A 121896-nucleotide genomic window follows, 5' to 3' on the forward strand; every position below is an offset into this window, starting at 1 on the left:
TACATTAAGTAAATATTTATTAGTACCGCTTGGATTTTTTTCATCTTTTTAGAAGAACAGAGCCTTGTCACTGAGACAGTCCTTTGGTATTGAGGAGGTGACATAAAAAGGAGTGAAGGAGAGTTGTCTTGTGCTGGGAAATGCCATTTTCGGAAAACAATACTATAGGAAATGGAAATGAAAAATACATTTTATGCTGGTGGGAACTTGTAATGAGGCTAAGAGAGGATTTGGTGTCTCAGAAAAGCAATGATTACAAGGGGAAAAGTGGGACTTTACCACCCATTTGTAAAAGTTCTCAGGCTGAATATCCTTTTGGGGGACCTGAAATTTGGCTCAAGTCTGTTTATGAACATCTGTTGAATGGAATTTTAAAAAGGCACAGATTATAATCTCAGTTTCTGCTGTCTGTTTAAGATGATAAAATAAAACAAAATCAATGTATCTGCAAGTACATTTTGGGGTTTGTTTTGTTAAGGATGAGCTGCATGAATGTTCAGGAGTCTCTACTGCTGACTATTGGGCTCTATATGTGTTCCCATACATTTTTCTATTTAACATATAAAATGTTGCCTCTCCCCCTTTCTGTAGCTGTCTAGTTCAATTTGAGCAGTCCTAGAAAGCGCTCAGGTTTCTGTAGGGTTTTTGTGTGACAGCAGCAGGCTCTTGGAGTTTGTGTGTGTGGCATTTCTTCCCCGAGCAGTGTTTGAAGGGGATGCTGAGAGCTGTTGGGTATTCCCAGAACTGCGGCCGTTTGCTTCCATTCACATCCTGCCCACCTGTCCCCTGCCTGGGCTGTAAATGCAACCACTTTGTGTCCCCTGGCTCAGGATAGCACCACTTCAGCTTCTATTTCTGCAGCCTTTGTGACCTCCTCTTATTCAGGGAGGACTTCACTGTAATTTTCCCTCCTATTATTTTGCCTCTTTTCACAGCCTGATGTTTTTTTGCTGTTGTTTTCTATTCCAAGCGAGGATGCTGTGAGTGCTTCAGCTCAAAATTTAGGTCATCTCCAATAGAGGAAGGGAGACCTAAAAAGTAAAAATAAGATTTCAATGTGCCTTTAAAAGTGACAACTCTTCAGGAAAAAAATGTACGAGCTCACCTGTATTTTGTGGCAGGACAGAAATGGAAGGGGCCTTTCCTGATTCCAGAATGAAAGCTGAGTGAGTCTCTCTTTGTGAGTGTGGTTTCTTTTCCACGTGCATTCCCAGTCTTTCATTTTCACACCTGATTTGAGCTTTAATCACTCAAATTATTCATAGACTTGCCCTGGAAAAAGAAGAGAGTGACCTCTTCCCATCTGGAGTAGATGGATTCGCCACCAACAATTGCAAATGGATGACTTAATGTTGGGGTTTGCACTTAAAATTTTTAATTCTGTGGTTTCATTGCCTCTCAGGAATTTTGTGTGTGTCTTTTCTGAACTGGTAGGTTGGAGTGGTACCACAGATATTTATTTCTTGCAGTTTGTCTCTTAGCATTGAGCTCCTGTCTACAAAGAGCTGATGATCCCCTGAGCTGCTGAGTTGCCAAAGCACCTTGCCCAGGACCAGGCCTGTAGTTATTTTTTTTTTTTGTCTGTAATTATATCCAATGTCTTCCATGACAAGGAACCTCAAGACAATTTATGGAATCAACAGCCACGAAAGCACTGCCCGTTGGAGGTTATGTGATTACAATTTGGCTGTTCCTCAGCCTGAGGGTGCCTGAGGGGACACAGAGCCAACTGCTCCTCCGTTCCTGTGGGTGGCTGCAATCAGCCACTGGAATTGATAGATATCTGTTGCTCTTTCTTTCCTGTTACTTTAGTGGCTTAATTTAAATAATTAAGGAACTTGTGAATCTGTTTTGTTTGGTTTCTGCTCTTCCTAGCAGCTCTCTGCAGTTTTATATGTATTAAAAGTGCTAAGCTTCCTCTGGCCTAGATGTACAATAAATACCTTAGTCAATGCAGTTAAGTCCAGTTTCCTCTATTCACTCAGAAGAGATTTGTTCCTTATCTGAATTGTTCCTCCATTCAGAAGGAGAGAAGCCTTGTGCAGCCAGAGCTCACCTCATAAATCACCCAGACAAATGGAGCTTGGGGCAGAAGATACAAAATGGGAATAGTTGTGATTTAGGCTCCATGAGGTTTGGAGTTCTGCTGTGGGAATGTGCTTACCAACTATTTGAAATACAAATGTTTAGAATGGTCACCATTTTCCAGCTATTCCTTCAGCTGAATTTGCAGTTACCAGCTGGGCCCTGCTCCTCAAGGGTGCCTCCCTTCACCCTTAAACATCCCCTGATATTCGGTAGCTTCTCTTTAACAGTATTAGCCTCTCTTTGCTTGGGCTCCTGCCTAACTTAAACAATTCATCTCATTTGTCTTCAATATGAGGTTATTTTCTACTGTTAGCTCCTTTATCATGTCTTCATTGCTTACAGCTCTGAAGAGTTGGTATCTTTCCTATTCCAAGAGTGTTTGATAAATACATTTGTTGGCACCTGTCCTTGTTTCCTCCCTTCCTCCCATACTCACTCTAAGGACCCTTCACAGCAATCTCACCTCAGTTACGAGGGGTCCCTCTACCAGACTGGAGCTTCCCGTTGGTGTTGTGTCATTTCTGAGCAAGGAAAGGCTGATACCTCTCAGCTCAGTGGTTTCTTCTTCTCCTCAGCTCTCCCAGGGGTCTTGCAGTTCTGCCTCACGTCTTTGATGTGGTGAGGTTCCCTGCTATTTACATTTCTTCACATATATCCTCTTCCTACCATCTGCTACTTTATGTTTTGCTCATCTCTGAAATGTACTGACCATATTTCGTTCAATGTTGTTTTACATTATTTTCTTAAAATTTAATTAAAAGGTTCTGAAAGAACAAAGCAAATTAGAATTCACCCATTTTGTGCAGACACTTTAAGTGAATGGGAAGCAACTCAATAAAGACCTTCAAATGCCTTGAATGAATTTGTAACCAAAATCCTGAGCAGTGTTTATCCAAAGAGTCTATTATTGGATTCATGAGGAGAGTTTCATTGCTGACAAAAGTTAAGGTTGTTGTTGAGGAGCAGCACCTTCTCTAGAAACTCTCTTTCTTTGGAATTCAGCAGTTCTCCTGAGCAGTATTTACTTTGGACTGAGTGTGTGGCTGTGCCTGGTTAGATAAAAGCTGCAGCACTAAAACTGTTTTACTGAACTTAGCTCCTGACCTGCCTTCTGAGGCCACAGCTACAAAGGGAAGATACATCAATCTAGTTTGTTTGATCTAATTACAGCTGTTTAACCATCCTGAGCACAAGTGCACTCACCCCACTTTGTTATGCTGATTTCAGGTATTTTCACTGTTAATCGGGTGCACAGTGCTTGGTTCTTTCTTGTATTAATTTACCTCTCAAGATATTCTGGGCAGTTATCCCACAGAGAGGTGTTCTGCTACTCAGCTGTATGTTATTTTTCACAATGTGTTGACAGGGAATTCTCAGGAATTTGGGGATTCTGTGGGTCAACCTGACAAATGACTACTCCTTTTCTCCTGACATCCATTGTTTTTTTCCCTGTGCAACTTCTTTTCTGAAAGGCTGCAAGGTTCATGAAGAAGAAAGTGGTAAATCCATTTAAACATCCCTTAACGTGCAGAAGCCCATTGCCACCTGTGGAAGAGCAGATTTCTGATTATTTCTAACTGAAGTCTCTGGTGTTTTTGTCAAGAATGTTGTCATGGGATCTTATTTTAATGTATATATATGATCTTTTGTGCTTGTGAGGTATCCTCTGGTGAGAACACTGAGAAAAACAAAAAGGTAAAGGAAAAAGGAGGAAACCCCCCAGCACAAGATGCCTTTTTGCTCCCTGATTGTGTGTGTTGGTGTTTATGGGAAGGGGAAGAGATGGCAGAGCCAAGGAGGCTCGGAAGAGTGGCATGGAGAGCATCTCCAGTGGGCAGGTGCCTGGGACAGGAGATCCCAGAGGGGCAGCCCTGTTTGTTGCTGTTTTGCTAAAGCAGGTACATTTTGTGTGGAGAGGGGAAGAGATGTGAGATGAGAGAAACGGGTGCTACATGCTCCTGGTGGTTCCTTGTGATGGAAACAGAAAGACTTCAGGAAAGCAGGCCTGTGGTGGGAGCCGTTCTGGTGTCTGGGAGGTGCTCTGGGATTCTGGAAGCTGTTCCTGTGGAAATGTCTCTCCTTGAAGAGCTCCCTGCAGAGCAGAGGAGCCCTCCCTGCGGTGACAGTGACGGTGTGTGCAGCCTGGCCACACAAGGATCAGTGCTGGCTCCTCCAAGCGCTGGCTGCACGGGGAATGCGCTGAGCTGGGGTGTGCTCCAGGCCCACATTCATTCACCCTCTGCTCCGTGCTTCTTCACGCTCTGTGACCCGCGTGAATTTACCGCGGAGCCGAGCAGGGTGCTCAGTTCCCCTGTCTGTGCTTCTTACACTTTTGCCCACCCTAATCCGGTTCTTTGCGCCATGATGCAAACTCTAATTATAAATCAAATCATACAACCTGCCTTCTCAAACTCTTGTCTCATTCAGAGTTTTCTTTTATCCTTGTTATTTGATGTTTGCTTCCATATTTTATTTATTGCATATAATTCAGGTGCTGCAGTAAGTACAGAATTACTAATTGTAATGGATTTTTGTTACACTTATCACTACAGTGTCTGAATACTTTTTAACCACCATTAATGAATCTTCACAATATTGCAGAGATTTTCTTCTCATTTCACTGATTAAAAGTGGGGAAAATAATGACAAAACTGTCAAAGTTCTCCACTGGGTCTATATCCCCCCAGAGGAAAGAAAGATTCTTTAAAATCTAGTTTTCCTAATAATTAGACACCCTATTCTAGCAATCATTTTAATTGTACTCAGGCCTTTAGATATGTATTTATTGCCAACATAACCTGGAGTTCAAATACTGTCTTCAAGCCATAGTCTGTGTATACAAACTCACCCTATCACCCCTCTCTTTGTTGGAGTTTGCTGAAAGGAAGCTTCACTCTTCTCTCCTGACAGATTCCTTGCTCTTGTAACCAGCTCAGGGAGCTTTTTCTGTGATTATTCCAGTTATCATGTGTCATTCTTGAATAGAAACTGTACCCAAAATTCTGTAAGAGAGCTGTTGCCATAACATCTGGATGTGCCTTACCTGGTCTTTAGATCCCATTTGTCATCTTCGTTTCTGTGGCTAAATAACACTCCCGAGTCTCCATCCTTCCCCAGCCGTGCTGAATTCCCAGGTTAGAGGAGTTTGGCTGTCAGACCCCCTGTGAACAGCCTTGTGATTTGCATTAATCTCATTACTGCATTCCACCAGCCCATTCCTCAGGATTCCTGTGCTGTTCCAGAACCTCATCCAGGTCTTCCTTCAGGATATTCCAGTCTCCTGACTGGTGCCTTTGGATGTTGTCAGTCCCCACCTGCATTCGCACTCTTTCAGTTCCTTGTGCTCGTGTCCCTTAAAGCCCATCAACAGCATCTCTAGCCCAAAACTTCCCATTTCAGCACAATCCAGCTCTGGATTTTTAGTCATTTTCCACCCACAAAACTTCTCTTGCACTGACCTTCATATTTTCCAATGTAACTGGTATTTTTACATGATGCACCACACCAAACACTTTACTGGTTTGGGGATGGATGAGATCTGCTCTGTCTTCCTTTACCCAGAAAAATTTGCTGCCCTATCAAAGAAAGACATCAGCTTTGGCATTATTGCAACCTTTGTTGTATTTTAGCTCTTTACTTTCCTCTACATCTTTTCCCCCTCCTGAGGAACAATAATTTCAGTTTTGCATCTCACTGAGGTCAGGTTAATTAGCCTCTCGTTGTTTGGACATTAGTTTCACCATCTTTGCCTTGATTTTGGGCTGGGTTTTCTCCTTTCTCCCCATAATAGGATGTCAAATTTAGATTATTTTTGTACCTCTAGAAGTGGTGGAAATGAATTCACTCATTTGCATCACAACTCAGCTGTAGTGCTTCGTGTTTGGGTTGGGTTTTGTTTATTGGTGGCTGTTTTGGTTTGTTCTTTTTTTTTATTTTTAAAGAAAGTTGCTGTGCTGTGGCTATTAAACAGGTAAAAAAAAAATTTTTGGAGTATTTTAAGAGTTCTTTAAAGCACAATGATAATGAGCAGTTTCTTGAGCAATGATAGCTGAATCCAGGGCTCCGTTATCCTGTGGGATGCTGATAAGTGCCAGGGGCTCCTTGCAGCCCGTGGCTCATCACTGCCCTGCAGAAGTTCTGCTCCTGCTGCTGCCTCAGCATTATTTACTGCTCTCAGCCCTGTGTTTAAACAGAACACGAAGCGCGCTGGGCACTCTGCACACATGTATGAGGCAGTCCTGCACAAAATACTCCCTAAAAATAGACAAGGTAGGTGAAGCAATGTTTAGGCAGTGATTGCAGAGGGTCGGGCTGGGCAGGGAGGGCTGCAGTGCCCCCAGGGACTGCGGGAACCCAGGCTCAGGAAAGCCCCAGGTCAGTAACTATGTTTCCTGAAGCTGGGAAAGTCCTATTTTAAAATACTTTGTTTCATAATACTGTTAATTGCACCTTTTTCTGACAGCTGTAATGACTCTGACTCCTTCTGATCACGTTTCACTCAGGATCTAAATCTAAAGATTGGGATGCAAGCAACAACCGTTACATGTTTGAACTTGGACTGGGTTTTTGGTTTTTTGCCAGATATACTCAATACTTTCATGAATATTTGAAAATTATGTCATTTTTACAATTCTTCAGTATGTCTGGAGCTCAGTTTTACAGAGGAAGCTCAGGCCAATGCTTTTGTTTTAGTGAAAAATGTGTGTGATATCCCAGGCTCTACCAGCAGTGCTGTTGCTGAGGTGTGATCACGGGCCTCTCTCAAGGCAGAGATAACTGAGAGATAAAAATGACCTCATTTCACAGTCCCAGAGCTGAACTCTGAAAGTTCCAGCAAAGCTGGTCAGAAGGTGTTTGAATTTTTGTTTGTGAGTAAATGTCACCAAGGTCCCTACTTGTGACGTTCAGAAGGTGACTTCGGGCCATGTGAGCTCGAGGGGTGGAGGCCTGGAGCAGAAAATCCATCCCCACACAGGGACCCTGAGTGTGTGGGAAGTCCCAACACTCCCGGGGCGGGGGGGCTGATTACAGAATTACAGAATTCAGATTGGAATTACCGTTTATGTGAGGCTGCTGAAAGGTAGATAAGGACAATTACTGCTTGACCCTTTCTTGGCCAGTGTTTGCAAGCTGCTCAACGCCGCCGTGTTGATGTGGAATGTTGCGATTGTTTTGGGTTGTTCATTTTTTCAGCAGTTATTTGTGCCTGCCTTTGTACAGCTGGAATGAAGGGACGTTACTAAGTGTTCTCCCCATAGCATGAATATTTAATAGTTTGTGTGCTCCTTCTCTGTGTCGTGTGTGTCGATATAATACCAACAAAATCTCCTAAAGTCGTTTTCTGCAGGAGATTTTCAAAGCACATCATGTAACTGAGTCACGGTGCTGAGTAAACCACTATTGTAGAATTTCACCTAAGATCTGAATTTGCCAAATGGTGATATTTTGCAAATAAGCACAGATTCTGCTAATTTCCCCTTGAGATTTTATTCCAGTCTGATCCAATTTCCCACTATGGATGAACTGGTGTCTCTTAGAAATATAGCAGAAATGTTTAACCTACTGAAAAGAGGATTTTCTTTGTTTCTCAGATGTGCAGATACTCATGTCCTGGAGCTCAGAGCTGCTCTGAGTGTGCTGGGCGGATCCTGTAAAGTGCTGAGTGCATGGCTAACTTTAAGGGAGTAGATCCTTAAAATCACCGGGGCTGCTGATGTTTAAAATTACGTAGAGACTGAAGTACTCTGATGGCCCCCGGCCAGTGGCTTTCACATCTCCCAGGACTGAGCCCTGAGGAGACGCAGTGATCAGCTGCAGCTCAATTTCCTTCTCCCCTTTTAAATATAAGGTTTAAAGCCCAAATTCTGACAGCTGTTTAATTAAAGATACTCATTTTAACTGTGAGGAATGTGATATGCAGCGGCGCTACGCCTGCTTTCTTTCTTTCTGCCTCTCCTGGCATCCCAGCTCACTCCTCTCAGCGTTAGTGCAGGGCTTGCAGTTTTCACTGCTGCTCCGTTCCTGCTTTATCCTCTTCCATCTTTTCCATCTGCTTTATTCTGTTTGGAAAATGGCAATGTAGAATGTGTTTGGTGTAACCTTAATCCTGACCAGCATCTGGGCTCCGTTTGAAAAAAAAAAGCATCTACTGCAAGGAAGGTTTCTGTATATGTTTCCCCACTTTACTAAAACAAAGTTGGGGGGCGGGGAGGGGCAGAACCCAAAATAACCATGGCAAAATTATATTTCTTTTAATTGACTTGTTAATTAATATGCGGGTTTTAATGTGTTTTCCTGCCTACATGGACAAACCGTGGGGTTTGTGCTCTCACCTCTGTCCGGGTGGGGGTCGAGTCAGAGGTAAACCGGATTTGGACCATTTTGGGAAAGGAGAGAAAGGGGGAGGGGGGTGGTTATTTAAATCTGCTTTTAACAGCCTCGCTGCTAATTACTCCCAATATGTAAAAGTTAACGCCACCATAAACCACGGGATGCACTGAAATTCCTGCCTGATGCTTCCTGACGTTCCCCTGTTAAACTTTCCCAGGCCCGCAGAGGTCCCGGTGCGGGGCGGCTCCGTGGGACACGCCGGGACCGGGCAGGACAGGGAGCGGGCAGGACAGGGACAGGGCAGGACGGGGAGCGGGCAGGACAGGGAGCGGGCAGGACAGGGAGCGGGCAGGACAGGGACAGGGACAGGGACAGGGCAGGACAGGGACAGGGCAGGACAGGGAGCGGGCAGGACAGGGACAGGGACAGGGACAGGGCAGGACAGGGACAGGGCAGGACAGGGAGCGGGCAGGACAGGGACAGGGCAGGACAGGGAGCGGGCAGGACAGGGAGCGGGCAGGACAGGGACAGGGACAGGGCAGGACAGGGAGCGGGCAGGACAGGGAGCGGGCAGGACAGGGACAGAGCAGGACAGGGACAGGGACAGGGCAGGACAGGGACAGGGCAGGACAGGGACAGGGACAGGGCAGGACAGGGACAGGGCAGGACAGGGACAGGGCAGGACAGGGAGCGGGCAGGACAGGGACAGGGCAGGACGGGGAGCGGGCAGGACAGGGAGCGGGCAGGACGGGGACAGGGCAGGACAGGGACAGGGACAGGGACAGGGACAGGGACAGGGCAGGACAGGGAACGGGCAGGACAGGGACAGGGCAGGACGGGACAGAGCAGGACGGGGACAGGGCAGGACAGGGAGCGGGCAGGACAGGGACAGGGCAGGACAGGGACAGGGCAGGACAGGGACAGGGCAGGACAGGGAGCGGGCAGGACAGGGACAGGGCAGGACAGGGACAGGGACAGGGCAGGACAGGGACAGGGACAGGGACAGGGCAGGACAGGGAGCGGGCAGGACAGGGAGCGGGCAGGACAGGGACAGGGCAGGACAGGGAGCGGGCAGGACAGGGACCGGGCAGGACGGGGACAGGGCAGGACGGGGACAGGGCAGGACAGGGACAGGGCAGGACAGGGACAGAGCAGGACTGGGACAGGGCAGGACTGGGACCGGGCAGGACAGGGACAGGGACCGGGCAGGACAGGGACAGGGCAGGACAGGGAGCGGGCAGGACAGGGAGCGGGCAGGACAGGGACAGGGACAGGGCAGGACTGGGACAGGGCAGGACAGGGACAGGGACCGGGCAGGACAGGGACAGGGCAGGACGGGGAGCGGGCAGGACAGGGACAGGGACAGGGCAGGACTGGGACAGGGCAGGACAGGGACAGGGACCGGGCAGGACAGGGACAGGGCAGGACGGGGAGCGGGCAGGACAGGGAGCGGGCAGGACAGGGACAGGGCAGGACAGGGACAGGGCAGGACAGGGACAGGGCAGGACGGGGAGCGGGCAGGACAGGGACAGAGCAGGACAGGGACAGGGCAGGACAGGGAGCGGGCAGGACAGGGACAGGGCAGGACTGGGACCGGGCAGGACGGGGACAGGGCAGGACAGGGACAGGGCAGGACTGGGACCGGGCAGGACGGGGACAGGGCAGGACAGGGACAGAGCAGGACAGGGACGGCCGGTGCCCCCGCCCGGGCAGGGCAGGGCAGGGCAGTTCGGCGGGGCCGGGGCCGCTCCCGGGGGCTGCTCGGGGCCGGCCCCGGGACGGGGCAGCGGCGGCCGCGGTTTGCGGCGGGGCCGGGGGCACCGGGAGCGGGCAGGGCTCGGGCACCGCGTCCCCGCGGAGCTCAGGGTGCTCCCACAACACGGAGCCAGCTCCGATGCGGGGGTGCGACCGCTCCCACCCGGCCCCGCTGCGCTTCCCGGGGGGGGCAGCCCCCGAGCCCCCTTTTCCATTCCTGCTGCTGTTGGATTTCCCCGAGCCGCATCTGCTCCGCGCTCCCAGCTCGGGGCTCTTGAACTTCAGTCCCCGGCCGCCACAGAGGTCGCTTCTGAGCTCCACGCGAAGCCTTTTTTTCATTCATTATTTATTTATTTCCCCCCAGCTCAGGCTCTCCCTCCCTCATGGCCGGAGTGGAAAGCACGTTTAAATCCCGAGCTCGGCTTTCCCACGTGGTGTCTCGCTGAGCTGCTGTCACAGCCACGCCGCGCTCTCACAGGGCACCGGAGCTTCTCCCCTGCCCTGCCGGGAAGGCACAAGGTGATGAACGTTTTTAATCAAGCCGTATTTTCGGGACACCTCACTAAACCCAAAACTTGTGCTGAAAAATTCGCTCGCCTCGTGATCAGGCTCTTGCTTTTTAATTCCACCTGGACGGAGTGTACAAATAGCGAGAGGATTGGTTCTGCTCCCCCTTCCTGGGTGCCTGCTAAAGGGATGGGTGTTTGTCAGCGATTTCGGGGTTAATTCAGACAAGTTTATTTCACATTCTGGGTCTGCATACACGCAAAGAGCACGAGGGTTTGGGGTGAAAGATTAGCAGCGTGTGCAGGGGGACAAAACCAACTGTGGATGTGAATATGGGATGTACTGGATGTGTGTCTAAGCATTAAATCGAGGGGGGGGGCTGGGTTTTAGGTGACTTTTCACCCCATTCCGAGAGCATGGTCACAATGCACTGTGTTTCAACACTCACTGGGCAGAAAGGGACGCGGAGGGGAGGCAGGGCAGTACCCCAAATTGCGTCTGGGCTTCAGACCGCGCTGCAATCTCTCAGGGAGGGTATGCCCAGCCTTTAATTATTCAGTTTAAACAGGCCTAGAGCACGCCACATTTTTAAGGCCTTTTCCCTGGTGTCTCTAGGAGGCAGCCTTCATCGAGCGAGGAGAGCGAATCTTGGCAAAAAGAGCACCGAAGGATGTGAACCCCTTGGAAAATTCCACTTCCTGCCCAGCACTGCGTGTCCTTGGGTCTCTCACTCATTCCCATGCACTTAACGAGGGATTTCTGCCTCAGGCTACCACACCAACTTTCTAAATAAATGCCGCGCACACCCGAGCGCGGTGCTCTGCAGTTAATCTCAGCCCAGCACCAGCTCTCTCTCCTCTCTTCCTACTTCCCTCCATTTTATTTCTCCGCTGGTTTTTCTCTCCAGCAGGCTCCAACTCTCTCTCCTGCTGAACTTGCCGGGAACAAAAGGCTCCGTTCCCGATCCAGCCCGCAGTTGCCGTGAGAAACTTCCTCGCCAGCGCTGTCTGTCGCTCCGCTCTCCCTCCCTCGCTCCCTCCCTGCCTCGGGAAAATGGCAGTGCGAGAGCTTGATGAAAAGGGGGAAAAAAAACCCCTTCTTTCTCAGCGCCTGCCTCTCCCGCAGCACCCCCCTCCCCAGTCGTGACGCCTGAACTCAAACTTCTCTAAAAATACACTTTAGGAGGGTAGATTTTCACGGGAGGGGATGTGTTTTTTACACCCCACTGAAAAGAGGCACCGAGGTGGGGAAAGGCCGAGGGACAGCTTTTTCCAGACAGGAGAACCTGCTGCAGACCCCTCCCGCACGGCATCGCCAGGTCCCAAGGATTTGGAACACAATAAGTTTTCCTTCAGTGGGAAAATCCAGGCCCAGAGTTCAGATCTTTCTCTTTTTTCAGATTTAAAAGCCTTTTTTTCCCCCCTTTTTTTAACTCTTCACAGTGGGGTTCGCAACAGAAAGTGGTCTCTCTGCCAACCCACCCGAGAGCTCCCAAATCTGGTGGGATTCAGGGAAAACAGAAGGTTGGCTCCGGATCCAGTGCAGGGGTTTTTGCAAACTCCGGTCCGCGTTTTGATTTTCTTTTTTACCCTTTTTTTCTTTTTCTTTTTTTTTTTTTTTTTTTCAGTAGATTTACTCTTCCTTCCCCGAGCGCACCGGAGCGCTGCTGTCCGAGGGCAGCCGGGGTGCACCCCCGGGTACACAGAATAAACGGGGTTCGTCTTTCCCTGCACTTCACTATTGTTTTCCTGCCCTTCCCGATATCCCCCAGTTTTCCCTGGAATCACTAATTTCCACCCCCACCCTTACTTTCACTGCGGGGTGAGCGCTGCTGTCCTCGCTCACCCCCAATCCGCACACATGTGCCCCCAAAATTTGCCGTGTCCCGCTTTCCCCCTCTGGGGTGCCTCGGTGCGGGCCGGGGGTGTGGGACACGCGTGGCCCCAGCCCCGGCTGCCCCCGGCCCGCGGGGGTCGCGCAGGATGCGCGGGGGCTGCGCTCCCGCGTCCCTTCCCCTCCGCAAACTCCGCTTCGCTTTTTCCTCCTCCTCGCCAGTGCTGCTAAAATAATGCATTTCCTCGAGTCAGGCCGAGTCCACTTTCCTGCCTTAAAATGCATCCAAAGTTTCGCAGATCGCTGTCAGATGGCACCAGCGGGCTCTCGCCGGGGCTCGCTCCCTGCCCGGGGGAACCTGGCGTGGGAAGCAGCAAAACCCCTGGAAAACCCACGCCTGCCTTTGAGCTGCTGCATTCGGCAAAGGGACGGAGTTACCTTCACCTGGCAGAGCCATTGTGTCTCCCCAGAAAGCGACATTATACAATATTTTAGCATTTTGTTGAAGTGGATAAGTGAGCGTTGTCTCGCACGATGCCCGGCAAACAAATAATTCTAATAATATCAGTCTTAGTGGTAAGGAGAGTGCTTAACCCAGATACAACAAACGCTGCAAGGAATAGGCTGGGCAAATATAAACACATTGAAAGGAAATGTGATTTTCTTTAGCAAAAATCCTATAAGGGAAGCTGAGGTACAGCCAATAACCCTCCCAGCTCCGTTCCATCTTTTGCAGGGCGCCCCATGGACTATAATAGATGGGTCTCTTGTTCTCGGGTCCAGCGTGCACACCCCGCACGGCCCGGTGCGGGGGAAGAGCATCCTTCCCCATCCCCACACAGCTCCATCCGCTCCTGCCCAGCTCCCCTCGCTCTGCCCCGCTCGCTCCTTCAGACTTTATCTCGGGAGCCGCAGCCGGCTCCGGCAGCCGGATCCAGTCCGTGTTTGTAGCCAGGGAAAGGCTGGATAATGATAACTTGTGTGTGCGAGCTGAGCCGAGGCAGCGCTGACTTTAGTCCGGTTTCCATGTCAACGATTCAGTCCATATTTGCCATCACACAGTTGGCAGAGCCCGTTTTTTTTTCTTTTCGTGGAGGGGGGAGACACTACTCCTGTTTCTAGTACTCTAATCTAGACCAGGTTTCCTAAACTGCCTTAGTGCTGGGTTAAATGGCACGGCCACCTTCATGAAGGAGACTTCCAGTCAGGAGGAGGCAGCGCGGTGGCGGTGGCCTGCAGTGCCATGTGAGCGCTGCTTCCCAGCCTATCTGAGAGCCGGGAGCCGGGCCGGGCTGAGCGAGGCGTGCTCGGCTCTCGGGGACACGGGCAAGGGAGCACTGCCGAGCAGGGACGGCTCCGGCTGCCAAAAGTGAGCGTGTGCCGCGGGGAAAAGTCGCTGCCGGTGCCGCGGATGGCCGCGACATCCCGGGACAGCGGGAGGATTTTCAGCTCTTAGGTGGCAATGTTGTTAAGAACTGTGCTGTCATCTGCTTCCCAGTGCTCATGGCTGGGAATTCACTGAATGCCTCAGTATTGAGTAAAGTGCCAGGGCCTCATTGATGAGGCGTATTCCAAAATCTGCTGCAGCTTTCACAAACATTTGGTAAAGTGAGTGTCTCCTCATTGTGTGGGTGGCTGGGGAATCCAGGCTGCTTTTCACATTACTATCAACACCGGGTTTCATAGTCTGACATAGTGCTCCTTGGAGGGGGTTCCAAAAGACGGACTCAGGTAGAGAGGTGTGAGCTCGGGATCTTTGCCTGGATGCACCCGAGCTGCTTCCCAGGCTCCGGGAGTGAAGTGGTTAAACTTTTGGTGATGCTCAGTGAGACGGTGGGGCTTTGCTCCCTGAAGAGGACCTATCCTTGGGGCTGGGGAGGTGGGGGCTTGAGATGGTTCTGGGATAAAATGGCAGAATTCTCTCCAGTTCGTGCTTTTTAAAGTTTAGTGCCAATGAAACACCCAAGGAATGGTGTTTTGGTGCTGTGGGCACCATGGACATTAACAGAACACTGGGATTCACTTCTGAGAGTCCAGCCTGATACTGGAGGAGTGTTCCCCCTCTTCTCCTTTGTCTTTCCAGAACCCAGGATTTCATCAAATAACTCCTCTGATAAGAGGATGTAGATCAGTTTTCACTCTAGTACATTCTGCAGTTTCCAAACTCTTCTGAGGAAGAATATCTTGGTGTTTTTCCTTCTCTGTGGTCCACACATATCTCACTAAAGCCACAGGGCCTCCCATGTGAGATTCAGCATGGTACTGGGGCTCCAAACCTTAAGAAGGCCTTGACTACTATCACAATACCAATATCATAATTTATTACCTATTTTTTTCCCAATAGTTTATTTACAGCTGAGGAGAAAGGCTGACCAGCCAATTTGCTGGATGGAATCTGCTCCATATTGCACAGTCAACTGTGCAGGCTGAGAAATGGCAAAGGTGCTTTGTTTGGAGCCTGAGGGGCAGTTCCTTGCTCTAGAAAACACTTAGAGTTTTGCTATTTATCACCATATCCCACTTCCCCTCCCACTTCCCAGCTTTGGAATAACCCCTTTGTTCCTCCACCTGCACTCTAGATGATAAATATTTCATATTACAAGTTTGATAACGGGTGTGAGGGCTGAGTTGCTGTCAGTAGACACTGACACATTCACCTGATCCCCGGCAGGGACACGGTGCTGGCAGGGCCCCAGTCCTGCTGCCCAAGGCTTCTCCTCCTGCGCTGGACTGGCGTTTGCTCCCTCCCAGAGGGATTCCCTGTGGTGTGTCCTGCTGGGTGCTGGGCTGGGGCCAAGCCCTGTTTGTTGTCCCTGCGCAGGGGTCACTTCTGCCACATTATCTGTTCTGTGGTGATGTTCTAAAATGGCAGCCTCAGACCTCAGAGTCTCTTTTGGCTCCCCACCTACTGTTTTCTGATGTTTTCTCTTATCTTAAAGTTGCATTTACTTCAACTTCACTTTTCTAAGTATTTCCATATTCCAGAGGAACACCAGTACATGGGACCCAGGCCTAAACCACACCATGCCTGCCATTTTTACCAGATATCCATGTCCTGATTTCTAAGAACTCAGTGTTTATAACCCAAATAACTCATTTTTGTGTCCCTCCTGTGCCCTGCTGCAGCCCTGCACCACCTGAAGTTAAGCAGGCAGGTTCAGACCCCGCTGGCACAGGCCAGGCTATGTCCAGGACAGAGCTCCAGGTACATTGCTCTCCTCCCTCTCCCCGCTCTGCCAAGGGCTCGGGATGGAGGAGGAGGTGGGAATCTGGGTCTGAAAGGGTTGCAGAAGAGCATGGCCCAGTTCCCAGTTCACCTCTTGACAGCCGGGGAGCTCCAGCCCGGCGCTGGGCTCTGACTGCCAGCGCATCCTGTCCCGCTGCCCAACGTGTTGTGTCTAGATGCGCTCAGGTGGTTTTGGATCTGGGAATTCCTGGTTCCGTGCCCACCGCCCTCGCCTTGGCAGGAGCGGGGAGCCGGACTTTCTTGGATTGTCCGCGCGTGCAGTCACAGCCCTGGCGCGCCGCCAACGCCTTTTCCAGAGGGACACGGCCAAGCGGAGAGGAAATGACAACCGCTAACAGTTCGCAGAGGGCTTAATTCTAAATGGAATTTCTAGGGACAAAGAAGAGGCGCTTGGGTAACCCACGGGCAGAAACCCCGGGGCCGGCGGCCGCCCAGCGGCCAGCACGCCCCCGGAGCGCCCGGGCCGCGGGACATCGCCCGCTGCCCCCGGGGATCGCCCCGGGCGGCTCCGGCCCGGCGGGGGAGCGCTGCCCCCCGGCCCCCGGCTCCGCCGATCCGCCGCGGGTTTTGCGGGCGGCAGCTCCGCGCCGGCGGCGGCCGGGGCCGGCCCGCTCCTCCTTTGTGACGGGGGGGAGGCTCCGCTCCGGGCCGGGCTGCGCTCCGCTCCGGGTTTGGCAGGCGGCCGCGGCGCTGGGTAAAATGGCAGCGCTGAGCCTCGTGTCGGACTGAGCCCGCTCGGCCGAGCAGAGTCGGAGCTCGCCCAGCCCGGCCCCGCCGCCGCTCGGCCCCGCTCCGGGGACGGCGCCCGCCCGCCCGCCGTGTCCCCCCTCCCTCCCTCCCGCCTCTCCCGCACCGGGAGCCCCGTCCCGGGTCCCCCCCCACCCCCCCTTTCCTCCTCCTTCCCCCCCACTCCCTCCTCCTCCCCTTTCTCCGCCGGCTGCAACCGAGGAGGTACAGCGGGGCCAGGCCCCGGGAAGCCCAGCCCAGCGGAGCCCTCCCCGCCTCGCCGAGCAGGCCGGGGGGGAATGAGCCCCCGCTGCCCTGAAGAGCCGCCCGCCGCCGCCTGAGCGGGGAGAGCAGAGCAGCGAGGCCTCACGCCGGCCGGCCAGGCAGGGAGCAGCTCGGGGGGACCGGTCCGGGGGGGTGGCCGGGCGGGGAGGGGGGGGATCATGGCTGCTCAGGTCGCCCCCGCCGCCGCCAGCAGCCTGGGCGCCCCGGCTCCATCCGAGCTGAAGAAAGCGGAGGCGCAGCAGCGGGATTGTCCCCCGGAGGAGGCGGGGGGTGAGGCGGCGGCGGCGGAGCGCGGCGAGAAGCAGGCGGAGAGCGAGGGCCCGTCGGGGAAGGAGCTGCAGGACGGGGCCGAGAGCAACGGAGGGGGCGCAGGGGCCGAGTCCGACCTGAAGAGCTCGAACGGGAACCCGGGCCCCAGGCCCGCCGCCGCCGCCACCCTGAACAATAACCTCCCGGAGCCGCCCGGTGGCGGCGGCGGCGGCGGCAGCGACGGGGTGGGGGCGCCGCAGCCGCCGCCGCAGCAGCAGCCGCCCCCTTCCCACCCGGCCGCCTTGCCCCCGCCAGCCTACGGCTTCGGGCAGCCCTACGGCCGGGGCGCCGCCGCTGCCTTCCACCAACATGGCGGACAACAAAGCCCTGGCATGGCAGCGCTGCAGAGCGGGGGCCTGGAGCAGAACTACCCGGGGCCGGCGGGAGCCCCCGCGGGGCCGCCCCCTCCGCAGAACTCGCACGGCGCCGGGGCCGAGCACGGCTTCCCCAACCACCAGTACAACTCCTACTACGCGGCCGGGCGCAGCGCCGGCTCCTACCCGCCTCCCCCCCAGGCCTACGCCCTGAGCTCCCCCCGGGGCTCCGCGCCGCCGGCCGCCAAGTCCCCCGCGGCCGCCGCCGCCGCCGCCGCCTTCCAGCAGCAGCAGCAGCGCTTCGGGGTCATGGGTCCCTCGGCCGCCGGCGGCGCGGGAGGAGGGGGCACCACCCCGCAGCCCACGGCCACCCCCACCCTCAACCAGCTCCTCACCTCCCCCAGCTCCGCCCGCGCCTACCAGGGGTACCCCGGGGGCGACTATAGCGCCGGGCCGCAGGACGGGGCGGCCGCCGCCAAGGGCGCCGCCGACATGGTCTCGCAGTACGGCGGGGGCAGCGGCCAGGGCTGGGCAGCGGCCGGCGGGGCCCCGCCGAGGAGCCACCACGCGCCCATGAGCCCCGGGAGCAGCGGCGGCGGGGGACAGAGCCTCGGCAGGAGCCAGCAGGTACCGGCCGGGCCGCGCGGGACGGGCCGGGGGAGGGGGGGCGGGCCGGGCACGGGGCCGGGCGGGGGGCGCGGGGCTCGGGGGGCTCGGGGTGGCGGCGGCGGCTCTCCCGCGGGTTCCCCCCGCCGGGCCGGCGCTGCCGGGCGCTGCCATTGTCTGTGCTGCTCGCTCGCTCTAAAATGGCTGCCTCTCCGCCTTCCCTTCCTCCTCCTCCCCGGCCTTTGTGCGGGGCTCCCGGGCCGCCGCCGCCGGGCTCCCCGCCGCCCCGGGGGGCTCTGCCGGGGACCCGCGGGTCGGGGCGGGCGGCGAGGGCCCGGCGGGGCCGGGCGCGGGGGGCCGGGGCGGCGAAGGGCGCGCCCGGGACAACGCGTGGCCCCGGCAGCGCCGCCGCCTTCCCGCGGCCCCGCGACCCCCGGCGCCGCCCCGGGGGGGTCCCGCGGCCCGCAGCGGGGTCCGGCGGGGCGGGCAGGGCCGCGAGGGGCCCGCGGGGCCGCGGGGGCCGCGGGGCGGGCGGAGGGGCCGCGGGCCGGGGCGGGAGCGCTGGCGGGGAGCTGGGCGATGGGAGCAGCGACTGCGGATCGCTTGGGTTTGGGATTTGAATTATGGAGGTAAAATCCTTCTGTCAAAGCCAGGAGACAGTTGGTCTTAGGTTGACATCCCATCTGTGATCTGATTGGCTCCCCATCCCCTGCTCTTGGCCATTTATAATTGCCTCTGATGTAATGGTACAACCATCCTGATGAGCTCATAAACTTCCACACTCGCCTCCTCCGCCAGCCCCGGGACGGGGCAGCCCCGCGCCCCTCTCCGCATCCCCCGGCGTGACCTTGAGCCCCGCATCCCTCTGCCCCGTGCCCCGGACGGAGCGGGAGGCCAGGGCACGTTGTTTGTACCTTGGGTTTATTTTCCTTGTGATGTTGGATTCAGCCTGGAATAGAGTCTGTGTTGTCGGAACGGTGGCAGGGCTGCTCCACACAATGGGCTTGCTGTTTATTTTGGTTATGTGACTTTCCCCTTGGTATAAATGATTTCTTTGATGGATCTGAGGATGCGTTTGTTCCTGCCTGGTTTTGGCCCTTTTCAGAACTGGGGCTGTTTGGGTTCTTTATTAGATGGGAGCATGTGGGGGGTTCTGGGGTGTGTTACAGCCTAAAGAAGGAAAAAAAAATCCTCAAAAAACCAAACAATCAGAACCAAACTTGTGGCCAAAATGCTGAAATTGGTCGGTTACCAAGAATTACCACTTTACATTCAACAGAACTGTGATACAGGACAGGAGTCTCTAGCTCTGTGTCTTGGGGCACATTTTGACTTATTTTGAATGAGAACTGATCTGTCTCCTTCCCCCCCATAAATACAGGCGCTTCCTAGAGGCTTCAGGTGCTGGTTGTGGTCAGGCTCAGCAGTGTCACAACTCTTCTGAGGAGTGGAACTAGCAAAAGCAAGCCTGAGGATTCTCTTTATTGCTGGATGTGTAGAATTCCCTCTTTGCTGGAATAGGAACGGCCAGGAAACATGCAGAGGAGAAGGCAGTACAGCATCAGACATTTTAGATACGGGGAAAAGAGGTGCTGGTATCTTTATGTGACAGCCTTGATTAGAAGCAGGTTCCTTTCTGTGCTCAGACTCGCATCTCCAAGGCCTGTGGTGGCCTCGTGCAGGACTAAACTTCCCTTTTCATTCTGTGTGCTTTGCTCCAACTTTAGGCCGAGGTTGGAGATACATGGTGCCACGGAGGGTGACCTGCAGCCTCCAGAGCTTCCCTTCTTGCTCAGAACTTCTGCGCTGACCTGAAAACTGCTCAGTTGTTTGTCCCTTGATTACCAAGGGCACCCTCTGCTGCAGCACCTTGCGTGATTGGAGTGGCTTTTCTTTCAGGTGCTGCTGTCCCAGAGAGCAGATCTGCTCTGCTGGGGCCATCAAACGTCCAGAGGTGGCTGGCCCTGAGTGGTGGAGCATCCTCAGGGAAGGTTTCAGCTACTCGGGAATGTGGCCATGTGTTCCATGGATGCACAAAGTGCTTACTTTGTAAATCCTGGAAAATCTCAATTTAGATAAAACGTGTACTGAAATACAGACTCAGGTTGAACTTCTCAGGTGTTTTCCTGCAGTTCACTTCTGTCAGTGTTCTGGTACAAATTTGTAAAAGAACGTTTTTTTTTTTTTGTCTCGGCAAATGAATTTCACTTAATTCCATGAGCTGCTGACACAGTGAATTAGGAATACCTGAGTAAGTAGTCCCATAAACTGGCATTATTAATGAAGAGTTGTTTTTAGAATTAGTTGGGCTTGAGGAAGGACAAATAGTAGATGTGGAAGGTAAACCCCTCACCTCAAAAACCAAATGACTTTCCCCCCCAGTCCTTTTTGTGCCCAGGATTGTTGGACTTAAACTGACAATTCCTCTTTTTCTGCTGGAAAAAGAAAAGAGCAGAGCTATCTAAAGAAAAGAGCTTCCACATGTCATCTGTGCTGCCACAAAAGGTTGATTAACAATAATAATAATACTCCAGCCCTGAATTACAGCCTCCTGGTGCTGTGTACTCCTAAATTCCCTGGATTAGGAGAATTTAGAGCTTTGTGTCTTTCTTTGTCTTGCACAGCAATGAGCGGAGCGGGTGCTTCCCCCCAGCTCTGAGAGCCTCTGGGAACGCAGAGCAGAGCAGAGGGCAGCTCACCTGCCAGAAACCTGCCAGGGACATCTCGGGGCAGGCTGGGGAGGAGGATGTGGGAAGAGCACGCCTGGCAATGCTGGGGCCCAGAGCAGTTTGGGGTGAGGAGCAGGGTGGTGCCTTTAATCCCTCTTCGGGGACTCTTCAGGAATTCTGAGCGATGCTATCGAGAGGAGTTTGTCACTTTGCTCGTCAGGAAAGGCCCGGTGATTTTCTGTGGAAGTTGTTTGGGTGGAATGTTTCCTGCAGTGAGAGGAGTGTGTGGTCACACCAGGGTTACACAGGGGTGGATCCTGTGTGTAACCTTGATGGATGCTTCACCCACAGCCCGGGAACACAAGGATGCTCCGTGGTTTTGGGGGCTTGGTGTTTTCTCCAGAGGATCTTTCCAGCTGGGGAGCGCAGAGCAGGATCAGCAGATCAGGATGGCTGATCTGTGGCGTGTGGGATGCGAAATCCGGGGTTTGCTGTGGGAATGACTCGTAAGAAGCCAGGCCATGGGTCCTGGTTTTCAATTTTTCCAGCTCTCCCATGGATTTGTTTCCACTGCTTCCCCTCAGAGCAGCTCTTAGTAATGCACCAGTTTTCCCAGGGTCTTGGGATTTAAAGGAAACTGCTTGAGAAAAAGGACTTCCCTGCCTTTAATAGATGGGCATTTCTCAGGCTTTGGCTCCAGCGAAGTGTCTCCTGTAATGGGAGAACTCTTTGGATCACATTAAACATTGACATCTTGGATAACCTCCCCATAGGTGCCCCGGCATCTCGAGGCCTCTGTTATAAGTTCAGTGAAAGCAGTTTAAAAATCTTATGTTAATTAAAAAAAAAGCTTTTGGGCCTGTTGCCATACAATAGCTATTTTTTGTTGACTTTGATTCCGACTTTAGTAGCGAGTGAGGCATGAAAAACGTTGTTGGAAATATGGTTTTTAAACTAAATTGGCACCAAAAGGCACTGTGCTGCCAGTGAGCTGCGATGTCTTGGAATGGGAAATTGGGACCTGGCTCCTCTTGGCTCGTGGTTTTTCCTTGCTTTGCATTGTAATGTCAGGAGCCCTGGAGTTGTGTGTTGTGCACTGGAGCTTTCCAACAAAAAGGAGAGTGCTGCATCTCCTTTCTCTGAATGAGCGATTTTAGGGCTTGGCTGTTTTAGAAAAAGCAGGAAGATTGTGCTGCTTTGATTTTTTTTTTCTTTTTTTTTGATAAAATCTTGTTAATCCTGGTGTGGACACTGGAGGTATTGCTGCTTTATCTTTTTTAAACAGCCTGAAGTCAACCAGGAGTTGTCAGATTCTCTTAAAATCTCTCATTTTCTGCAGTACCACCTCCCTGATGCCCAGCTTGGAGGTGTCCAGTGTTTCCAGGCAGGATGTGTGTGGGATACAGGACAGTAAAACTCAATCCTCACTCTCTCTGGAGCTTTTATTTTTCCTGCCCTTATCACCACCAGTTTACTGGGAAACCCAGGACAAACCACTTGAGTGTTGTGGTGAAATGGGGTTAGCAAGGCTTGCCTGCTGCTTTTTATGAAGTTTAATTGAGCTGCCCTGTGAATCCTTATTTACTTTCTTGGCTAGGGGAGGGTTTCCCCTATGGTGTCTCTCTTGTAAGGATGTTGTTGGTTGCAAGACAGAAATTTGTTTTCTGGAAGGTTTTATGTTTGACTTTCAGGCCTTTTTTGGGGGGGTTAGAATATTTGGTGGTTTCCTGGAACTGCCCAGTTTTATTCCTTTTACCTGCTGCAACTTCTGTTTCCTGTTTCTGGAATCAGGAAAACCTCCTGTTTTCCCTCAATAAGCAGGTAGTGTCTTCCCTGGTCTTAAATAATATTGGAAACTGGGCTGGGGGGAGGCAGGACAGTCAAATGTTCTGTTACAAAGCTGTGCCTGACCTCATCAGCTTGGTGTATTCATAATGCTTTGGGATTTTTCTGTTGTCTCATTTGAGAACTCTGGTCAGTGGTTCCTGTGTTGCAGGCGTATCACACGTTCCATGAGGGCTGTGCTAAAAATCCCAGCAGCTTTCCTTCAGAGAGAAAATAATGTCTAAAATTAGGCTTAATAGTGCAGCTGTTGGTTTTATCTGTTACCTCATACACGACTTTTCCACCACTTTTCTCCCTCACTCTTTTCAAAGGAACGCCACCAATTGGAAATCCAGCTTTTACCCTCTGCATCTGTGCTCTAGGTAATTAAAATATTAGAGGAGAAAATGCCCTTTCCAGTTCCTACTTCTGTGTGTTTAAAATTCTCTGGCTAGTGAGCCTGATCTCTTCTTTGAATTGCAACCCCTGTGTGATGGATTGCTCTGGGGAGGAGCTCATCAGCAATGCCATTGCCCAATTCCTGCTAGGAATGCTGGAAACTCTCAAGGAGCAGCAGCAGCAAAGCAGAAACTGAAGGTAGCAAACCTGGTTGGGGAGATGGAAAAGATAAGCTTGTCAATATTTAGCCATTTGCTTTTTCCCCTCTGGAATGGTCCTTAAACCATCAGCAAGGGTGGAAAACAACATTTCCCCTTTTGTTCTGGTGGGAGAGAAAGGAAGGATACCTTCCTGCCGGGGAAAAAGTGTTTTTAAGAAGTCCTACAAAAGTTTTTTCTGTTGTGTGCTGGCTGCAAAAAGTTCAGTCTTTATTTTATGCACGGGCAGTGGGAAAACTGGACTGGATGTCTGTTAGCCAGAGCCATAAATCTCCAGCTGGAAGTGAATGACAAGTGGGAGGGGAAGAAAAAAGCTGTTTTTTGGCACATTGGAGCAGAGCTGCTGGGGCTGTGTCCGGTCCCTCCTGCCCGGCAGCTCCCGGGTGGCACCAGAGGAGCTCTGCTGCCTTTTGGCTTCCTGGGAAAGCAGGGGAGTTCCTCACCTGGAGATAAGGCACTGTCCTTTGCGGGCTCACCCCGCTGTGCCCGCACGTCAGGCGTGCCAGGAAAACTCCCATCCCAAATCCAGCATCCTCTCTGCTTCTGCAGATGCTGCTTTTGGTTCTTTGGGTCTGAAGTCTGCAGGAGCTGGGTTTCTTTAGGGTTCTTTCGGGTTCTGAAGTCCTGCAGGAGCTGGGTTTCTTTAGGGTTCTGGAGTCCTGCAGGAGCTGGGTTTCTTTAGGGTTCTGGAGTCCTGCAGGAGCTGTGTTTCTTTAGGGTTCTGGAGTCCTGCAGGAGCTGGGTTTCTTTAGGGTTCTGGAGTCCTGCAGGAGCTGGGTTTCTTTAGGGTTCTGGAGTCCTGCAGGAGCTGCGTTTCTTTAGGGTTCTGGAGTCCTGCAGGAGCTGTGTTTCTTTAGGGTTCTGGAGTCCTGCAGGAGCTGGGTTTCTTTAGGGTTCTGGAGTCCTGCAGGAGCTGGGTTTCTTTAGGGTTCTTCAGGGTTCTGGAGTCCTGCAGGAGCTGGGTTTCTTTGGGGTTCTTTAGGGTTCTGAAGTCCTGCAGGAGCTGGGTTTCTTTGGGGTTCTTTAGGGTTCTGAAGTCCTGCAGGAGCTGGGTTTCTTTAGGGTTCTTTAGGGTTCTGAAGTCCTGCAGGAGCTGGGTTTCTTTGGGGTTCTTTGGTTCTGGAGTCCTGCAGGAGCTGGGTTTCTTTGGGGTTCTTTGGTTCTGGAGTTCTGCAGGGTTTCAGGCAGCCTTTTGTTTCTCCCTGTGAAGCAGGGCTGGAACGTGGGCTCTGGATTCCCTCAGTGACTGTTCCTCAGCAGCTGAGCTGCTGCTGTGGGAGCTTTGGGAAGGGCTGAGGCTGCAGGGCTGGGAAGGGTGGGGAGGGGAATGTGAATCCTCTGTCTCACCCTGTGCTGTGAGCGTGACCCCAGCCTCCCTCCCTGTGCTAGCTGAACACACTGAGACCCCTCTGATGGAGCTCTGTGCTTAAAGCAGAGCCCAGGGCTGCACAGGAGGAGCTGCTGCTGCCAGGACTCAGCTCCTGGACGTGTTTGACCATTCCTGTCCCAGTCAGACATGGATTAATCGTGTGTTAGCGCATTGTGAGGGAGGGGTTCCCACCCCTGCTCCTTCCCTGCACCCTGAACCCCAGTGCTGTAAGCCAGCAGTTCAGTCCTGCAGCTGGAGCATTCCTGAGGGCTCTTGCACCACATCAAGGAGAGCATTTCCAGGTTTGCCACCGTGTCTTTCTGGAGTGTTTCTGAGTGTTAAGTGACAGCTCAGTGAGTATTTACACAACGTGGGCATGAGTCCTCTGTAGTGAAACATAAAGGATGCTGCATGATGACAGGTAAACTTAATAAAAGCTGCCTCAGAATTCCTCAGCAAGTATTTCTTTTTGCTTTAAGTGTTGAGAGTAAAATGTAGCTGGAGTCTAATTTCTAATAATGTTCTTTAAATCTTTTTCTGGGAGAAAAAAGGGACAAAAGTGTATAGGCTCAAATAGGGAGACTGGTTAATTCTGTTAATAGGGTAAAGAAATATCTTTATGAGAGAGTGGAGATAGTGTTTATGTCTTAATTCCTATGAAACTCCCGTGAAAAATCAGTTTGTGTAAATAACTCCAAAAAACCTGCTGCTCCGTTACAGTTATTGGCATTTCATGTGATAACCAGCATGTCATTATTTCCTTAAGCCAGCTCTGGTAATTGAAACTCTTTCAAGGACAAATTTAATTGCTATTAACTTTCTTTATATTTCTCTCTTTTTTTTTTTTTTTTTAACTTGAGTAACTTTCTCTCTCTCCTGGATAATTAACATTAAGCCTAAATTGGTCCAAGGAGCTCTGGGTTAGATGTAGGGCAGTGGTTTTTGGGACCCCTGATGCAGCTGGTGGGGCAGAGCCTGCTCCTTGTCCTGGTTTTGTGGGTGCTTGGCCGTGTGGGGAGCCAGAGGGGACCAGAGGTGGCTTAGTTTTGGTGGGGTGTGATGGGCACACCTTGGACATGGCTGGGAGGAGCTGAGGCCAAAGGTGGCCCTGCCTTTCTGACACTTACAACTTTCCACCCTTAGAGATTCTGTGAAACTTCTCAAAGAGAAATTCTTGAAGCTGGGAGGGCTCTGGACTTTCCCACCCGGGGAGGATGAATGGGTTAAAGAAGTACTTTCCTCCCCTCCACTTGTGAAATTTCATTCAGGTTTGACTAAGAGAAACCCTGAAAATTACCATTTCCCTTCTGATGTCAGCAGGTGCTGGCGCCCTGCCTGTGAGCAGGGAGTGCTTGAAACCCTGGGCCCAGCCCCAGCTGCACCTCCAGGCTCTGCTGGGGCAGGAGCTCAGCGGGGCCAGGACAGGGGACACGGGGCAGGGAGGGAGCTGCTCTGGAAACGGCCATGCTGCTTGGGTTCCAGCCCTGAACTGGATCATTCTGGCGAGGGGAACGTGCAGCGTGGGCTTGGCTGCCTGGCAGATCTCACTGTGGGATCCTTGCCTGCGTTGTCTGTTTGGTGATGGTGTTCTAGAGGCCTGGAGGTAAATTGCTGAATTGATTCTCCTCCTCCAGAGCAGGACCGGCCACCCCTGAGCACTGACAGCAGAGCTGACCCCGTGTCCCAGTGCTGTGCTGCTCATTGGGCATTAGGGAAAATACTCCAGCTCAAATCATGTTAATTGAGTGTCTCGTGTCCTGTCTCTCCAGGTGTGGAGAGCAGAGGCAGAAGTGCACACACAGTAACCTGCCCTTAAACCTGTGGCTTTGTGCCTGTTTCCTTGAGAGAAACTCTCTGGCTGTGTTGCAGAATGCCTCCCTTTGCTTCCAGGTTACTGTGGGAATTCTCCTGGAGGGGTTGGACTGTCCTGCTTTGCCACCTGAACTCTGCCAGGGTCCCGGGCTCGCTGTGGGATCCTTCCTGGAGGCCTGTTTGCAGTTTTGTACTTCATATCCAAGGGTGGATTTAAAGTCCAAATGACTGTAGGACTATGCACCCTGTGTGGGTTTAGGAGGAGGTCTGGTACTCATTAACTCTGTAAATAATTAAACCAGTGCCAGGCTAGAGGTGATCTCCCCTCAGCCCTGCTCCTTGTGAAAGGCTTTCAACAAGAGTTCTTCCCTCTGTGCAGGAGATCCAGTGAAACAGTGGAAGTGCTGGAATTAGTTAAACTTGATTTTCTTTTCTCTTTAAATTATCTTTGACTTTGGGGTTTGCATGGCTGATCAAGGAAAAGACTTCCCATTCAAGGCCAGTTTACTGAGTGTGATCACGTGTTCCAGAAACTGCCTTTATGTGCTGTGGCTGCACGTGTTGTCTCTGCTCTGGGGAGCCCTGCCCCTCGGACTTCGTGGGTCGGGGGCTATTTTTTATTATAAAAAACCCCTAACTCATTTACTTACTATTCTGTGGGGCACTTGTGGTGATTGCAGTGCTTTGGATCCCCTGGGAAGGTGCTGGGGCAGCTGCTGTATACAGACAAGTTGAACATTATTTATTTTTTAAAATATATGTGTTTTTAAAAATAATTTTTTAAATACATATTTTTTTTTAAATATAGTTGGACAGTGTTTTGAGAGGAGACGTTTAAGTATCAAAGTGTGTCAGGGTCTTTCAGGTTATTGTGGCAGACCAGTTAGGCTTGAAGGAGGAGTTTTCCATGTTTTGGAAGCCTTTCCCTGGCTCTGCACCCTGCAGGTGGCAGAGGGGTGCTCTAAACCACAGCTCAGAATCCATGGATTCTGAATTTCTGGATCAGAATTTCTGTCTGGGCATGGGGCTACACCTGGAACAGTTTTCACAAGACCGCAGCTGGGGAGGGACCTCTGGAGCTGTCCCGGCCCAAGCCCTGCCCAGGCAGGGTCACCTGGAGCAGGTGGCACAGGGACACGTCAGGTGGGTTTGGGATGTCCCCACCAGGGAGACTCCAGCCCTCCCTGGGCAGCTGGTCCAGGGCTCTCCCACCCTTTCCACTCCATGGAGAGAAGTTCTTCCTCACCTTGAGGTGGAATGTGTGTTTTATGTGTGTTTTATTTTATGGCCATGGCTCTTTGTCCTGTTACTGTCACCACCGAGCACAGTCTGGCACCATCCTCTTGAGAATTTTCTCTGGTTTAAGGAAAAATCACCTTGATGGAAATGTGATATCTAGCAGCCTGTGGGCAGAACGTGGCTCCCTGGAACAGGGCACACTGCTGGGGAAGGGTCTTGCAGGAGGGAGTGAGAGTGTTGGCATCAAACCCACCCTGACTCAGGTCGTGCGCTGCGGAAGCAAAAAGCCTGACTGGCTGCTGTGCAGGAGACACAGACCAACCCTACCCCAAATGATCCTGTCTGCCTGGATGGATGTTTCTGAGCCCCTTCCGTGTCCTTCCTGCTTGGTTCACGGGCCATGGTGGCGTTGCAAAAGCTGCTTTCCACGTTAATTGTGATTGATTACCTTGCAATCTGGGACAAGATTTCCTTTGAAAAGCTATATGCTGATTTGGTGTCAGGAATTAAAATCAGATGAAGTGATTAGTGTTGTATGAAACATCCCAGAGCAATCGAGTGCTCCTTGGTTTTCAGCTGTGTTCTGGCCCTTAACCCTTCCCTGCCCTCTCCTTGGAGCGAGGTGCTAAACCTGCAGCCCCTGCTCAGGTGAATAACTCAGCCAGGGTGCTGGGAACCCTGGATTAGTGCTGGGGAGCCAGGAGTAGTGTTGGCAACCCTGGAGTAGAGTTGCTGAGCCCCAGAGCAGGGATTTCCTGGCTCTAGTGAGGACTCTGAGGGGCAGGAACTGAGGAGAGCTTTGTGTCTGATCACTCTGTAAATGGCAATAAACTGTTCAGAGGTGTCACTGCTGTCAAGGTACAGTCATGGCTCATCTTCCTTTCCTCTCCTCATACGAGTTGCCTTACAGTTTCTTGTTATACCTGTTCTTGGAACCAGTGGAGACTTTGCAGCGTTGGCTGTTCCTCCTGCCCCCATGGCATTGGCACAGTTGGGAATTCTTGTATCCTCTCCCCAGCTGCCAGCACACGCTCCTCTTAACTCGCTAAGCAGCTCCCCACCTTGTTCATTCTGCCTGGAAAGAGATCTGGATTTTTCTGGATGGAAATGAAATAAAAGCCCAAGGACAGAAGTGAGCGTGGGGCAACAGAACCAGGCTTCAAAAATTACTGCGAGCAAGGCCTGGTGGGCTTTAAAAAAATAATTAAAAAAAAATAGTATTTTTAAGTAACAAGGACCTTGTGTCACTCAGGATGTGTGTGTAGTGAACCTGAATCACAGCAGCCTTGGCTTGGTGAAGGCTCCAGGAGTGCCTTCCCTGCTGTCTGGAGCTGCCTTGGCTGCAGCTCCAAGTTTCTTGCCCACATAGACTTTCCATCTCCCCCAGCCTCCTCTTCCCCAGCAGCCCTGCTTAGCTGGATGCAAATAGCTCCTTTGGGTGTAAATACTGGAGATTGGTTGTGGCTTTGCTGTAAAGTTACAGAGCCCATCCTCAGTAAATGCAGATGGTAACTTGTCATTACTGCAATTTTAAATATTTTTGGTTCCGTGGAACCGAAGTGAAGGCTTGAAGGTTGAATTTTAAGGCTAAAATAAGAGAAGGCTCAATAAAATCCACAAAAATAGCACCCGGATTTGCCAGTTGCTGCAATGACAAGGGAAATAACGTAACTTTTCTGTTTCCTATTAGCAAAACAAAGCCTCGCTACCTTGTTTCGGGTTGGATACAGAACAGGGCAGGCTCAGGAGTGATGGGAGGGGGTTTGGGATTTACTGGGTTACTTCCCAAGGAGGGAGCAGCGGGGCTGGTGGCGCAGTGTGTGGTGACAGCTCCTGTAGCCCAGGGGTGTCTGAGGCGCTCTTGGGGTAATCAGTGATGCTTATCTGGCCGGGCTAGGGCTGTGAGAGCAGCCTGGCCCCCGTCACCCCATCCCAGGGCCGGGGTGGTCTCCACTGTGGAGCGGCGAGAGCGTGTGGAGCACAGGGGGTTGTGTTGGCACAAACTGGGATTGCCTGTCTTCCACAGATTCATCCCCAGCCTCAGACTTCTTGGATGACTTTGATCTTCCATAATGCACTTTTGAATGAGTTCAGCCACTCTGCAGGAGCAGGGGAGAGGCTGAGCCTCGGCTTGGAGCAGCTGCAGGCCTCGACACGCAGCTCCTGTGGAAGCTGTGGATAAGATGGAGCTCTGGGATGAGGCACCTCCAGGAGCTGCAGCTCTCCAAGGATCAGGGTGGCTGTGTCCTCGTCCCTCGAGGTGCTGTGTGTGGTAGGAGAGGTGGGGCTGTGGGGACCTGGGGTTGTTCGGAGCCCTGAGCTGGTCCCAGAGGCTCCCCAGGAATGCCCATCCCGGCGTGGGAAGGGGTCATGGGAGTCTGCCTGTCCAGTTCAGTCTGTTCAGCCGCTGTTTATTCTGGTGTAAAATGAGATGAATTTGCAAAGCGATGAGATATTCAAATACAGATGGAGCTTTCAGGCACACAAGTGGGTAGAAACCTGTGCTGCTGCATTTTACAGATGAAGATTTATCAGGAAAGTGTTCTTAGAAAGGGACCCAGGAGGCTGTGCTGGAGGTGTCTTATCAGCTCCAAAGCATGCACCAGCACCCTCAGATTTCTGTGCAGAAAAGGCTTTTAATGAATTGATAAAACTACCTTTATTCTAGAAAGCAAACTGCAGTGAGCCCTTGCGTTGGCTCTTCCTTCAGACCTCCAGTTTTGGGAAACATCCCTCGTGTTCAGTAGCAAAAGACATCTGCCCATGAGATCAGCAGGGCTTGTTTTCAAGGAAGCAGGGGTTACAGGGAATTAGCTGGATGACTGAAGTCTGCCACAGGTTGCAGTGTCTGAATGTATTTATGGGGCATCTGGAGCCCTTTCAGGTTTTCAGCGCTGTTTGGAGCGAATATTTTGGGACTCCCTCGCTGGTGATGGGGAACAGCTGCTCTCGCGCTCCTTGCAGTGAGATCACTGAAGCAGTGGTGACACTGAGTGTAATTCTGCTCTTCCAGCCTAGCCCTTCCTCCTCCTGCCTTTTTTCTGGCTGGCTCTTGGCCCGGTCCCACTGCTGTGGTACAACAGGAGCTCCTTCCAGCCGGGCTGGAGCGGCAGCGCTGCAAGGAGACGTTCGAGAGTCTTTTTGTTGACTTGCCTCCAGTTCATTAGAGCAGAAGTAGGAGGTTGGCTAAACTTAAAGCCTGATTTAATATTCAGGAAGGAAGTTTCTTTCCATCTTAAAAGCAGCAGCACCTCATTACAAGGATCACATGTTCCTTGGGATCATCTCCCATGGAGCTCAGGCGCAGTTTTCTTTACATCTTGGTGTTGCTTGGAGTTTTGGGTGGAGTCAGCAGTGGCATTGGGGGATCCTGGAGCGAGTTGCTTGAATAATGTGCTTGTAAAGTGAATTGAAGCCTGACAGTGAGGGATAGATAGCTTGCTACTTAGTTCTCTGGATAGAAGGAAATTGTATTTTAAATGCAAGGTGAAACTTTAAATTGTGTGGGGATCACACAGTCTGAATAACAAACTGCATCATCTGACCCCAGCTGCCTGGGAAATGCCTGAAGTTTTCACTGGTCATCAGCTATTGCACAGTAATCATAATCTTTTGTTAATTTTGACTGCCTTTAAATCAGTAAATGGTGTTTGTCAGAATGACCTGCCATGGTGTAAGTAGTTGAGGTGGAGGGACAGGGAGTGAGTCCTTGGTTGTTGTTAATTTTCAGGTGATGGGGGATCCCTTGTGCTGCTCCCATGGGGATGTGCTCTGAGCCTGCAGACAGGAGAGGTGTCCATGAGGAACCATCGTGGTGCTTGTGGCAGACTTGACACCTTTCCAACCTTTTTGACAAAATAAAATAAAAAATAAAACAAAATAAAATGAAAAATAAAATAAAATGAAAAATAACACAACTCTGCTGGTACTTGGGCATGGACACTGTGCTGCTGTTGGGTTGTTCCCAGTGAGGCTTTGAGGGGTGACTCTCATTTCACTTCCCACCACATCACCTTCTGCTGATTGACTTCTTTCAGGAATGAGATGTTCCATAATGATACATCCTGTAATCAAAACTCTGGTCAGTTTTAATCAATTAGAAGAATCTTAGTAAGAGCTGTGCTTTGGAAAGTCCTCTGAGATGTGTGGACTGGGCTCTTGCTGAGAAACGTTAATGGGTAATTACTGGATTGTGTTTAGCAGGGAGATACAGGTCACAGGATGGCTGCTGGGAGAAACTCACTCATCTTCCTTCCACTGGTGCAACTCAGGATCTGGATTTACAGCAGATCTCCCCAAAGAAAGTGGTGTAATAAATGATCAAGGAGGGGTTAAACATTGAGCAGGGCAGATTTGAGGTTTGCAAGGGCTCCAGATAGAAGCAGGTGGCTGAAGTAATGCAGCAAGAGTCCTGTTCTCCTCCTGTGTTGATGTCGTGAGCTTCTTCTGAGGTCGGGGTGTTAGCAGAGGTTTAGAGGAATAGAAAGTGTCTGGGGTCAAACTCTGACCTACTGGGAAAAGTCAGAAGAAAAACCAGGCTCTTTCTGGTTGCAGAACTGAAACTGTGGAGCACAGGTCATTTGTTTTGACAGCCAAACTTTAATCTGCATTGGCCATTGACACTGAGATGATGATACATCACCTCCTGGTTGTGTGTCCAAGTCCAAGTTAGATTCTGGGATTTGTGGGGGCGAGGGAGGAGTTTTATTTTTCTGTAGCTTATGTGAAAATGTATTTGTCCTGCACGTTTCCAAGGGATGAGCGTTTGTAACCCTGTACTGGATTCCAGAAGTCGGGTTTTGGCACTCCAGGCTTATGGGTGTGAGTCTGAGCATCCCAACTGCTTCCTGAAGGGAGTGGGGTTCCCAAAGGGACGGGGCTGTGCTGGGGGAAGGCAAGGAGAGTCCCTCTGGGAGCTGAGCAGGGCCAGCACAGGCTTGGTGTCTGCCCTGTGTGTGCTGAGGGACTGAAGGAAGTTGGTGGATTTCTCAAGTTTAAAAAGGGAGGGGAAAAGCAAAAAAGGAACCGTGCATTTCTGTGATGATGTTCTCGGAGAAACAGGCTCCTTGTTGAAACTGTCCCAGTGAGGTGGTGGCTACACCTCATGGAGTGTTTATTACCATGGGTTTTCTAGGTGTTTTCTTTTGGGGGCATCTTCACGTCCTGCTGGAGGATCTCTATTTTAACTTCAGCTTCCCCTGAGCCTCTTCTGTCCCCCCTTAAAAGCACACCTCCATGGGAAGAGAGGCATTGGAGCATGACCTGGGCTATAAAAGGCAGCGAGTTCAGGCCGGGGTGTTGACCTCAGCACAGCCAGTTGCACCTTAAATAGAGCAGATGAAAGAGTTCCCCACTGCAAGGTGAGCCGTGTTTGCTCCTGAATGAGGGCGGTTGTTGGTTTGTGATCGTTCCTCCGGTTGTGGAGGAGTTGGAGTCGCCTTTGGGGGGGATTTTGGAAGGCACAGATGGGTGTGAGACTGTCTGATGTGCAAACACGAGTGGGCAGCTCAAGCTGGGGTTTGCTGGAGCCTCCTGTGTTGCCCCTTGGGTGCTGTTGTGTCCCTGTCCCCATGGGTCCTTGTTTTGGTGATGCTGTGGATCAGCCGGGGTTGTGCTGTCGCAGGAGAGGAGCTGCTGCTCTCAGCTGTGGAATCACCACAGCCTGCCTGGTTTTGGTGGATGCCCAGGGCTTGGTGCCAGCTCTGGGCAATGCCTCCCTGTTGTTCATGAGCCCTGTGCTTTGTGAGCTGGCACCGTCACACGGGAAATGGGGTTTGTGTTGCTCAGGCCTTGGTGCTGCAGCAGTGGAACTCTGACAGTGCCCTTGGAACGTGGAAAAGGGCAGGGGTTGGAGGGTTTAGGACAAGAGTTTAAAGGTGGGAGGCCGAATCCCTCATCCCTGTTCTCCAAGACCCACTTGCTTCCGTGCAGTGAGATGCCCTGGGGAGGTGAGCGGTTTGTCGCTGAGCCTGGGGACGTGTTACCCATCACTGGTGCTGCTCAGCATCATCTCGGCCTGGCCGCTTCCACCTCGCTCCCGTGACCCCTCTCTGGCCAAGCTGGCAGCAGCTGGCACCTCCCTGTGGGCTCTGCAGGCTCCTCTTTGTACCAGTGCTGAGCAGCCAGACAATGGCTGGTGCTGCCGGGGTCCTCCCCATCTGTTCCTGGCCCTTTCTGGGATTCCCGGCGCGGGTCCAAGGCCTCGCAGGCAGCGCTTGGTGGCCGGGGATTCCGAGCTCAACCTTCCTGGCAGCAGTGGCGTGGCTTTGCTTTTATGCAGATTAGCCATGTGCTTCTCACTTGAAGGCGTTGCACAGGAAAAGACGTTTCCTGTGTTTGGTTCTGGGTGGGCGGCTCCGGCTTGGGGCTGAGCTGGGCTTGGGAGAGGGATTACGGAGAGCGGCCCCCCCGTCCCCTCCACCTCCAGCTACGTCACCACAACACAACCACACGCGCTCATACTGTTGGTGTCATTCATTCAGTGCCAAGATTGCTTTAAAAAATTCCCTTGGCCCCAGTTCAAACAGGAGTACAGCTGGGATGTGTTAGATTTTAGGCAGTCTGCCCTCAATTTGAGATGAGTTATAAATAGCAGTGCCGACTTCCTTAACTACCACTCTCCGAGGTAAAATGCAGGTTAATGACTGTGGGAATCAATTAGGGCTTCTCTCGGTTAAACAGCCAGGAATGCTTTTTATTATTTTTTTATCACAAATAACGGACAACAAAGCTGGTCAGGAAAAGATTTCAAAGCCAAGGTGGGAGCTGAGGGCTTTTCTCTTTTTTTTTCCAGCCTTCTTATTTTTTTGAGGGGGTCGGGGGGGGGGGCAGCTGAAGAAACCAGTTGTGGCCAACACCCATGTTTGCCAACAATTGAACGACGCTGATTTGAAACTGGAGAGTTCAGTAAATCACTCTCCTTCTTTTTCTTCCTCTGGCCCAATAAAATACAAATATGTAATAAGGTAATGGGGAAAGTCAGAATTCCATTTTTCTGTACAGCTGTGGAGAGTTTGGCTCTTGCTTCTGAAGTGGGATTTACCTCTTCCCTTTACTCACTTTCCTGACAGGACCAATAGCATGTCCTCTCCAATTTACCCAAGCTATTCATTCAAGAGGCCAAATTTCTCTTCCACCAGACAAAATCTGAAAGGAATTGTTCATGGAATCCTCTTGTCTGCCTCAAGTTTTTTTTGTTTCTTAGGGAAAACGCCGGTGTTGTTTGGAAGAAGAGCTGGTTTCACTGCACTGCCTCATTATAGGGGCCTGACACCCTTCACATCACACAGAGTGATTTGAAGAGCTTTTGAACTCGACAATTTCAAGCTCACTCTGGGCTTGCTGTTACAAACTCTTAGTCTAGAAATATCTTAAATTACCCCAAAAGCTCTGCAGTTTCTCTGCAGCACTGGCTTCTGGTCACTCTCTTTACTCACCAAACCACACAGCTTTGTTTTTGGGAGTTTGACTGGTGGCAGGACAATGTTTTGTGAGTTTTGGTACTTAGTGGTGTTGCACAACAGCAGAGATAGTGGGACTGAGGGAGAATAGAAGCAATTTCTATGAATGCAGGGAGGTGTAAGCAGGGGGTCTGGACTTCAGTGATCAAGGAGCAACACTTTCTCTCAATTATGTCTCTCCGTGGCAGGGCCTTTGCTTTTGAAGTGTAATCACAGTAATCTACTCCTGTGGTTTCCTATTGAAAGGATTCCCCATGTATCAGCCCAGAGAAGAATTTCCAGCCTTTTGCAGTCAGGGTTTGGCATTTCCCTATTTACCCTGCCCATCTCTGTGACAGGGCTGTGCAGAGGGGCTGTGCAGCCTCTGCTGCTCCCAGCACCCACACAGACCTTGGATCAATCCCTGCATTCCAGCTTGGTCCTTTTCCTGAGGCACACAGAGTTAAACTCCCCAAAAGGGTTTTGGGGCAGCAGCTTCCTGATTGCTGACTCTTGGAGCCAGAGCAGCAATTCCAGGTCCAGTTAAAGCCCCATGTGTGGGATATTCTGAATTAATGGCATATTTTGAAGGAAGAAATAACACATGGCAGCATCTGAGATGTACAGGGCAACCCTGGGGAGCACGAATTAGCCTTGCTATGAGTCAGGAGCGTGTGTATGAAATAGTTCCTTCATTAGGGATTAATTGGCATTTACGTTCCTCCTGGTGATAGAATTTTACCCACAAGGCTGCAATCTAGATGCTCTTGGTGTTGTGTTTGTTTTTAGCCCCCTCTCTGTGCTAGGGCCTGGTGGAAGGGTGGCAGCTTGAGGCACGTCGTGTCCTCCTACGCTGAGCAGCCAAGGTGACGACTTGGTCACATCCTGGAAAGATGTTTGGGGTTTGTGTTTTGGGTTTTTTCTTCTCTCTCTCTCTCTCTTTTTTTTTTTTTTTAATAGCTGCATAAACAGTTGCAAATGTTTCTTGGAAGTTTTTTAGTAGTTGTCATGCTTCCTGTAGGAGTCATGGAAAAGTGAATCTTCACCTTGTTGTCTCCTCCCTGAAGAGATGGTTGGTCTTGTGGGTGACCACAGACAAGACAATCAGTGCAGGGGTGGCAGCATGTGGTGTGAGTGTATTTAGGAAAAACAAAAGTTAAAGAAAACCCAAAAAAGAATGTATTTGAGAAGCTGCCCTTGGTAGAGGGCTGCAAAGGTGAGTTACAACCAGGAGGAAGCACGTAGCAAGTGGAAGAGATGTTGAAATATTTAGTCAGTAGCCCCGGAGTTGCACTTTGTCAGGTGGAAGGAAGGATGTGAGTGCTTGGGGGTGGTGAGAGCAGGCTGAAGTCAAAAGCCAGGGGCTAGGAAAGCTCCTGGTGGCCCCGTTTTTACATACCAAAGGAGATAATGTGGGCAGGGAGAAGATGTCAGTAATGCGAGGGGATACCCACAAGGCAAGACTTGGGAAGCACCAGGGACAATTGCTGAGAAGATGTAAACACAATTTGCATCTTTTAAGGTGTATGGGAGCTCCACATGGGTGCTCCATTCAGGACTGAGGCCCTGCAGCTCTGAGGGCTCCACCAGAACCTTCAAAGATCTCTTGTTTTCTGCCCCCATGAATGGAAGCTCCTTTTCCCAGCTGGCACAGACCCTGTGTGGGTGCCTGGCATTCCCAGGGCAGGGACCTGGGGCTGCCTTGGGGGCTGCAGCCTCTGCCCTTGTCACTCCCCGGCAGCAGCATCTGTGAGAGCTTGGACATGAAACACAGAAAAAAATTGTTCAGCACTGGTTTGGTGTCAGTATGGATGAGAATGGGAACAGCCAGCACAGCTGAGCGTGGGAGGGCATCCAAAATCTGCCTCTGCAGGGAGAGTCGCTGCAGGGCCCCGCACTGGCTGGGGGCAGCTGCCACAGGGTGGCCAAGGCTGTGCTCACGGGGGCTTGGCTTTCCCGGGCCTGCCAGAGCTCCAGGAGCAGCGGGGACACGCTCTCAGGCCCAGCATGTCACTCTGGGTGCCCTGTGCAGGGCTGGCTTGGGTCCTTTGGGTCCCTTGCAGCTTGGCAGAGTCCGTGGGTGCCCTGAGCTGGGGCAGCACAGAGCCCTGGCCTTGCTCTCCCTCCCTTTGTGCCATATCGACACCAGTTGCTCTGAGGGCCCGGTTCCTGGGGAGCCAGCAGCCTGTGCCTTTGCCAGCAGTGGGGCTTTTCCTGCCAGCCCCTGGTGCCCCAGCAGAGCCCCACGAGCTGCCCGTGGTGTCCCTGTCCCCGCTGCTGGCTTGGGGCTGAGCCTCCCTGGCAGCCACCCTGCACTGACAGCTGGGCACACAAATGTGTGCTGGGGCTGCAAGCTGTGCTGGCTGCTGGGGAAGGCTTCTCTCCAGTGCAGCAGGCTGCAAGGGGGGATTCTGCAAACACCAGCGCAGTCCTGCTCTGGTCTCCAGCGCTCTGTGGTGTTTCCAGCCTGAGCTGTGTGTGATGCTGGCTTGTGCAGACCTGTAGGGCCACTCCTCAAGCACCTGAGCTCAGCCAGAGAGGGTGGATCTGTACAAACACCAGCCCGGGGCTGGTGGCAGGAAGGGATGGTGTAATAGAGTCCATTGTCATGGTGATCTGTGGAAAACATCTAATTGGGATTAGTTAGGTCACCAGGAGCTCAGGGAAGGATTCCCATTCAGTCCAAGGAATGGGGGTTAAGGACTGTGCTGGGATTCATTTAGAGGTCACCATGCCAGAACAGCTTTTGCTTTAGTGGGGGAATAACTGCCAAGGTGAAAAAGCCCTGTTTTGAGGTCTATAGTGTTGAGGTTTATAGTGTTTTCAGGAAATCCAATTGACTATTCCTAAATCTTGGCTCCAGGCAGGGGTAGGACAGATGAAGTCCAAGGAAAGTTGCATTTCTTCACTCATTGTCTCTGCTGTAAAGCTCAGGGACCTGACTTTCGAGGCTGACAAAGTTTTTTATATGGATCTGTACAAATTTGATTTAGAAACTCTTTATTCTCCAAAAGGCAGCAGACACAAAGCACATGTAAAAAAAATATTCAAAAATGAAACTGCAGTCTTGAGGACTGTGGATGTCAGCAGCACTGCCCAGTGTTACTACATCAATGTGCATTAATTGAAATGCATAAGTGTAAATTAACAGCCTGTAGTGTTTTGGGAGACCTTGTTATACGTGAAAGAAGCAGTGTTTCTTGTGAATATTAAAATTTTCAGCCTAAATTTAACTTGTTGTGGAATATCTGGACATTAAACTACTACCTACAATGGGGAAAAGCCACTTCCACTGATAATTGATTTTTCTTGATGATCCTTCCCCCCTTGTTCCCTGTCTTGCCACGGGAGAGATGTCAGCATTAAATGACTTCTCACTGGGTTTGTTCTTGGTGGAGTGGTGGGTTTGGGAGGGCAGCAGGAATCGTGCTGTAATTCCAGGTGTAACTTTGGGCTTTCACTCCTGGGAAGATGCAGAGCTTCTCCTTGGCGCCGAATTGCTGAATTTCTGTGGGGTTTCTGGGGAGTTGTGATGTTTGAGTGAAGGGTTCCTGTGTCTGGATGTGTCTGACGTGTCCTGCGTTGCCTTGCAGCCGGCGAGCCCGATGGATCAGATGGGGAAGATGAGGCCTCAGCCCTACGGAGGGAACAACCCCTACACGCAGCAGGCGGGGCCGCAGGCGGGGCCGCAGCAGGGCCACGGCTACCCCGGGCAGCCCTACGGGCCCCAGGGCCCCCAGAGATACCCCATGGCCATGCAGAGCAGGACGCAGAGCGCCATGGGCAGCATCTCCTATGCACAGCAGGTACGGCTCCCGCAGCTGGCGCACAGAGCTGGGCAGCCAGGGACACACAGCCAGCCTGGGCTGCTTGGGGAAAATGGCATTTCTCCAGGCTGGGTTCTGTGCCACACCTGCATCCAGGTGGGACCCATAGCCTGGGGAATCCTTGTCTGAGAGAGGCGGTGGCAGAGCAGTGAATCCAGCAAGGGAAAAATAAATAGCAGGGGAGGGAGATCTTCTTTCTGCTGTGCTGTGTTAGAGACACAGCTGTTCTTTGCACAAGAAATGACTCCAGGTCAGTTTTGGCTCATTACATGATCCAAGTGGCGCCTGCTGGACTGTTTGCAGGATTCAAAAGGCAATTTTTTAATTTTTTTTTATATGTTTGGAGCAAGCAGTCTTTCCTTTCAATGTTACTTTTGTTGAAGGGTGGTCAGATAGGGATCCCTAAAAACTTAGCTATGATGAGTGTTAGAACTTGGTTACTGCCAAGAATAATGTCACCCGCGAGTGTGTGACACGAGTGTGTGACACGACTTCTGCTGTTTTCTGGGAAGTGTCTAGGTAGTGGCAATTCCAGTGCATTTACTGCTCTGAATTTCTGCTTCTGGAGCAGAATCTGTGTGTGTGTGTGTGTGAAACACCCTTGTGACTGGTTCACCTCCCTCTCTCCCCGTGCAGATGCCTCCGTACGGGCAGCAGGGCCCCAGCGCATACGGGCAGCAGAGCCAGAGCCCCTACTACAACCAGCAGAGCCCTCACCCGCAGCAGCAGCAGCAGGCTCCCTACTCGCAGCAGCAGCAGCAGCCCGCTCACTCGCAGCCCTCGTACCAGCAGCAGCAGCAGCAGCAGCAGGCGCAGCCCCCGGCCCCGGCCCAGCCCGCGTACTCGCAGCCGCCGGCGCAGCCGCCCCATCAGCAGCCCCCCAGCCCGTACCCGCAGCAGGCGGCCCCGCAGCACCCCCAGGGCCAGCCCCCCTACTCCCAGCAGCAGTCCCAGTCGCCGTACCAGCAGCAGCAGGCGCAGCAGCCCGCGGCCCCCGCGGGGCTGGCCCAGCCCTCCTCGTCGTACCCGCCGGCGCAGCCGCCGCAGCAGCCCTCGGCCTACGGCCAGCAACGCTTCCCCCCGCCTCAGGTAGGCTCTGCTCCTGCCCCAGGGCACTCTGTGTGGGGCAAAGCTCCTGCTCTGTGCGTTAGAGCTGGTTAGGTACACACAGAGAACTGGGTGGCACCACATGGGCAAACCTCCTGTTCTGTGTTAGAACTGGTTAGTTACACACAGAGAACTGGGTGGCACCACATGGGCAAAGCTCCTGTTCTGTGTTAGAACTGGTTAGTTACATACAGAGAGCTGGGTGGTACAACACGGGCAAAGCTCTTGTTCTGTGTGTTAGAGCTGGTTAGTTACAGAGAACTGGGTGGTACAACACAACACGGGCAAAGCTCTTGTTCTGTGTGTTAGAGCTGGTTAGTTACAGAGAACTGGCTGGTACAACATGGGCAAAGCTCCTGTTCTGTGTTAAAATTGGTTAGTTACACACAGAGAACTGGTTAGTTACACACAGAGAATTGGGTGGCACCACATGGGCAAACCTGGTGGCTTCTCCTGTGGCTCACAGAGGTGGTAACCAGCAAAAGCAAAACTTGGCTTTGGGAAGGAGAAACAAAGCTTGGGACCTTTCAGCAAACACTGCAATGCATCCAGAGCAGCCTTTGGGAAGTGGAAGGGTTTGATTGACTTGCCTTGTTTGTGTAAAGAGGTACCTGGAGCGAGGGTGAAGGTGAGGAAGCAGAGGGGGAGATCCAGGACAGCCTGTGGCAGAGTCTGTGATGAGGGAAAGCTGGGAATGGCTATTCTGTCATTGCCTGTACCTGTGCTCCCAGCTCTGAGCACTATCTGTGTGTGCTGGCTTTCAGTTCTGGCTCTCACCTCCTGTTCTGGGCAAACGTCACCAAGGGGACATAAATCTGCCACAATGTGAGAATATCCCAGAGTGACTCCAGCAGAGGCTTTATTGTATTCCCATTTGTGACTTTTTTGTGTGTGTGTTGCTTGATGTTTCAGGAGTTATCTCAAGACTCGTTTGGGTCCCAGGCATCCTCTGCTCCCTCAATGGCTTCCAGTAAAGGGCAAGAAGAGATGAACTTGAATCTTCAGTCCAGACCTTCCAGCCTGCCGGTGAGTGGGGCCTGGCCCGAGGGCAATCAGCAGCACAGCAGGAAAATGAGCACTGGTCCTGCTCCACGTGGAAATGGGAACCATGGAGGCTGCCTGTGCTCTTTACTAAGTCATTAGCTTCTGGCTTCCCACTGGAGGTTGAATGTAATTTACAAAAGTAATGGATTTGAGAGGGAAGTTTAACCCTGAGTGCTCTGGTCTGCAGGTGCTGCCTAAAGCAGTTCATTCTGTGAGTTCTCTGTGTGCAGTGTCTGAGGTACCTGACTGCTGCCAGACTAGGCCCTGACCTCCAGGAGAATCCTCATTTCTACCTGATTTTCCTGTTCCTTGCCCACTGTAGCACTGGTGACTGGCACTGGAGCATCAGTGGATTCTCTGGTCCAGTCTGACTGAGCAGTTGGTGAAAAAGACAAATTCATTGGTATCTGGAGTGAGAAAGATCAGTCCCATGTAGCTCCTTCCTTGGCAGATGGTGAATTGTATTTTCTTTGGCATCCTAAATCTGACTGTGCAGTGACCAGTTGGGGATGATGTTAGTGCCCAGTGTTCCAGCAGGTTTTGGGCCAGAGTAGATTAATTTAGTGTTAAAACATCAAGAAAACAGAGAAGGGTTGAAAGTTTAGGTTCGCTTGCACAAATTGGTCTGTGCCTCTGGCTTGGAAGAAAAGTTTAGAGCTGCTGAGTTCCAATTTTGCTGGTAACTTTTGTTCCAACCAGTAGGAAGTGAGTGAGGTTTTATTTTTTTCTTTAGCCACTGGCTAAGTCAGTACTGGGAGCTTCAGCTGGATTGGCCAGAGGAGTGAGATGTGTGTAGAACTGAGTTATTCTTGCTCCCAGCAATGAGAACAGCTTTATTACCAGCCCCTTGAAATAATGCCTTCAGATTGTGGGTACAAATTGTCACCCAAAATATAAAGTGATTCTAGTTCTGACCACCTAATGGGAGTAGTTGTGGGTTGTTGCTTTTTCTTCCCTTTTTTTTTTTTTTCTTTTTTTCCTTTTGGACCCTGATTACAAAGATTTAATTTGTTCTGAGGCCTGGGGGGAAAAAAAGAATCTTTTTAAATAGCATGTTTCTTTCCACTCTGCCTCTCCACAAGTTCTTCCATGTGACCCATCTTCTGGCGAGGAGCTCAGGAGAAGTGAAGCCACTGAAGTAATTGAAGAAATTGCTGTAGCTCAGAACGGTGGGAAGTCCTTTCAGAGGCGCTGCTGATGGAGCCTTCCTGGATCCTACTGATCCCTCTGGCTTGGATTATAGGAATCAGGAGCCAGGCTTTGCAGAAGTGGCTCCTTCTCAGCACCGAGTGGGAGTTTGTGTTATACCTTGTGGTTAAATGTATTTGGCCCTTTTCAAGTTGTCCCTTCTCCTGAGTAGTCCAAGAAGAGAAATCCATCCCAGCTGCAAGAGTGGAGGAGCCTAGAAACAAGGGAATATCAGGTTTTCCTGGCTTTACCACCAAATAATTTGCATTTAAGAAATCAAGCAGTTTTTAGCTTACCCAACCCTGGTGTATTTTTGGCCTTTCTCTTCCTTAGTAGGCAAAAAATTTAAAAAGGAGACTCACTTGTACATCTTTCATAATTCCTTGTTGTCTCTTTGGGATCCTGTAGGACAAGAACCAGCTGAGAAGGGCTTCAGACAGGGCTGCTGTGGGGTGTTGAAAGGCATCTCTGGGATGCTGGCACCCAAATCCTTCCTTCAGTTTGCAGAGATCCATCTCCTGCACAGAGTTTGGCCTGGGGATGCTCAGGAGCACAAGATCTCCATGGAAGGGCACTATCAATTTCTTTTTATCTTCCTGGTATTGCTCAGTCTGTCTAGTTGAGAAAGTTTTATCCTGCTCAGGAGGATTCCCAGATCCCTGTTTTGCCATTATGGATGACTTAGAGGAGCAGAGTTTGTTTGTGGGCTTTTAATTTTATTACAGAGTCCTGAGCCCTTTCCCAGGCCTGGTGGGTGCTGTGGAAAAGCTCACTGGGTATCCTGGAACTGGGGCAAATCATGCCATGCATCATCTTTAATTAAACAGGGATCAGCCCCAGCAGGAAAAGGAGGTTCTGCTTTTTGGGTTCTTGGGAAGTGTTGAATTTATGTGCCCAGTGTCTTCACAAGTCCTTGGCCTTTGCACGTGGATGTTGTGCACCAGTGTTCGTGTTGGAATTCTGAGTGATAAAGGGAATGTTCCTTTGGCTGGGGCATCACCCTTCAGGAGGTGCTGTTCTCCTGGCAGGGACATTGTCAGGTTGTTCAGCTCCTGTGGCTGCTCTGGGATCTGCCTGAGGAATGTCCTGTGGATCCTTCTGGGTGGGGCCTTCAGGCTGCCTTCCCAGTCTGATTGTTGTGTCATTAACTAAACTTTCTCCCTGGAGCCTTGTGAAGAGCCCTACCTCTGTGTGAGTGTCCTGGCTGCTCTCCCTTCCTGTGGCAGGCAAGCTGAGGAGTTTCTCTGTAAAATTCACTCCTTCCCCAGGGAGTCTCCATCAGGATTGCAGCCAAACTAAACTTAGATTGCAATTGCACAGGAGAAGTGGAGTATTTTGTGTCTGGGTGTAATAGAGGAATAGTGATACTTGGGATAGATCTGTTTCTCCCAGGAGATCCCCTAGTTTCTTCTCCTTAGCAAAAAAATTCTTCCTGGAGAGTTGTATCCAGTTTATTCAGTGCTGGCTTCAACTTTTGAGTCTTGGATTTTGAGGCTGAAGGAGTCACACATTTCCAGGTAAAAACTTCCTTTGTGTAGCCATGGAAGCAGCTCTGGGGGAAGCAGATTGGGTGCTGGGACATCCATTTGGGTTTGGATTGCAGATCAGCTCTGCTGCAGAGCTCTTTGGAGTTTTGGGCTTTGTTGGGAGGGATTTTCTCTCTCATTATGGAACAAGGGACAGGTTTTACCTTGCCCCACTCTGTCTCATGGGCTGCCTTGGAGGAGTTCCTGATGTCTTTGGGAAGGATGTGGGGCATGAGGCAGGGGTTCCACCAGCCTGTTCATCCCTTCCCAGACACAGAAGTTGGCATCTCTGGTGTTTGAGCTCCCAGGTTGGTCCCAAAAGCCATTAATAAACCAGGAGGACAGAGTCTGGCAGGGTTTTGGAGGTCCTGACACAGCAAGGTTATGTTGAATTTTTGTGGCAGCAAACTGGGCAGTTGGGGCAAAAATTTTGGAATTCCTACCCCAGCATGTTCTTAGTTTGGTCAGTGTAGTGGTGAGCCTGAGGGAGAAGTCTCCTCCCTGTCCTGGACAGTTTATTTTCATCTTATTGTAGAGTGGGAATAGTTTTAACCTCAGTATTTTGCTATTTTGCACTATTGGGAAACCATTTTGTTTATTTAGTGATGTTTCACTCTGGTTCATCTGTGAATTTTGATCTGAAAAGTCTCCTATCAATGGCAGAAAGGATTTTAACCAACTGAAAATATTCCTGATCCACGGTTAATTTCTGGGTGTGGGTTCTGGCCTTGGGTCTTTGCAGTGTGGATTGAAGGAAATGAGGTTTTGTTGGGTGGGGAGAGGCATGAGGCTGCAGAGCTCTGGCAGAAGAATCTTGTCAGTGAATGTCCCCAGCAGTTGTGGGGTGGTTTTGGTTTGGTTATCGCTCCCTCGGTCGAGCGGTTGCTGAGCTGGGGCACTGGAGGCTCTCAGGAAGCACTGCTTGGGTGCTCCATTCTTTCCAGCTGGGCATTTCAGCTGCTCTGGGAGTGCTTGAAGTGGAATAAAGTTGAGCTCTGTCAGCTGCGTCCCCTGACCTGGAAATAATCCATGCAACAGGCTGAAATGCAGCAAAAACCTGTCAGAGCTGCCATGGAGGGAGGCAGGCTTCCTTAAAAGTTCAGTTTAAAATGAATCATTTTGTCAACTTTTTCGGGGGGCAGGGAGACAAAACCTTTTATAGTTGAATCTGCTGGTCACTTCAAACCCTTTTTTTTTTCCCCTCTCCTTTTTTTCCCTTTCCATATGGGACTTCCTGCTTCTGTTTGGTTTGTGTTTGGCCTTTTGAGCTCCTCTTATTGCTTGCCTTAGGAGAGGGATTAGCAGTGTGTGCATTTCAAAGCAGGGCAGCACAGTGGATATGCAGATAAAGGCACCAGCACCCCAGGCTTCCCCAGGAGCACCTGAAGCTCTGGCAGTGCAGATCCCTCCCTGCCTTCAGTTTGTGCCATCTGCAGGGTTTTATCCCAAGCTGTGCTGATAGTGGAAGGTAAAAATGTATTTTTTCTTGTTCAGTGCTCCTCTGCCCAAGGTTTTCTTGTTGTGTGACTGTGCCCAGCATTTCTGTATGGTTCCTTGAGAAGGCTGTGCCTTTTCCCCCCAAGTTTTTATGTTTTGTTAAGTGTGCAGAGCATCTCCAGAGCCACCCCGACCTTCAGCTGCTCGGTGACACCTTTCACACTCAGCCCTGCCCCAGGGCAGCTCTGCTGTGTGTCCGTGGGGCAGTTCTCTGTCCTGCCACCCCTTCCTGGGGGTCTGAGGGGAGCTGGTCCCCCCGTGCCAGGGGATCTGCCCACCCTGGGGCTGCTCCCCATCCCAGGGGAGCGCTGCAGGAGCTGTGCTGCGCGCTGTGCTCGGTGCCGGGCTCGTTTCCTGTTTCTATTCTGGTCAGAGCAGCTCAGCTCAGCTTCCTGCCTGCGCCTCGCTGCATTCCCCACAGCCCAGCCCTTCCCTCAGCTCGCCCTGCTCCGGCCTCACCATGGGCAGCAGGGCTGGGAGCCCCCAGGGCAGCCCTGGGTGAGAGCTCACTGCTGGACAGGAGGGTCTGCAGGGTGGGCAGCCCTGGCCGGGGTCCTGCTGTGCTCTGTGCTCTGCTGCTCACATCCCTGTGTGCCAGGGGGCTCAGGGCCCCCTCCCATGGCAGGGTCAGTCCCTTCTCTCCCAGCAGCTCGGGCTGCAGGCCAGGCAAGTCAGGCTTTCACTTCCTCTCTGCTGCTGCCTGGGCTCGCTGCACACCCTTTGAAAGGTGCAGAAGCCTCTTGTGAGTCTGATGTTGGACGTTTGATGCTCACCCTCTTCCCTTTCCATGCAAAGAGCCCTGCCAGGGGGGAGCCCACCGTGCTGGGAGGGAGGGGCTGTGCTGGTGGGACCTTCCTCTGGAGGATGTTCAACCCTGGGGTGCTTCAAACACCACCACACCTGAGCTCTCGCTGCAGTTTCCCTCTTGCTGTGCTTCTGACACGCTGGATTGACTTGGAGACACGTGGGATCATAAACACCATGGGGAAAACACTTCCCACATGGTGCCCACGTGTGGGGACATGGCAGGGGCCCAAGGCTTGGGATGCTCCCATGGGCTGGGATGGGTCACACCAGGATTCCAGTCAGCCCTGGTAACTGGAGGGGTTGTGTGATTGGTTTTTATTGCAGTTTTGAATCTGGAAAGAAGAAGCTTCTATTAAAGGAAAGGAAAAAACCAAGGTTTAATTTCCTGAAACGACAAGAAGTGACATCTCCAGGCATGGACTGTTCTGGCACCTGACCCCAAGGGCAGCCTGGCCTGGGCCAGGTTTCCATGGATATGGTGCCTCTCCCTGTGCCTGCTCGCTGCTCGGAGCCGGGAGCAGTTCCCTGATTGTCTCCAAACGTGTCTCAGCCTCCCCATCCCATGCAGAGCAGCACCCAGCCTGGGGGGGCACTGCAGACAGCTCTGGATGGAATGGTTGCTCTGGGGATGCCCCAGTGCCAAGGGGCCAAGCCCTTCCCACAGGTACCAGGGAGTTTGGGAAGGAGCTGCAGCCTCCAGCTGTCTCTGAGAATCAGTCCAGGATCACAGACTGGGTTGGGTTGGGTTGGGTTGGGAAGGACCCTAAAGATCATCCTGTTCCAACCCCCTGCCACAGGCAGGGACAACTTCCAGGGAAGAACCACTGGATTCACCACACTTGCAGATGCCTGAGACCTTAGAAATCTTGTTCTGTCCTAAAATCTTCCTCCTGCTTTTTTAGAAATAGATTCTGTCACTGTTAATTGTTTCAGAGGCTGATGAGAATACTAAAAGCTGATTTATCTTAAAGTCCAAAGTATTGCTTGAACAGGGGCCTTTTAAATTTTGTAATAATTTCAGCCTCTTGCCTTTGCTGCTCCCTTTGCCCGCCGTGGCTGGGGAGGTTGGCATGGTGGCACAGTCACATGCTGGCATGACTAAATGCTTTGGAGTCCCAGTGTGTGGAACATGAGCCTGGAAAGCTCCTTCCAGAGAAGCTGGGCAGTGGGAACATCCTCGTGTCTGGCAGTGCAAGGGGAGCTTCCTGCCTCCTCCTGATCCTGGGTTTTCTGGGAACTGGGCAATGGGAACATCCTCGTGTCTGGCAGTGCAAGGGGAGCTTCCTGCCTCCTCCTGATCCTGGGTTTTCTAGGAGCTGGGGCTCACCTTCAGACTTGGATGAGGAAAATCCTGTGGAAGGAAAACAGAGGCTCTGTGAATAAGCAGGTCTGTCAGCTGAGGCCTGCACTCATCTCCCTCCTGCACCTCCTTTCCCACTGATGGCTTGGAGAGTCCTGCATCCCCGCACCTGCCAGAAATCAGGGACAGCATCCCCTGGTGCTGCTGCCATGTTGCTTCTCCCTGTGCCCAGATCCTCCTGCCTCTTTCCTGCAGCTTGTTTTGGGTCAGGGTTGCTGTGGGAGCTGGAGGTGTCACCCTTTTGTGCTGGATGGACAGGACAGCTTCTGGGACAGCTGAAGTGACACCACCCCGGCCGGGAAAATTCAGCATTTTCGTGCTGCTTTGGATGTTTGATGTTGTACCAACCTTTGTGTAAAGCTGGGAGTCCTTTTTATCAGCTGAGCGGCCTCCAAAGGGTTACAAAGGGTTAAATGGGAGCTCCTGTGTGGGGTTTTGCTGTTGCATCTCCCAGGGTCCTGTGGAAGAGCCCAGCACTTCCTGGGTGGGAATGCTGCCCTTCCACACGGCAGCTTCTCCCTCCAGCGACATCTTGTTCTGTGGATGAATCATGGTGCTCCTTCTCCACTTTGTGCTGCAACCACAGCTCTGAATCTCTGCTCTCCAAAGACGGAGAAGATGAGATTTGCTCGTCTGCTCCATGCTCGGAGGGGGAGGAAAACCCCCTTGCCCTCCCTTTTTTTTTTTTTTTTAATTTATTTTATTTTATTTTATTTTATTTGGAGGGGAAAGAGAAGGAGGGGTGGCACGGGGAAGGAGCAGGAGATGTGATTAAAGCTCCTGCCGAGGAGATCTGTGGGAGTGGAGTATCGACCTCTGAAAAATCAATGGCTGCTGCGGTAGCTGTTCCGCAAGGCTCCGGCGCAGGAATGTGGCACGGCCAGCAGCCCTTCCCCTGTCCTCCTGCCTGCTCCATGCCCAGCCCGCTCCCTGCCAGCCCACCACCCTCACCTACATCTACGGAGCTGGATTAGAGCAGCAGCTTCTTTTTGCAATCAGAGTAAAATTTCTCGTGTGGCACCGAGCCCCTCCTCCTGCCAGCCTCCCTTCCCTGCAGTGCAGCTCGAGCCAGCAGCTTCTCCCAGTTTGTCTGAAGCCAGCCTGGAAGAATGAGCTTTTCAGCTTCTTTTTTGAGCAAGGAAACTGCACGAATCTCTCTGGCATGTTCCAGTCCCCATCTTAGGTTTGTAATTGCCAGCGCTGCTGCCTGAGAGGAGCTGGAACTCCTTGGAAGGGAAGGGAATATGGACTCTGTAGCAGAGCCTTGCTGAAGCCTTGCTGCTGTTTGTTTTAGTGGGCAGGTGTTTTCCCCTTGAAGTAGTAAAGTCTAGCACTTCCTTCCTCTCTCTGAGGACTGTGGGGAGGAGTGAGTGGCACGTGAGGACTCCCAGGTCCTTGTGGCACACTCAGTTTGGTACCAAACTCGATGTTTTTTCTTTTGCTGAACTCAATTCTTGTTGCTCTCATGTCATCCCTGCTCAGATCAGAGGTGGAGCTTCCAGGGACATATCCAAGGGGCCAATCCCAGTGATTTCATTGCAAATTAATCCCTTTGTTCCTTCTGACTGCTGGTCTTGTCCCATGTTGAAGGAGGACGTCCCCTTTGTGTCTTGTCCAGCCCATGCCCACACCAGGAAGGGTCCTGAAGGGTGCTTTTGGTGCTGGGAAGATGGACTTGTGTTCCTCTCCACAGTGACTGGTGGTAGAAGAGCAGAGTGAGGGGAATGGTGGCCATCCCTGGCACAAGCTGTGTGTTTTTGGGATAGGACAAGACTTGGAAAATCTCTGTTCTGACTTTTGATTTGTCAGCTCTGGATACCCTAGATGAGAAATCTCTCTGGATAAAAAGCATCGGCTGGGTCTCCAGTGGAGCTGAACTTGTTCCCAAGCTCCAGCTCCTGGTTTCTGCTGGGGGACCCACCTGGAAGAGGCACAGCAGGAAAGCACTGGGGCTGCAGGGCCTCTCCAGAGCCTCCTGTCAATGTGGGAAAACCTCAGGTTCCTTTGTGGGGGTGCTGTGAGTGGAGCATGGGGAAGTCTCCAGGAGAAAGTGTTCTGTGGAGCATGAGAGGCAGGATTTGTCTGTGCTGCCAAAGGAGGAACGAGCCTATCCATGTCCCCAAAATAGCAGGGAGATCCTGCCAGTCAGCTGTGTGATTGTTGTGATAGAGAGGATTGAGGTATTTTGGGTGTGGAAATAAAGGGGAAGGAAAGGACAGGCTTGTGATTTTTAAATGTTGGTAGTTCTTGAGTAAGTGGAAAAGCAACTGCACAGAAAAAGAGCTTGTAATAGAAAGTGAGTATTTCAATCAGAAGGAAGGAAGAGGCTTTTTCCCTTTCAGAAAGAACTGGGGAATAAATTTAGCCATTGTTCTCTGGTCTTGCTTGTGAGCATCTTATGGAAACAACTGGCCTTACAGAATTTATGAACTGCAGCACATGCCCATCTCAGACGATAATTTCCTTGGGTGCTGTCTGGTGATCTGATCGTGTGAGATCATTCCCTGTTCCCCCACACTTCCCACGTGGAAGGGCCGAGGCTGGGATGGGCAGGGGAGGCTGCAGTCCCTGCTCAGGAATTCCTTTTGCTTTCTGGTCAGTCTTCCTGCTCTTCCAGATCAGTGGGATGGGCCGGAGCAGAGCCTCGAGTCTCTCTGCTCCTCTGGGACTTTGTTACCTTGATCTTAAGCATTTCTGGCTGTTTCATCTCTCTGTTTGTTTAACAAATGAGCTGTATCAGATAGAGGGGTGCTGGTTCCTGCTGCCAGATAAAAGAATCCCGGCTGTTTCCAGCACAAACCCTCGGCCCCTTGTGCTGCCACGCCGGGACTCGCAGGGGTTTCTGTGCAGGGCTGAGCTGTCCTGGTCCCTGCCGTGGGCTGCAGGCCGGGTTTGCTGTCCTGGTCCCTGCCGTGGGCTGCAGGCAGGGTTTGCTGTGCTGGTCCCTGCCGTGTGGGGCTGCAGGCTGTGTGGGGCTGCAGGCAGGGTTTGCTGTGCTGGTCCCTGCCGTGTGGGGCTGCAGGCAGGGTTTGCTGTGCTGGTCCCTGCCGTGCAGGGCTGCAGGCAGGGTTTGCTGTCCTGGTCCCTGCCGTGGGCTGCAGGCAGGGTTTGCTGTGCTGGTCCCTGCCATGGGCTGCAGGCAGGGTTTGCTGTGCTGGTCCCTGCCATGGGCTGCAGGCAGGGTTTGCTGTGCTGGTCCCTGCCATGGGCTGCAGGCAGGGTTTGCTGTGCTGGTCCCTGCCATGGGCTGCAGGCAGGGTTTGCTGTGCTGGTCCCTGCCATGGGCTGCAGGCAGGGTTTGCTGTGCTGGTTCCTGCCGTGTGGGGCTGCAGGCAGGGTTTGCTGTGCTGGTCCCTGCCATGTGGGGCTGCAGGCAGGGTTTGCTGTGCTGGTCCCTGCCATGGGCTGCAGGCAGGGTTTGCTGTGCTGGTCCCTGCCATGGGCTGCAGGCAGGGTTTGCTGTGCTGGTCCCTGCCGTGCGGGGCTGCAGGCCGGGTTTGCTGTGCTGGTCCCTGCCATGGGCTGCAGGCAGGGTTTGCTGTGCTGGTCCCTGCCGTGTGGGGCTGCAGGCAGGGTTTGCTGTGCTGGTCCCTGCCATGGGCTGCAGGCAGGGTTTGCTGTGCTGGTCCCTGCCGTGGGCTGCAGGCAGGGTTTGCTGTGCTGGTCCCTGCCATGTGGGGCTGCAGGCAGGGTTTGCTGTGCTGGTCCCTGCTCGCCAGCAGCACTGACAGCCCCGCGCTGGCACCGGCCCGGCTCGGGCATCCTCTCTCTCACAGCTGGAACCGCTCCCTCCCCGGGTCCCCGTGGGCTTCCGCTATCAGGTCACATCCCAAAATAACACTGGGCAGTATTTCAAGTGAAGAAACTCAGGCTTTGGGGCTGCAGCCAGCCTGGAGTGTGAGATTCTGTGTGAAATAGTTGGAATCCCTCCAGCGTTTTTGATCTGCATGGCAGATGAGCAATAAAATGCATAAAAAACACATTGGAAACACGTGAGGAAATTCTCCAGACCCTGACGTTTCCTTGAGTTGGCAGAGCTGCTGCTGCTGAGCCTCACCTCCTGTCTGGGCTCCCTGGCTGTGCTGTGGGAGAGGGGAGAGCCCTTCTCCCGCTGCTCTGCCTTCCCAGGGCTGCTCCTGGTGCTCGGTGGGAGGCAAATAAAACCTCCCAGGCCCTCTGCTCTTGGGCTTCGTCCAGAACCCCCTGACGGCAGCAGGGCTCCATTATTTCCATCAGGTTTCATTGTTTTTAAAGGTTCTCTGCTAACAGGCTGCAGGGAGATGCAGGGATTTCCTTTTCCCCTGCTTTGGGGGTGGCAGAGCTGGAGGTGTCTTTTAGGTTTAATTAACCCCTGGTGTCCTGGTGCTTGACATCCTGAGAGAGAATTTGATGGGAGGAAACCAGCTCCCCCCTGATGAGCTGCTGGGGCTCAGACATTCCAGTCCATGTTTTCTCCTTCCCCTTGCAGGAGTTTCCCTTCTGAGCAGCTCAGTCCTGCTGAATAACACACTCAGAAAATGCTGCTGTGCTGGCAGAACCCTTCTTTGCTGGGAAATGACTTTATTGTTGGAATTCATAAAACTTACATATCTGTGGAGGTGAAAGTCACTTCAGGAGTTACTCGGTTTTCACGGTCCTGTTTCAACTCACGTCCCAACAGCTGGGAAAGGGGGATGTGTAATTCACTTCCAACTCATTTAAACTGATAATCTGGGAGCCTGATGCACAGCTGAAGCTCTGGGGGTCCCTCCTGGTGTGTCAGCAGTGGGGCACAGCCACCCAGGAGCCACCTGCTTCATTAAAACGGGATGTTTTTAAATGCCTTGAGTACCAAAGCATTGATGCACAGGCAAGGTGGAAGGCATGAGCTCTGCAGATTGTTATCTGCTTCTTAGGAGTTAATTTTCAAACCGTTTTTAACGTTCCTTCATTTTATGTCTTGCAGATATTTGGTGATTCAAACTAAAACTACCTTCATGTATTGAAGGGACGTGCCACTATTTCCATCCAGTTGTAGGCTGGACTGAACTGGTTTCTGCACATTCTGATCCCTTCATGGGCTCTGGGGGGAATCTCTTTGTGTGTCTTGTATCAGTGGCTGCAGTTGGGTGCAGTAAATCTCAGCGAGAGGAGTGTGTTGCTCTTGATTGTTTGTGTTGGTTGATGCTTTTTAATGCAAAATGTTGGAAATAATGTCTCTTTACTCCCACTTCAGATGGTTTCTGCAGTAGGAATGTGGGTTTTGTCAAAGTTGTCCAGGGAAAAACACCCAAATAGCTGCATAAAGGAGCAATGCTTTTGATGTTACAATAGGAAAGTAGTGAAAATTGCAAGAGATCTCAGACACTATTTTTAGGCTTTTTCTGCAGTTTTTTGGCTTTCATTGAAATAAAACAAAGCTTTTTTTTTCCCCTCAGGAAGATAATACTTGAGCAGTAAGCAAATACACCTCAGAGACTGTGGTGCAGGAAATGAGCTCTCCAACAGGAGCAGTAATGGAAGGGGAGGGAGGACACGCTCTGCACTAAATCATCCCACCAAGTGTCTGGGATCTGCAGCTCCAAAGTAACACTGACCAGCATTTGTTTGAAGCATTTTGTTCAAATTCCATTAGAACAGAGGAAATTGCTGTGCTGGAGCAGCCGAAGGTGGTGCTGAGGCCCAGCTCTGCCCTCTGGATGTCCCAGTCCCACGGGGGTGATGAGGTGCTTGGGTGTCACCGTGTTGGCTTTTATTCCTCCGTAATTCCACTTCTCCCTGAGCTCCACGTCCTGGCTGTGCTGTCAGAGCCTTTGCACATCCCCTGGCAGGCAGGGCTGGGTGTGGGGGTTCCTGCTCCCAAGGCTGATGAGTTGCGGGGTCTGTTCCAGGCCCACGTGCACTGCCAGGGCTGGGACAACATTCCCTGCACTGCTGCTGGAGCAGGAGCTGTGCTGTCAGTGTGAGTGCAACCGGGCTGTCCAGGTGGTTTATCAGCTGCCTCGGCCTTTCTCCGTGGGGTTTAAATGAGGTTGGCTCTGCTTGTGCCGTTCCGCTGAGTTCTGTGCAGGGAAAATGACCCGGGATTCCCTCAGGGCTCACCCAGAACCCTTCTGATCCAGAGCTGATTGCTCTGGAAGACTTAGGAAGGGTAAGTGAAGTCCTGGTAAGCTTTGGCCTCCACTTCTTCACCTGCCGTGATCCTTTGAACCTCTGGCAGAGATTTTATCTAATCCCTGGAATAGTTACAACTTCCCAGCTTTCTGTTCAAATAGGCTGCCACTTCCTCTGGCTGGGGCTGCTCCTGACTCATTGAGTGCAGGCCAAGCCTGAGCAGCTGATGCACCTTGTTAGCAGCCAGCCAGCACAATTGGGCATGCTGGATCTGATCTGCACATCAGCTCCTTGGAATTAGCCCATTCCACACTTGCCAGCTGGTTCTTGATGCTGTGGCAATTGGAGGTTTCAGCTCTCTTAGGCTTTTTGTGCTTTTCTTCTCCAAGGTGAATACATGCAGGAGGAAGGGTGTTTTCTAGCCTTGCCTTCGAGAAAAGCTGAACTTTACAGGTTGATGCAGTAACTGCTAATTTTTGCTGTCTTTGAAGAAAGGGAAGTGGGAACCCTGAAGAGTATTTTATGGTTTTCTTTTAAATCTCTGTTTAGTTTGTTTTTATCCATCTCAAGTGAGTAGTTTCCCAGCTCATAGGAGGTTTATGAATTAATTATGGTGAGGCAGGAGTTTTCTGTCTTTCAGAGGCTGAGCCACGTTTCCCTTCCAAGCCATGATCACGTGGACTGTCTCCTGTGTTTGCAGTTTTACGTGTGCTGTTGATGCATTCTTTAACTTCCCACCTCTAAACTGAATTAAAAGGAGAATTAGCCAGTTGTTTGGGCCAGCAGCAAAGCAGCTCAGGAGCTCCTGGGTTCAGACTGGCAGCAGGATAAGACACGTCTGGCAGCTGCCTCAGTCTGCAGCAGCCTTTGGTACCAGCAGTAAAGAGAGTTCACTGACTCCCGTGTGCAGCATGCCCAGGGACAAGGGCTCCTCCTGAGCAGTGTGTGAGAGAGCAGCCCCGTGGCTCTGTGGTTTCTGATGTGTTTCTGTGCCCTGCAGGACCTGTCTGGTTCCATAGATGACCTGCCCATGGGGACCGAAGGAGCCCTGAGCCCTGGAGTAAGCACATCAGGGATTTCCAGCAGCCAAGGAGAGCAGAGTAACCCAGCTCAGTCTCCTTTCTCGCCACATACCTCTCCTCACCTGCCAGGCATCAGAGGACCCTCTCCCTCCCCAGTTGGATCTCCAGCCAGCGTTGCTCAGTCCCGCTCTGGTCCCCTGTCCCCTGCTGCAGTCCCAGGTAACCTCTCAGCCCGGCTCTGCTGGGGCTGAACTGTGCTGCCCAGCGGGGAGGAGCTGCCCAGAGCTGCCCTGTGTGCTTACTGAGCTCCTCTGAGCTCCTTGGTGTGTGTGGGAGGATTCTGGGGTGCTGGAGAGCCAGCAGCGCCCTTGCACCAGCCTGAGTGACCACTTGCTGCTGTTCTCCCCTTGTCCTGGGCTTGTTTGGGGTTCTGGGATGTGACTCTGCTGCCTGCTGCCTCTGTGGAGGTCTGTGCTGATGGCGTGTGTCCTTTCTGTGGCCCAGGCAATCAGATGCCTCCCCGCCCTCCCAGTGGCCAGTCGGACACGATCCTGCACCCCTCCATGAACCAGTCGAGCATCGCGCAGGACCGAGGTGGGTCACACCCTGCTGCTCCAGTTCCCTGCCCTGGGCACCTGGGTTCTGGGGGCCTGAGCACTGGAAAGCTGCCCCAGCACTACAGGCTGAGGTGTTGAGGCACCTTGCAGTAAATTCAGCCCTTGGTGGCTGTTTGGCCTCTGAATGTTCCATCCAAACTGGTGCTTTGGCTTCTAAGATGTTTTCTCTGGCTTCTTAATATGCTTTAAGCTTCAAAACAAGGGGTGCTCACAACAATATTGTGTGCCTTTGCCCTTTGAGAGAGTAAAATTTTGGGGGGAAAAATGCAAGTAAAATTCCAGCTCTCCTGGCTGAAGGTATAGAGTTGTCACCCTGAGAAAACAAACAAGTGAACAAAAACCAAGAACAAGAAGCCCCAAGGATTTGCAGAGCTGTACTGGCTACTGCTGTGACACTAAGGGTTTTTTTTTTTTCAGACTAAAACAGGAAATTGGATCTGTTATCTGCTCAGATAACACCAGCTCCTTAATGCAGCCACTAAAATGTGTCCAGGCTCTTGCTGGAAGGATTCTGTTGGTGCTGGGGGCTGTTGCCTGGCACACGAGTGTGCACTGGCAGCTCGGGATGCTTTGCACTAACGCTCTTTTCCCTCCTGGTGTGCAGGGTACATGCAGAGGAACCCCCAGATGCCCCAGTACAGCTCCCCCCAGCCCGGCTCAGCCTTATCCCCCCGGCAGTCCTCGGGAGCACAGATGCACGCCGGCATGGGGCCCTACCAGCAGAACTCCATGGGGAGCTACGGACCCCAGGGCGGCCAGTACGGACCTCAAGGTGGGAACGGGGCCAGCCAAGGCCTCTCTCTGTCCTCGTGTCTTGTTGGGGCCCCAGGTTGCCCAGAGGAGCTGTGGCTGCTCCATTCCTGGAAGTATTCAAGGCCAGGTTGGAGCAATCTGGAATAGTGGAAGGTGGCCCTGGCCAAGGGATGGTCTTCAAGGTCCCTTCCAAAGCACTCCATGATTCCATGATAAATGTTTTGATTTGTCCCCTCTTAATCTGTGGGTGATACCAACCAGAGCTTTGCTCCTGTTGAGATTGATGGGATCTGTTGCTTTCAGGGATAGCTGTACTTCTAAAAGTAGGATTCTTCCTCCTTATTTAGGAATAAGCAGGTTGTGCCTCCCATGTAATTGTGACAAAGGGATGGCTCTCTTTGGAGAGGAAGATGATGCCTGTTTTGGGAAGGGTTAATGTGGGATTTTCCATCCTGTCCTGGGCCATTTAGCTCTCTGTGCTGGGTTGAGGTTTGGGAGAGTTTCAGGCAGCTTCTGAATCGATGTTGTTACTTGGCTGTGTCAAAACACATTTTACGTGGCTTATATCCAAGTACTTTGACTTTGTGTTGAGGTGTGAACACTCCCCCTCATCTCTGTTAGTGATCTTTAAATATTTGCCGATAGAGGATTTCTGTGGTGATTCATGAACGGAACGGGGTGAGTGACGCTGTGTTCCCCTGTGCTCTTTCCCCAGGAGGGTACCCCAGGCAGCCAAACTACAACGCCATGTCCAACGCCAACTACCCCAGCCCGGGCATGGGGGGCAGCATGAACCCCATGGGGGCGGGCGGCCAGATGCACGGCCAGAGCGGGGTGCCCCCGTACAGCGGGCTGCCCCCGGGCAGGATGGGCCACGGGGCCATGGGCAGCCGGCCCTACGGGCCCAACATGGCCAGCATGCCCCCCCAGGTGGGCAGCGGGATGTGCCCCCCGCCCGCCGGCATGAACCGCAAGGCGCAGGAGGCGGCCGCCGCCGCCATGCACGCCGCTGCCAACTCCATCCAGAACAGGTAGGGGGCACAGCCGGCACAGAGCCTGCCACACCTCGCTGCACGGGCCGGGGGGACTCTGGGGGAGCACTCACAGAGGTTCCTGGAGGTTTCTGCCCTCCATGGAGGTTTCTGTCCTCCGTGGAGGTTTCTGCCCTCCGTGGAGGTTTCTGCCCTCCGTGGAGGTTTCTGCCCTCTGTGGAGGTTTCTGCCCTCCGTGGAGGTTTCTGCCCTCCGTGGAGGTTTCTGCCCTCCGTGGAGGTTTCTGCCCTCTGTGGAGGTTTCTGCCCTCCGTGGAGGTTTCTGCCCTCCGTGGAGGTTTCTGCCCTCCGTGGAGGTTTCTGCCCTCCGTGGAGGTTTCTGCCCTCCGTGGAGGTTTGGTTCCCAAGTGAAGTGTTAAAAAGGAAGAGAGTAAAGCCTGGAGGAGCTGAGTGCGTGTTGGAATGCCCAGAGCAGCTGTGGTTCCCCCATCCCTGGCAGTGCCCAAGGCCAGGTTGGACACAGCCTGGAGCACCCTGGGATAGTGAAGGTGTCCCTGCCCCATTCTGGGGGTTAAACAGGGGATGATCTTTAGGGTCTGTCCAACCCAAACCATTCCAGCACTCTATACATCATTTATGACATACTTAGGGAGTTTTTAATGTTCACAGGTGGAATTATTTGATTCTGAGATCCCTTCAGTTGTTTTTGCATTTTGCTTCCTGGTGTTCTCTGTTCCCTGGGTGACTTGGAGATGCTGCCCCTGTGCTGCAGCCCCTAAACCCAGCAGCCACTGAGCTGTGTGTGTGATCCAAGGCATTGCTTGTCCACTGTGAGGAACTTCTTCCTTTTAGGGCCTTGATGAGCAGCTGTGGGAAAGGAGCTGGAATTCAGCTCTGAACTTTGCACTGTTTTCTGTGGTTGTTTTCTCCTTTATTGCCCATTTCAGAGTAGGTGTGTGTGGCCTACCAGAATGCCAGGGGAGCTATGAACGTGCTCTTAAATTGGGTTCCCCCAGAACTGGTGAATTATTTGTTGTCTGACTGGACACTGCTCTTTATCCTCACCTGAGGGCTGCTCCTGCAGCCTCCTGCTTTTACCTGTGGCTGCCAAGGCTCAAGTTCCCAAACCCCAGTAAAGGCACCCAAGCGTGTCCCTTTGAGGAAGGAGTTTGAGCCACAGTTGTGTGGGAGGTTTGTGATACATAGAAAAGAATGCTTCCAGCCCAGGACATTCCACCATTCTAAATCCTGTATTCTCACTGCACTGCCCAGGGCTGCAGAGTCTGTAGGTTAAAGGCAATTTCACAACTGAAATGAGGCTCAGTTTGTGCATCTAGGAGAACAAGATGAAGGGTGAAAGTGTTCAGAGCTCAAGTGCTCAAGTCCCACTTTCCAAAGGGTTTGCATCCCCTTTTCTCTTGAGAATGTGACTTGAGCTTTACAAGAGCACCTGATCTTTGTTCTTCTCTTGGAAAAATGGCTTGGGGCAAGTCACTTCTCCATGTCCTTTTAAAGTTTCTTTTAGCAAAGATGCTTCCTCAGAAGGTGCCTAGTACGTGGAGTAATTGTGTGTTTCTTCCTCCTCCAGGCCTCCTGGTTATCCCAACATGAACCAGGGGGGAATGATGGGCACTGGGCCTCCTTATGGGCAGGGAATTAACAGCATGGCTGGCATGATAAACCCCCAGGGCCCCCCTTACCCCATGGGGGGCAACATGGCCAACAACTCTGCAGGTAAGCCAGAGCTTTAGGACTTCACTGATGTCATTGCATGGAAGGAGAATCAGTGATAAAGATTCCTTTAACTTCCCAGGGATGGCAGCAAGCCCTGAAATGATGGGACTCGGGGATGTCAAATTAACACCTGCAACTAAGATGAACAACAAGGCAGATGGGACGCCCAAAGCAGAATCCAAGTCAAAGGTAAAACGTTCTGGGTTTTGTTTTTATTGACTCCCATCCTCCTCAGCATCCAGGGAAATAAAGCCATGTGTTGTGTTGGATTGAACAGTGTGAGAAATGGAGGGGAGCGCTTCCCAGTCCTGTGGGAGGCGTGGATTTCACCTGGAAAACAAATTCAGTATTAGGAATTATTACCTGCCACAGTGAAACTGCCAAAAGCAGCGTAAACAAACCTGAGTTTGTTGGTGGAGTGGGCCTGGAGCGAGTCAGCTCTCAGCTGGGACGTGGTAACTGAAGTGTTGCAGTTGTTTCACAAACAGACCTCTCACTAATCCTGTATCAAAGCCAGAAGAGGGAGGCAAACAAGTTCTTCAGGGAGTGTTTTTCTTTGCATTGCTGCTACCAGTTTCAAAAGAACCACCAAAAAAGCAGTTTCTGAGCCCCTGATCTCCTGCTTTGCTACCTGAAGGAAAACAAAATGCTCAGCAGGTTTGATCCCCATGCCAGCAGCAAGAAGATCCAGGAGATCTCTCACGTCTCCTGTGTTCTGGCATCTCCCTCTCTTATTTACGGCAAAGGAGGAGTTGAATGCTCTTGGCCACAAATCAGGGCTGCTCTGTCCTGGTCTGTGCTGTGAAGGAATCTCATGTGCCATGAACACGCTCAGTTCTGGGTCTAGGGTTCACCTGGAACATCATCAGGTTTGAGGAACACCTCTAGTTCAGGAGCTCATTTTTAAGTAAGGGTCTGGAGTGCCAAAGCCATCTCTGCCTCCGCTCCAGGTGGTGAAGGACACAGGAGACAGGGCCAGATGCCAGCTGGGACATGGAGGAGCTGCTGTTGTGCTGCTCAGTCCTGATCTCTCTTTCCTTCTCCTAGAAGTCCAGTTCCTCTACCACGACCAACGAGAAGATCACCAAGCTGTACGAGCTGGGAGGGGAGCCCGAGAGGAAGCTGTGGGTGGATCGTTACCTGGCCTTCACTGAGGAGAAGGCCATGGGCATGACCAACCTGCCAGCCGTGGGCAGGAAGCCCCTGGACCTGTACAGGCTCTACATCTCTGTCAAGGAGATCGGGGGATTGACTCAGGTCAGTGACCCCAGCACAAAGATCAGCTTTGGGGCCAGATGTGAGCCATGAATTTCCATTTAGCCTTAACATTTTATTCTGGTTTATTTCTGTAAATAAAACCCAGCACCCTTTAAGTGAGCCAGATGTCTGCTCTCCCTTTGTCTGGGTGAGAACACTCTGTGGCCAGATCCAATCCAAACCCTTTTTCCCTGCTTGCCCAGTGCAAAGAGTGGTGACACTGTCTTTGTCTTTGCATCTGGCTGTCAGCTGACCTCTTCCCTAATTCGATTTGCAATCTGTCCCTGGAAATCTGAAAAGTTTTCTGTAGGTGAAGAAGGGAGTTCAGCGGTTTTGGGGTTGCTCTGCTTGGCCCTCGTGCATCCTTTGTGTGAGCTGGGAAGGGTTGATTTCTCCTTTTGGAGGAGCTACAGCTGAGATTTAGAGCCTCCTGTTTGGTCGTGCAGGTCAACAAGAACAAGAAGTGGCGTGAGCTGGCCACCAACCTGAACGTGGGCACGTCGAGCAGCGCAGCCAGCTCTCTGAAGAAGCAGTACATCCAGTGCCTGTACGCCTTCGAGTGCAAGATCGAGCGCGGCGAGGACCCCCCTCCCGACATCTTCGCAGCTGCTGACTCCAAGAAATCCCAGACCAAGATCCAGCCCCCCTCTCCAGGTGAGGCCAGGCCCTGGTTTGAGCAGTGCCTGTGTGAGCAGGAGGGTCTCTGGCACTGTGCTGGGGGCCAGGCTGCTCCAAACTGCCAAACCCCCCCACCCTGGTCTCTGGCCGCGCAGGATAAAAATGCTTTGGTAAAATGGGAGTGGATGAGACTGGGAGCGAGTTGAGCCTCTTGGGATAGTTCAGTTTTGTGTGTCCAAGCTGTGGATTAAGCTTGAGAAAAAGCAAAACCTAAAAATACACACACACACACACCTCTGTGCTTGCTGCTGCATCTCTCTGGTGGAGAGAGGGCTCTGGAGTTTCCCTGCAGGGTGGCTCCAGCAGCAGCCCTTGTTACTGCTGCTGTTTGGGAACCTGCTGCAAAAGCTGAGCTGCTTTGGACTGTGCCAGTGATTCCTTCAGGGAGGAGAGGCTGCATGTGGGTGTGCACTCACCCTCCTCAGGAATTCCTGCTCTCAGTCCTCAGCAGGAGCCAGGGAGGGCATTCTGAGGCTCTGTGCACAGAGCACTGGGGGCCTACAGCAAGCGGGTGCTTTAGGAATCTTTAAATGCACCTTTGCTGTTGTTTAGGATTTTAGGGGGTGCACCTGTTTCTGAATATTTAAGCATAATGCTCAATTCAGATTTGTTAAACAAAAAAAGAAAAGCAGGCCAGCCATGCACGTTGTACTCTTTAGTCTTTGGAAAGTCTGATCCTTTCTGTCTCATTTGCATTGAGTTCATTGCTTGAATTGCTGCTGAATTTGCCAGCTCTTCTTTAAGCTTGAGTTTTCCAGTTTGTCTTATAACTAAAAAACTTCAGATGCTTTTTCTGGTCAGGAGCCTGCTCATGTAGGTGAAATAAAAACTTGGTCTGCTTTGAAGTTCCTATAATGTTTGCAAAAAAATGCCTTTTTGGTTCTGAAACCTGGCACCATCTTCGTCTGGCTCCTGAGGAGCAGAATAATGAATAATGAACCTCTTTTGCCTGCAGTGCAGTTGTGTCCCAGCCCTGCTGGACCCTTCAGGGACTGTGGCCTTGTCCCAGTGCTCTGCTGGGCACCACATTTCTCCTTCCAGCTACAGCGGGGTTTTTGTAAAGAACTAAATCCTGTCCTGTCACTGGTCAGGAAACCTGCCCCAGTGGAGCTTCAGCCTTGCTGTGTTCTGCAAGATAAAGTAACTTTTGTGCCATTAGACTGAACCTCTGTCCAAAGTGGGCCTGAGTTCTGCCCGAACTAGACCACAAATCCATTCCCACTTGATTTCCAAAACCTCTCTCTTGCCCCTGGAGGCAGTGGAACAAAGATGTTGAGAGCATTTGGAGTTTATTTGGAGAGAGCTGAGACTTTTAGGAAGCCACTTTAGACTTGTTGTAGCTCTAGGTGTGTGTCAGAGTGGATTAGGTGCTGCATCAGATTTTGTTTTGTTTTAGCTCACGTGGTGTTTGGGAAGGGCCTGGCTCTGCCTTCTGGGCTGAGCTCCTGCTTCAGCAGAAGGAATTTGCAGGGCTCTGAACTCCAAACTCTGCACCTTTGGGTCCTGCTCTGAGAGGACCCTGCTGCATTTCCAGCTCAAACCCTTCTCAGGGTGCCTTGCTCCAGACTCCCACACCGGGAACGTGCAGGGGCAGCACTGCAGCCTGGCTGGTGGCTCTGATGCTTTATGCTGAATCACTCAGCTGTCCCTGCTCCTCTTTCACTTTCCTTTTCTTCCTCCCAGGGCCTGGGGGTGTGGGGCAGGACAGAAATTGCTCTGTCAGCCCAGCTCCAGGCTGAGGAGCCCTAGGGCAGTGTGGATGCTGCTCTTCCAGGGCCCACACAGTCCTGTCCCCCAGGGAATCGCCTGCATGAGAATAAATTCCCTGTTTGGGAACCTGTGGACAACAGAGGGACGTTTTGAATCCATTTCATCATTTGCCTGAAGGGCTCTGCTGTCCCACAGATGCGGTTTGCTCTCCTTGCAGATCTCACAACCTGTTGGCATTGGCTCGCTCTTCATTTCAGCCTGTTCTGCCAAATTAACTCCTGCAGAACTTTGGGCATGGTGAGGGTTGCACTGTGCTGCTCTCCATTAACCCTTCCTGAGGCTGCAGAGGTGGAGCTCCTGGTGCCAGAGCTCGTCCATGCAGTGTCCATCACACCCTCAGCACCCAGGAGTGGCCCAGAGATGGTGGCCAGAGGGAACTGGGAACTCCCTCATGGGCACTGAGAGTTTCCTGGAAGCCCCGCAGGTTCCTCTGGCAGAGTCCCCGGGGAGGCACCTTGGGCTGGAATTCCCAGAGCGTGGAGCTGGCCCTGCTCCAGCTCCGTGTGAGTTTGTGAGTGGGAGGGACAGCGGGAGCTGGGGACAAACACCAAATGGCATCAGGCAGGGAATGTCTGGGGAATGTCTCAGGGAATGTCTCAGGGAATGTCTCGGGGAATGTCTCAGGGCCTCCTCCAGAGCCAGCTCCTGGGGGAAGCAGCGGGGCAGGGCTGCCAGGGAGGGGCTGTGAGTGAAACTCCCCAGGAGCTCCTGCTGCCCTTCCTCCTGCAGCCCTCCCGGCCGAGGGAGTCGCAGAGCACAGGACAGGGTGCCAGGAAGGTGGGGTGTAAACAAACATGGCCTGGACGTGACCTCGGAGGATTTTAATGAGTAGCTGAAATGACTCATCAGCCGGCAGGGCTGAAGCTGAGGGATATCGGGTGCTGGGGACGGAACTAATGGAAACATTAATTAAGAGTTCAGCTCTTGCCAGCTGCGAGGAGCGGCTGAACCTGAGCTGATGCTGTCACAGCGATCCCGGGCCAGGGGAGAGCTGCTGGAGCTGCAGCACAGCTGGATTACTGGATTGCACAGGGGGGTTTGGTCAAGGCTCAGTGGAGCAGAAAGCTGGGACTTGCAGGGAACCTGCTGGACGGGTTTTGTGCTCCAGTGAAAGATCCGGCAGCTCGGCATTCCCTGTTCCAGGAATCCTTGGGAGTGGTGCTTCGCTGGTGAATTCACTGCTCTGGAGGGGCAGAGCAGGCAGAGGAGCCTCCTTCAGCTGAGGTTTCCATGGCTGGGGAGATGCTGAGGGTTCAGCCCCGCTCTCCTGGCTGGGGGGATGTGAAGGTGGCAGGCTCATCAGGGGTTGTCACTTGGCAGAGGCCCCACATTGCTGCCACGTGGTGCCCTCCAGAGCATCAGCTCTGACAGGATAACGTGGGAAACACCACACAGGCCCATGGTGTGGAAAAGGGAACGGGGTTAAGATGAGCAGAGACACAACTTCTCAGCTTTGGGTTCTTCTGGGGAGCCTGGCCCAGCCTGTCCTTGAACTGTTGAACTCCTCGTGCTTTCTTGGCCATGTTTAATCTGCCTCTTCCTCAAAGGACTCTCTGTTCTGAGGCTCTGGGAGGTTCAGGGTTGCATCCATAGGGTGCAAGGCTGCTCACCCCACGTTCCTCCTCTTGCAGCGGGTTCAGGCTCCATGCAGGGCCCTCAGACACCTCAGTCCACCAGCAGCTCCATGGCAGAAGGAGGAGACTTGAAGCCACCAACTCCAGCCTCGACGCCTCACAGTCAGATGCCCCCTTTGCCAGGCATCAGGTATGGCACCACTGCTGGGGTGGGTCACCTCTGGGTCATTGCTGCAGATGTTGGGGCCTTGGGTGCCTGTTTTGGTGGGACTCCACAGCTTGGCTCCTTCCCTCGTGGCTGACAGCAGCATCATGTGTGAATATTCTTTAATTTTGGGGCTGGGTCTGAGGACAGCATTGTGGAAGGGCAGTTCCTCTTAGCTCTGGCCCTTGGAGGGAATGGCAACACCTGAGCAGGAGAGAGTATGTGAGGAAGAGTATCCTGAGCACTGTCATGGACCTCTGTAATGTGGTCTTTGTGGGGCTTTTTTGGAGCAGGAGTAACTCCGTGGGCCTTCAGGATGCCTTTGCAGACGGCAGTGATCCTACGTTCCAGAAACGGAACTCCATGACTCCAAATCCAGGGTACCAGCCCAGCATGAATACCTCTGACATGATGGGTCGCATGTCCTACGAGCCAAATAAAGACCCCTACGGCAGTATGAGGAAAGGTGAGGGATCATCTTCTCCTGGAGCCCTCACTGCTGCCTGCCTGGGTGCTGGAAACGCTGCAGGACACCCCCTGCTCGCCCTTCCTGCCCAGATCCTCAGGTGTCTTTTCCCAAGGGTGTGTTCAGTGGTTCTTTTTCTCTTCCAGCTCCAGGAAGCGACCCCTTCATGTCCTCAGGGCAGGGCCCCAACAGTGGCATGGGTGACCCTTACAACCGCGCCGCCGGCCCCGGCATGGGCAACATGGCCATGGGCCAGCGGCAGCACTACTCCTACGGAGCCCCCTACGACAGAGTCAGGTGGGTGCTGCCCGCCCTGCCCTGCTCTGCCCTGCCCACCCTGCCCTGCCCACCCTGCTCTGCCCTGCCCTGCCCACCCTGCCCTGCCCTGCTCTGCTCTGCCCACCCTGCTCTGCCCACCCTGCCCACCCTGCTCTGCCCTGCCCACCCTGCCCTGCCCACCCTGCTCTGCCCACCCCGCCCTGCTCTGCCCACCCTGCTCTGCCCTGCCCACCCTGCCCTGCCCACCCTGCCCTGCTCTGCCCTGCCCTGCCCACCCTGCCCTGCCCTGCCCACCCTGCTCTGCCCTGCCCACCCTGCTCTGCCCTGCCCTGCCCACCCTGCTCTGCCCTGCCCACCCTGCCCACCCTGCCCTGCCCACCCTGCCCTGCTCTGCCCACCCTGCCCGCCCTGCCCTGCCCTGCCCTCCCCGGGGCACCCCGGGCACCTCTGCCATGGCTGTGCTGAGCGCCTGTGCCACACAGGCTCCCGAGTGCCCCTGGGGTTTTCTCTCCCTGTTTTCCTGGGTCCTGAGTGTCCGTGGGGTTTTCCCTCTCTCTTTGCCTGGCCCTGAGTGCCCGTGGGGCTCTCTCTCTGTTTTCCTGGGTCCTGAGTGCCCCTGGGGCTCTCTCTGTCTCTCCCCACAGGACGGAGCCGGGGCTGGGGCCCGAGGGCAGCCTGGGCAGTGGCACCCCCCAGCCCAGCATCCTGCCCGCCGCGCCCGACTCGGGCATGTACTCGCCCAGCCGCTACCCCCAGCAGCAGCAGCAGCAGCAAAGGTCTGTGCCAGGGGCTGCTGTCCCCAGCCAGGGCTGCCAGCCTGTGACAGTGACACTGACACATCTCTCTCTTCTCCAGACATGATTCCTATGGCAATCAATTCTCCACTCAAGGCACATCCTCGGGCAGCCCCTTCCCCAGCCAGCAAACCACCATGTATCAGCAGCAGCAGCAGGTGGGTGATGCAGAGATCCCAGCTGGCTCAACTGAGAGTTCTCCCTGTGCTCTTTGTGAAGAGGGGAAAATGAGAACTCTCTGGGCTGTGCATTTGCTTTATGAATGTGAAGAATTGGGTACCTCATCACAGAATCACACAGTGGCTTGGGTCAAGGGACCTTAAAGCCCACCCAGTGCCACCCCCTGCCATGGGCAGGGACAACTTCCCAGGGAGCTCCAAGCCCTGTCCAGCCTGATTTTACACAGGAGACTTTTTTCCCATTTGAAAACAATTTTAAAAAGTTTTATTTAACATTCCCAGTGCTGTGTTAACAAAACTGTGTTCTGAGAATGGAGGTTGTGTGGTTTGCATGCTCTGGTCAGGTAGCAGAAGATGAGGGAGCTTTATTGGGCTTCTCTGTCCCTCTGGAACTTTCTGAATCCCATCTTTTCTGTAGCACTTTCGGTCCAAGTGATGACTTTCTTTGGAGTAAGTCCTGGATCATTCAGGAGAGCTGTTTCAGGTGGATTGTTCTGCACAAACCAGGGGATTTTTTTGGTCTTTCCCTTTCTCATGCTGCAGCCAGAGGCCTCAGACTCCATGGCCCTGCTGCCTCCTCCTCCTCCTTGCCGTTCCCAAACCTATCAGGTTTGTTTCAGGACAGTTTGAATGAACGTGGATCCCTTCCCATAATCCTCACATATGATTTGCTCTTTGTATCCATGCCAGGACCCATAATGTTTTCCTGATAATTTTAAGTCCTATGGTTTAGGAGAGTATAGAGAGGGCACTCACTGAGCTGTGCTAAGAATAATTCCAACTGCTCTGCAGTTTGGCTCTGCAACCAGAGCCACGGGGCTCGGAGCCAAGAGTTCGAGTTACTCTGGAACTTGTCATCTTTGAAGCCCTAGAGCTCCATCTGAAGCCAGTTATGACCGTGGAGTGTCTGAATAGCCTCCACAGCAGCTACAGCTCAGACCTTGGAGGCAAGAGAGAGCCTGGATTTTAATTTGGGCAGCAGTTGGCTGTTTTCTCCATTTGCACTTAAAAGAATTAGGGGTGAGAAGCCTTCTTGCTCCTTTCAGCAAAGTGTTTTGAAATCCACAGGAAAGGAAGAAGCAGGAAGTACAACAGTTTTTAATGCATTTTGTCTGATACTTGAGCAGAAACCTGGGAAATGAGAGAAATAGGGTCTGATAAAATTCCTGGATGTGGAAGGAAGCAAGTGCCAGTGTCTGGTCTGGTTTGTGGTGAATGCAGAGTAGAGCTGAGCCTTTTCTGCAGGAAAGTCCTTTCTGTGGGCAGACTCCTGCCCCCGAGGCATCCTTGTGGAATCCACAGGGAACCTCCCCAGGCAGCCACAAGGAATTGGCCATGGCTTGTGAAATGGAACAACTGATCCAACTTCCACATCGGGTATGGGTACGGCCAGCGAGGAGACAGAGCCTCTCCCAGGCCATGCCCTGGGGCAGATCCTCTGGCTCTGGGGACTCTGCCCAGAGGTTTGGCTTTTTGTTTCATGGAATCAGTGAGGTTGGAAAAGACCTCTGGGATCATTGAGTCCAACGTGTGACCGATCACCACCACGTCACCCAGGGCAGAGCACTGAGAGCCACATTCAGGCATTTCTTGGAGAGCTCCAGGGATGGCGATTCCACCACCTCCCTGCGCAGCCCCCTCCAATGCTTAACACCCTTCCAGAGAAACCATCCCAAATTCCCACTCACCCGGCCTCGTCTGTGCCTTTGTGTTCCTGCAGAACTACAAGCGGCCGATGGACGGCAGCTACGGCCTCCCCGCCAAGCGGCACGAGGGCGAGCTCTACAACGTTCCCTACAGCTCGGGGCAGGGCCAGCCGCAGCAGCAGCTGCCCCCGGCGCAGCCGCAGCAGCCCAGCCAGCAGCCGCCGGCGCAGCCCTCGCCGCAGCAGGACCTGTACAACCAGTACGGCAGCACGTACCCGGCCTGAGCGCCGCCCCGGCCAGAGCCAGTTCCCCTTCCAGTTCGGCAGGGACCGCGTCTCGGCCGCCCCCGGCTCCGGCGCCCAGCAGAACATCCCCCCCCAGATGATGGGGGGCCCCATCCAGCCGGCCCCCGAGGGTCCCCAGCAAGGGGCCCTGTGGCAGGGCAGGAACGAGCTGGGCTACGGCAGTTACCCCAACCGGCAGAGCTCGGGCGCGGCGCCGCAGGGCCCCGCCTACCACGGGGTCGCTCGAACGGATGAAATCCTGCATTCAGACCAGAGGGTCAACCACGAGGGACCATGGCCTTCCCACGGGAACAGGCAACCTCCCTACGGCCCCTCCGCCCCCGTGCCCCCCATGACCAGGCCCCCCCAGTCCAACTACCAGACCCCCCCCAGCATGCAGAATCACATTCCTCAGGTATCCAGCCCAGCACCTCTGCCCAGACCTCTGGAGAACCGCACTTCTCCCAGTAAATCCCCGTTCCTGCACTCGGGGATGAAGATGCAGAAGGCAGGGCCGCCCGTGCCTGCCTCGCACATCACACCAGCAGCCGTGCAGCCCCCCATGATCCGACGGGACATCACCTTCCCACCCGGCTCCGTGGAGGCCACGCAACCCGTGCTGAAGCAGAGGAGGCGGCTGACGGCAAAAGATATCGGTAAGAGGAAACTGCTGCCTTTCTGCTGGAGCCTCCTGAGGGATTGGTGCTGCCTTGGCCCTTCGGTACAGAGGGGTTTTGCTGGCTTTGAAAAAAAAAAGGCATTTTTGCATGTTAATTGTGTCCCAAGCCCTTATTGTGGCATTGCCTGCAGGCAGGTTGGTGGTAGACACAGCCTGTACCTCATCTTAACCAGGCTGTGCTCTTCACAGGTCCAAATCAGTATCAAGTGTCTCCTTTTTGTTTTGAAACTCCAGGAGCTGGAAGTGTCATGTGTTTATGTTACAGGAACTCCTGAAGCCTGGAGAGTGATGATGTCTCTGAAGTCGGGGCTGCTGGCTGAAAGTACGTGGGCCTTAGATACCATAAACATCCTGCTCTATGATGACAACAGCATAATGACCTTCAACCTCAGCCAGGTGGGTGCAGATGCTCTCTGGGACAGGTCTTTGAAGTGCTGATGCTGCAGGGGTTTCTGTCAGCCAGGTGTCAATGAGCAGCTCCTGCAGCCTCTGTACCTGGAGCGTGGTCACTCCCTGGCCTGATTGATCTGTGTATGTGCAAAGGCCTTCCCTGAGAGTTGTTTTCTGATCGCTGTTCCTTCCTCCCCTCCTGTTTTTGTCCCCCCCTGTAGCTGCCAGGCTTGCTGGAACTCTTGGTGGAATATTTCCGGCGCTGCCTGATCGAGATCTTTGGCATCCTGAAGGAATACGAGGTAGGAGACCCAGGGCAAAGAACACTATTAGATCCAGAAAGGTTCTGCAAATCTTCAGCTTCCTCCCCTGAAGAAGGGGAGGAGGACGACGAGCCACGGAGCCTGAACTGTGAGGAGGAAGAGGAGGATGAGGAAGAGGAGGAGGCTGCGTTTTCAAGCAAGGACAAAGTACCTCTAGAGAGCAGCGAGGAGAAGCTAGTGAGTAAATTTGACAAGCTTCCAGTGAAGGTGGTGCAGAAGAACGACCCCTTTGTGGTGGATTACTCGGACAAGCTGGGCCGGGTGCAGGAGTTCGACAGCGGGCTCCTGCACTGGCGCATCGGCGGCGGGGACACCACCGAGCACATCCAGACACACTTCGAGAGCAAGACCGAGCTGCCCTTGCCTCACAAACGAGCTTCCTGCTCCTCTGCCTTGAGGAAACGTTCAGCAGCCGAGAGCAACCCGAGCCCCAGGGAAGGGGAGGCTCCCGCGCCCGACAGCTCCTCGGAGAAGAGGATAACTGCCACCATGGACGACATGCTCTCGGCACGCCCGGGCTCCCTGGCAGGCGAGGAGGAAGAGGGCAAAGCTTCGGAAACGGCCAAGGAGAGCAGCAAGTTTCCTTTTGTCATCAGTCCAGCTCAGAGCCACAGAAATATAAAAATCCTGGAGGATGAACCCCACAGTAAGGATGAGACGCCGCTCTGCACCCTCCTGGACTGGCAGGACTCTCTGGCCAAGCGCTGCATCTGCGTCTCCAACATCATCAGGAGTTTATCGTTTGTGCCAGGCAATGACTTTGAAATGTCCAAACACCCTGGGCTGCTGCTGATTCTAGGGAAACTGATCCTCCTACACCACAAGCATCCAGAACGCAAACAGGCCCCCCTGACCTACGAGAAGGAGGAGGAGCAGGACCAAGGGGTGAGCTGCAACAAGGTGGAGTGGTGGTGGGACTGTTTGGAGATGCTGCGTGAAAACACACTGGTCACGTTGGCCAACATTTCTGGGCAGCTGGACCTCTCCCCTTACCCAGAAAGCATCTGTTTGCCTATCCTGGATGGACTCCTCCACTGGGCAGTGTGTCCCTCAGCAGAGGCCCAGGATCCCTTTCCGACACTGGGACCCAACGCTGTCCTCTCCCCTCAGAGACTGGTTTTGGAAACACTCAGCAAACTCAGCATCCAGGACAACAACGTGGATCTGATCCTGGCCACGCCGCCGTTCAGCCGCCTGGAGAAGCTGTACAGCACCATGGTGCGGTTCCTCAGTGACAGAAAGAACCCGGTGTGCCGGGAGATGGCCGTGGTGCTGCTGGCCAACCTGGCCCAGGGGGACAGCCTGGCCGCCAGAGCCATCGCGGTGCAGAAGGGCAGCATTGGCAACCTGCTGGGCTTCCTGGAGGACAGCCTGGCCGCCACGCAGTTCCAGCAGAGCCAGGCGGGGCTGATGCACATGCAGAGCCCGCCCTTCGAGGCCACCAGCGTGGACATGATGCGCCGCGCCGCCCGCGCGCTGCTGGCCCTGGCCAAGGTGGACGAGAACCACTCGGAGTTCACCTTGTACGAGTCGCGGCTCTTGGACATCTCCGTGTCGCCTTTGATGAACTCTTTGGTTTCACAAGTTATTTGTGATGTACTGTTTTTAATTGGCCAGTCATGACAGCTGTGGGATCCGAGCCCCCGTGTGCGTGTGCGTGAGTGGAGAACTTAGAAACTGACTGTTGCCCTTTATTTATGCAAAACCACCTCAGAATCCACTGTCTGCCCTGCGCTGTCCTGCTTCTCCCTCGGGGAAGGATCTCCCCGGCCCCTCTCCCCCTTCCCTGCCCCTCAGATTTGTCCCCAATCCCTTATTAAAGGAGACAAAGTTCTGTCTACATAGAAGACTTTTTTTATTTTAACCAAAGTTACTGTCGTTTACAGTGAGTTTGGGGAAAGACGACTTGCTGTGTTATCCCATTGACAGGCACCACTTTCATAACTGTTTTTAATGGTAAACTCTGAAGGACAAAAAGTGACTGCTGAACTCTGTGTGGTTTATCGTTGTACATTCACAATCTTGCAGGAACCAAGAAGTTACCAGTTGTGAACAGACCTTGTCCAAGGGAGGCCTGTGCAGTAGCGTGTAGAACTCCATGTACTGTACACCTTAAACTGTAAACATACTGTAATAATGTCTCACATGGATAAAAAAAAAAAGAAAAAAACGCTGGATCAGCAGCAAGCTGTAGTTTTTAAAAATGTTTTTAGTTAATGTTGAGGAGAAAAAAAGGCTTTTCCCCCAAAGTATAATGTGTGAACCTACAACACCCTGACCTCTTTCTCTCTTCCTCCTTGATTGTATGAATAACCCTGAGATCACCTCTTAGAACTGGTTTTAACCTTTAGCTGCAGCCCAGCGCTGCCACGTGTGTATATATATATGACGTTGTACATTGCACATACCCTGAGACTCCTGCAGTTTTGTCCCCTCCCACCCTTTATAGTATGACGAGTTAACGAGTTGATGACCTGCAAAAGCGAGACACAATTATTTAATCTCTTGCCAGACATCCCTCCCTGGAGGATGCTGTACAGGTCTCTGTGTATAAAGTCATTGCTGTCTCAGCAGCCAATCAACTTATAGTTTATTTTTTTCCTGTTTTTGTTTTCTTTCTAATCGAGGTGTGAAAAAGTTCTAGGTTCAGTTGAAGTTCCTGATGAAGAAACACAATTGAGATTTTTCAGTGATGAATTCTGCATATTTGTATTTCAGACGATGTAGCTAAAAACTTGATGTAAATTCCTCCCTTTTTTCCTTTTTTGGCTTAATGAATATCATTTATTCAGTATGAAATCTTTATACTATATGTTCCACGTGTTAAGAATAAATGTACATTAAATCTTGGTAAGATGTTTGTAAGGGTTTTTTTTATTGGCAGGACAGGGAGGGCAGCTCAGTGCTGGTGATGCCCGAGGCCTGCCCTGCTCAGGAGCTCTGATGCTGCCTGCTCTGACTTTGCTTTCCCTGCTGGAATTTTTCCTTAGGAGCTGCCCAGCCTTGGGATTTGCAGCGTGAGGTGAAGCTGTGGCTGCCAGGGAGGGAAGGGCCTTGCTGGGAAGGGAGGCAAGTCCCTCACAGCTCTGTGAAATGGAAAATTTTCCTTCCCTTCGCATTTTTCACATTTTCTTGTGATTGTGGCACAGACTCTTGATTTCCTCCCGAGCCGGGGCTTTCCAGCAGACAGAGCTCCCAGGCTTTCCTGCAGCAAGCAGCCAAGCTCAGGCTCTCTGGACGAGGAGCTGCAGTTTCAGGGCTGTGGAAGCAGGTATTGCATTTAGCCCGAGGCTCTGTCCTCAGTGGATGCTGCAAGTAGGGTAGCTAGAACTGCTCATTAAAGAAAAAAACAGCTTTTTTTGAAGGCAAACGTCATTTTTGTTCAGAAATTCCCCTTGTTTTATCTTCCCAGTCCTCTCCTCAGGAGCTCTCAGTTCCCAGAGCCTTCATTCCTCAGACTTCAGATTCCTGGGAGCAACTGTGCCAAAATCAAAGAGTTTTTTTCCTGAAAAGTCTTGTCTGTCAGCAGGAATGGTGGGAGCTCGTCCTGGCAGGAGAGTCCTTCAGATGGATTGCTCAGAAGGCAGGAACAGTGCTGGGCTTCCTTGGCTTCAGGGAGCCAGGATTCTGCTGGACTCCAGGGCATTGTGTGTTCCAGGAGCTGTGTTGAACCTGATGAAAGCACGTGGAACTTCTGCTGCTTTTCCTGGACAGAAAGGAGCCATCAGTGACCTGGAGGCAGGTAACAGCAGCAGCTTTGTTTGGATTTAATCACGGCTGGGAGGGAGGAGAGGCAGGAGTGCTCCTCAAGGCCCATTTTACCAGAATTCTGCACCCAGCTCATCCGAGGGGAGGAATTCTGCTCCCCACCACTTGTGTGTGCACTGCCACAGCCCCTGTGCACTTCTCAATCAGTGAAATGAAGAGCAGAGGTGAGAAATGAGTAAAATGAGAACAGTGTGGCACTGGGGGAGCCACAGCTGCCTGCAGCTCAAACCCTTGATGCTTTGGGCCGGATCTGTACCCAAATCCTTCCATCCCAGGAATACCTTTAGACCCCAGTCACTCTGCCGTTCCCCATTTTTTTGCCAGCAAAGAAAAGGTGAGTTCTTCCAAGGCTGATGCCCAGTGAAAGCGCTCAGGGAGTCTCCTTAATGGTTTCTCCTTCACCTCCGGGTGGATCCGGGTCGGCCCGGACCCTGAGGGCTTTACTGAGGGCTCTGGCTGAACTCAAGTTTTTCCCTTTGCTGGCAGAAACGGGGAACGACAGAGAGGCGTTTAACGAACTGCCCTAGGAGTGGAAAGATTCGGGTGCAGAGCGTGAGGGATTGGCACTCTGGCCGCCCCGCCCGCCGGGGCTGGCAGCGAGGGCTGTCCCCCCGTGCCCTCCCGACACCCCCACAGGGCGCGGCTCCCGCGGGTCCGCCCTGCCGGTCCTTGTGCTGCTGCTGGTGGGACACAGCCCTGAGCCTGTCTCGGTTCCCGGTCCCGGCTCCCAGTCCCGGTTCCGGCCCGGCTCCCTCGCCCGCCCTCAACAAAGATGGCGCCGTCCGCCCCTTCCCCACACGCGCGCGCCGCCGGAAGGGGCGTGGCCGGAAGCTGCGCGCGCAGGGGGCAGTGGGCGGTGCCAGGGAGCCGCGCGCGCGCCGCGGCGATGGGGGGGCGGGCACTGCTCCCTTTGTCCCTCCGCAAGGGGGCGCTGCGGAACCGGAACCGGGACCGGGACCTGAGCCGGGACCGGGATCTAGGATGGGGATCTGAACCGGCAGCGGGATACCTAAGCCGGGATCGGGATATCTGAGCCGGGACTAGCACCGGGACTAGCACCGGGATCGGGATCTGAGCCGGGACCGGAGCCGGGCTGTCCCCGCCGCCCTCGGCCCGGTCCCAGGACCGGCAGGAGCTGCACGGTGAGGCCGGAGGGGCCGGGTCAGGCGCGGGGCCGGGCGGGGTTCGTGTCCCGGGCAGCGCCGTGCGGCCTCGGCGGCGGCAGGAGCGGCACCGGCGGGGCCGGAGGCGGCCCGGGACAGCCCCTGTGTGCCCGGGGCCGGTCGGTCCGTGCCCTCTCCCGTGTCCGGCCGCTCCTCAGTTTAACGGGAGCTGTCCCTGACCCGGAGCAGCCCCCGCCGGCCCTGCTGCGCGGGGACAGCAGAGCCCTGAGCCCAGCGGGTCCGGCTGCCGGAGAACAGCGGCGGAACCGGCCCCGGGCAGTCCCGGCATGGGCTGGGCACGGCAGGAGCTGTCCCGGCCCTGTGCCGGGCTGGAGCCGCAGCCGGAGCGGGCAGGAGGGATGGCCGAGAGCGCCAGGCCCGCAGAAACAGCAACAGGCAAACAGCATTTCCAAAATCCTGCCGCGTTCCCTTGGCGTCCTGGTTAGAAAGGGTTCTAGAACGTGTCTGGAGTGTCTATCGAGTCTCATGGCAGGCTGGGGAGGTGCCGGGTGCCCGGACCGTGCTGGGATGGGAGGCGCCGGGTGCCGGGTGCCCGGACCGTGCTGGGATGGAGGCTGGAGCAGCATCCCGGACCGTGCCGGGGCGATGCCGCTGTGGCGAGCGGCTGCTGCCCCCGGCTGGTCCCTGCCCCGCACTGCGGCTGCACGGACCCGCCGCTCCCGTCCCGTCCTCCTGCACCGGCTCTGCCCCGTCCCTGCCCGCATCCCTCTCTCAGCGCCGCTTCCAAACTGCGATTCACAGCTGAGAGCCAAGGGAAGCGCAGAACCCAGAGCGAAAAACATCTTTAATTCAGACTTTGCACGTTTTTCTGCTGGAGTATTTTTAACGCCCTTCTCCCTCTCCTTTTTGTGTTCGTGCAGGTGCTGTTTCCCGCAGGATTTTTGGGGCAGAGCCATTCCCGACGCTGCGTTCTGGATCCAAACGGGCCTTGTGGGCTGCAGCTCTTTTGAAGGCTTTGCTCTGTCACAAGGTGTGCTGCGTCGTGACAGGAACAGGCTTTTTAAAGCTGTTTGCTTTGAGCTCTCTTGGCACATTCAGGCGAGGCTTTTTCTCAGCTTTTTGCAAAAAACTATATTTAAAGTGCTGGGACAATTTTTGCTGCTGTGCTTTAATAGGATTTGCAGCTGTGAATGTGCTTTAAAAGGGTTTACAGCTGGGTTGAAGTGTCCCCTCACTTAAAATAACGTCACAGCTTCGTGATGCAGGAGAATGTGCCTTGCACCAGTTGCTTTGTGAGTGCTGGGGAGCACAAGGGGGATAAGAGCAACCCCAAAACTTTTATTTGTGGTTAAATAGGAAGCATAACCCTGTGGTTGGGGATTGGAACTGTCAGTGAGCTGGTCTGGATCTTGGTTTTTGCCTTGCTGGTGATTTGCTCTCTGCCCTCTCGTGCAGTTTCAGCCTGGCAGAGTTTTTTCTCCACGATGGCACTAGGGAAATGTCAGTGATTTTAGCTTGTGGAGCGATGGATTTGGGGATCCCTGTGTGTTGCAGAGTGCTGGAGCAGACAGAAGGACAGGATGTGCTGTCATGGCACCCAGCGAGAGCTGTGGGCTATGTGTTTCTCTAACTGAAAAGCAGTTGGTGGCCGGGGAACCAACGGAAGAAATGCTTTATCTTAAAGAGCTGCACAGCAGATCCTGCCTGCCTCCCGTGGCTCGGGGCCAGGGGATCAGAGCTGGGCCACCACAGCACCCAGGACTTGTAGGCACTGAACTGGGGAGGCTCCACAGAGAGGCTGAAATCCCTCAGGGGAGGTTTGCAGGGAGGAGGTGGACAGGTGGATTCAGAATGTGCAGTGTGCCTGGCAGAACCAGGAGCTTTGCCAAAATACCGGAGAATTGCAGGTGGTGGCACAGAGTTTGTGTGCTGCCAGTGCTGCCTGTGCTGGGGGAAGCTGAGTGCCTGAGTTCCACCCTGCTCTGGCAGAGCTGCTGCCGTGGAGCCAGCTGAGTAAATCCATTCCTGGCTTCGCAGGGGCAGACAGGGAGCAGGAGAGAGGAGGGAGCTCCTGGCAGCCCCACTCAGCAACTGCTCACATGGGGGTTACGCTCAGAGTCCACGGGAATTCTGTCTCCATTCCAAGAAAAAGAGGCTTAGATCCCATTCACTGGCACTGGATGTGTGTGAGGATGCTTGGCTCCAGCTGCTGGAGCTCCTGCTGAGGCAGCTGAGCAGCCTGGCTGCTCCAGGGATTTACCCCAGCCCGGGCTCAGAGAACATGCCATAGCCTCTCTCTCTCAGTGTCTTGGCCAAGCCTAACAAGTCAGGGATTTTTTTTAGTAGGAACAATATCAAAGAGGTCTCTGCATCATCTCCCAGATCCCTGATCTCTTCCATAAGCAATTTTCTTGTTCACAGAGACTTGCACCTTTCAAGTGCCTGACGGTAAATAAAGGCGCAAAATTCACAGAAATCCCTTTCTTTGTCCTCTGCATTCACCAACCCAGGTTTCCCAAACTGGAAGGAGGATTCCCCTGGCACCGGTGAGCTCCTGAGGCAGTTCCTGGCTGTGGGATGGAGCTGTGGAGCAGGGCAGACCCCCAGCTCCGGGAGGTGGTGTGGTTCGCCCTGCGCTGCCGGGCCCTGGCGCTGCTGCTGCAGGCAAGTCCATCCTCCAGCCAGGGAGGCTCTGCTGGGGTTTGCTGCTCCCAGGCTCCTCCCTGCTGGACCCCAGAGATCCATGAGCTGCTTCTGCACAGTGGGGAAATCATCCTCTCTGGAGAGCCAACAGATTGTCTGCAGCCAGGGGTTTTACTTACATGTTGCTGTTAACTAAAATTGCATTAATTTCCTTGTGACTTGCTGTGTTTTCATGCTGCTGCTGCAAGAGGCTGGTTTGGCTCAAAGTGTGTTTGTGCACAGAAAAGGAACAGTGATCTCCTCCTGTACATTCCTCCCAAGTCTTATTTCCAGAGACATCCTGCTCTGAGCATGGGAGAGCTTGGTTGAGACAGGCAGCACAGAGCCCAGTTATAACCATGAGCAGCTTTCCCTGCCCACTTCTGCGGGCATTCGTGCTGGATCCCAGAGCGTTATTCTGCTCAGATGTAAACACCCCAAAGGGTTGTGTGGGCACCTCTTCTCAACCTCGTGGGCATCTTGGGCTCCGGCCTCGGCTGTTGGAGCGCCGGGAGCTCTCCTGCCCGGTGCTCTGGGTACCGGAGCATCTCTGCCAGCCTGCAGCCCTCTCTGCCAGCCTCCAGCCCCACAACCCCCTTGTTTTTCAGGCCGTGTTTAACGTGCTGATCCCGGACCACGCTGCCGACGCCTTCTCCCCGCCGCGGTCGGGCCCCGGGGGCCTGTGGGACGCGCTGCTGGAGCGGCTGCTGGGTGGGCTGGGCCGCTGGGACGCCGAGCATTTCCTGTTCATCGCGGAGCGCGGCTACCTGCTGGAGCACAACTGCGCCTTCCTGCCGCTCTTCCCGCTGGGGCTGCGGCTGCTGGCGGCGCTGCTGCCGTGCCCGGTGCCGCTGCAGCCCCGGGGCCGGCTGCTGCTGGCGGCCGCGCTGCTGAACGCGCTGCTGGCGGTGCTGGCGGCCGCCGCGCTGCTGGCGCTGGGCCGGGCCGTGCTGCGGAGGCCCGGCCAGGCCTTCCTGGCCGCGCTGCTCTTCTCCGTCAGCCCGGCCGGCGTCTTCATGGCCGCGGCCTACTCGGAGAGCGCCTTCGCCGCGCTGGCCTTCGGCGCCATGTGGCAGCTGGAGAAGGGGCGCGAGCGGCTCAGCGGGCTGCTCTTCGCCCTGGCTGCTGGAGCCCGCGCCAACGGGCTGGTCAACGCTGGCTTCGTGCTCTACTCGCACATCAAGCGCTTCGTGCTGCGGCTGCAGGGCACCGCGGCCTCCCCGAGGGAGCTGCCCGTGCTGTGGAAGCAGGCCCTCAGCCTGGTGGCTTCGGCGGCCCTGGCGTGCGCTGGGATTTTCCTGCCTTTTGCCTTGTTTCAGTACTACGCCTACATGAGGTTCTGCCAGCCTGGCACAGCCCTGGCCCAGAGCATCCCCGAGCCACTGCTGCAGCTGGCGCGGGACAAGGGCTATCGTGTGGCAGGCGTGGGTGTGGATAAACCCCCCTGGTGCTCCCAGCGCTTCCCTCTGGCCTATTCCTATATCCAGGACGCTTACTGGAACGTGGGCTTTCTAAGGTACTTTGAGCTCAGGCAGATCCCAAATTTCCTGCTTGCTCTGCCTGTCACCCTTCTGTGCTCGTGGGCTGCCTGGACCTACGTCAGCGCAAACCCCCGGCACTGCCTGACTCTTGGTCTAGAGAGGAGCAAGAGTGAAGACAGTGGAAAGGCAAGAGATGGATTCTGTGGCCCTGCTGCCTTCGTGTACGTGGTCCACAGCACGGCCCTGCTGGCGTTCGGGTTCTTCTGCATGCACGTGCAGGTAGGACAGGGGATTCCTTGTGGGGCCGGGGCAGTGACAGCACAGCAGTTTGGGTGATTTCTCCTCTGCCCTTCCTCTCCAGGTGCTGACCCGGTTCCTTGGCTCCTCCTCTCCCATCCTATACTGGTTCTCAGCTCACCTGCTTTTGGAACACGAACCTTTACTCTGGAGCACGGGGACTGATAATCCAGCTTCTGGGAAGCCTCCTCTGGGTAAATCCCACAGTTCCCGTGGGAAAGGGACCTCGGACAACCCTGTTGTGAGGCTGCTGCTGAACTGGCGATCAATTACCCCCCTCAGCAAGAGCATCCTGGGGTTCTTCCTGGGCTACTGGCTGCTGGGGCTGGTCCTGCACTGCAACTTCCTCCCATGGACGTAGCAGGCTGTGCTGGCACAGGCCAGCAGTGGGGCAGGAACTGCTCAGAACTGAAACTCAGCTGCTCTGAAAGCCTGAGGTGGCTGTGGTGATGCTGATACAAAGGTGTTACTCCTCCGTTACCATGTCCCAGGCGGGATGCTCTCCGTGGTGTGATGCGGCAGCATCCTGCCCTGCTCAGCTGGCATTGCTGACGGGCAAAATTCCCATCACCTGCCTGGGATGGGGAATGCACCTGGGTTCCTGCATCTCCTGGGGGAGATGGTGGCAGGCACGGATTTGTGGTGGGATGCTGTGATGGATTTGGGGATTCCCTGGGATGTGGTGTGGGCACGGCAGGAGGGCAGGGAGGGTCCAGCTGCCCGGAGCTGCTCAGACTGTTCCGGTTCCTTTTCCATGGTGCCGGTTCCGGGCTCCGAGCCAGGCTGGGCAAGGGCCTGGCGGGGGTGGAGGGCGCTGCGGGGGCACATGCACCACCCTAATAAACGTGAGAAAGTTACCGGAGAGGCGGCTCAGCCCGCTCCGCCGGGCCGGGATCGGGGAGGGAGTCGGCGTCGGGGTCACGGGTTCCGGGGTCGGTGCCGGGTCGGGCCCGCTGCGCTCCCGGTGTGGCGGCGGGGCCGGCAGGGGGCGCTGTGCGGCGGGGCGGGGCCGGGCCGGGATCGGGGCCGGGCCGGGGCTCGGGGCGGGACCGGCGGGGCCGGGCCGGGATCGGGGCCGGGCCGGGGCTCCGGGCGCCGCGGCGGGGCCATGAAGGACTGCGAGTACCGGCAGATCTCGCCCGGGGCGGCGGCGACGCCAGGCCAGGGCCCGGGCGGGCCGGCGGCCGCAGCCCCGCGGGCCGGAGCGGCGCGGCGGCCCCGCAGGAAGTGGGAGGTGTTCCCGGGCCGCAACCGCTTCTACTGCGGCGGCCGCCTCATGCTGGCGCGGCACAGCGGCGTCTTCGCCCTCACGCTCGGCCTCATCCTGGCCACCAGCGGCCTCTTCTTCGCCTTCGAGTGAGTCTGGGCCCGGCGGGCTCGGCGCCCCGGAGCCGGGCGGGCTCCGTGCCTCGGGGCCGCCTCTTGCGGCTGCTTGTCCCCCCGTTAAGGCCTGCTTCTGGGGCAGCCGGGGTTAGCTGCACCCACGCTGGTCCCGTGCTGGGAGGGAGGTGGGCTGGGGGTCCCCTTCCCCGTGGGATCCCCGCTGTCCCTGCTGCCCACTGCCCTTTCCCACGGTACAGCCCCCAGACCCCCTGTGCGGGCAGTCACTGCCCCATCACCTGTGCCCAGGTGTGTTTGTGGTGGGCAGGGGTCGTTCTGCGCCTTGTTTGCTCAGTCTGGCCCCAGGGAGGGGTTTAACGTCCCCCTAGGATGCCCCCCTGGCCTCTAAATACAGCCCCCAGGTCTCCTCTTTTGCTCCCAAGAAGAGAATTGGCCCAAAATTGCACCAAGGAAACCCCCGAGGCTCGTAGGCTTTGTCCACCACTGGGGTCTAGGAGCAGTGTCTCTTCTAAATGGTGAAACCCTTCGGGGTCCCACCTGGAGGGTCTGCGCTGGAGCTCGGCCCCCGTTGTGCAGCAGAGTCTGGGGAATTGGGAGCTGCCTCTTTCCTTTCCTTTGGAAGCTGGTCCAGGGGAGCTCCCTGCTCCTGCAGCCCAAGGGAGGGGAGAGCCAGGAGCATCCCGGTGTGTCCTGTGCTGCCCTGGGGGCTGGGGAAGGAGCACCCCGGGTTCCTCACCCCTAGGAGGGCTCTGGTATCCTGCCTGTCTCTGTCCCGGGATGCATGGGAGCCGCTTTTCCCTGGAGGAGGGGGGCCACGCCTGCCTTGGCATCACGGCGTTATCCCTGCAAGGCTCGGAGCAGAGCTGCCCGAGCCTGCTGGTGGGGAGATGAAAGTACTTGATCGGATTAGAGGTTCTGAGAAGTCGGATGAGCTGAAAGGGACAGGCAGCTGCGGGAAGCAGGCACGGCATCCCGATGGAAAAACCCCTTTCTCAGCATCATCCGTGGCCTGACAGCTCTGTGCCAGGTCGGGGGCTGACGGGCAGCTCAGCACAGTGAGGGCTTTGTGTTCCGGGCAGAGCACACAGGACATCTGCTCTGCCTCCCTTCTTGCCGAGTCACTCTCTCGTGCTTGGAAGATGCCCCGGGGCTCTCCCAAGTTGTTATTTTAGCAGGATGCCTCTGTCGCACAGGCTCCAGTTTGCTGGCTGTACAGCAAATACATCTTGTCTGTGTCTGCATTTCATGGTTTCTGTGGGAAAACCTGGCACAGGTGCCCAGAGCAGCTGTGGCTGCCCCTTCCTTGGAAATGCCCGAGGCCAGGCTGGACGGGGCTTGGAGCAGCCTGGGACAGTGGAAGGTGTCCCTGCCCATGGCAGGGGTGGCATGGGATGATCTTTAAGGTCCAAACCATTTGGGAATTCTACGATTTCTGTGGGTTTTGTTCCCTAGTGGGGCAGAGTAGGCTCTGGAGGTTCTCTCAGGAAAGGGCTGACAACAAGCTCACATCTCTCCTTTCACAGACCTTTCTGTGGATGACTGAGGGGCTCAGGCTTGGACTGAAGGGGTTTTGTTGCTTGGTGGGTGCTTTGTTCTGGACAGCTGAACTGGGGAGGTGAAACAAAAGTTGCTTAATCCTCTCAGAGTGCTGCAGAGCCTGAGCACTGCCTGCAGCCCTCGGGGCTGGGGCAGCCCATCCTGTGCTGGCTCTGGGTGCTCTGCAGGAGGGGACAGTGGCTCCGTGTGTGCAGGGCTGTGTCCTCTGCTGTCCTCAGCTGCTGCCTGTGCGTAACAGAGCTGCCCTGGTGTGGGGTGTGATCACACCAGTCCCCATCTCTGCAAAACCAGCCCCAGGTTGGCTGCTGAGCCCACTGCCTCGTGATAGGTGGTGGTGGTGTGATGTCCCAGCTGACAGCGGGTCTGTGCAGTGATTGATAACAATTCCATTTTATTTATCTTTCAACAGCTGCCCCTTCCTTGCCAGTCACCTGACCCTGGCCATCCCCATCATCGCCGCCGTCCTCTTCTTCTTTGTCATCAGCTGCCTGCTCCAGACGAGCTTCAGGGACCCAGGAATCCTGCCCAGAGCCACCCCCAGCGAGGCTGCAGACCTGGAGAGGCGAATTGGTGAGAGCTCTGATCCCTGTGTTTAGCTCTGTGTGTGTCTGTGCACCCTCCAGGCTCGATGAGGCCCCTTGGCTCCTTTGGGTTTGTCCAGGAGGGAGAAAAATCCAGAGTATCAGATTGTGAGGCTTGACAGTGTTTACAGTCGTGATGAGAGGTGCAGCAAGCTCCTCAGGCAGTGCCTCAGAGAGGATCTGCAGGGCAGCTCAGGTGCTTTTTGCTCCTGTTCAGTCCCAGCGCTTTCCCAGGCAGCAGAGTTGAAGGACAGTTAATGCTTTTTGATATTGCCATTGAGCCTGCTGTGCTGCAAGGTGTTCTTTAGAGCAGGCTGATGTTTGTCCTCTTCTAAAAACTGCTCTGTCACGCTGGTTTGGGGACAGCCAAGGAGGTGTTTGCATCCAGGAGCTGAGGACCTTGTTGATGTGACAGGTTGGAGCAAATGCTTTAGCAAAGCTGATGTGAGACAGCTTGAATCTGTCCTGCTGAAGACAGATGCAAGGCAGTAATTCTACATCTGACTTTAAAGATGGTTTTTAAATATCCCCAGAGTGGTGATCCATGTTTCTATTTATAAGGGCCTAAAGCAGTAATCTGGCTGCAGATGCTGCCTGATGTGCCAGCTGTTACTGCTAATATAATCCACTTACTATCCTCTTACCATGCTCACTGTTGCATCACTATTTTCAAAGAATTCCTCACAGTTGGAAAGGTACTTTTTTGGGAGTGACTAAAAGGAATAACCCCCAAAACTGCAAACATGATACCAGGGGTTTCCAGCTCTTGCTGTGTACAGGAACAGCCTCCAGCCCCCAGGGAATAATGGAGTGGCAGCACACAGAGATGTAACTTGCAGTGCCCCTAAAAATCCTCAGTTTAAACCTGGAGGAGGAGGAATCCTCTTGTGCTGTGAACACAAACATGTCAAATTCCAGGGAATCTACTGAAGCACTCGGGACCTGCTGCAGTCCTTCCCCACAGTGATGGAGGCGAGTCCCTGCAGGCTGGGAGTGCTGCAGCTGTGGGGTGACAGGCTGTGTGCTGGCAGTGGCAGGATCTCCTGTGGCAGAGCCACACGTGCCTGCACAGCCAGGCTGCCTGTTGTGACCCGCTGGACGTGCAGAGATGAGCTGGTGTTCCTGGGCTGCTGCTTCACACTCACTGTTTGTAAATTACGTGATGTTCCACAGCACTGGGCACTCACTGCTTCCTCTTGGCATCCCAGCACCATCGCCACTGAACAAGGACAGGCCATAAATAATACTGGAGCTGACTGGGGCTCTTGGCTGCCCACCCTGCAACAAATCCTGTGTTCTGTTAAAGCCAGGAGAGCACGTGCCAGCCCCTGCCCTGGCTGGGGGGGTGGCACAGGGGTGTGAGTGTCCCTCCTTGTCCCTGCAGACAGCATGGGCAGCTCCACATACCGTCCCCCAGCCCGCACCATGGAGGTGGTGATCAACAAGTACGTGGTGAAGCTCAAGTACTGCTACACCTGCAAGATGTTCCGTCCGCCGCGCACCTCGCACTGCAGCGTCTGCGACAACTGCGTGGGTGAGCAGGGCTTAGCTGGGCAACAAACGGGGTATCCTGAGCTGGGAGGGACCCACAGGCACCACTGATCCTCCTGGCCCTGCCCAGGCACCCCAGCAGTGCCACCCTGGGCATCCCTAAGAGCATTGTCCAAGTATTCCCGGAGCTCTGGCAGCCTCGGGGCCGTGCCCAGCACCCTCTGGGGAAGAACCTTGTCCCAGTATCCAGCCTGGCCCTGCCCTGACACAGCTCCATCCATTCCCTCTGGTCCTGTCTCTGATCCTGTCACTTGTGTTCCTGGACACATTGCTTTTTGCTTCTCCTGAAGGATTATGAAACAGGATACTGCATGGTCTGTCTCCTTTGCATTTAAATTGAAAGCAGCACTAGTGCAGTGTCTCAGGGCAAGGGACAGCACATCCAAGACTCCATGGCTCTGTTTTCCCTGGTTTTGGGAGGAGGGTTCTGTAAACAAACTCAAGGTTTACTGCAGGCTCCTCAGTGTGTGTGGCCAGGCTGGTACAGACACCATGGAAACTTTGTGCCTCTGCACTGCTGCAGAGAGGTTCTGCCCTCGGGGTGCAGATGGGTTTGCAGCTCCTCGTTTTGGGGGGCTGAGCAGAGTCTGCTCCGTGCTGGGTGTGGGGTGGCAGGAGCCCTCCTCACCTCGAGCCTTTGTTCCAGAGAGATTCGATCACCACTGCCCCTGGGTGGGCAACTGCGTGGGCAAGCGCAACTACCGCTACTTCTACGCCTTCATCCTGTCCCTGTCCTTCCTCACCGCCTTCATCTTCGCCTGCGTCGTCACTCACCTCACCCTGCGTAAGTCCTGCCCGGGGGGCTGTGACTCCAGCTCAGCTCTGCTCCCTGCTCCCGTGGGACACAGCATGGGAAGGGTCTGTGGGGTGGCACCAGCTGAGGGACTGAAGGGTCCCATGGGTCTGCTTTTCCTCGCTGCACAGGGGCCTGGAGGGCTGGGGAGGGGATTTGCTTCCCCCACAGCAGGTGAGGTGAGCTGCTCTTACCCTGGCAGGGAAGGTGACTTTGCCACCAGCCCCAGCTCTCCTGAAGCCGTGTTTGGGCACTGACATTCCCGCAGCATCCCAGACTGCGGGTGTTCCTCAGGCAGACAGACACGGCCACACAGCCCACAGGGGTGGAGTTCTGGCTGCAGGGGCAGGGCTGCCTGCTGGGATGCCATTCCTGTTCTCTCTTGCTTTGCAGGCTCTCAGAGGGATGGGTTCCTGGCCACTCTGAAGACAACCCCTGCGAGATATCCTTCTGCTGGCATAAGCTGCTCGGGGTGCCCAGCACCGCTAATCACTGACAGAGAGGGGCCGGGAGCTCTTTGCACATCACCCTGCTGTCCCTTCCCCAAAGTAATTTAGTCCCCTGGCTACCTGGGACTAAGGGTGGGTTGTTTCCCGGTTTGCAGGTTTAGGTGGAAAGGGAAGAGCTGGAGCAGGCCGTGCCTTGGTGGATCCCCGCAAACCAGCTCGGGGAATGGGAAGCTTGCCCAAACCCCCCCAAACAGTCCTCTGCCTCTCCTTGTGGGATGATTTTGTTCCTTGAGACTTCCTTGACTTCTGTTTCACCGTGCTGGAGCTGGTGATTTGTTTTTTCTCAGTCTGGTCCATTTTGGGCCTCTCAGGTTTTCACACTTACTTAGTCGCCTCCAACCTGACGACGAACGAAGATGTAAGTACCTGGATGCCTGTCCTGCTGCCAGGCTGTCCACAACCCATCCTGAGCAGCTTTCAGGGCATTCTTGGCTGCCCCAGTGCAGTGTTTCACTGCCTGTGATAACCCAGTGCAGAGCACACAGCCTGTGCCCATGGCTGCACTTTCAGGTGGCTGAGTTAGAACCATCACGTGTGTGTTTTTTTCCAGTCTGTTTGTGGTCTCGCTTAAAATTAGGAGTTGTGAGATTAAAAAAGGGAGGCTGGCCCAGGGGAGTATTTGGGTGTGAGCTTGGTGATCTGAATTCAGCATCCCATATAACCACGGGTTTCCTCTGAGACCCTGGGCCAGTCCCTTTGTGTCTGGCAGTTCCTCATCTCTAATTAGCAAACAATGTACAGACATCTGATGAGATTTACCTTCAAATCTGGGGTGTGCACAGGCTCTAAGGACCAAATGAGTGCCCTGAGTGGGGCAGATTGTATGGAAAAGCAGGATCTGTCTGATCCTCAGAGTCAAAATTCGCCCTTCTGGCCAGAAGTACCTGTAATCCTTGCTGGGAGCTTCCAGCACTGCAGAAAGTGTGTTTGCATCCCTTTTGGTTTTGCTTTTTCCCTTTTCTCCTCCACCTTCCATTCAGAGGTGTGGCAGAACTGCTCAGGGCTGTGTGGCTGAAGCTCACAGTTTGTACCCCAGCACTGGGAGCACTGTGGCTCCAGCCTCGTGCTGCAGCTGGGGAGAGGAAGTCGAACAGGAGGAGGAAACGTGCTGGTGGAGGTGCTGGTGCTGGTTCAGTGCAGCCCGAGGCAGCTGTGGCAGCTGCCCACCCCCTGTGCCACAGCCAGTTTCGGAGCAGCTGCAGGGTGGGGACAGAGGAGCCCCTGGGCTGGGAATCCCCCGGCTGTTTGTGCAGCCTGAGGGAGCAGAGCCCTGCTCTGATGGGTGCCAGCAGTGACATTGCTGTGCCCAGGGGAGGGCACAGCTTGGGAGCTCTGCAGCTGCGGGGCTGCACTTCAGCAGAGGATGCTGAAGTGGCTGCTCGTGCCTGCAGGTGTCCTCCCTGTGCTCTGGGACAAACCTTCCACCCCTGCAAGGATCCACTGTTGTTGTGTCACTGTCTGCTCTCCACCCTTCCCCTCCTAATCTCTGTCCATCCCTTTCAGATCAAAGGCTCCTGGTCAAACAAGAGGGGCTCAGAGTTTGCCAATCCCTACAGCCATAAAAGCATCCTCACAAACTGCTGTGCAGTGCTGTGTGGACCCTTCTATCCCAGGTAAGAGCCCGTGGCCTCCAGGCACTGGGAATTGCCTCCTGCCATGGGAGAGCACAGGACAGCTGCAGCTTGTCACAATGGGGCAGCTGGGCAGAGTCAGGCCCTGCTCTGCTCCTCACCTCTGTCCTGGGATGTGGGGATCCCTGGGGGATCCAGGCTGGAGTCCTGAAGCAGCTCTGTGGTGCTAACAGCAGCACAGTAAAGCGTGGTTTATATTTTGTGATTTATAATTTGTATCAGGCCCTGCTCTCTGCAGTGTCCCCAGGCTTTGTGGTGGGTTCAGAAGTGCCAAAATGCAGTGCTGCCATTCAGAGCTGGTCAATCTGCATTCAGGGAGCCAGGCTGGGAGGTTGTGGGCAGGAGATTTTACAGCATTTTACTCCAGTTTGTTCCTTTTTCATGGGGTTTCATGTTGTGAAGCCCTTTGGCCAGTTCCCCTTTGGGTTTGTGGTGGCCCAGAGCTCCTTGTGGCTGCTGGGATGGGGTCTGTGGCTCATGGGATGGGGTCTGTGGCTCATGGGATGGGCAGGAGCCCTGTGCTCCAGCATCCTGCCTGTGCTGTGCTCTGCAGCTCCTGGGAGAGGAGCCTTCCCTGTGGCCTCCCTGTGAGCTCCCAGGTTCAGTCTTTGTACCCTGACCTGCTCTTCCTTTCCTGTTTTGCAGTTTGATAGACAGAAGAGGATTTATCCAGCCAGATCTCGGGACCCCGTCCAGTCCCAAGAGTGAAATCCCTTCCCTTGGAGCCAAAACTGACACCAGCATGGTAGGAGGCATTCCCTAGCAGGGCTGTGATGTGCCCAGTGCCTGCTGTGCCTGCACCTTGCTCCAGCCAGTTCCTTCCCCTGCCTCATGCCCGGCCTCAGGCGGGACAGCCCTGGCGCCCAGAGCTGCCAAAGACTCGAGCCATGCGTTGCCTTCTTTTTTTACATTTATTTATTACTTTTTGTTCATTTGTTTCACTGTGAGGTGGCCTGTCAGGGGTGTTGCCTGACAGAGCCCAACTGCTTGTGGGACCCTTGGACTCGTGCTGGAACAGGGGGTCCCCAGGAGCCCCCAGAGCTCCAGGGCCTTGCTGTGATTCCTGCTGGGAATGAGATGGGCCAAGGCTGGAGGTGGCACTGGCAGATGATTCCCACTCAGGGCTGGGCTGGAGGAGGTGTCACCTCCCTGGTGTCCCTGTGAGCTCCATCAACACTCCCAGTTTCCCTGGAAGGGCTGTTCTGGCTCCCTAGAGGCAAGTGAGGGTGTCCTGGGTGATGCCTGCTGCTCCTGTGCTGGCTGAGGCTCTGCTTTGGCCCTGCCAGTTGGTCAGACACGTTTTGCAGCAAGGACATGAGTCAGGGGACCCTCATCTAGCAGGGAAGAGGAAACACTCTGTGCTCTGTGGCTCTCAGGAGATGTACAAGGCTGCAGGGGTCAGGTTTGGGAGCTGGAGCTTCCCAGGATTGTGTCCTGTCTGTGGGAGACAAAAGGGCAGCAGAAAAGTGTGAGAATTCCTGAGTTCCTGAATTCCTTCCCAGATGGGGTTTCACAAGGAAGCAGTGAGGGGGTGCTGGTCCCTGATAAGCTCGTGGTGTGCTCTTGCTTTGGGTTTCTGAACAGCAGAGTGTCCCAGGGCTGTCCCCAGGGCCCTGGGAGCCATTCCAGCCGCTCATCCCCGAGCACCCCTCTGCACCCAGGCAGCCAGCTCCGTGTCCCTGGGCTGAAGGCAGAGTCACAAACCTTGTAGCAATACTTGAATCGTGTTATTCAAAGCTGCTGGATATTTTTGCACAATTTGTGGGACTTTTTTCTACGTAGAACATTTTCTGTGCTGTGCAGGGAGCGCTGTGCACGCTGGCACCAGGGCAGAGGCTCACAGTGCCGTGCTGCCTGTCAGGTTTCCTTGGATCAGACAGACCAGTTTCACCCTTGGGCAGGGGCAGCACATTTTGGGGGGCAGCCCAGCCCCCCTGAGCTCACCAGCGTCGTGCTTTGTACCCTGCAAGTGCCTGTGCCAGGGGCATGGCAGAGGAGCAGTGAGGAGGGGGTACCAGGGGCCAGACTCCTTCCTGTTTTTATTTAAACCAGTTTCCTTTGTTACTCAATAAAATTTTATTTTGAAAGAGTTAACTGCTTGGATGATTATTTCCTCCTTGAAGACAGAAGGGGGCAGGTGTGTCCCGGTGTTTGGCATCTCCCAGGTGCCAGCTGCACTCTGTTGGGCTCAGGCCTCGCCTGGGAACTCCTGGAAGCTCCTGCAGGGAGGGATGAGCAGCAGCTGGCGCTGCTGTGACCCTGCTGCAGTGAAGGGAATTTGCTGTCCCACATTTCCAGGCTGGGCAGGGGCTCATCCCCTCCCTGCTGTTGTCACCTCAGTGTCCTGTCCCCAGCTGGGATCTGTGCCCCCATCTGTGCCAGCCCTGTGGCAGTGTGAGGTGCATAACCTCTGGTGTCTTCCCCAGGAGGATGCCTGCCAGGACTTTGCCATTTCCTGCACAGCCTGACGGGATTTGCCCCTCCTCGGACGTTTGCCCTGATTTCTGAGGGTTGGCTGGTAAGAAAGTGCTTCCTTCTCCCTCTCACCACTGCAGCCACCCATCTGCACTGCATGACAGCTCTGGCCTCAGAGCCCATCGCCCCAGCCGTGCTGCCATCCCCGTGCCCCATCCATCCCACCAGAATCCCCCCACGGGGGCACAGTGCCAGGGCTCTGCGGTCAGGGGGCACAGGAAGGCTTTGCTAGAAAAGGAGAGGTTTGGTTTTTCCTGGCTTTGTGCTGGGCTGGAGCCACCTGGTCTGCATGGGGACACTGTGGGGCACTGTGGGACACTGTGACATCGTGGGACATTGTGGGACACTGTGGGGCACTGTGGGACACTGTGGACACTGTGGGACACTGTGACATCGTGGGACATTGTGGGACACTGTGGGGCATTTTGGGGCACTGTGTGACACTGTGTGACATCGTGTGACACTGTGGGGCACTGTGTGACACTGTGTGACATCGTGTGACACTGTGGACACTGTGTGATACTGTGGGGCACTGTGTGACATCGTGTGACACTGTGGGACATCGTGTGACACACTGGGACACGTGTGGCCGAGGGCTCTGCAGCCTGGGGCTGGCTGGAGCCCAGCCTGCCGTGGCTGTGTGAGGGAACCCCGGCCAAGCCGAGGTTTGGTGTTTGGTGTTTGGAGGAGCCCTGGCCCCTGGGGCGGGTCTGGACCCCCGTCCCTGACCCGTTCTGTGGCCTGGGTGACCCCTCTGGCCCCTCTGCCCGTTTTCCTCTCTGCAGCACCTGTTCCTCCTCCTGTGGCCAAGGTAAATTCCTTCAGGGCACTTGGCATGGGTTGTGTCACCTGTGGGCCGAGAGCTGCCCCTCCCTGCAGCCCCCCATGAGCTCCCGAGCCTCGGGGCAGGGCGGGGCCCCCTCCTCCCTGAGCCCCAGCCTGGTGCCCCTCTGCCAGCGCGCCTGGATGCTCGCCCTGCTCCCGCTGCTCCCCAGCTCCATTTCCAGCTCTAACTCTCTCTTTATCTTCCTCCCCTCCTCTCCCTCGCTCCGGGCGGATCCAGCGCCGCAGCAGCAGCAGCCTGAGCCTCTCGTGGGGCAGCCACGGGAGCCGAGCCCACAGCCATGACCACCGGAGTGCCTCCGCTCCCTCCCTCCGTCCCTCCGTGCCCCGGGGCGGCGGCAGCGGAGCTCAAAGCCATACAGCCCCCAGTGCATGACCGCAGCCCGCCCCTGCCGGGGCCGCCGCTGGGCGCTCGCTGACGGTGCCGATGCCTCCCTGCCTGGAAATGTCGTGGCTGGCGTCCCAACGGGGTTTTGGAAGGAGCAGGATCTCTCCAGAGCATTTGCAGCCAAACCGGGGGCACCAAACCCTCCCAGCCCCTCCAAGCCGTGTCCATGTGCCACAGGACTTTCCCGATGGGAATTCGTACCTGGTCAGTTCATCCCTGCAGCCCCCGGGCCCAGCTCCTCCTGCAGCCTCATCCCAGCACGACTCTGGATTTAGGGGAAGGGGCTCCAGCGCCTTGAGCAGCCTCGCTGGGCTGAGAGCTGAGTGGGGCAGCCAGGCCCGTCCCAGCCCTGTAGGATTCACTGTCTGTTTATGCCTTTTACTTTTGTAACAAAATGAAAGTTTCTCCTATTTCGTGTACTCTGGTGTCTGGCTCTGCTCGGCGGGTGGAGGGGAGCGGCTCCTGCCTGGGCAGGCCCGAGCAGAGCCGAGGGGAGCCACCGAGGGCTGGCACTGCTGCGGTGCCATCAGCGCTGGGGACGGGAGCCAGGAGCTCCCCAAACGGGGCCGTGGCACAGTCTGGGGCCGCTCTCAGCCATCCAGGGCCCGCACCCTCCTCCAGGCTGGGAACGAGCCACGGGCAGTGCCCGCAGCACCCGGGGCACCGTGAGCACCCTCGGAAAAATGCGCTGTCCGCTGATGTTTGGGAGCTGGCGGCGTCCCCGCAGCCAGGGGGAGCAGCAGGGCCGGGCAGGGTGGCCAGACGGGCTCTGAGCATCGCTCCGGTGCCGCTGGGAACGGCCACGAGCATCCTCTGCCTGCTGCCCACGCCTGCCCCGGGCTCCCGGGACGTGCTCCGGCCTGGGCAGCAGGCCCCAGGGCTGGGCTCACCGGGTGCCCCCTCCCGGGGTGGTCACAGAACCACAGAATGGCTTGGGGTGCCCCTTTTGGCGTTGCCCTTCGGCCTTTGGGGCACCCATGGGTGCTCTGTGGGGTGATGGTGCAGCCCCCCTGGCCAGGATTTGGGCTCTGCCCTTCACCCACCCCTGCTGGCCATGGGACGGGTGGAGCAGAGCCTCCCTGAGCCTCCTCTCAGCCAAAATTGGGCAGCGGCTCAGCCCCTTGGGCAGGGGCTGCCTCAGACACCAGCCCCAGGCTGAGCCATCCCTGCCCCACTCGTGTCCCTGCTGGGCAGGGGGGGTCCCACCGGGGTCTCCCCAAATGCAGGGGGACAGGATGGTCCTGGGCAGGCTCTGAGTCCTTCACCAGGCCTGGGGGTTGCAGACCCAAACCCAAATTACGGCCTTGCTGCCCGAAGGAGCGCGAGCTCAGATTAACCCACCCAAGGATCCCTGCCTGGGGTTTTCCAGGGGAAGGAGGTGGGTTTGGGCAGGCTGGGTACATTGGGGTGATCCTTTGGCCCCAGTCCCGCTGAGGGCGGTGGGTTTTGTGCCCAGTTTTTGGGGGGTCTCTGTGGGTCTGCCCAGGCAGAGAGGGTGGAGGACAGGCCGTGGTCTCCTGCTCACCTGTTCCTTGTTCCCTTGGGATCAGCTCACCATGGAGGGGCTGTGGGGGCCATGGAGGGGCTGTGGGGGCCGTGGAGGGGCTGTGGGGGCCGTGGAGGGGCTGTGGGGGCCATGGAGGGGCTGAACACCCCCACGCTGCTGCCACGGGAGCCCCTCGATGGCGCCCTGGGCACCCCAAACCCCAGCACATGTCAGGGGCTCAGCCGGGAAGGAGTGAAGGGCCCTGAATCCCTTTTTCCTGAATTCCAGGGTGCAGAGGGGGTGATGTGGAGGCTGGGGGTGTTTTCCTGGGCTTGAAGTGGTTGGGAAAAGCATCCTCATGTTTCTCCTGCCTCCTCCATCCCAGCAGGGCTGGTGCGGGAGCTGAGCAGGCGCGGGGGGATCCCGGCCGGGTGTCGGCAGGCAGGAGCCAAGCAGCGAGAGCTCCCGGAGAGAATCACAACCCCCTTTGGCCTTGGCGCGGAGCCGCCCGCCCCACCCTGCCCTCCCCGCACGCTCCCGCACGGAGATAAGGCCGGGCCGGGGCCGGGGCTGCGGCAGCGCCCGGCGTGTGGCAACAGGCTCGGAGTGAAACTCAGCGCAAGGCGCAGCTCAGATCCCTATCGGACACCGCGGCCCACGGCCAGCCCGGAACAGCCGAAATCCTGCAGAGAGAGGAGGCTGAACCCCTTCATTTACAGCCCGAGAGATGCGGAACGGCCCCGGTGGGATGGGGGAAAGGCAGCCCCGGGCTGGAGCTGCTGGGGATGGGGGTCTCCCCTCGCTGCTCCCACCACGGGGCGTTTTTGGGGGGTCCCACCGTGAGGGGCTCAAAGGCGAGCGCTGACTGTGCCCCGCTTTTTGGGCCGGTCCCTCCCGCGGCGCCTGGGAGAGGTGCGGAGCCTCTGCCTCGGTTTCCCCACCTGTGGGAATAAATACCTGCCTGTCAAGCCCTCGCAATTACCGCCGAGGCAATCTCCATATTAAACACGACTGTGATATGACTTTTTCGGGGGGTGGGACCCATTTTCACGAGCGCCCACACCCCGTGCCCCATTTCTCCGGGCCTGGGGACGAGCCCAGCGCTCGCTGCCCGTGTCCCCGTCCCCCCCAAAGGACAGCGCAGCTCCGTCGCCTCCCCAGCGCTCTCAGCAGCTCCAAGGGCGTTTCCCGGTGCCGGGGCGGGCGTTGGCTCTGGGGAGAGCCCCGGGGCACCCGCGGGTGCCGCACCCACGGGGAGGGCAGGGCGTTGGCCGCCCCCCGCGCCCCCTCCCCAGCCCCGCCGCCCGCGGGCGATGAATCACCGCGATTTTCCTTTTAAGGCCGCGCTCGGCGGGGAGGAAGCAGAGGAGGAGGAGGAGGAGGACACTCCTTGGACCTGGCTGGCTCCTCCTGCTCTCGCTCGAGGCTCCGACGCGCAGCCAAAAGCGAATCCCGGCGGCGGCGCTCGGCAGAGGCTCCGACGGCTCCCGGCCCCGCTGCTCGCCCGACGCCCGCGTCCCAGCCATGGCAAGAAACCAGCAGGTGCAGAAGGCCAAGCTGGCCGAGCAGGCTGAGCGCTACGAGGACATGGCCGACTTCATGAAGGCCGTGGTGGAGCACGGCGACGAGCTGTCCAACGAGGAGCGCAACCTGCTCTCGGTGGCCTACAAGAACGTGGTGGGCTGCCAGCGCTCGGCCTGGAGGGTCATCTCCAGCATCGAGCACAAAACCGAGGAGGGCGACGACAAGGCGCAGGTGGTGAACGAGTACCGGGAGAAGGTGGAGCAGGAGCTGAACGCCGTCTGCAACAACGTGCTGGGCTTGCTGGACAAGTATCTCATCAAGAAGGACAGCGACACCGAGAGCAAGGTCTTCTACCTGAAGATGAAGGGCGACTACTTCCGATACCTGGCCGAGGTGGCCAGCGGGGACGACCGCCTGTCGACGATAGAGAAGGCCCAGGAGGCCTACCAAGAGGCCATGGACATCAGCAAAAAGGAGATGCAGCCCACGAACCCCATCCGCCTGGGGCTGGCCCTCAACTTCTCCGTGTTCCACTACGAGATCGCCAACGCCCCCGAGCAGGCCATCTCCCTGGCCAAGACCACCTTCGATGAGGCCATGGGCGACCTGCACACGCTCAGCGAAGACTCCTACAAGGACAGCACCCTCATCATGCAGCTGCTCAGGGACAACCTCACGCTATGGACAGCCGAGTGTGCTGGCGAAGACGGCGGCGAGGCTGGCGAAGAGCCCAAGAACTGAGCGTCCCCTGCCCCGCTCCAGACCCTTCGGCATCTCTTCGTGGTTTTTTTTTTTTTGGTTGTCTTTTTTTTTTTTTTTTTTAAGTTTTTTTTTTTTTTTTGGTCGGTTTTGGTGGGGAGGAGTCTCAGCTCCCCCCCAGCCTGGATACCGGGAGTGGGGGTGGTTTTGGCAGGGCCCTTCCCTCCCTTTCCCCCATCCTCTGCTCTGGGGAGGGGGTAAAGAGGGAGAGGGGGTGCCTCTGTCCCGGAGAGCTGCCAGCCCCCAGCTATTTAACGTTTTTTTGCGGGGGATGTCCAGTCTGGCTTGTGCCAGCTCCAAACCCCTGTCCCAGAGGGCTGGAGCAGCAACAGGAGGAGGTGAGGGGCTGGGCCGGGGCGAGGGGGGGTCCGGGCAGCCCCTCCATTCCGGGAGGGGGTCTCGTGTTGCCTCTGTGCTCCAATAAACCTTCTCCTGCACCTCTGCTCTCGTCTGCCTCGTCTCTCCCTGCGCACATGTCCGGGCAGCTCCAGGCCTGCCTCGCCCCCTTCCAGTCCCAGGGTGGGGGCAGTCGGGCCCCCCAGCCCTGCCTGCCCTCGGTGCCCCCAGCCCTGCCTGCCCTCGGTGCCCCCCAGCCCCTCAGCAGGGTCTTGGGCTGAGCTGCAGCCCGTGGAAGGGCTCAGGAGTCCCTGCATCCCTGGGACGGGGGTTTTGGCAGCTCCACGCAGGCCTGGCTGCTCCACAAGGTGCTCAAAGTTCCCAAGTCCCTGACCCAACCCCATTAATACAAAGCCAGAGCTCCCCAAAACCTGTCCCTGACACCCCTGTGAGGGTCCCCAGGTCCTCCCCCATGGCTCCTCTAATTCCAAGGAGGAAAATCCACAAAAGCTGCACGGGCAGTGACACAGGGACAGCTCTGGGCTGGCAGCGGGGTGGGGACTCTCCCCCCTCAAGGTCCCACATCCCTCTGGAGGTGCTGGCGCGCTGGGACAGGTGAAAGCTCAGCACTTCTGGCCCTGGCACGGGGCCACGGGAAGGGCGCAGCTCCCTCCCCCTTCCCCCACCGGCGCGTTTCGACATGAACGATAATTACAATAAAATACAGTCACAGCACCCTGGGCTATGAGCTCACAGAGCCAGCAGGGCCGGGCAGGAGCTGCCTTTGATGGGGAGCCCTGGCAGGAAAGGAAAGGCGCCTGACTCAGGACGTGCTGCAGGGGGACAGGGGGGTCTCGCCAGTCCCCAGCCATGCCTGGCCAAATCCCAGCCCGAGGAGTGCAGGGCCCCCCAAGCTTTGGGGAATGAGGCACGAGCAGGGACGTGACCCCCTTAGTGCACACAGGAATTGTGGGGTGCCCAGGGAATGAGGGGCTGGCCTGGGATAGGCTCTGCTGTGGGAGGCTGGGCTGCACAAACCAGCACTGCTCACCTGGATGGGACACCTGGAGAGGTGGATGCAGAGGGGACGAGCCCCCGTGAGCCCCCTGGCCCTCCCCAGCCCCATCACAGCACCCCGGGTGCTGCCTGGCCCCCCAGAGGCTCCCTGGGGCCCCAGAAGTGTCAGGGCTGGTCCTGAGGGACCCCAAAGCTTGGCCTCCCCCTGGCCCCAAGCTCTGCCAGCCTGGGAACAGCCCCAGCCCTGTAATTAGCCAGAGCGGGACAAACGAGCCGAGGGCTCGCGCTGGCCCTGACCCCACGGCCCGGGGACACCTGGACTGGTTAAACTGGGCATGGCGGGGCTGGAGCTGGCAGTGCCGTGCCCAGGAAGGGGTAACTGGGGTGTCTGTCCACCCCTGGGGCTGTGGGTTCCCCCTGGCTCCCCAGGAGTTAACTGATTTCAACAGCTCCCGAAATTGCAGCGTGGCTGGGCCGTGTGGGAGGAAGGTGCTCCCTGCTCCCAGCCGGTCCGGCAGCTTTTCCAGACTGGGAAGGAGGAGCCCTGGGTCCCCAGGACACTCCTGTGAGAGGCTTGTGCTGCTGGGGAGCTCTCTGGGGTCCTTCTGTCCCCCTGCTTCGCACAGGATGGTGGCACCCAGGTGGAAGGACCAGGGCGACACCGGGACCTCGATCCCCAGCCTGGTCCTTGTCTGGTGGCCATGGAATGCTCTCGGCATTCCCATCTGAAGGGACATCCAGAAAAGCTCTCAAATTGAGCTGTTTTAGTGTCTTAAACACCCTTAGAGCAGAGGGACTGTGTGCCCAGGCCAAGGAGTGTCCCCACCTTGCAGTCACTGCCCCATCAGGGCCCTGGCACAGCCCCTACACCAGGGCTGGTGGCTGTGGGGACAAGGCCACCAAGCAGGGCTGTAGGGCCAGCAGGGACGTTGTGCTGCCTGCCCAAGGCTCTGCCCACCCTGGGTGGCAGCTGCAGGACCCACAGCGCCGCCTGTCCCTGTCACCAGCTCCCCCAGGGCCTTGTGCCCAGGGCTGGGGCTGGCGGCTCCTGCCAGGCTGGCACCAGTCTGGGCACCCAGACATGGGGTGCCCATCACCCCTGGTCTGGGCAGCCTCCTGCCAGGCTGGCACCACTGCCTGCTCTGGGGGCCTTGGCGTTTTTTGGATAGGTTTTTATCCCCATTAGAAAGCACCACTCAGCTTCTGAGCAGGAGCTCCATGGTGGAGCTGGAAATCAGGGCTGGAACGCTGTGGGGACCCAGGAAAGCCCAGCTCTGTGGCTGTGATGGGTGCTCAAATCCCTCCATCCCCAAAACACCTCTCTCAGGTTCAGTCCCACAGTCAGGGTGGGCTCAGCAGGTAGGAGCAGCTTAGGGCAGGGTGGGCTCAGCAGTAGGACAAGCTCAGCAGAAAGCTGGGCCCCTTCCCAGGGACATGCCAGGCTTGGAGTGACTCATCCTGGCCCTTGATTGCTCAAGGCAGTGGCAGCAGCCAAAGTGTCACCTCCCTGGCAGCCTGAGTGTCACCTCCTGGCCTGGGAGCCCCGCCGTGTCCCCTCCCTGCCATGGGTGTGTGGGTGCAGGGACAGGCTGCCTCTCACCCTGCATCCCACACCAGGGGCTCTGGCCCAGCCTGGGCAGGAGCAGAACTGTCCCCTCCGGGCTGTGGGTCCCGGTCCAGCCCCTGATTCATCTCTAAGAAGCTCCTCGGTGCAAAACCGCTGCAGTTTTGGGGCTGAAGCTCTCTGAGGCCTGAGCATTTCCTGGCTGGAGCACAGCAGAGGATCCTGAGCTGAGCTGAGCAGTTTCCATCCCAAGGCTGAGGCTGCAGATATCCAGGGCATTCAAATAAAAAAGCCAAAAAGCCACAAAAGCTTTGATGGCTCTTGCGTAACTCAGCCTGACCTGACCATACCCTTTTAAGCCACCAAATCTCTCAAAGCCATGAAAAAGCCACTATAAAATTAATATTTTTATGATCCCGTCTCCCACCCCTTCACAGCAACTAGAGAGCCCCAAAAGGAGCAGGACAAGGCCACGAGCCACAGGGTGAGGATGGGATTTCAGCTCAGGTATGGTCAGATTGGCTTCCAGAGCCCCAGCACTGAAATGCAGCTGCTGGGTTCCAGCCAGGAACACCCAGGGAAATTCCTGGGCTCTGGGAAGAGCTGAGGCCCTGGCAGCACTCTGGGATTTGACTTTGGTATCTGAAATCTCAGTTTCATTGGGAAGGGGTCTGGGTGAAGCACAAGCATTGTGTGTCTGCGTCCTCCTCTCCTTGAGCTCCTCCTTGTCTCCAAATCCTGGCCACAGAGTTGGGAGATGAGGGAAAAATCATTTTAATTCCTTGCCCAGCTGCCCAAGACCCTGTTCACATTTAGATCCATCAAGGATCCAGTCTCCAATCCCTCTGCCAAGGGCCAAATCATCCTGTGAGAAAATCCTGCTGTATTTTATGCAAGATCTTGGGCAAGAGGCGATGCTGAGTCTGCAGAGCTGGGACTGGGATCTGTGCCTGCTCCCATCCCTGTGGGGCTGCCAGGAGGCACCCGGGGGCTCTCTGATGTGGAAACCCCACCTGGCACCCCCAGCCCTCCCAATTCAGCCCCAGCCCTCCCAGTTTACCCCCAGCCCTCCAATTCAGCCCCAGCCCTCCCAGTTTACCCTCAGACCCCCTGATCCACCCCCAGCTCTCCCTGGAGCAGGGCTCAGAGCAGGGAGCACACGAGGAGGCTCAGAGCGGCTGCCAGCCCTGGGAGCTGCAGCAGCACAGCCAGAGGGAATTCCACGGGCAGGAGGGGAAGCCCCAGGATTTGGGATGAGGAGAAAGCAAGGCCAGGAAAAGGAAGGTGGATGAGGACACCCAGGGCTGCTCCTGGGAAAGGCCCGAGATGCAAACCACGAGCTGAGTCACACAGGGGCTTTCTTAACCCAAAGAAGCCGAGCTGGCATTTTGTGTGTGTGCCCCTGGATGGGTGCAGGAGCAGCAGCTGTGCCCTGCCTGCTGCCCCCAGCCCTGCCAGGCTGAGCCTGTTCCCAGCAGGGCACAGGGGACAGGCCCTTTGGCCTCGGGCTCCAGAGCACTCCTGGGTTTATTTACTCAGCTTCAGCAAACTCTAAGATGAAAGTGAGACTGAGGAGCGTTTTATTAAGAAAGAGTCCATCATTATTTCTAAGAAAAAGAAAAACAAACATCTTTCTGTCCTTGAGACGGCGTGGAGGCGTCCTGGCCTGGATTCTCTGGGAGTGTGGGGCCTGTGCACGCTGCTCCTGCAGCACACCCAGGCCTGCTGCCTCCACTCTCACTGCACACCAGGCAGCTCCTGCTGATTTTTCTTTCTCTGGATCTGTCTTGGTCATGATGGAGGAGACCTTATCTCGCTTCTTTTCCTTGCTCTCCCTGCCTTCCCTGGCTCTCTGTTCCTAAGGGAAGACCCTCGGGCACCTCCCTTCTGCCAAAGCCCTGCTCTGGCCAGCAGGCCTGAAGCTCAGGAGGCCAAACCCATCCAGAGAGGGTCCAGACTCTGCCTGGAAAGGTTTTCAGTTGCTCTGAGTCACAGCTGAAGCTCCGGGTAGGAAAAGGAGAAGTGTCAAAACAGAGGAGCAGGGAAGGGCGTGTCACAGATCCATCACCTCCTCTTCCACAGCTTTGTCCTGAGATTGCACATACTTCTCCTGCACTGCCAGGGTGCTGATAACGCAGTAATTAAGGAAAACGAGGGGCTGGGCTCAAACACTCCCTTCTGCAGGAGCTCTGAAGTTCCCAGCGAGGAACCAGCCCAGCCTCACATTAGCCCCAAGGCCATTGGAAAGAGGCAGCATCACCTGAGTTACTTCTGGCTCTGCCTGATCCCAGGCCTGACAAGTCCAGGAGAATCAATTGTATGGTTTGAAGGAGAAGGAAAGACCAACCAAGGGAAGGTGAGAGAGAGGAAAGTTGTCAAAAGGTTCCTGACAAGTTCACAGTATGAATTCCCAACCTTTGGGGGGTTTGGTGGGCACAGGTGTCTGCCCTGGGCTGGGCTGAGCACACCCCACTCCCCACGTGTGTGTCACCCACCAGATGATGAACCTGGGCCTGCAAATTCAGCCTTAGTCCCCCAGGGAGAGAGAAATTTAACTCAGCAGCAGAGAGGATACGAAGAGAAGTGGAAGTCGGCGCCCACAGCTGCCGACATCAGCGCCTCCAGGCTGTGCTGCTCCCGGTCCCCGAAGGAATATCCATTGGCCTTGTCCACAGCCTGCATCACCTGCCTCATGCTCTGCTTGTCCTGCAGGAGGGAGCTCGCTGTGCCTGCTCCTTCCCCACAGGCAGCAGCCCACGCTGGCCTGGGCCCTTTGGGGCTTGGGGCCACCCTGACAGCGCCCGCGGGCCAGGGACACCAACAGGGACAAACAGGGACAAACAGGGACACTGCCACTGGCCCTCCACCCTCTCATTCCCTTTCATCACCTTCCCCCAGCCCATTTGCCTGCTGGCACTTCTGCCAACTGCCTGATTAAGGGCATTTCCAGCCCTCCCTCCCCCTTCTCATTATTCACTGCTCCCTAATTTCACCCGGTTTTAGGTGACCCTCAGCCCAGGTTGGAAATGCAGGCCAGAAGAGCTGAAGAAGGGGGAGCCTGGATTCCCCACTCCAGGACACAAGGCTCAGGTAGCCCCAAGCTCATCAGCCTTTTTCTTTCCTTTGGCTGCCACAGATCATTTACAAGTCTGGCTGTGCTTCCCTGCTTTCCCTGAGTCTCTTCACAGCTGAGGTTTCCAGCCCTGTGGCTCTGAGCACACAAAAATCAGCTGCTGCACATGCAGGGCTCCCTGTTCCCTCCTGCTGGCTCACCTGGACGTTGAGTGGCACGAAGGACACCAGGCTGTAGTCCTCAATCACCTCCACCAGCTTCTCGTTGAGGCGGCGGAAATTCCTGAAGAAGGGATCGGAGGCCAAGTGGTCCACGAGGTAAGAGAGGTCCAGCACCTCGGTGTAATAATCCAGGTTGAAAGCTGCAGGGCAACAGGGAGCTCTGAGGGCAAGCTGGGAGCTGAGGAGCACAGTGGGATCTGCACAGGTCCCCACCCAGCCCCATTCTCACACAGCTCATTTGCACCTGGCACCCCAATTCCACACCCCTGCCCCTCAAATTCCTCCATGTTCAAGGCCAGAATGGAGCTCTGAGCCACCCTGGCTAGTGGAAGGTGTCCCGGTCCCTGCAGGGAGGCAGAAGAGATGAGGTGTGAGGTCCCTTTCCCCCCAGAGCAGGCTGTGGTCAGCAGCTCCTCACCCAGCCCTGTTCTCACACCGCTGATTTGCACCTGGCACCCCAATTCCACTCCCCTGCCCCTCAAATTCCTCTGTGTCCAGAATGGAGATCTGAGACCCCCTGGCACATTGAAGGGAGGCAGAAGAGATGAGGTGTGAGCTCCCAGAGCAGGCCCTGGGGGAGATCCTCACCCAGCTTCCCGTAGTGCTCGATCAGGTCCATCTTGGAGAGGACGTTGACGTGGGGCAGCTCCACGTGCAGCATGGTGGACAGCGAGGTGCAGAGCACAGAGATGAACTTCCCAGGGTCTGTGCAGTAGTGGGAGTCCACCAGGTGCACGGCAGCCAGCTGGGCAGTGAAGGGACACAGTCAGAGGGGCTCTTCCCCTGTGACCAGCCCAGCCTGGAAGGGGCCACAGGAGAGCCTGTCCAGGCCTGACTGCAGCTCCTGGGGAATGAGCTCCCAGCTCCTGCCCACAAAACAGCACCAGAGAATCCTGGACTGGTTTGGGTCAGAAGGGACCCAAAGCCCCACCAGTGCCAGCAGCAGTACCTGCAGCTCACCACCTTCTGCTGGGAGAGTCCCCTGTGGTTGGCACTAATAATTAATAATTACACTAACGAGCACTTTGATTCCCTGGGTTTTGTGTGGCTGTAACGATGTGGTCCCAGAGCTGGGGAAGTCACTCCAAGTCAGGGCTCTGAGGCTGAGTCAGGGCAGCAGAGCCCAGCCAGTCTGGGGCTCCCAGGCAGAGCAGAACCAGCCCTGTACATGTCTTATTTTAGCAACTCCAATCCCATGTCCACTCACCCCAGTGAAAATAAGCTCTAATGTGCAGATTCCCAGTGACATTCCCAAGCAAATGAAGCTGCCCTTCTTGCTCAGAGCACGCAGGGTTTGCACGCTGGTGGTGCAGCCCCGCCGCAGAGCAAGCGCAGCGTCAGCAGCTCGGGGCTGCTCTCACCTGCAGCTCCCGTTGTGCAAGAGCCCAGAGCCCGTCCCACGGGCTGCTGCAGGGCCCTGCTGGGGCTCTGCCGGGGCTGCAGCAGGGCCTGGCACGGCCCCTGCATTCCTCAGGGCAGTGCCAAGGCTCCCGGCACACACAGAACCCACCCTGGTGAAACCCCCCCGGGCTGGGGGAGGATCCTGCAGCACAGCAGGACACACTCCTGCCCCAGCCCTGGGAGTGCTCAGGGACAGGCTGGGGTTCTCTGGGCCAGTGGAAGGTGTCCCTGCCCATGGAATGGACTGGAAGGAGACGGGCTTTGAGCTCCTCTCCAACCCAACCCATTCTGGGACTCCGTGTGAAGTGTGAGGAAGGAATCTGTGCTCCTGCTCCCAATCCCACTAAAAGCCCTGACAGGCCATTCTTTTGCCAATCTCTCCCAGCATAAAACAGGGCAGAATTCCCCTCCTTCCCTATAAAGCCACGTCACCTGAAAGGCCACAAACCTCCTGAAGGCAGCAGCCACGAGACCCCCCAGGCCCGCCGTGCCCAGGGGTGTGGAGCTGTCTGGAGCTCCCCCAGCCCATCCCTACCCTGAAATTCCACTTGGCCAGCTGGGCAAAGACGTTCTTGAGGGCCTGGTGGTGCGTGTAGAGCTCCACCTGCCCGGGCAGTCGAAGAGCAGGTAGTGTCCCTGCAGCCCCCGCAGCCGCTCCTGCAGCCAGTCGGCGTTGGCCTCCAGGTACTCCATGCAGTAGAGCAGCCCCCCGTTGGGGCCCAGCCCCAGGCTGGCCATCACGTCGGGCAGGGTGACCAGCTCGCCGATGTCCAGGGCGCAGGGGCCGGGCACGGCCTCGTTGGCAGGGTCCAGGTTCACCACGGCCACGCGGCGGCCCAGCCGCGCCAGGAACTCCCGCATGGCCTGGCAGTAGGTGCTCTTCCCCGAGCCCGGGGGGCCGATCACCACCTGGCCAAAGGCCAGCGGGCTGGGCCGGCTGTCCTCAGCCATGCTGGATCATCCTCCTCCTCCTGCCGGGCTCAGGGGACACGGGCACAGTGCCACACTGAGGGGACACAGGGACAGCGCCCCAGTGAGGGTCTGTGTTTATAGGGACAGGCTCTGATAGAGGAGACAGCACCTTGAGGGTTTGATCTGTGTTTATAGGGACAGGCTCTGCTAAAGGGAACAGGGGGACAGTGCCCCGTTGAGGTGTGATATGTGTGTATAGCGACAAGGTCTGATAGAGGGGACAGAGGGACAGCACCCCACTGAGGGCTTGATCTGTGTTTATAGGGCCCATTTATCCCCACGTCTCCTTCTCCCCATTTGTCCCCGAGTTTCCCTCGCGTCCCCTCTTGTCCCTCACGACCCTCCTTCCCTGCTCCCGCTTTCTCCCTCCCATCTCCCCTCCTTGCCCAGTCCGCTTCATCCCCTGTTATACCTCCCTGTCCCGGTTACCCCCTCTATCCCGGTTATTCCCCCCATCCCGGTAATCCCCCTCTATCCGGTAATCCCCCCATTCCCGGTTATCCCCCCGCTATCCCGATATTTCGCCCCCGGTCCCATAGGCCGCTCACCGCCGCCGGTGCCCCCGCTGTGGGTCCGGGTGCCCGCGGGCCCCGAGCGCCGCGTTCCGGGCGCGGAGCGGCCGCCGGTCCCACAGCGCCCTCTGGCGACCGGGGGGACGCGCAGCCCCGCCCGGGACTCGGTCAGGGCGAGGATCACGGGTTCGAGTCCCGGCCTCGGCTCTTGCCCCTCCAGCACCGCCCCAGCCCCGCTTTTTTCCCAATCACAGAATAAATTGGGTTGGAAAAGGCCTCTGAGGCCATCGAGCCCTAGCTCTGACCAAACACCAGCATGGCACTGAGTGCCACGCCCAGTTTTTCCTTAAACACCTCTGGGGACAGCTCGTTCTCAATGTCTAATCCCCCTTTCTGTGAATAAATTCTTCCTAATGCCCACCCTCAGCCTTCTCCTAGGTGGCTACACGCTCCTGGCAGGTAGAAGGAGGAATTCCTCCCTGCATTTTCTCCCTTCACCCCTTCAGGAAGTCACCCAGGGCCTGGCCTGCCAGCACTGGGGCAGTGGGACAGAGCTGTCCCCTGTGCCAGTGCCCGGGCCAGGAGAACAGGGCAGAGCAGCCTGGAAAGCACCCGCTACCAGAGCCACAGGGAAGGCAGAGAATCCCCCTGCAGGCTGCCAGGACCAGCCTTTCATCCTGAGCACCTTCCATCCCTGCCAGAGCGGGACAGCCACGCCCCAGCAACGCTCGGGCAGGGAAGGAGTTACCCTGCCCTGCCTGTACTTGTCCTTCCCTGCCTCCCAGGCTGAGAGTTCTGCTTCCTCAGCCTCACAAATGCACACATTCGGTTGATCCCAGCACGAATGTAAGTGTTAATCACTCTAAATCCTTCTCCATTCACACAGAATACCATTTCCTTTCATTTGAAGGGTTCAATTCGTGAGGAAAAAAAACCCACTGTGGCGATTTTAATTACAAATCTGTATTTTTACTAAAAATAAATACAAAACTACCCTGCTTACACTCAGCCCAGGAGCCAGCCTGGCCCGGGGAGCAGGACAAAGGCTGTGACAGTCCCTGCTCAGCGTGGCTGTGCCCTGAGGCTGCCCAGGGCGGGCTGGGACGCTCGGACAAAGGCCATGTCCTGTCTGTACTTCATGGCTGTGAGGGGCTGGCGCCTCAGCAGCTGGTCACCCATGTCCTGGGGCTCAGGGTCATCGTAGATGGTGGAGATGACAACAGAGCTGTCACCACGGGGCTTCTTCTTCCTCACAAAGGTTGGCAGCTTCTCCCCGTGGTACCTGGAGGGAAGCAGGAGGGTTTGGTTGGAGCTGCAGAGGCCATCAGGCATCCCTGAGCTTCCCAGCTCCTTTCCTGGAATGGTTTGGGTTGGAAGGGACCTTAAACCCAGCCAGTTCCACCCCATGCCATGGGCAGGGACAGCTCCCACAGAGGCTCCAGCCCTGCTCCACCGAGGAGCCCTGGATGTCAGGAGGAGCAGCCTGTTTGGCTGTGGAGGCTGTGAACTGCCCAGCTGTGCAGGGATCCCTGGGACAGCCCTGTCCCCACCCAGCTCCCTTTGCAGCCCCTCAGCTGCTGTGAGCCTGGGCACAGGGGGGAACAGGGGCTGGGAGGGCACTTGGGAACTCACCCCAGCCCCCTCTTGCACCGGGGGTTCTGCCCCTCGTTGTCCAGAGCTTCAGCCATGCCAGAGTTGCTGCTGCCCAGGCCCAGCCCCTCTGTCCAGCCCTGCTGCTCCAGGACCTTCCTGCCAAAGCCCTGGGAGAGAGGGAAAAGCCATCACAGACTTGCTGGACAAATCCCACCCTCACCCCCCATGGCTAATTCCTCTCCTCCTCCTCCTGCCCCCACCCTGTGGGCCCACCCCTCCTGCCCTGCCCTGAGAGGCAGGCAGAGCTCACCCACCTTGGTGTGCCTCTCGAAGGTGCCAATGTGCTGCCCTGACACAGATCCATCCTCCAGCCCGGCCCGGAGCCGCTGCTCCAGCCACATCTGCACCGAGTCCCGAGCGTCCTTGTCCCCTCCATCTGGGGACAAAGCAACCACAGTCAGCACAGCCCAGCTCAGCCAGCCTGGGCACCACCAGCGTGCTCCCCAGAGCACCAGCACAGGAGGCAGAACCTGTTCTTTTTGGCAAGCCTTGCTGCCAGACCAGAAAAACACCGTTTCAGGTTCACTGACAGCTTGGGTGCTTTCAAAGAATGACAAAGAGCTCCCGAATTGTGCATGGTCAGAAGTTCCTGGTTCCCCTGGGGTGGGTGGCTCAGCTCTCATACCTTTGTCATAGTAGATGCTCATGTCCACGTCCCAGTCGTCGGCTGTCTGCTCGTCAAAGTCTGCCAAGAGAAGGGAAGCAGCACTTTGGGTGAGCTCTGGCACAGGGGAGCTCTTTCCCTGTTCCCTGGAGCAGAGCCTGACCCCCCCAGCTGTCCCCTCCTGTCAGGACTTGTGCAGAGCCCCAAGGGCCCCCCCTGAGCCTCCTTGCTCCAGGCTGAGCCCCTTCCCCAGCTCCAGCCCCTGCCCTGGGCACTCCCCAGCCCCTCCATGTCTCTGGACACAGCTCTGCACTCAGGGCGGTGCCTCAGCAGTGCCAGCACAGAGGAAACGGCCCTAGAGGCCCCCCAAACCCACTGCCCACCCCAGGGGCTGCCAGCAGGGGTCTCAGCCTAGTGCCCAGGGAAGGCTCAGCTGGCCCGTGGGCTGGGTGACACAAACAGCAGGGTCACCTCCATCCTGCTCCTGCCAGAACTGGGCATCTGTGTAGAACACGAGGCCGGAACCGCCCTTCTCCCACTTGAGCTCGATCTCCTCCTCGAAGAGCCGCTCGCGCAGCCGCTCCTGCTGCGTCACGTCCTCGTGCAGCGCCGCGTGCCGCTGCCACTCCTCACACGTGTCATTGTCCTGTGGGGGACAGCATGGCAGGGGCTGGGACACTGCACAGCCCCCTCCTCGCACGTGTCATCGTCCTGGAGGGGACACTGCACAGCCCCCTGCCACTCCTCACGCGTGTCATTGTCCTAAAGGGGACAGCAGGGTGTGGGATGGGGCTGGGACACAGCACAGACCCCTCCTCACAAATGTCACTGTCCTGCAAGGACAATCTGGGATGGAGCTGGGGACAGCAGCTCAGCCTGCTCCCTGCCCCGTCCCACCGCCCTCCCCTGGAGCAGCTCTGCTCAGGCCCCAACACGAGGGATGAGCTCATCCCTGACTCAGAGCCCTGCCAGAGTCAGCAGGAGAAATCCCAGAGCAGCCCCAGCCCAAGGGCCCCAGCTGATGCCCATGTAAGGAGCAGGGCTGTTGGACCTCAGTCAGCACCAGCAGGGAGCTCATTCCAGGGCAGCTGATCCCTGGAGATTGCGTGGGCTCCAGGAAGCAGCTCCTGGCACAGACACAGAGCTGCCTGCCCAGTCCTGGGCACAGCCACTGCCCAGCCAAGGAACAGCCCGGGAGAAACAGCTGGAGGAGTCTGTTTAGTCTGCAGAAGGAAAGGCTGCATAAAAAGCTGGGAAAAGGAGGGAACAAGAGTCCCTGTGCCCCACGCTGCCAGGAGAAAGGAATGGGGTGCAGCTACAGCAGAGATTTGACATCTGAGTTAATTCTGGCGGAGCAGAGAACGGGAATGGCTTGCCTGGGGATCTGTAATGACAGAGCTTTGGAGAACAGGCCAGACAGGCGTCTGCCAGGGACAGGGCTGGGATGGCTCCTGCCCTGCCCAGTTCTCCTGGAGCCTTTGTCACCGAAGCCATTTTCCCCAGAGTGACTAAACCCCCGGTGCAGGAGCACCTGAGGTCAGCCCTCTGTGCAGCTCTGCACGTCATCCCAGCACAGCACGTGGTGGGATGGAGCAGAGGACACAGAACAGCCTGGCACGGAGCTGGGGACACAGCCCAGCCTCTGCCACCCCATCTGCCAGGCACCAGGGCAGGACCTGCTGGGCAGCACCAGCCTCCCCTCTGCTCCTCCTCGGATCAGAGCCTTTGGGATCAACCCCCACCAGCCCCTGAGTAGTTCTGGGGGGCTCAGGGCTCCTGTCCCTGCCCTGAGGGGCTCAGTGCACCAAGGGGTGATCAATCTATTTTACAGCTGGTTTTAACATGCCACTTAGCCAACTAAGAGATGAAAAATGAGCTCAGAGAGTAAGATCTGCCCTCACAGCTCCAACAACCCAGCCCACAGGACGGTGCTGGAATGTTCCACTTACGTCATCCGAGTTTGACTCCTCTTCCTCTGCTGCTGCCCCTCCTCATCCTCCTGGGGCTGGGCAGGCTGAGTCAGCCCCACGGGCTCCTCTTCCTCGGTGATCTCATCCCCTGCAGCCGTGTAGACTCGCTCCTCCTCAGGCACGGTGTCGGTGCCGGGGTACTGGAAGGGCACGTTCCCATACCTGCGGGAGGAGCCCGTCCTGGGAAAATCCAGCTGCAGCCGGGAGATGACTCGGGGGGGCAGCCGGCAGGCCCGGATCAGCTCCAGGAACACGCCCAGGGGGGTGCCCACGTTCCCGCGGGGCATGAACGAGGGCGGGTTCAGCTCGGGCAGCCGCCGCAGCTCCGCCTCCGTGACCGCCGGGCCGGCGGCAGCCCCGGCCGGGCTGGGAGGAGCCTCCGGGCCTGCGGGAGAACGGGGAGGGTTTGGGGGAGGCTCGCAGGAGAGCAGGGATGGTTTTGGGGGCCCACAGGAGTACAGGGATGGTTTTGGGGGCCATAAGAGAGCAGGGGTGGTTTGGGGGGGAGTCCCACACCCCAGCAAGGGCATGTAAATCCAGGAGCTCACGAGTAGCAGGGGGATAAGCAGAGCCCACACGGCTTTTCCTGCCTCGGAGCAAATTTAAAGCGGTAAGAAGTCCTAGGAGAGCTTTAAACATCCGGTGCCCGAGAGTGCTGTTCCCGGACCCCCCCGTCCATACCTGTCCCGGCGCTCAGGCGACCCTGCGGATGAGGCAGCGGCCGGGCAGCGCGGCGCCGCCGGGCCCGAGCCAGCGCTTGCCCGAGTACATGCGGACGAAGCGACGGGCGCGGCCGGGCCGCACGGACACCAGGCAGCAGCAGGTGCGCGGCGCCGAGGCCCCGCCGCCGCCTCCCGCTGGCGGGCGCTCGGGACGGTGCCGGTAGTGGAAGCAGAGGAAGCCACCGGCCTCCAGGAACTGGCTGAAGTAGGCGCGGAGGTGCGCGGAGCGGAGCGCGGCCGGGATGCCGCTCACCAGGCAGTACCGGACCGCGCCGCCATCGCCGCCGGTACCGCTGGGAGCCGCCATCTTGGCCTGTGCTGGCGCGCTGTGATGACGTTACGCGTGCAGTGATGACGTTTCGCGCGGTGATGACGTTGCTGGTAGCGGGCGCCGCCTTGTGGCGGGAGAGCGCGCGGCAGGCGGGGAGTCCTGGGGTGGGTCACAGAGAGACCCGGGGGGATCACAGGGGTGGGGACAGAGGCTGGGGGGGTCACAGGGGTTGGGGACCAAGATCCCCCTTTGAGGGGGGGTTTAACAGGCCCGGGGGGCAGCAGGGCTTGGCCAGACCCCCGGGGGTCTCGGGGCTTGGAGGGTCACAGCCCCCAGGGGTCTCAGGGGGTCTCCGGGCTGCCCTCCTCACCCCAAGCCAGGGCTCTGGTCTTGTCCCCCCGGTTCAGTCTCCTGTCTGCATTGCCAGATGGAAAATCCCTTTTTATTCCATTATTCTATCTTTTCCATGCCTGCAGTTTTTTTCTGCCCACCCCAAATTCAACACCATCGTTAAAAGGGCACCACTGTGTTCCAAAACACCAAACATTTTATTAAAAAAATAATTTATTGCATCTTATATACAAACCACACGAATGTACACATAAAATACTGACACCTCACCTGTTGGAGGCAGGAGGAGCAAGTTTTCCAGGTGTGCACCTGGCTCTGTGTCCAGGGAGGGAGGTTTGGATCTCCCACTAAACCAGCTCTGTTCGGGTTTAGCTTTTCACACAGACAGAAAAGCCCAGAGCCCCACAGGAGGTGCAGTAGGTTTAGGTGCTGCTAAGTGCTCTTAATCCTGTTGCATTTCATGGAATTACAGAGGAAAGAGAGAATCTAAGGAAAAGAGGGGTGAGTCTGTCCACCCTGTAGGATTTAACACTGGCTTTTTCACTGAAGAAATGTCCTGAGCATTTCTAAGAGTCCAAGCATGGAAGCCAGGCCCAGAGCTAATTCCATAATTAGTGATCCCACTGAGGATCACTGTCAGACACACGGCATCAAGCTGAGCACAACCCTCACTGATTGGAGCTCACAGCAAAATGAGCAAAAACCGGGAGCAGGGCAAGAAACCCTTTGCCCACTCACTCTGCCCAGGCTGGAGAGCAGGAGCTGCTGTGAGCCTGCTGAGCCTCTGCTGCCTCGGCAGGGCTGCTCCAGCCTGGGCTCCAGTGGCACACAGAGATCCCGCAGGGTTCCTCCAGCCTGGGCACACAGAGATCCCGCTGGGATCCCGCAGGTCCAGAGCACCAGGGGCACACAGAGATCCCGCAGGTTCAGAGCACCAGGGGCACACAGAGATCCCGCAGGTCTGGAGCTCCAGAGGCTCACAGAGATCCCGCAGGGTTCCTCCAGCCTGGGCACACAGAGATCCCGCTGGGATCCCGCAGGTCCAGAGCACCAGGGGCACACAGAGATCCCGCAGGTTCAGAGCACCAGGGGCACACAGAGATCCCGCAGGTCTGGAGCTCCAGAGGCTCACAGAGATCCCGCAGGTCCGGACCGCCAGGGGCACGCAGAGATCCCGCAGGTCCCGAGCTCCAGTGGCACAAGGATCCCGCAGGTCCGGAGCGTTCCTGTCCCGTGTCGCGGCTCAGCAGGGCAGGGGCGGCCAGGGCGCCCGCGGCCAGCCCGACACTTCGAAGAGCATCTCGGCCAGCAGCTCGCCCATGGCCGCGTCCCCGATGACGGGCCGGAAGAAGAGCGCCGTGACCAGGGCGGCGGGGACGGAGCCCAGCGAGGCGGCGAGCCGCAGGATGTGCGGGAAGCGCTCCCGGTGCTCGGGGTGCGGCAGCTCCCGCAGCGCCCGCTGCGCCTCCCGCTGCAGGCTCTCGATGTACAGGGCAGCCTGCAGCCCCGGGATGTCTGCGAGGGACAGCACACGGACAGGAAGGTCAGGGATGGCAAACAGAGCCAGGTTTCTGCCATCCCACCCCTCCCCGTTTCTCAGAGGGGACGCACATAGCTCTGGAGAGGCACCGCTGTTCCAGGGATGCTGGGTGAGGGAGGGACAGCAGCTAACAGGGAAAGTCATGCTTTAAAAGTAAAGATATCCAGGATTTATTGTCTGCAGGGCAGGCAAAGTTTGTGACATCCCTCCCTCCTGCTTCCCTGTGCATTTGGGAATGGCCAGAGATAGGGAAAAGGTGACCAGCCCTCTCTGCTCTCACACCTGCCCATCTCTGAGCATCTCCAGGCCACGAGGTCTGTGTTCACCTGGGAAGGTGGTGGGATCCCCATCCCTGGACATGGCACTCAGTGCTCTGGGCTGATGGGGAGTGGCACAGGGTGCATTCCGTGGTTTTGGAGATCTTTTCCAGCCTCAGTGGCTCTGGGACACCGTGATTCTGTGCCCAGCTGCCAGTGGGGCCCAGCAGAGCCACGAGGGCCTGGCACTCACCTGGATTGAAGAGGATGGCTCCCCTCAGGTAGGTGAACTCGCTGGGGCTCAGGTCCAGCCTCCAGAAGCTGTTGAGGCAACCCTGCAGCCTCTGCACGGCCGCCAGCGTGGGCTGTGTCCCCTCGGGCTCCTGCCCTTTGCTCTGCCCGCTGAGCAGGATCTTCTTGAGCATGCTGGGCGCCGGCGCCTCCATCACCTCGAAGGTCACCATCTCCTGCACCAGCCCCAGCAGGAAGAGCGGCACCCAGCAGCTGTCCAGCAGCAGCAGCTGGTCCTCCCGTGGCAGCAGGCGGAAGGCGGCCACGTTCTTGACGAAGCTGATGGTCTTGAGCAGCACGTGGGAGGCGGCGCGGCAGGTGAGCTGCGGCGAGCGCAGGCACACGGCGCGGCGCTGCCGGCACGGGCACGGCTGCCGGGGCCGCAGCTCCTGGCTCAGCAGCGTGTACAGGATGGCGGGCTGCCTCTCCTTGCCGTGGCACCGGCACCGCTCACAGCCTGAATCCACGCTGGAGCTCATGGCTCAGCCAGCTCCTCGTCGAGAGAGACGCAAAATCCCTTCCAAGATACGTCCCGTGCTGGATTGTCCCTGTCCTGCCAGCCCTGCCAGCCCCTGGCTGCTCCAGCCAGCTCTTATAAGGCCGGGTCACAGTGAACACCCCTCGGCAGCCTTGACCGCCCTGATTAAGCAGCCCTCAATAAACCAGCCGGCCAACCCCTTTGCTGCTGCGTGGATTGGCCGGGCCAGGCGCGGTCAACGGCCGTTTTTCTCAATGAATCGGTGGGGAGGGGTTGTGTGGCCTTATCAGGATTACCCAAACAGGATAAACAGAGTCATTAGCTCAGGCTGTACCATGGCACCAAGGCCCCATCGGGCAGCTGTCGCTGCCAGGGTTCACAGACAAACACGGAGCGCTCGTCTGAGCCCGGCGTTCAACGGCCCCGGCGCCCGGCCTTGGCAACAGCAACCTGGAAGTTGTGTTATCAGCAGCTGTTTGCCTGGCCTTGCTCGGGAGCCGCTTGTTGTGGTGCAGGAAGAGGAACCTGGTGAACCCTGAGCAGGCTGTGATGGGCCCAGGGGTTGGGTCTGTCAGAGCGCTGGGAAAGGGAAAACGCTCCCATGTGCAGAATGAGAGAAAAGTATAGAAGAAAGGCCAAAATTCTCGTATTGTCCTAGTAGAAACACAGCCCAGGGGTTGTGTCTCTCAGAGGAAACACAGGGCTGGGAAAGGGAAAACACTCCCATTTGCTGAATGAGAGAAAAGTATGGAAAAAAGGCCAAAATTCTCGTATTTTCCCAGTGGAAAGGGACCCAGAGGTGCTGGTGGACAGCAGCTGACCATGAGCCAAAGTGAGCAATGGTTGTTGGGGTGGCCCCGCACTCAAGGCCTGTGCCCAATTTGGGCCCCTCACTGCAATACAAGCATGAGCATTCCGGGGAGGGTAACGGAACCGGGAAGAGATGGAGCACCAGGAGTGGCTGAGGGAGCAGTGGGGCTCAGCCTGGAGTCAAGGAGTTTCAGGAGGCCCCTCTGGCCCCGGCTCCCCGGCAGGACGGGCCAGGCCCGGCCCGGGCCCTTCCCGCGCCCTGTGCACCGCAGCCCGCCCGGTCCGTCGCCATAGCTACCCCGCCGCGCCTCGCGGCCCGCCCTTCCCTGCTAGATTGACAGCCCTCGCGACCAATCAGCGAAGAGGGCGGCGCGGGGCCGCGCTGGGATTGGCGGGCGGGGAGGGCCTCGCGCTTCCGCCGGCGCCGGTTCCGGTTCCGGTGGCGGCCCGGTGCGGGAGCGGCGGCGCGATGGGGCTGAGCGCGGAGGAGGCGGCGGAGCAGGAGGACCGCTTCGACGGGATGCTGCTCGCCATGGCCCAGCAGCACCAGGGCGGCGTGCGCGAGGTAGCGCCGCCGGCAGCGGGCGCGGGGAGGGCGGGGCAGGAGCGGAGGAGTGAGCGGGGAGCGCGGGCAGCGGCCCGGCCTCCTCGGGCCCCGCCCCGGCACGTGGAGCAGGGGCCGCACGTGCGCCGCTCCCGGAGCGGCGATAACGGCCGGCCCCTCTCGTTAATTAGTGCGGTGTGAATGAGGCGCCCTCGGCCCGGCCTCACAGCCTGGCCCCGGTGCCCCGAGAGGGCCCCGGGTGCGCGGCAGTGCCGGTGATAGGACAAAGCACCACAGGGCAGCATCGAGCTGCCCCGTTCACCTTCCCAGCGCAACCCCGCGAGGCCTGGCCGTGATGGTGGGATCCCCTCGTGCTCGGGATCTGCTCACCCACCCCGGTCCTACCGGCTGCGGGCTCCGGGATCCCGGCACTGACCGGCGGCAGGGCTGGAGGGTGTGGGAACATCGCACCCACATCCCACTCAGAAATAATTCATAAAAAAATGCCCCTCGTGTGGCAAAACCTCGGAGTGAAACCCGTATGGGATAGGATTTTTGGGAAATAAAGATCAGCCAAGCTCAAGGAGAATCTGGGATTCCAGAGGGGATTTGGAGGTGCTATGTCATGCATCAGTGGTCCCTGGCGGCTGTAAAAATAAGGAGTTTGCATGCTTTTAGGTGGGCAAAGAAGCCAAACATTACATATCTATATATATATATATGGGATATGTATGCATGTACAAATCCATTCCTGCCTGGGATAACAGCCTGGGTCAGGGGAGCAGGAGCTGGGAATAAGCTGCTGCCTTCAAGCAAAGCACCCCAAGCCCTCTGTGCAGGAATCCAGGCTGGATGTGCACAGCTGAATGTTCTGGAGGCAGCACTCACGGGGCTGATTCCAGGGCACTGCTGGCACAGCCACAGATAGGGAGGACAAAGGATAAAGGCTGCTTCAGGGACACGAGGTGCCTCTCAGTGACCTGGGCTCACTGCTCCCTCTCTCTCCACCCTGTTCCCCAGCTCGTGAACACCTTCTTCAGCTTCCTGAGGAGGAAGACAGATTTCTTCACCGGGGGAGAGGACGGAGTAGCAGAGAAGGTAAAACGTAAACCTGCAGGCCTTTAGCTCTTCTCCCTTCCATCCCTTCCACCAGCAGCTCCCGAGGGAAGGAGACCCAGAGCTGCCCCTGTCAGGTGAGGGATACCCAATTCCCATCTGGGATGGTACCTCAGTGCAGGTTTCTTGCCAGGCTCTGGCCAAAGGCTAGTTTGGAGAGTAAACCTGCCAGACACACTGATTTAGCAGTGACACAGCAGGTGATAACCCCCGTTACCTTGTTTGCTCAGCCAGGAAAAACACAAAGTCCAGGGCTCTGCACATGCAGCTGCCCCTTGGCCGGGCTGGGCAGCCTGGACAGAGCATCCCCTCTCCTGCAGGGAGCCCTTGCTGGAGCTGGAGGGGTTTAAGGTCCTTCCAACCCAAAACATCCTATGATTCTCTGAAAGAAAGAAAGAAAGGTGAACCCCACTGTCATTTTTTATGGAATAGAGAGCAGATCTCCCCTGTTCCTGGAGGCTGTGTGATCCCACCTGAGTGGCAGCTCGGAGGTGTCTGGCTGCTGTCCTTGGCAGTGGTGGCATCTGTCACAGTGCTTTATGGCCTCCTGGAAAAGTGCTCTGCCACCACAGGAACACAACAAACTGGGAAGGAGCTGCTTCCCCAGCCCTGCTGAGCCCTTGGCATGAAGGAGAAAGGAGAGGGTGGGATGGTCCCTGCATGTTTGGGGGCTGTTTCAGCAGGCTCGTGGTGTGGGCAGTGACAGGGACAGGCTCAGGCACTGAAGGTGGTTTCCTCACCCGGGCTGGGACATCCTGGGGGATGCACATCTTGCATTCTGTACTCCAGGACACGCTGGGGCCGAGCTCTGTAAACAATCCTTGCTCCTAAAGCCAAGCAGAAACACTCAGTGCTTGCTTACAAACTGCAATTTACTCAGAAAAGGTTGTGGATTTCTCCCCCACCCTGATACTCCTGGGATATGTATAAATAAATAAATGTTCCCCCTGTGATTCCTGTCTGAGATGTGTCCCTGTTGTCTTCTGGGGCAGACCTCAGCTCACCTACATGGTGCTGTGTAAACAATCCTTGCTCCTAAAGCCAAGCAGAAACACTCAGTGCTTGCTTACAAACTGCAGTTTGCTTGGAAAAACTTCTGGATTTCCCTCCCACCCCGAAACTCCTGGGATATATAAATATATAAATAAATGTTCCCCCTGTGATTCCTGTCTGAGGATGTGTCCCTGTTGTTTTCTGGGGCAGACCTCAGCTCACCTACGTGCTGCTGTGCACAGCAGCCCTGGCCTTATCGAGCCTGGGGCAGTGCTCTGGCTCCCTGCCTGTGTACTCAGCTTTCCCTGAGCACGAGGCCCTTGGCAGCCCAGACCTTGGGACTGACTGTCACCCAGAGTCACAAGAACCTTCAGAGACCTGGGAGCAGGGCTGAAACAAAGGCTGTATGGAGGAACTCACCCCTCAGTGTAAAAATAAGTGTTTCAAGCATTTCTCCTCCAAATCGTGGCACTGAGGCTCCATCTGGAGAAAAACCCACAGAAAGGTCAGAAGTAGGTAAAGAAGCTGGATGTGGTGTGTCCAGCTGTCCTGGAGGTATGGAGTAGCTTCAGGTGGCTGGATTGGGCATCAGCTTGTCCTGCTGGAATTGGACAAAATTAGTGGAGGATTTTATTTCACTGTTATCTCCTGGAAACATACTCCATGCATGACTAGGACGGACTACATTTAAATATTTCAAATTTTCCCCTTTTCCTCCCTTTTCACTTCCTCCTCTGCTTTTTGAATTGAAAAATCTCTAGATTTCCAATCCAAAAAACTGAAGGAAGATGAAGGGAAGATTCCCAACATCTGTGTGACTCAGCAGTTGTTCTTGTGCTCCTCGGGAGACTGAGCGGGCTTGGTTCAGGCGTGAAGCGGGCGGTGTTTGACCCTGTGTGGTGGTTCAGGTGTAGCAGGGGTGGTGTTTGACCCTGTGTGGTGGTTCAGGTGTAGCAGGGGTGGTGTTTGACCCTGTGTGGTGGTTCAGGTGTAGCAGGGGTGGTGTTTGACCCCCTGTGCCCCTGTCCCCAGCTGATCACAGAGGCCTTCAGCCACCACAACAAGCTGGCTCAGAAGGAGTGCCGGGAGAAGAAGGCGCGGCAGGAGGCCGAGCGGCGCGAGAAGGCCGAGCGTGCTGCCCGCCTGGCCAGGGACAGGGCCAGGGAGTGCCCGCAGCCCGGCGAGCCGCGCATCAAGGAGCTCACTGACGAGGAGGCAGAGAGGCTGCAGCTGGAAATCAACCAGGTGAGAGCCCAGCAGGTACCTGCAGGGGCAGCTTTGTGCGCCCCGTGGCTGCGAGGGGCTAGAGCGGCTCGGGCTTGCTCTTCCCCTTGGCAGTACCTCTTTGCTCTAACTCTTCAAGGGCTGAAAATTCCCTGTTTTCAAAGTGGAGCTGGAGCTGAAAGGCTGAGGCCATCTAGTGCCAGCTCAGGAGGTGGCACAAAGTGCCAGCTCTTGGTTGAGCGTGTTCCCGCTCTTCTCTTTTCAAACAGAAGAAAGAGGCACAAGGGCAGGGTAACAGTGTCCCAGTGAAGCCCTCGGAGGAGGAAGGTGAATCTTCAGATTCCAACAAACAGGTAAAACTCGTCTGGAAATACTTTAGATGCATAAAATGGTTTGGGTTGGAAGGGTTGAAAGCTCATCCCGTTCCACCCTCTGCCATGACACCTTCCACTACACCAGGTTGCTCCAAGCCCTGTCCAAAATACACACTTTGAAAATACAAATTAGAAAATCTGGCTTTAAAAATGCACAGTTAATTCCTAAATGTGCCAGTACAGGCGGCTTATGGGTTTGTTTTTTTTGTAGTCATGTTTTACCAGAACCAGGTATTAATTATGGAGCTAAATTTAGGGGATTAAAATACAAACAACTGACCTGCAATTCTTATAAAACTGAAGAGCTGTTGTTGCAGTGGAAACTGGAAAAGCTTCTTTCTTTATGTTGGATTGCTTAGGGAACAGATGATGAAGAGGAAGATGAGAAGGATAAAGGAAAACTTAAGCCCAACTCTGGCAATGGAGCTGACCTTCCAAATTACAGATGGACACAGACTCTCTCAGAATTGGATGTAAGTAGTGCTTTATGACCAGGATCTGAGGAATCTGAGACAGGGAATAAAAGCAGGTGCTGGTAAGAGGTGAAGCCATTTCCCTGTGTTCCAGTTGCCTCTGGAAGTTTGTTGGAAACAGCAATGTTTCAATAGCTGGCAGAGAGCTTGGTAACTCAGTAAAATTCCCAGGAGCTGTAGTTTTCCAGCTTTTGGTCTTGTTTTAACCAGGCATCAAAATCTGCTTCCTTTTTCATGGTCCTTTCCTTTCACCTCCTGCTCGCTCAGTACCTCAAGGAAGAGTCCCTGCTCTGCCTGGCTCTGGTGAAACCAAGGCAGGAAGGCTTGGAGCAGCAGCATGGGAGGGTGAGGAGGACTCACCCTGCCCAGCTGCTCAGATCTGCTCCTTTTTGCTGCAGCTGGCTGTGCCCTTCAAGGTGAGCTTCAGGCTGAAGGGCAAGGACGTGGTGGTCGATATCCAGAGACGCCGCCTCAAGGTCGGCCTTAAGGGCCACCCTCCTGTCATTGATGGGGAGCTCTTCAACGAGGTCAAGGTGGAGGAGAGCTCCTGGCTCATCGAGGATGGCAAAACAGTCACTGTGCACCTGGAGAAGGTACAGCAGGAGGGGCTGGGCAGGGGTCAGGCTTGGCCCTCAGCCTCTTCTGGGCCTCAGCTGAAACAGAGCCCCTGTGGTTGTCCTGGGCACACTGTCAGTGGGGTATTTAAGTTCCTCCATCTTCAGCCTAATTTTATGCTATTCCAGGATACCCAGTGTAAGTCTCAGCAGTTCAGGAAAAGCTGGAAGGAAATCAGTCATTTTAATGTTGTCCTTTAGCATGTTTTGACATCTGTTAGTGACATGAAAATCCAGGGGCAGACCTCCTTGTGTCCCCTCTGGGCCTCTCCAAGTGGTTTGTTGTAATCCCATTTATGTCGTGCCAAATGGGACATCTGACATTCTCTCAGATCTCCCAGCTGTGAAAATTTAGGCTGCCTAAAGTAATTTGAAACAAAAATACCCTTTATCTATGTTCAGATTTTACTGATATTTAGAAAACTGTCAAATAAAGTTTGATTCCATTTTTTTTTTCCTGTGACTGAGACTTAAAAACCCTAGAACAAGTCCAAGAAGGATAAACTGGTTTTGCTTCTTCATCCTCTAGATCAACAAAATGGAATGGTGGAACAAACTGGTGTCCACAGACCCAGAAATCAACACCAAGAAAATCAATCCAGAGAACTCAAAGGTAAGAATTGTTCTGTTTTATGGGGCAGAGCCTGCTCAGGAGTTACCTCAGCTGTGCCCAGAGTTGTTCCAATCTGGATCTTGCTTTCAGTTGTCAGACCTGGACAGCGAAACTCGCAGCATGGTGGAGAAGATGATGTATGACCAACGACAGAAGTCCATGGGCCTGCCCACCTCTGATGAGCAGAAGAAGCAGGATATTTTGAAAAAGTGGGTGCAGCTCATTCCTTTGCTTGGCTTTGCCTTCCTCTCTGGCACAAATAAGGGAACAGCAGCTTGGCCTTCAGTCCTAGCCATGCTCACCTCTGCACATCTCTGTATCGTTGGCCAGCCACCAACAGTAGTGTCTGTAAGAGCCTGTGGGGGTAGAAAGCCCAGTGGGGACATCTGGGAATAGCCTAGCTCTGGAATTGTCCTAATCTGCTGATTTCAAGTCCAGAAGGCACGTTTAGAACTGGAGGTGCCATCTCTGCTGAACTTTGACATGGTCTTGATTGGTGTCTAATCTCCCTCGGTAGCCAGCTAATCACCCCTCCCTCTTGCCTCCAGACAGTTGTCCCCAAGCCACTTTTATGGCTTTATTGCCTTGTTTGGCATAAATGCACTGGGGCAGGGAAATGATTCCTGGAGCTCACAAGGCCATCTGGGAAGGTGTGGAGGCAATTCTGGGTCACACAGCTTCTTCAGCAAGTGCAGCCCCACACCTTATCTCTGGGTGAAGGATTGCTGGGGCTGACCTGACTCCTTGCCTCCCTTGGCTTCATCTCTCGTGCCAGAAGCTTCCCTGTGGAGCTGAGCGGTGTGTGAGCAGAGCAGGGAGCAGGCTGCCCTGGTGTCAGTGGGATGGGAAGCACCCTCTGCTCCTGGGAGGGCACATGCAGGACACCTCGCTGGCAGGGCCTCTTGTTTGGTGCTCTGGAAGCTGGCAGAGGATGGAGAGGAAGTTTAGACTTTGTCCAGGGCAAAGGGGACTCAGTGACACCCATGAGGGTGCTGATGTCTGCCAGGGGAGCTGTCCTGGCTGCCAAACAAGGACAGGATCCTCACAGCACAGATGGCCCTGGAAGGGAAAACGCTGTGGGGGCGTTCCAGGGAAGCCCTGAGATGGGAACACAGAGGAGACCAAGCTGCCCTGACTTGCAGGGTGTGTGAAGCCTCCACAGGTCTGTGATGTGTTGTGTCCCTTGGGGAGCAGAGCAGAGCAGCCTCTGTGTGCACTGGGCACTCCTGGGCACAGAGCACTGCCCTCACAACTTCCTGAGTGGCAACCTGAGTCCAAATAGCCCTGGAAGGTGTCCCTGTCTATGGCAGGGGGTTGGAACAAGATGATCTTTAAAGTCTCTTCCAACCCACAGCGATTCCCTCTGCTGGGACTGCAGTACATTTGAAATCAGATTTCAGCTGCTGTGAAACCAGATACCTCTGGTCATGTTCTCCCTGAGATTTTACTGTCAGAGCACTGGAGATATTCCCCATATTCCAGTAAAGCTGCCAGCCCTAATCTGCCTTCACCATCTCCCCTGTGCCCTACAATCTGTGGTGGCTGCTACGTGTGCAGCCCAGAGGCAGCAGTGAGGGTGAGTGTCTGATCATTAACAGCTCCCGTGTGCCTGGGCTTGCTGACCTGGCAGGCTGGCAGGAATGCTGCTCCCACTGACCCAAGGAAAAGGTGTTTGTAGGGAAAGTCCAGGGAATGTGTCCCAGGGAGCTCAGCAGAACCCTTCCTGCTGTGGAGGGCATGGCGTTGCAGCGGAACTCATGAGTGCAGGAAGCAGGAACCCTTCCCTCCCCAAACAGAGCTCTTTGGCTCCTGCTGACTCACCCAAACTCTTGTCTTTGTTTTTCCTTGCAGGTTCATGGAACAGCATCCAGAAATGGACTTTTCAAAGGCTAAATTCAACTGAGCTGTCCCCCTTCCCCCCCTCTTTCAGTCAGCCCCTTGAATGGGGCAGGAAATGTATGGTTGGATATTCCTCACCTTGGGCAAGTTAAACTTCAGCATCCCCCACCCAAGCTTGCTGTGGAGGGCCCTGCTCTGGGAGCAGAGGCAGGGCCCCAGAGCAGCTCCAGACAGAGCCATCTGCCACAATTCCCAAAGGCAGCAAGGAGAGGAGGAGGGCTTAGAGCAAAAAGGGTGTTAGGGCTGAGAGAGCCAGACCTGAGAGGTTTTGAGATAAATCCTTGAGGTATTGCTTCGCTTCCCTGGGCTGCTCCGAGCTGCTCGTCCGCTCTTTGCCACTGGCACAGGTACTCCTGAGTTCTGCTCCCTCCTGCTCTCCTGTGAAAACAAGGGTCAGTTTATTTTGTCAAATAAATCTTTTCCTGCCTTCTTGGGAAGGGAGAACAGCAGTTGGAAAGCACAGCTATTGCAGTGGAGACAGACCCTGCTTCTCCTTGCTGCTGCTCCTGTTTGTGCCACAAGTGGGACAGCTGGAGCACTCCGGGCTCCCAGCAGATGGAAGGTCAGGCTGCTGTCCTGGAGCAAGGAGAGGCTGGGGACTCTGTGGCTGCGGGTGGGAGGACGTGGGGGGCCTTGGGGATGCTGTTGTTGCTGGGAGTGTCTCCTGCCTCTTCCCCAAGAGCCTCCCTCCCCTCTGGCCTTGCGCTGTGTGAGCTCCTGCTGACGAGTGGCATCACTCTGCATGTTCTGTCTTTGTTGAAACTGCAGTGCAACATAAAGGAAAACAAGTGGAATATCCCAGGCAGAGCGTGTGGTTTCTCTGGCAGAGGGGATCAGGGACCCAGGCTGGGAGGGAGAAGGGAGGGGTGCTGGGGGTGCTGTGCCCGTGCTCTCTGCAGCTGCCTGTGAATCCCTCTCGTGCTCCCAGCTCTGGACTGATGGTCTCTCCCTCCCTCAGGAGGTGGCAGTGGGAGCTGTGTTTTGCTCAGGAGTGCTGCTGAGCCCCATTCCAGCTCAAACCCCGGGGTGGCTGCTCCAGGCTCTGCTCTCCACAGAGCAGCACATGACCACACCAGGAAGCCACCCTTGCCCCAGGTCTCCTTCATGCCCAGCTAACAAGGAGAGTGTCAGGAAATCCTGGGCTCTATCCCAAATCCCTGCTGCTGTGGCTCTTCCCTCTGCCTCCCACAAGCATTTCCACCTCCTGCCCAAGGGATGGGCACAAAGGGCTGAAAATCCTGTTTGGGCAAAGTCCGGCCTGGCGCAGCTCCTGGCGTGGTGGGGTTGTTTTCTGAGCAGCAGAACACTGTTTGCATGAAGTCTCTCATTTTACAGACTCTTGGGGTTAAAAAGCAGCTCCCTCCCAGCAGAGCAGTGACCTTGAGGGTGAGCAAGGACCCAGACTGGGGCAGCTGCCTCTGCCTGTTTGTCTTACAGATCACCTACACCCACCTGCCTTCCCCCTACACCCACCTGCCTGTCTGTACTTTGGCCTTGATAAAAGAGCAGCCTCTGTTTTCATAAAAAAAGCTGAACTCTGCTGGATTTGAAGGTTTTAACCCCAGAATGAGCTACCTGCCCGGTTTGTGGGACAGGGGAGCTGGGAGGGCTGAGCTGCTCTGGGTGTGGATGAGCTTCTCCCTGTTCTCAGCTCTGTGGGTGAACCCCAGGGAAGCTGGGGGGAGTTTTTGGGAGGAAGGAAGGTCAGTGGGAGAATGGGGCCAGCCCTGGTGCCCTGACCCCTGCAGGAGGTGAATGCCCGGGCCGTGTTTGTGAACGTGGCTGATCCCAGAGCTGCCCCTGGACTTCGGCCCCTCGGCAGCGGAACAGAAGGTGTTTCACTGCCGGCCTTGTCCTCTGCAAACAGCCCCGGCCACCACTGTCCCCAGCCAGAGCGAGCTGGGAGCACCCTTCTGCTTCCCAAGGCAGCTTCCCCTGGGATAAACCCTGCTGGGTCTGAGCAGCTGCTCAGGGCTTGAGGAATGCAAAGCCCCACCTCAGTCGGAGTCCCTGGAGACCTCGGAGCGTGGCCCTGTCCTGTGCCCATGGCAGGGAAATGCTGGGCAGCACCAGGATCCACACTGTGCACACACCTTGAGTGGCACCTGAGCCCCAGCAGAGCGGGAAGGGCAGTGCTGGACAGGGACAGCTCAC

At 55.5% G+C, this 121896-nt stretch overlaps 8 protein-coding genes across 8 annotated transcripts; 5 read left to right on the forward strand and 3 right to left on the reverse strand.

Moving 5' to 3' along the window:
- The first annotated feature begins 16482 nt into the window (after positions 1 to 16482).
- ARID1A (AT-rich interaction domain 1A) lies at positions 16483 to 71913 on the forward strand. The gene is given in 21 exon segments (XM_036396990.2): positions 16483 to 18021; positions 38563 to 38775; positions 39433 to 39885; positions 40816 to 40929; positions 54419 to 54659; positions 54945 to 55034; positions 55662 to 55829; positions 56526 to 56841; positions 58390 to 58535; positions 58615 to 58724; positions 59583 to 59792; positions 60239 to 60446; positions 63872 to 64004; positions 64313 to 64485; positions 64632 to 64782; positions 65409 to 65540; positions 65620 to 65716; positions 67458 to 67664; positions 67666 to 68323; positions 68612 to 68742; positions 68958 to 71913. Coding segments are annotated over 21 exon segments (6768 nt in total). The 5' UTR covers positions 16483 to 16929; the 3' UTR covers positions 70683 to 71913.
- Positions 71914 to 73714: 1801 nt separating this feature from the next.
- PIGV (phosphatidylinositol glycan anchor biosynthesis class V) lies at positions 73715 to 79268 on the forward strand. The gene is made up of 5 exons (XM_036397020.1): positions 73715 to 73969; positions 74872 to 74981; positions 76462 to 76615; positions 77242 to 78393; positions 78476 to 79268. The coding sequence occupies exons 3-5, from the start codon at positions 76529 to 76531 to the stop codon at positions 78770 to 78772; spliced, it is 1536 nt and encodes a 511-aa protein (XP_036252913.1). The 5' UTR covers positions 73715 to 73969; positions 74872 to 74981; positions 76462 to 76528; the 3' UTR covers positions 78773 to 79268.
- A 251-nt stretch (positions 79269 to 79519) lies between these two features.
- Positions 79520 to 88468, forward strand: ZDHHC18 (zinc finger DHHC-type palmitoyltransferase 18). The gene is made up of 8 exons (XM_036397031.1): positions 79520 to 79767; positions 81719 to 81879; positions 83275 to 83424; positions 84088 to 84225; positions 84628 to 84676; positions 84999 to 85101; positions 86247 to 86356; positions 87020 to 88468. The coding sequence occupies exons 1-8, from the start codon at positions 79520 to 79522 to the stop codon at positions 87135 to 87137; spliced, it is 1077 nt and encodes a 358-aa protein (XP_036252924.1). The 3' UTR covers positions 87138 to 88468.
- Positions 88469 to 92950: 4482 nt separating this feature from the next.
- SFN (stratifin) lies at positions 92951 to 93867 on the forward strand. The gene has a single exon (XM_036397078.1). The coding sequence runs from the start codon at positions 93091 to 93093 to the stop codon at positions 93829 to 93831; it is 741 nt and encodes a 246-aa protein (XP_036252971.1). The 5' UTR covers positions 92951 to 93090; the 3' UTR covers positions 93832 to 93867.
- Positions 93868 to 98323: 4456 nt separating this feature from the next.
- Positions 98324 to 103043, reverse strand: GPN2 (GPN-loop GTPase 2). Its single transcript, XM_036397056.2, is given in 7 exon segments — positions 98324 to 98892; positions 99342 to 99472; positions 100040 to 100200; positions 100649 to 100805; positions 101997 to 102067; positions 102070 to 102467; positions 102982 to 103043. Coding segments are annotated over 6 exon segments (936 nt in total). The 5' UTR covers positions 102413 to 102467; positions 102982 to 103043; the 3' UTR covers positions 98324 to 98819.
- An 823-nt stretch (positions 103044 to 103866) lies between these two features.
- Positions 103867 to 108201, reverse strand: GPATCH3 (G-patch domain containing 3). The gene is given in 8 exon segments (XM_036397108.2): positions 103867 to 104227; positions 104578 to 104705; positions 104853 to 104974; positions 105224 to 105283; positions 105674 to 105848; positions 107152 to 107180; positions 107183 to 107588; positions 107854 to 108201. Coding segments are annotated over 8 exon segments (1488 nt in total). The 3' UTR covers positions 103867 to 104007.
- Positions 108202 to 109759: 1558 nt separating this feature from the next.
- On the reverse strand, positions 109760 to 111091 carry NR0B2 (nuclear receptor subfamily 0 group B member 2). Its single transcript, XM_036397074.1, has 2 exons — positions 110567 to 111091; positions 109760 to 110031 (listed from the first exon to the last, which is right to left on the reverse strand). Exons 1-2 carry the CDS (start codon positions 111081 to 111083, stop codon positions 109760 to 109762), a joined length of 789 nt encoding a protein of 262 aa, XP_036252967.1. The 5' UTR covers positions 111084 to 111091.
- A 1230-nt stretch (positions 111092 to 112321) lies between these two features.
- On the forward strand, positions 112322 to 120538 carry NUDC (nuclear distribution C, dynein complex regulator). The gene is made up of 9 exons (XM_036397042.2): positions 112322 to 112457; positions 113457 to 113534; positions 115578 to 115790; positions 116039 to 116122; positions 116503 to 116616; positions 117015 to 117209; positions 117760 to 117843; positions 117934 to 118052; positions 119695 to 120538. The coding sequence occupies exons 1-9, from the start codon at positions 112362 to 112364 to the stop codon at positions 119744 to 119746; spliced, it is 1035 nt and encodes a 344-aa protein (XP_036252935.1). The 5' UTR covers positions 112322 to 112361; the 3' UTR covers positions 119747 to 120538.
- Positions 120539 to 121896: the final 1358 nt, after the last annotated feature.

Source organism: Molothrus ater, chromosome 24 (assembly GCF_012460135.2).
Source record: "Molothrus ater isolate BHLD 08-10-18 breed brown headed cowbird chromosome 24, BPBGC_Mater_1.1, whole genome shotgun sequence".
In the NCBI taxonomy this organism is placed as follows: Eukaryota; Metazoa; Chordata; class Aves; order Passeriformes; family Icteridae; genus Molothrus; species Molothrus ater.

Bases quoted from the DNA above. Each gene is read 5' to 3' on its own strand.
- NR0B2 (XM_036397074.1), bottom strand. From the start codon at position 111,083: ATGAGCTCCAGCGTGGATTCAGGCTGTGAGCGGTGCCGGTGCCACGGC. The intron at 110,032-110,566 runs GTGAGTGCCAGG...TGTCCCTCGCAG, and splicing joins AGCCATCCTCTTCAATCCAG to ACATCCCGGGGCTGCAGGCT.
- NUDC (XM_036397042.2), top strand. From the start codon at position 112,362: ATGGGGCTGAGCGCGGAGGAGGCGGCGGAGCAGGAGGACCGCTTCGAC. The intron at 112,458-113,456 runs GTAGCGCCGCCG...CCTGTTCCCCAG, and splicing joins ACCAGGGCGGCGTGCGCGAG to CTCGTGAACACCTTCTTCAG. The intron at 116,617-117,014 runs GTAAGTAGTGCT...TTTTTGCTGCAG, and splicing joins AGACTCTCTCAGAATTGGAT to CTGGCTGTGCCCTTCAAGGT.
- PIGV (XM_036397020.1), top strand. From the start codon at position 76,529: ATGGAGCTGTGGAGCAGGGCAGACCCCCAGCTCCGGGAGGTGGTGTGG. The intron at 76,616-77,241 runs GCAAGTCCATCC...CTTGTTTTTCAG, and splicing joins CCCTGGCGCTGCTGCTGCAG to GCCGTGTTTAACGTGCTGAT. The intron at 78,394-78,475 runs GTAGGACAGGGG...CTTCCTCTCCAG, and splicing joins TCTTCTGCATGCACGTGCAG to GTGCTGACCCGGTTCCTTGG.
- SFN (XM_036397078.1), top strand. From the start codon at position 93,091: ATGGCAAGAAACCAGCAGGTGCAGAAGGCCAAGCTGGCCGAGCAGGCT.
- ZDHHC18 (XM_036397031.1), top strand. From the start codon at position 79,520: ATGAAGGACTGCGAGTACCGGCAGATCTCGCCCGGGGCGGCGGCGACG. The intron at 83,425-84,087 runs GTGAGCAGGGCT...CCTTTGTTCCAG, and splicing joins CGTCTGCGACAACTGCGTGG to AGAGATTCGATCACCACTGC. The intron at 84,677-84,998 runs ATATCCTTCTGC...CTTCTGTTTCAC, and splicing joins CTGAAGACAACCCCTGCGAG to CGTGCTGGAGCTGGTGATTT.